General features: G+C 59.3%; 3 protein-coding genes across 6 annotated transcripts; 1 reads left to right on the forward strand and 2 right to left on the reverse strand.

Moving 5' to 3' along the window:
• The first annotated feature begins 6685 nt into the window (after positions 1-6685).
• LAMA5 (laminin subunit alpha 5) lies at positions 6686-60128 on the forward strand. Of its 2 annotated transcripts, XM_060079480.1 has the most exons (80): positions 6686-6972; positions 11386-11538; positions 21367-21484; positions 22290-22408; positions 22492-22662; positions 22774-22871; positions 27095-27210; positions 27627-27745; positions 27913-28003; positions 28224-28358; positions 28550-28612; positions 34832-34972; positions 35054-35191; positions 35282-35416; positions 35500-35634; positions 35727-35864; positions 36402-36454; positions 36680-36785; positions 36929-36981; positions 37072-37177; positions 37575-37674; positions 37836-37992; positions 38145-38283; positions 38454-38596; positions 38672-38778; positions 38871-39024; positions 39581-39741; positions 39843-39951; positions 41798-41895; positions 41983-42184; positions 42297-42423; positions 43005-43144; positions 43689-43804; positions 43919-44130; positions 44439-44643; positions 44845-44989; positions 45185-45325; positions 45435-45596; positions 45782-45883; positions 45986-46069; positions 46659-46889; positions 47397-47510; positions 47728-47855; positions 48082-48162; positions 48266-48480; positions 48917-49017; positions 49252-49432; positions 49518-49667; positions 50035-50186; positions 50266-50376; positions 50570-50681; positions 51137-51307; positions 51483-51679; positions 51843-51959; positions 52078-52232; positions 52519-52660; positions 52759-52861; positions 53472-53582; positions 54407-54586; positions 54682-54830; positions 54910-55080; positions 55180-55316; positions 55402-55555; positions 55719-55852; positions 55926-56088; positions 56161-56283; positions 56378-56526; positions 56621-56753; positions 56827-56973; positions 57078-57208; positions 57302-57466; positions 57553-57691; positions 57771-57916; positions 57999-58191; positions 58283-58447; positions 58555-58717; positions 58841-58974; positions 59048-59141; positions 59311-59430; positions 59590-60128. In XM_060079480.1, the coding sequence occupies exons 1-80, from the start codon at positions 6691-6693 to the stop codon at positions 59718-59720; spliced, it is 11067 nt and encodes a 3688-aa protein (XP_059935463.1). In that variant the 5' UTR covers positions 6686-6690; the 3' UTR covers positions 59721-60128. The 2 variants fall into 2 exon arrangements, with proteins under 2 accessions (XP_059935463.1, XP_059935464.1); XM_060079481.1 differs by lacking the exon at positions 35500-35634.
• Positions 60129-60361: 233 nt separating this feature from the next.
• On the reverse strand, positions 60362-66148 carry ADRM1 (ADRM1 26S proteasome ubiquitin receptor). Its single transcript, XM_060078581.1, has 10 exons — positions 66061-66148; positions 65095-65308; positions 64255-64371; positions 62796-62919; positions 62425-62511; positions 61753-61834; positions 61296-61528; positions 61048-61205; positions 60803-60905; positions 60362-60584 (listed from the first exon to the last, which is right to left on the reverse strand). The coding sequence occupies exons 2-10, from the start codon at positions 65305-65307 to the stop codon at positions 60478-60480; spliced, it is 1224 nt and encodes a 407-aa protein (XP_059934564.1). The 5' UTR covers position 65308; positions 66061-66148; the 3' UTR covers positions 60362-60477.
• Positions 66149-73015: 6867 nt separating this feature from the next.
• OSBPL2 (oxysterol binding protein like 2) lies at positions 73016-116319 on the reverse strand. Of its 3 annotated transcripts, none has more exons than XM_060120506.1 (14): positions 116245-116319; positions 98410-98581; positions 94026-94134; positions 91843-91918; positions 86633-86767; positions 85932-86029; positions 83188-83370; positions 81474-81581; positions 80693-80782; positions 78636-78759; positions 76718-76846; positions 75194-75317; positions 74526-74616; positions 73016-74289 (listed from the first exon to the last, which is right to left on the reverse strand). In XM_060120506.1, the coding sequence occupies exons 2-14, from the start codon at positions 98444-98446 to the stop codon at positions 74187-74189; spliced, it is 1407 nt and encodes a 468-aa protein (XP_059976489.1). In that variant the 5' UTR covers positions 98447-98581; positions 116245-116319; the 3' UTR covers positions 73016-74186. The 3 variants fall into 3 exon arrangements, with proteins under 3 accessions (XP_059976489.1, XP_059976488.1, XP_059976490.1); XM_060120505.1 differs by having other exon boundaries at positions 94026-94170; XM_060120507.1 differs by lacking the exon at positions 94026-94134.
• Positions 116320-128160: the final 11841 nt, after the last annotated feature.

Consider the following 128160-nt stretch of genomic DNA (forward strand, 5'->3'; position numbering starts at 1 on the left):
TCAGCAGATCTAAGGCGGCAGATGGCCGGAAGAGAGACAGAGACACCAGAGACCTAGACAGACAGACAGAGGCAGGGAGACAGAGGGACAGAGACGGAGAGAGGGTAGGCAGAGAATGAGAAGCCCAGAGGGGAGAGTCAGAAGAGAGAAAGGTAGGGGTGGTGGAGGGAGAGGAGGAGGGCTGGGGAGCGGAGTCAAGGCAGGGAGGCTGAGTCCCAGTGGGGGCCCGGGTGTGGCACGGGGACCCCGGTGCTGCTCTCGGTGGCGGGGGGCCGCTGCTCTCGGTGGCGGGGGGCCGCTGATGCCAGGCCGGGCCGGCCCGGGAGGAGGAGGCCACTTGCTGAGGGCCAGTGGCCTGGCTGGTCAAGGGCAGACCAGGGGCTGCTGGCCTTAAGCCCCACAGGCAGGGAGAGGGCCGTACCTGGTGCTGTTTGGGTGGTGCCGGGCAGGGCAGGCTGCCCTCGAACCTCACGGCTCTTGCCGGGGCGGGAAGCCCCCATGGTTCATCACAGGGCCCCCAACCAGATGTCCCAAAGTTGGGGAGGGGGTCAGACTAATGTGGCTCCCTCTAGGGGACTGCGGGCCCAGGAGGCTGTGGCCATTCCAGCCACTCCCTATGTGGGCTGCTCTGGGCCAGGGCACAGCCCCGCACCCCTGCGCTTCCCGTGGGATCAGATTCCGCCTGGGCAGTGAGTCCTCCTGGCCATATAAGGCCGTCTGTGGGCACCTCTCGGAGAAGCTGCAGAGCCGTCACCCCGCGGGAGCCATTTGGCCAGGCCCCAGGGACCGAGGCAGGGGAAGGGGCCTGCTGGAGATGGGTCCTGTGAAGGAGGACGGGAGGGGCGCCCCAGGCCCGCAGGTGCCACCCCCTCCCTCTGTGCTGGGCACCCCCCCGCCCCTCATCCGTTTCCGCCCCCCCCAGGGCTGCCCAGTCCGGAGTACAGAGCAGGGAGGTGGTGAGCATGGGGGTGGGGGAGTACTAGGGGCCAAAGGTCAAGTAGGATAAAAAAATGACACTGCAGAAATGTCGGCCCCGTGGGTGTCTGACGTGGACGCAGCAGTCCCGTGTGGAGGATGCCGTGATTGATGCAATCTGTTGTTACCGTCTTCCGGGGTCACCCCACGTGCTCCCCACCACACACCTGGGATCAGGAAGCCCGGATCCCCAATTTAACACCCCAGCAAGGTGCTGGGAGGTGCCCTGATGGCGTCCTTCCTCAAAGGAGGTGCCTGGGCCCGGGGTCCTAAGAGCAACCTCACTACTGAACCATCCCCTCCCTTCGCTCTCGGGAGATGGTTGGATCTCCAGGGAGGTCCCAGGCCCCCTCCCCAGGGCTTCCTAGGGCCCCCTACCTGGCCCACCCCCTCCGCTGAGGCTGGGGCCTGAGATTTGCTGCTGAGCTTTGCCCCTCAAGCCCAGGGCTGGGTTGGGGGTGCCCGGTGAGCCAGGGAGGGGAGTGATGTGTTGCGGGGATGCAGACACCTGGGCGCATCACAGCCGGCAGCCCCTCCCTACACCCCCTTCCCAGCAGGCACTGCCTCTCCTTCCAGCTCACAGACCTTGGGCTGGGAAGGGGCCCTGGGGCACAGCCGGGGAGGCTTCTCCTGGGAACCGGAGGCTTCCTCCAAACGCCTCCCAAAGTCACACGGCCCTTCACAGCCTGGACGGACCTGCGGGGGGTGAACCCCAGAGGCCATTCCCTCAAGCAGTGGGCACTCTCTGGGCACCTCCTCTTCGCCAGGCCTGGGGCTAGGGAAAGGCAGGACACAGGTGGGACTGGATTTAATAAAATGAATGCACCTGAGAAAGCAGGCCAGGCACATACCTGATGGCTCTCTGGGGCGGTGCCTAGAGGCCCAGGTGGTCAAACAAGGGGGCAGGGGCTCTGTTGTGTCCTGGGCAGAGGGACTAAGGCCAAAGTCCCCATGAGATAGAGGGGGAGGGAAGGCTGGAGGCTCTGCCGACTGGCCAGACAGGCGGGGCGTGGTTGGGAGGCCCCACAGGGCCCGGGGAGCTGCGGTGAGGGGCCTGGCTGTTACCCTAAAACAAGCAGAAGTCAGTTTGGCCTGGGAGGAGACAGGGTGAGGCACGTGTGCCAGCCAGCACCCAGCCCCAGCAGGCACCCAGCACCCGTAGCTGTTACTGCAAGGATTCCAGCCCACAGGGTGACTGGCCGGATTCCTTCCAGCTCGTGGTGTACTTAGCAAAGTCTGGCGTCCCCATGTCAGCGGACAGGGGGTCCCCTGCACTTAGCGGGAGCCGGACTCTGGGCTCCTGCCCGGTCAGGGCTCTCTGCTCATGGAAAGCATGCTGACCACCCCATGGGGAGTCATGAAACCCCACATTTCTGAGCATCCTGGGTTCATGTGCTTTCTATAGGGCCAGGCCTTCCTGTCTATGCCACCAGTTGGGAAGGAGGTGAGCTGAGTGGGAGACAGGAGCTTTGGGGAACCTCCGTGGAGAGCCCAGGACCCAGGGGGCTGGCCAGCCTGCGTCTCATGGCACTGGGCACACCTAAGCCTGTCTGTGCCCCCTCCAGTATAAAGTCCCCCCATCAGGACACCCGAGGCTCAGGCCTGCAGTGGGCACCCTGGGGACTGGCCTGTGAGCTGGGCACACAGCAGGCAGAGGTGGACCCTCTGGAGCTCCAGGCTTAGAAGGCTCCCAGAGGGGGGCTCTTGGCTGGGCAGCATGGGGGTCAAGACCATCCGTTCCTTGTTGGGGTCAACCCCAAATCTGGTGGCCTCCAAGCTTCCCCAGAGCTCATGCCCTAGAGGCCTGGAAGATCTTGCCCAGAGGTGGCCCAGCTGGGGCCACAGGCAGCGGGGAGACACTGCTCCTTCAGGAGCATCAAGGGGCCTGTCCCCAGACCCTCCTCAGCCAGGAATGCTGGGGCTCCGGCCTGGCCCCAGCCTCCTGGTGCGCGTTCAGCTCATCGAGGCCTGTCCTCTGCCCTCTGGCCTCCAGCCCTTCCAGGGGACCGTGCCAGCCCTAGGCCAGGGGAGGGTTCTGGGCTGAGCAATGGCCCAGAGGCCCGGGAACTCCCCGCCCCAGACCTGCTGGGTTTACAACCTTCTAATGAGCCCTCCTCTCAGCTGTGAGTCCTCAGGATGCCCGGCTGGGCTGCGTCCTCCCCTCTGCAGGACTGGGCTGGACCCGGGCTGCCAGGGCCCCCAGCATCAGCCTTGCTGCCTGCCCCGTGGATGGACGGATGGGGGACATTTTCTCACCATCTGGGCTCCCTGGAAGGTATCAGAGCAGCCCTGGGGGAGGGAACGCGGCCTCAGATATTCCAAACCACAGCCTAGCTTCTCCTGAAACCTCTTCCTGCCGAGACAAGCCCTCCCAGTCACTAGGAGAGAGCTCGGGGCTTCTTCCTCCCACGCGGCTGCACGGACCCACTTCCACAGTGCAGCTTCTCCCAAGAGAGCGGGCCCCGGGACAGGCGGTCAGGCACAGCCAGCGGTTATGATTGTGACATGGTGATGAGGCTGAGTGCAGTGAGGGGCGCCCCACGCAGCTGCTCCCCAAGAGGTTACAGTTACGGCTCGGGCTGAGGCACGTGTGCCCATGGCCTGGCCTGCTGGTCCCCACAGCTGCCCCGCAGATGGGGCTGAGCAGGGGCTCCTGGGGATGCCGTAGGAGTCGGGGCAGCGGCCCAGGTGAGGGCCGCTGTCCTGAGGGCAGTCTCCCCTGGCCCAGGCCACACCGCAGAGGCCATATCCCTGGGCTCAGGGGGAGTTGGCCAGACCCCCTTCCTAGGTCCAGAAGCACCTCCTCCCCACTCAGGCTGCCACCTGTGCCCGACCTCCCCACAGGTCCCGGGGCTCCTGTTATCCTGGTGCCGGGTGGGGAGGGGCTCTGCGTCTGGGGTGTGCCCGCGGGGCATGTCCAGAGCCTAGTAGGACAGAGGTGGTCAATCTGCCTCCATGGCCCTCCCCCATGAGCTGACCCCACCCACTACCCACCTCCCACCTCCCAGGACTCAGCATCCCTCTCCTGGATTTAGGACAGAGGCTGGGGCAGGCTGCTGCAGGGGGCGGGGGCACTACATCAGGGACCCACACCCAAAAGGTGCCCGACACATGCGGGAGGGGAAAATGAATGCCAGCCCAGCTCCCTCTCCCTGGCTAACCACGTGCTCTTCACTGACCCCCGGACGTTGGAAACTGACCCCCAGTTTCCTAATTCATAAGTAGGAAAGGCAGCTGGGTGGCCCAGGAGTCAGAGCAAGATAGGCGACGCACTGGCTAGGCCATTTGGAAATGACTGGCTGGAAATGTGACCCGGGAAATGGGTCTCCCCCACCAGCCCCGCTGACGACCTTCCCCTAGAACCACCGCCGGCCAAGAGGTCAGTGTGTAGCCCGACTGGAATAACACCTCCATCCTCCAAGCCGCCCACTCCTGCCCCATCTGGGTCACATAAGCTGGCACAAGGTGCGGGCAGCGTGGGCACCTCGCCCAGCCCCTTTCACCACATTCTCCTCTGCCCACTTCACCCACCCCATCCCCCCAGGCCCGGGCCACCAGTTGCTCTGGGGCAGCTGTCTGCCAGGAAGCAGCTCGCCCAGGATTAACCCTCCCCGTGCTGGGCGCATTCTCGGGCAGCGGCCCCTCCCTCCCGCCTGCTCTGTGCCCTCAGATGGAGGAGGCCTGGTCCCTAGGAGGCTCAGAGGGCTCCCACCCCTCACCTCTGCCCGCTGGTCCCTCCACGGGGGTTGGGAAGCCGACCTGGGGGGGTGGAGGGTGGGAGGTCGCCAGCCCCGGTCCCCAGGCTGACAGGTCCCCAGCTGTCAAGGGGGTGCCGGGGGCCAGAGTGCGCTGCTGTGATGTGTGTGACAGGGGACCTCTGGGCAGTAGGGAGGGTGGGGCTGGGGCAGGTCAAATCCCCCATCTGGAAACCCTGCTACTGCCCAGAGGCAGCTCTCTGGCTGCTCCTCCCACGGGATCATAAATTAGCTGGTGAGCTGGCCCGTCTGCGTGGGGGACTCAGGATTCCAGCATGGCCTGTCGCCCCTCCCCCACCATCTAGGCCAGCCCCTCCCCCACCCAGAGCCTCTCCAGCGGGGAACCACCTCTCCTCCCCCTCCCCCAGGTGGAGTTACAGAATTGCCTGGGAGCAGGGGGAGAGGAGAGGGGAGAGGGGAAAGAAGAGGGAGGGTCATCCCGCTGCCTATTTCTCAACTCCTAGAGAAGCGGCAGGCCAGCCCCTTGCGATAGGATTCGCAGGAGGCCAGGGACAGCCAGGAAGATGTGGCTAATGGCGCAACCTTCCGGGAACAGCTGCTGGGGCAGAACTCCCACCAGGACCAGCTGGCTGCCACCCCACACATTTACTCGGCTCCCCAGGACTGTCCAGGGGGTCTCAAGTGGGACAGACACCCAGCTGGCCTGGCTCATAGACCGGGGGGAGCTGCCAGCCTGGCAGCTGCACCTGCCCTATCAGGGCTTCCCCTGAGGCCGATTTGGGCCAGGAGCTGGAGGGGAGGAGACCCAGTGGCCGAAGCCACCCAAAGGCAGAATCAGCTGGGACACAATCCTGAGCTCAGGCCTCTACGTCCAATCCCATTTCCCCAGTGTCCTTGAGTGCCTGCCCTGAGCAGGAGTGTTCGACTGGCAGACAGAGATGGTGGGGTCCACAGTGCCCCAAAGCAGGGAATCCCCAGGCACGAGGGTTAGCGCCCACCTGGCCCTGCAGCCCCAGCCCCCCACCGCAGGTGCTCAATAGATGTCCTCCTTCACAGGCAGTCTTCCTGGCACCGGTGGAGCCCTGGGCATCCTCCCTTCACCGCAGGGGGCCCCATGGGGCCAGTCCCTCCTGATCCACTTCCCTATTTTAGAGTATTTTTAAGCCAAACCTTGGGTAGGCGGGAGCCGGGTGGGATGGAACCTGACATGGCCCCCCCAGGAGGGCATGGAGTCCCTAATTAGGGTCTCCCTGTCCCTCGGCAGATCGGATTCCCTCGCTACCACCGCCACTCACAGCTGACAAAGAGCACCTTCCCACACACCTGCTGGATGGGGCAGATATGGGGGCCAGTATGAGGGGTGAAAAACCAAAAACCGGCTGGGGAGAGGCGGCGAGGCTGCGCTGCGCTCCGGAGTTCACCCCCTCAATCCCGGGGGGACCCCAGCGATCGGGCTCCCAGGCTGCGGTCGCTCGGGTCGCTCTGCCAGTTCTGGGGTTGCGGGTGGGGCCGGGCCGGGCCGCGGATGGGGCAGATGCCGGGGCTGGATCCGGAGCGAGCGTGCCTGACTCCCAGCCGCGGCGCCAGACCCGGGGCCGCCGGGGGCGCTCGGCCGCCGAGAGGTGCCCGAAGTTAGGGAAACAAAGAGCGGAGCCGCTGGACGGGGAAGAGCAGGCCGGCGCGCCCGGGGCCTGGGTGCCCGAGGGCGCGAGGGGGCCGCTTGGGACCGGGAGTCACGCCCCGGGGGCCGCCGCCGCGTCGCGTTCCCACGGCCCGGCCCGAGGCCAGCAGGTGTCCCTTCCGAGAGGCCGGCCGGGCCGGGGTCCCAAGGGTTAAGGCGGCCGGCCGCCCCGCCCCCTCCCCGGGGCGCGGGGCTCAGGCGCCCAGGCGGGCCGGGGCGGGGCCTGACGTCCGCGGGCGGAGCGAGCCGAGCCGGGCCGGGCGCCGCGCTGCAGACCCGCCAGGCTCCCGCCTCGCCCGCCGTCCCCGGAGCTGGAAGATGGCGAAGCCGGGCGCGCGGCCCCGCGGTTCCCGGGGCCCCGCGCCGCTGCTGCTGGCCGGGCTGGCGCTGCTGGGCGCGGTGCGGGCGCGGGCGGCAGCGGGCGGCGGCTTCAGCCTGCACCCGCCCTACTTCAACCTGGCGGAGGGCGCCCGCATCGCCGCCTCCGCCACCTGCGGTGAGGAGGCCCCGGCGCGCGGCACTCCGCGCCCCACCGAGGACCTCTACTGCAAGTTGGTGGGGGGCCCCGTGGCCGGCGGGGACCCCAACCAGACCATCCAGGTGAGCGCGGGCCGCGGGTCGGGCGGGCCGGGCCGGGGTGGCGGGGATGCCGGCGCGGGGCACGCACCGGGCTCGGACTCCGGAACTCCAGCCGGACGCGGCGAGGAGCCGCAGGGGCCGCGGAGAAGCCAGGTACGGAACGCGGCCCCCGCCTCCCGTCCCTACGCCCCGGTTCCGCCTTTCGGCGGACGGAAGGGACCCCTTCGGGCTCAGCCAGAGAAGTGCGCGTGCCTCCGGGAAGGCGGCACGCAGCGGACCCGGGCGCGGCCGGCACCGCTCGAGTTCGGCGGCGGTGGCTGGCCGGAGGGGAGGGGCTGGTGCCTGGTCCCCGGCGGCCCCAAGTCCTGGGATCCCGGCGAGGGCGGGACTTGGCCTCCCCGGCCGGCTGCCTGTGGGATGGGGGCGGACCACTCCGCCTTCCCCCGGGACAGGCTGGAACCTGCTGGCGACGGGATGGGACGGGGATGGGGCGGGAGGGGCCAGACACAGCTCTCGCTCCCGCGGGTCTGGGGAGTCGGTGGGACCCTCAAGGTGGGAGGGGGACAAACGGAGGGATTTTTAACCGAGGATGGGAACACAGACCGGCTGCCGCTCAGCCTGGGGCGATAGGGTCTGCCCCGGAGGCTCCTTGCCACCCCGTGCTGGGCCCATCCTCCCACCCCTGCCAAACCTGAAGGAGAGTCTGGGGGCCCCAAGGCTGTTGTAACCTGAGCCTCAGCCTCCGGGGACTTGCTGCCACCTTCCGGGTAGGAGAGGCAGGGGGAGGGAGGAGGTAGTTGGAGAGTAGAGTGATGCGGTGGGTGATGAATGAGGGAGCCTCAGCTGGGGCCCCTTCCCTGCCGCCTGCCCCACCCCGCCCCCCAGGGAGGGAGGAGGGAGAGGGGGCCCTGGTGCAGCAGAGCCATCCAGGACAGAAATGTCACCTCCCCTCCCCGGGTTCCTGGACCCATGCTCTCCTCAACGTCCTGTACAGCTGAGCAGGAGGTCTCAAGCCCTCGTTTCAGGTGGGGAAACTGAGGCCTGTAAAGCCCCAAAGCCAGACCAGGATCTGGCTGGGGTGAGCGGGGGCGACCTGAGACCCCACTACGGGCCCTTAGTACCTCTGGGTGACATCAAAGGGCACGGGGGGAGGAGTGGAGCTTGGGGGGGGGGTCTCCGAAGCTGCTCAGAGTGCCTGGCTCAGCCCTGGCCACCCCGCCTAGATGCTCAGCTGGGATTCCTCAGCTAATCAGCCCAGGCGCCAAGCCATCTCCCTGTTGGAGAGAGGCTCCCTGTTGCCCACCTGTGCTGCCTGGCCCAGGCCCTTGAGGAGGGGCAGCTGCGTGGATCCCTGAGGGAGGAGCCATTCATTACCACCTCCCAGTGCTTAAAGGAGCAGCGCAGGAGCTGGTGGCCTGGGGTCAAAGGCCTTCTCCGTAGCTGTGTGGCTCCCCCCCCCCGCCCCAGCCTCAGGCTCCTCATCTGTAAAATGGGAACAACATGAGGGCCGGCCTCACCCGAACTTGTGAGCTTGGCCTGAAGGGCCGGGGAAGCTGTCCGTCACACAGTGACCACTTGGCAAGTGGCAGTGGCTGTGCGTTGCAAGCGAGGGGGCCCTGAGTGAGAACTTCAGCCCTGCCCTCCCAGCTCACAGTCTAGCAAGTTAGAGCTGAAGCCTCTCTTCGAAACTCTGTAGTGCTCAGCCATTGCACCCCTGTGCTGAGGCTGCCAGGGCAGAAAGACCAGCCAGAAAGACTGAAGGCCAACCTTAGTCAAGTTGCTGGACCTACTGGAGCCTCTGCCCTGTCCTCTTGGGGGATGGGATCTGCTCACCGCCCTGGCTTCCTGTTGGGTTGGTGTTTGGGCCTGGCCCACAGACGCTGGAGCTGAGTGGCCAGGCACACCTCTCTGTCCCAAGAGCCCAGTCTTGTGGGTGGGTCAGGGAGGACGTGGGCCCAAGGCTGCAGGCCAGCAGCTCCCAGGGCCCCCTGGGGGAGATAGGACAGAAGCTGGCCAGGGTCATGCCACCCGGGGTGTGGGGTGAGCCCTGCTGGGCATCGGGGCAGCTAGGGCAGGCAGAGGGCACCTTGGGAGTCCGGCCCTGCGACTTCAGGTGGGCATCGGAGGAATTCTGGGCTGGCCCCAGCCCCGCAGGGGAAGTCGGGGGCTTGACTGCCAGCGTGGTGACTCACTGGGAGGGGAAGTCCTTATCACTGCTCCTTGCTTCCTCGCTCTGTTCCTGGCAGGACCCTCTGCAGCAGAGGGGCGGAGAGAGGCTGCTTTCCTCAGCCCCATCCGTCAGGCAGAGAGGTCGGCAGTGACCACGTCACTGAGCGGTCCCGCTGCGGCCGCATGGGGCGTAGAGTCATCTTCCCCTGATTCTCTGGGTGGACACGAGCAGACACGTCCCTTGGCTCCCTTGACCCTTGACCAAGGGAGCCTTCTTTGGAAGGCCCACCCCAGCCAGATGGCCCTACCCACCACCTCTGAGAAGCCTCCCAGCTCCGCCAGGCCCCGCACAGCCCACACGCACGTGCTTAGCACTTGGTGAGCCCCTCTGAGCCCCTCCTCTGCCCACCCTCTGGCAGTTCCCACAGGTCTGGGAGCCAGAGCCCGGGTTCCAGTTTGGGGTTCAGCATTTGAGCTGGTAGTATGGCCTGCACGGATGGTACCCCTTTTCTGGGTGTCCTCCATTGCTCCAGCCCCTCGGCATGGCACCTCTGGGTGGTGGCCCCAGGGACGCAGTTAAGAACGAGGCAGGTGCGCCTCCCCCCACCCCCCAGGAGGCAGTAAATGGAGAATTGCTGACAGCCAGACAGGTCCATGTCTCCTGTGGTAGAATAAATAAAGCACAGTGATGGGGCCGGAGAGGTCAGCTCAGCCCCTTGGGTGGTCTGGAGCTCTGGGGTTCTGCTGAGGAGGTGACAGCTGAGCTGGACGACAAGAGATCAGGGTGCCAAGGCCCCAGGCAGGAACAGAGTAGAGATAGGGTCAGCCAAAGCACCCAGCACGAGGGGTCCTGGGAGCCCGCTGGATGGGAGGCTCGGTGCCTGAGTCTGCTGCCTTCTGGTCTCTCCATCCTGGGCGCACCGTGGAAGCCAGGAGCACATGTGTCCGCGCCACGCATATGTGGAGGCTTGGGGGCTCTCTGTGGCTGCCGGGCCTGGGAGTGGGGCAGGGGATCTCCCACGCTCCCACCTCTGACTCCTAGGACAAGGTCTGGCCCCCTGGGAGGCTGGGAGGGGTGGAACGGCCGCATTTCCCAGACGTGGCCTCTCTGGGCCTCAAACAATGCCAAGTCTCCGAGGGCCGCCTTTGTGTGCAGGGGGACAGCAGGTCTGGTTTCCTCTGGGGCGGGAGGTTGGGCCTCCGCTGGGCCAGCAGCCAGGGCCCGGCTCTGCCTCTACCCCCGCCCCCGAAGCTTTCAGCACCTACTTCTCCGCCACGGGGACAGCAGGCCAGGGTGGTGCTGGGAGCCCCCTCTTTCCCCCAAAAGGACAGGGCCCCGGCAGGTGGCTGGGCCATGACAGAAGCAGCTGCCAGGCCCCGTGTGGGATCCGTTAATCCTACAGTGGCCGAGGCAGGTGCCAGCATCGCCCCCACTCTTCACACCGGGGCGCTGAGGCTCAGCCGCTGCTGTGACCTGGCCCAGTCCCAGGGCTCGGAAGTGGCACAGCCAGGAGGTCCAGGCCTCGTCTGCTGGCTGCCCACGTGCCTCAACGCTGGGGCCTGTCGCCACAGGCCGCCGAGATGGCTTAATTCCGCCTGTCTGGAGACCCTAATCCAGATGGCTCTGGGTGAGAGCCTGGTGGAGAGGTCTGGGGGATGAGCCAGTGGAGGTGGGGAGGGGCTCACATCGGGCTTGGGCCTTCCGGCTGTAGCCCCACCTTCCTTCCTCTTTAGGTCCCCCCCAGGCCCCATCCTGCAAGAGCCCTTCTGAAGCCCCCTGCGGTGGCTGGTGGTTGGGGGCCGGAAGTGGGCGAGAAACGTGTGACTTGCCCCTTGACCGGGCTCTTACCCCCTCAGCTCTAGCTACTTTGGCTTTCTTGCTGTTTACTCCTTGTTTGCTCTTCCTGCCCCAGGGCCTTTGCACAGCCAGCCCCTCTGCCTGGAGCACACCCCCACCTTATGGTGTAGGCCTCAGATGCCACCTCCTCAGGGAGGCCCGCCATGTTTTCCCACCTGCAGCGGGCACCCTGCTCCCTCCTTGCTCTCCTGTGTCCTCTGTAATGGGCGTGATCATCTCTCACATGAACCGTATCCCAAGTTGAGAATGTGTATTTGCTCTCAGTGTGTATTTGCCAGGTGAATGAGTGACTGGCGCACAAGGGTCCACAGATTGGGGGTGCGGCCAGTGTGATGGGGTGGGAGGGTGACCAGAGGGCTAAGGGGTCCCAGCCCTTCTTGTCCACCTGACCACCCCCTCCCCTACAGGGCCAGTACTGCGACATCTGCACGGCTGCAAACAGCAACAGGGCGCACCCTGTGAGCAACGCCGTTGACGGCACAGAGCGCTGGTGGCAGAGCCCACCACTGTCACGTGGCCTGGAGTACAATGAGGTCAACGTCACCCTGGACCTGGGCCAGGTAGAGTCCCTTTTTCGCCTGCTGCAGCCTGAGCCCTATGTCCCTGACCAAAGGGCTCACCGTGGGGCGAGGACCAGAAGGCGAGGTGTCCACCCAGAATGAGCTTGGGAGACTGGGCAGAGGCTGGGCACAGACGGGCTGCTGGTGGCAGGCCCATACAGACGGAGGCGTGGCGCTGGGCACCTTCCGTTTGTCTTCTCAGCATCCTCGTGGTGCACAGGGAGAGAGGGGTGCTGGATGGGGGGCTTACCAGAGGTCACGTGGAGAGTTAGGGTGAGGGGCGCTAAGGGGACAACATGGAGGTGGGGCTGAAATGCTGTGAGCCCTGGTGTTTACTCTGAGGAATTCCTCTGCAGGGAGCCAGGCTCCACTGGCCGGAGTGGGAGGGGCTCCAGGAATGCAGAGGAGGCCAGAGGAAGTGGACATTCCTAGGATACCTGTGCTGCAGAGGCCACCAAGGGGTTAGGTGTGCCCGCCCAGGCCCCTGCCCAGGCAGGGGTGGGGGGTGGGAACCAGGCGTTTCCCAATGACAAATGAGCCCCCCTTGGTGGGCCTGGGCTGCGTCCCACTCCCCACGTGACAGGCCCCGGGCCTTGGTATCCTGGCCTGTGAAATGGGCCAACAGTACCGATGCCTCCTTGGATGGGGTTGGCGGCTGGGGTGGGGATAGATGAGGCCAAGCCCAGAAGCAGCCAGCTCTGGGCCTGCCTGGGAGCTGGGCTACAAGGTCGATCCTGCTAGACCTCGCCTCCACCCCCTTCCCTGTTCATGGGGCCAGGGAAGGAGCACTAGACCGTGAGTCCAGGGGCCTGAGTCCAGGCCGGCTTTGCCGCGGTCCCGGTGTGTGACCTGGTGGGTCTCTGCTCCTTGCTGAGCCTCCATCCCACTGTCATCCTGAGGGCATTCGAGGAGAGGTGGTGAAGCATCTCCTGTGAGCCTGGCTGGAGGGGCGGGCCCTGCGGGCAGGTTCAGGGGACAATGTTGGGTGCCTCTTGCCCCAGCCCGGAGGCCTGCCGGCCTGGCGGGCAGGTGGGCAGTGAGGGTGTGGGTTTGAGTCCCAGTAAGTGGCCGATTTCCGGGGGGCCATGGGTTATCTGTTAGGCCCTGGGAGGGGCTGCCCATCGCGGGCCCTGCCTGCAGCCCCGGCTCGGGGCTGGTGGTGCTGCCTGGACCAGGTCTGGGTGGGGCTGGGCCGATTTTGCTTCAGCTCACTGGGCTTTCACTGCATCTGTGCTCTCCTTCCCCCGGAGCCTGGGAGGGACCTCAGCAACCCTGTGTTCCCCCCCAGGTGCCCCTCTCTCTGGCACTGCCACGGGTGTGGGGGGGTGCCCATGGGAGGGGGAAGGGGAAGTGCATTCTGCCTCTGCCCCAGGGTCAGTCGGGGGAACTTGTGCTGAGCTGCTGGGCCCTTCTCGCCCCTCCTCTCCCGTGGACAAGCCTGGCCAGACTAGGGCAGGGCAAGGGTCCTTGCTGGGCGCACAATGGCCTCGTCTCCATGACAACCCCAGGGTGGCCTGGAGCAGGTGGGCACAGTGCCCTCCCTAGGTGCAGTGGATGGGGCCAAGGGGCAGCTTGGATGGCGCTCAGCTCCCCCTGACTCTGTGGCCCCTGAGGCTCGGCGTCCATATGTAGGAAATGGGCCAGCGAGGTGGAGGCAGGCGGCACATCTGCTTTGTAGACTGGGCCTGGGCCGGGGAGAGGGTTTTACTGTGTATATCCTGCCCCTCCAAGCCGCAGTTTCCCCGACTGTAAAATGACGCAAATGTAAAATGACTCAAATGACTTTGTAGACTGGGCCTGGGCCATTTCCAGCCCCGTTTGGGGGGGAGATTGACCCACCCATCCACCCAGCCATGCTTCCTCTCTCCCTGCCCCCCATCCATCCTTCCTTTTTGCCACCCACCCGCCCATCCATCCACGCACCCATCCACTCACCCATCCATCCATCCATCCACCCGCCCATCCCCCAGCCCATCCACCCGCCCATCCCCCAGCCCATCCCCCAGCCCATCCATCCATCCATCCATCCATCCATCCATCCACCCACCCATCCACCCGCCCATCCACCCACCCATCCCCCAGCCCATCCACCCATCCATCCACCCGCCCATCCCCCCACCCATCCCCCCACCCATCCATCCCCCAGCCCATCCACCCATCCATCCACCCATCCATCCCCCAGCCCATCCTCCTGCCCATCCCCCAGCCCATCCACCCATCCATCCCCCAGCCCATCCGCCCATCCATCCCCCAGCCCATCCCCCAGCCCACCCCCCTAACATCCATTCATCCACCAACGCTTCTTTCCATCTACTCAACCCTCCCTCCTCTCTTCCTTCCCCCCTTTACTGACTTCCCAAAGCCCCATCTTGGTTGGGCCAGGGGGCTGCCAGCCTTGGTTGGAGTGGGAGCTGGTGAGCATGGGGGTTGCCCACCAGTGTGCTTTAGAGTTGGGTGGAGCGGAAGGGCCCGGTTTCCAGCTCCGTGGGCGAGAGGGCTCTCTTTCCGGGGCACGTTTCTGAGCCACTGTGGAATTTCAGGGGAGACTTCCGCATTCACCGCCTTCCCTTTCGGAAAAGGAGCTTGTTGCCCCTTCCTCCCTTGGCCACTGTGCGACGACTGGGTCCCTTCAGGGTGCCCTGCTCACGGGGGTCAGGGACAGAGACCAGGTCCTGCGTTGGCCGAGGAGCCCCACGTGGGGTAGGCGGTAGGGCAGGGCGGAGGTGGCATGGGCTGGAGCGCTGGGCGGGGGCGTCTCGGAGGAGTGAGCCCGACTTGTCCGGCTGGCCCTCATAGGGGCCCCGGGATCTGTGTCCTCAGGTGCCCCCAGGTCTGGTGACGGCAGCAGCTGGGCCCTGAGGATGTCCCCGGGCAGGGCAGGACCCTCTGACCACAGTCCCTGGGGCAGATGGGGAGAGAGGCCGAGTGGGAGGGGCCTGGCTAAGCTAGTTCAACCCTGGGGGCTCCTAGCTTTGGGGCTGGGCCGCTGCTCGAGGTGCAGGTCCTGGGGTGGGGCTGGGGCTTCTGTGAGGAAGCGGGCTGAGTGGGCAGTGGGGCTGGGCACTCCCAGTGCAGCGGCTGCCAGGGGCCTTTGTTCTGGGAGCTGGAGCGGATGCCCTGAGAAAGCGGGGCGGGGCGGGGTGGGGCGATGGGGGCAGCTGGCCCTGGGCATCAGAAGGACTTCCTGCCCCGGGGAGGACAGAGAGGGCTGCGTGCAGCTCCTCCTCACCCCGGGGGGTGGAGCAGGGGCTGGTGGGGCCTGGTCCCTGCGGCGTCCGCCTGTGCTGGGGCCTCGGAAGCCTGCTCGCCCTGTCTTCCGGTCACACCTCATCCTGTTCTGACCTTCCCCGTTCCAGGGTGGGTGAGGGCCGTTGGACCCTGTTCCCCGCATTCTGCAGGTGGAGAACCAGGCCCCAGGGGCAGAGAGCCAGCCGGAAGGGCGTGCAGAGGTCTAGGGCTTCGCTCTTGCCCTGCTCACCACGTGGGTCTCGGCCAGGAACCCTCAGACCTGAGAGGACTGAGCTGTAGGTCTGAGGTTTGCGGGCTGCTGGCCTCGGAAGGGAGTTCTCCAGAGCGGGAAGTCTCCACGGCTGGTGACTGAGGGGACACTTGCCCAAGTTCCAGCAGTGGCCTGTCCTCCCGGGGGGCGCAGCGGGTTCTCGCTTCTCTCCTGCGTCCTGCCTGCCTCAGGCTCCCCATCGCGGAGCCTCACCCGTCCACGTAGCCCGGTGGCCTTAAGGATCTGGGCAGGGTTAGGGCTGGCCCTGGGGGGCGTCCCCCACCCTCTCCAGACACCCGCTTCCTGGCCTGGCCGTGGGGAGGGGCTCTCGCCAGCAGCCCCTGCCCCCCACCTGCAGGCCGCAGCCCTCATTCCCCAGATGCAGGTGAGGAATGCAGATCCCCTGCCGACCCCGGGCTGTGTTTTCTCCTTGCGCCCTGGGTGGGGCGGCCCCTTGTCCCAGCCCTGAGAGGCTGGAGCTGGAGGGGAGTGGCCTGGAGACCAGGTTGTGGGGTACAGCGGGGGCGGAGGGGGTGAGGTGCAGAGCGGAGCTGGGCTGGCAGTGGAGCGTAGGCTGGGGGAGTTGGGTGTGAGGCCAGAAAGTGTTGGTTGGGAAACTCTAGAAATGCCAGGGTCGGGGGTCTGCCCTCCCTGGGGGATGGCAGGGGGCGGGGGGTGCCAGCTGCCCCCCAGCGTGTGGGGGTGTGCGCAGCACCTGGGGAGACAGCGGCAGTGTGGAGGAGAGGCCAGGCTTGGCAGGGCCAGGCCGTCTGCGCCTCGGTGCCCTCCTCTAGGTGCGGGCGCAGAGAGCACCTGCTGCGGCCTTAGTGCCGCGCTGAGGGTCCCGGACGTGCTGGCTGTTTTGCGGCTGGGGTGCCCCGTGCAGGTCCGCCCTGCCTGCCCCGGTTCTGGGCCACGCACCCTCCAAGCTGGCCCGCTCAGGGCTCCCCGGGCAGGCCCCCTGGTCCTGGCGTGCCCGCCAGTCTGTTGGGTTATGAGGTCATGGTCACTGGCCTGGCTGTCCAGACCTAGCTGGGCGCTCGGCCATGTGGCCAGTGCCCCAGGAGGGTCAGCGGGTGGCTTGAGGGAAGTGGCAGGAAGTGTGGCTGGGCTGGCCAGGCTCTAGCTGCAGTGCCCGGCAGCCAGGACAGGTGCAGGGGCTGGGCCGGACGTGGCCCCTTGAGCTGGGCTCCCGCGGAGGAGAGAGCGGGGCGTCCGGGATGGCCTCCCCACCGAGGGTCCTCGGGCCGGCACAGGCCACACCTCTCCTCGTGGGAACCGCGAGACCCTGCCTCTCTCTGCTTGTCGCTTTGCTCGGAGGACGCGGGGCCAGAGGGGCCACCCGTGCCCGGGGCTAGGGGCCACCCGTGCCCGGGGCTGGGGGCCGTTCGTCCTCGGTCCCCTGGCCATCCTGGCACACTCGTCTGCTCACACTGGGCACACACAGACACCCCCGCCACCCCACACTGACTCCCCCAGGCTCTGGTGGCCCCCAAGGCTTCTGTTCTCTGTCTGCTTTTTATTTTATTTATTTATTTATTTTTGGCTGTGTTAGGTCTTTGTTGCGCAGGCTTTCTCTAGTCGCGGCGAGCGGAGGCTACTCTTCGCTGCAGTGCGCGGGCCCCTCATTGCAGTGGCCTGTCTTATGGAGCGCGGGCTCTAGGCGCACGGGCCTCAGCAGTTGTGGCTTGCAGGCTCAGCAGTTGTGGTTCGCGGGCTCCAGAACACAGGCTCAGTAGTTGTGTCACACGGGCTTAGCTGTTCCGCGGCACGTGGGATCCTCCCAGACCAGGGCTTGAACCCATGTCCCCTGCATTGGCAGGTGGATTCCTAACCACTGCGCCACCAGGGAAGCCCCCTCTGTCTGCTTTTAAACAAATGCCGTGGTATTGGTTTCTGGCCATACAGCTCACACCTGAGACTAAACTGTTTGGGTGTCGGGGTCCCTGTGGGATAAACTCCACTTCCTGCGGCCTGGGACTGCCCATCTGGCCTGACCTGGGCCAGGCTGTAGGGAGGATGGGGTGGGGGCAGGGCCTAAAAACCCCCCTTCCAGGCAGGGGGCCCAAGACAGCCCCTGGGCAGTCGGTGGGGGGGTCTCTGAATCCCCCCAGGCCCAGCCCCGTTGAGGTGCTGGGCCACATGGGCATTTGCCCTTCACCCTAGCTGGTGGGCTCCTGCAGAGCCGTCGGAGCCCTTCCACCCCCACCCAGCCCCGGAAAGTCCCCCTGCCCTGCTCCGCACACCTGTGTGCTGGGCTCCCGGCCCCGCAGTCGGGGTCTCTGGAGCCTGTGCCCACCCTCTCTACATTTCAACGTTTTATTTTTCTTTCCAGCAGTGGCTCTTCCACTCCAGGAGTTGCATCCACATGTGGCCTGTTTTCAGGCTCCCGTTGTGTGGGTGGCCATTCTTATTTACCCAGTTGGGGGCCCCAGTAGACACGCCTGCCCGGCCAGCCCCCCTGCTGCGGCGTTCCTCTTTATCAAGGCTTCCAGATGGGGTCTCTGCAGAGAGGGCAAACCTGGGGGTGCCGGGTCAACTGGATTCAGCACACAGGGCCCCAAAGGCCAGCCCAGCAGTCTGGGGCGGGGGGCCCAGGAGGGTGGGGAGCCGGCCCGGACGCCTTGTCTAGGAGGGGCTTCCTGCCACCGCCCAGCCACGGCCTGGGACCCTGGCCCGTCCCCGGGAATCGGCACGGGGCCCTGCTTCCTGCAGGGCCAGGGCTGAGTCACAGGCTGCCTGGTGATTCATGCCGCCTGGCCCAGCGGTTGGGGGCTGGGCCCCTCCTTCCCCAGGCAGGGGCACAGGGCCTGGCCTGGGGCTCCCCAGCCCCGAAATGGGCCGGGGCAGAGGGGACGTGCGCTGGCCCTGATGACCTTGTTCTCCCAGGGGCTCCAGCCCCAGCCCAATCCCTGGGACGTGGGTGTCTGAGCCCAGGAGGCTGCCGACCAGCTGTCACCTCCTGCACTGCCATCCCTAGGGCTACAGAGACCCTCACGGGGTCTGCAGCACGGGTTACCTCTCTAGCCCTCCCTGTATGTCCTGACTCCAGCCCCGCCCATGTTCACTCCCCACCCTACACCTCTGCCTTTGGGCACCAGTGTGTGTGGTGCGGCTCTGGGTGGTGCCTCTGCGGCATCCCTGCCAGGTGGCTGCCAGCTTCTGCTGGCCTCTTCCCTTTCAAGACTTTCAGAGCCTTCACACCATTTTGAAAGGGCCTGAACCCTGAGCCCTGGTCTCTGACTTCTGCTGTGTTTGTCCCACTGCCCCATGCCCACCTAGGGCCATCTAGCCACTGAGGCCTGGGACCCACCCAGGGCCCCCAGCTCTGGCCCCAGGGCTCTGCAGCCTCCTGCCACCCCCCGCCAGGCAGCGGATACGGGGCGGATCCCCTCCTGGCGAGCCCTGGCCCTCCGAGGTCAGGCTGCGTGTGGGGGCCATCAGGGGAGCCGTGGCCGAGAGGCGGGCCCGGCTGCTGTCCTGGAGACGTGCCTGCCCCAGAATAGCCAGATTTTTAAAAATAACTCAGGAGGCTTTTGTTTGGCTTTTGCTTTAAAAGACTTTTTTTCCTTTTGTACAGAACTCTGTAGCAGCGGGAAAGGTCAGCCGGCGTTGGCAACCGAGTGGAGCCGAGCGGGCAGGGGCGGCATGGGCAGGGCCGTGTCCAGGGAGGCCAGGGGTCTGCTCCCGCTCCCGGGTCGTGCCCAGCGTGGCTGTGTGGCCCTGGGAACCAGGACCAGGTCGGGGACAGATGGGGAGAGCTGAGCACATGCCTTCCCGTCACTCCAGCCTGGGCCGGGGCCCCTGTGTGACAGCCAGATGACCAGGTAGACAGATGGACAGAAGGCAAGGGTCTTCCTTGGAGCGCACCCAGCGTGCCAGCCTGGGGGCAGAAGTTTCCATACTGCCCGAGTCCTGCCCGATTAGCATCTCCGAGTCAATATTTGTGCAAGTGCTCTCAGCTGGGAAAAATGCGACCGGCCCCTCGACCTGGGGGAGGGACAGAGCTGGCCAGCGGAGGGTGCAGCCTGGTGGCCTCGCTCAGGGAAAGGCGGGGGTGGGCCCCAGGGGGCTTGGCGGGAGGCTTTAATCTCCTTGGGGGCCTTCCGTGCGGGCCATGCTGCCGCCCCCAGAGCAGCCTATGTCCACTGCACACCCAGGCCCCCCACGCCGCCATGCCCCCCTTTCTCACGAAGACCCCTCCTGGCACAGGGGCCATCTGAGATCCCCAGGGCTCCCTGGAATGCCTGAGAGTTGGCCAAATTGCCTGCCGGGTGTAGGGTCCATCCCCCCAGAGGCTTGAGCCCCTCCCCTGGCTGGGCAGGGCCAAGTGGAAGGTGACCTCAGGGCCTGGCAGTGGGTGAATCGGCCCTCACTCCCCCCAGCACCCAGGGAAAGGCCATTCTTGGCCTGACTTGGGCCCCTCCCTGTAAACTCCAGGCCTTCCGGGAAGGGCAGGACTCAGAATGGGCGTGTCTCAGGGTCCCAGGACCTTATGCCCCCTGCCCCCCCACCCCACCCTGCCACGCCTGGGTTCTTAGCAGGCTGGCCTCCTGAGGGATGGGGCCATGAGGTGTACATGCTCCCTCCACTGTCCCTCGAGGGGGTCGTCACAGCGACTTCAGGCTGACCAGGGGTAGGGGGTGCCTGTGTGCCTTGGGCGGCCCTGGAGGGGTTCCCCACTCTGCCCCATGTGGCCATAGGCTCGGGGCCTGGCTAGCTGACCGAAGAGCAGCTGGTCCCGGGCAGAAGTCCAGAGCAGTGGACAACAGAAGGGAACCTGCTCCCCTGGGCTGGGCAGGGCCCCACTGAGGGGACGGCGGGCGGCTGGAGGCGTGACGTTGCCCTCAAGGCTGGTGGGCAGTTCAGAGCCCACCTAGGGGTGCCCCTGTGAGCAGGTCTGGCATGGGGGTGTGGGCTGGGGGTCTCCAACGGGGGCAAAGGCGCCGTCCACAGATGGCGTGCTCACTAGCTGTTTCTCTGCCCCCTCATCTGGGGCCCCCACTCTCCCCGTGTGCAGGGTGGGTGCCCAGGTCTCCCACTGGCCCTGCCCGGCTTTCCTTGGAGCCCAAACTTCATGCACAGAGACCAGCCTGGACGATGGCTCCGTCTTCGGCTTTGGGGCGGGGGAGGGGTTCACTGGCCCTCAGAGCTGTTGAGGTCTGGAAACCACAATCCCTACCCGGTGGTCACCACGTGGGGCAAGCTGAGGCTGGGTGGGCGTCAGGGTGCCGCCCCCAGAGGTGTGTGCGGGGTGCACAGCCGACGTGCGCTCTGCTCACGTGCCCACCCTCTCTGGGGTCTCAGTGGCTCATCATCGAGGCCACAGGCCGGGCAGGTACTTCCGCCTGAGCCCATGGGCTGTTCTCAGTGGCCCCAGAGCCCTTTCCTCGGGCCTGTGCCAGGTGGGGCTGGGGGCCCCAAGGCTAAGACCTGCCAGGCTGCAGGGCCAGGGGGCAGTCAGCCAAGGAGGGGCCCCACCAAGCCCCCAAGGGCACAGGACATGGGGACATCCAGGGATGCTGACCTCTGGCCAGGAGGAGAAGAGAGACGAGGGATGGGCCCCTCCCTGGGAGTGAGGTCAGGCCAAGACCCAGGGAGAGAGCAGCAGGTGGGCCCTGGGGGGTTCCGGACGCCTCTGGAAGAGCAGCCTCCCCGCTGCCTGGCCAGGTGTCCCCCCGACAGGCCAGGGCTGGGTTGGCAGGATTTCCCCGCGCCAGCTTTGGGAGGGCCCGTTTTCGTCTGTCTCCCCGCTGGGGGCTCCTGACAGTGGTAGGCAGAGTCTGGGCCCTGGTTGCTCCATGCTGGCTGCCCCTGCAGGCCGGTCAGCGGGTGAAACGGGCGGTCCTCAGTTGGCTCTGAAGATGATGGGGGCCCCCATCCCAGGACAGGGGTTCACCGGCCTGCTGTGCGAGGAGGCCAGGCTCCTGGGAGCTTGGGACACTGTCTGGCCATTTTCCCAGGCCGGCCACCAGAGCTCTGGGGACAGTGGGATGAGCTCCTGCCTCGGCCTTGCCCAGCCCCACTTCCCGGGCCCAGGAGACAGGCTGCCCGCATGTGCCCCATCTGACTCCAGTCCCTATCAGGCCTGTGTGCAGACTCACAGCAGGGCTCTCCAAGCTCCTGGGGTGGGGCTGGGGAGGCAGGTGGGGCTGGGCCCTAAGGCACCCCCAGGCCCAAGAGGGGAGCCCTCTGGAAATGCTGGGTTCCACCGGTCACCTCTGTCCTGGTGCAGGCCTCAGTGGCCAGGGGCTGGCCCTCCAGGTATGGGGGCGCCCAGGTGGCATGGAAGGGATCTCAGGGGCGTCTATACACTCACCACCCTGCAGGTTTTCCACGTGGCCTACGTGCTCATCAAGTTTGCCAACTCCCCTCGGCCAGACCTCTGGGTGCTGGAACGGTCCACGGACTTCGGCCACACCTACCAGCCATGGCAGTATTTCGCCTGTGAGTCTCCCGGGGCCAGGGGTGTCCCCTGGGGTGGGCCGCACGCTCTCTCAGGGTCTCCGGACAGCAGGCCTGCCCTCACGCCTGGCTCCTGCGTGGGTCAGGGCAGTCGGGTGCGTCTCCCCGAAGGCTGGTGGGGGTTCGGTGGCTTGTGTCCCTGAAACAGGCATGGCTGGGTCCAGGGGCCCTCGGTACCAGGAGTCTCTCGTGCCATCTCCAGGTTCGCTCTGGACTGGCCTTATGCTCCGGCAGCTCCTGAGGTGACAGAGGCGGCCAGCTTAGCTGCCCGGTCAGGAGAGCACGGGAGCCCTGCACCCCTGCTCACTGGCCGGTCGTTCCATGTGCCACCCTGACCAATCATGTCGATGGGGATGCTTCGATTGGGCGGGCCTGGGATATGTGTCCCTCCAAACTCCAAGGCCCGAGAGTGAGTGCGGGGCGGTCAGTCCTATGAAGGACAGTCAGGAATGGTCCCCCTAGGATGGGGATGGCAAGGGCCACCCAGGGGACACACTTGTTCTCTGCAGAGAGAGGGACAGGTAAGGCCATCTGGGCTCGGGGCAGGGGCAGGCTGAGCCCTGGCCTTGCCCTCCTGAGGAGCTCCCCTGTCCTCCCAAGTGGCACAGTCTTCAACGAAGCTTCGCGGGTGGGCGGCCTTCCCGCCTCGCGGTTCATGCTGCCTCCCGCTTGAGGCCATGAGGCTCCAGGGAGGTCCGGGCACGCAGGGCAGCAGGGCGCTGCCGTCGGGCCTCCTCCGAGGGCCTCCCTGGAGCCCCGCGCCCTCACCCTCCGGCGGTTCCCGCAGCCTCCAAGAGAGACTGCCTGGAGCGGTTCGGGCCGCAGACCGTGGAGCGCATCTCGGGGGACGACGACGTCATCTGCAGCACCGAGTATTCGCGGATCGTGCCCCTGGAGAATGGCGAGGTGGGCGGTGCGGCGCGGCAAGGGGGTGTGGCCGGGCGGTCCCTGCCGGAGCCACGCCCACGCCTGACCCCGCCCCTCCGCAGATCGTGGTGTCCCTGGTGAACGGACGCCCAGGGGCCATGAACTTCTCCTACTCGCCGCTGCTGCGTGAGTTCACCAAAGCCACCAACATCCGCCTGCGCTTCCTGCGCACCAACACGCTGCTGGGCCACCTCATGGGCAAGGCGCTGCGGGACCCCACGGTCACCCGCAGGGTGAGCAGGCAGGCGGGGCTTTGGGGGCTGGTGTGGGCGGGGCCCCGTGGGCTCGGGGTTGAGATCTGGGGGCAGGTGTGGGCGGGCGCTGACTGCCCCGGGCGGGCACAGTACTATTACAGCATCAAGGACATCAGCATTGGCGGCCGCTGCGTCTGCCACGGGCACGCGGATGTGTGTGACGCTAAAGACCCCACAGACCCCTTCAGGTGAGACCTGTAGCTCCCTGCCCCGCCTGAAGGAGAGGAGGCCTGGTTCCATTGCCCACCATGTCCCCCGCCCTTGTGACCCGCGCTGGCCCCTCACTGCTCGGCCTCAGTTTCCCCGTGTGCACTGTGAGGTGGAACGGCAGTGCCTGGAGCCTGGCTTGGGCCTGTTTGCCGAGCTGCCGGCAGAGGTGGAGTCTTGCCTGGACCTGCAAGCCAGCTGCCCCTCCCCCAGCTGCCCCCAGCAGAAGCCCCCGGCCCTGTGGAGGGGAGTCAGTGAGAGAGGTAGTCCGCCTGAGGCTGCACCTTTCTGTTCTCTGGGATAGGGGAAGCTCCCCCGCCTTCCTTGAGAACACAAACGATAACACTCCCTGCTGCCCCCAGCCGTGATCACACCCCATCACAGGCAGGGGCCAAGGCTCAGGACGGGGAGTAGCCCAGAGACCCCCATCTGAGGGGGTCAGCTCAGGGCTGACAGCTGGGACAGCTGAGGGCTCTGAGCCCCACCCAGAGTCAGCCAATAAGGCAGGGCCCAGGAATCTGCATCTTTAACAAGCTGCCACTAGATGCTACGTGCCTAAGTGGCTCCAGCCGCCCTAAATTCAGCGGTGAGTACACAGGTCAGTTATCAGCTGGGCCTGGCGCTGAGCCAGCTCTCCTCCTGGCTCGCAGCCTCCACGGTGGCGCGGTTCGGTTGGTTCATTTGCTCCTCCCTCCCTCCCTCCCTCCCTCCTTCCTCCTTCCTCCCTCCCCCCTCCCTTCCTCCCTTCCTCCCTCCTTCCTCCCTCCCTCTTTCCTTCCTTCCTCCTCTCCTTCCTTGCTCCCATCCGTCAGCAGCTGTGTGTGGCGCTCACACATGCTGCCCCAGGAGCACCTGTTCTGGGCAGGCCTGTGCCCAGCGCAGAGGTCCCAGTGGGGCTGAGTGCGCTGGGGGTCTTAAAGCAGGTCCAGGGCTGGACAGGAGGTGCTGGGAGAGGAAGCAGAGCCTGCGATGGGGAGCCCGTGACCAGGCTCCCCAGCCCCTGCCCCCGCCCCCGAGGGGCACCTCCAGCAGGGAGCGGGCGAGCTTCTCCTGCTGCTTCCCTCGCCTCAAGATCATGCAGCTCCCCCTTCTGCTGGGGTTGTATTGCTGTGTCCACACCCCAATTGATAGGGGAGGCGAATGAAACCCAGACAGGGCAGGAGCTCACCCCCACTCTCACCGTCAGAGCTGCACCAAGAGGTGAGCCCCAGACCTCTTCAGGCATGGCTGATGGGTCTGACGATGGAAGAGGTGTGATCGCACTCCCTAGAGGACTCAGGCAGGCCCTCAGGACCTGCCTGGCCTCTCCAGTCTCCGCGCAGGCCCCAGGCATGGGTTCTTGCCCACAGTTTCAAGCACTGAGCTCGGGCACAGCTAATTGCTCTGGGAAATTAAGTGCCGAGTGGGAACTCGTGATGGTTGGGAAGGGCACCTGCCGGGTGGCCAAACTGGCCTCAGAGGAGAGGTGGGCCTGCCCTTGCCTGTTAGAAAGACGTCGGCATCCACCCTGACTCACCTGCACCTGGGCGTGGACGGAGCTCAGCTCACCCTGCAGGTGGGGCTTGGGCGGGGCGTCTCCCCCAGAACCACAAAGGCTGGCACCCCTCACGCACGGTGTCCTGCAGCATCAGCCTGCCCTGCCGTCTCTGCCTTTTCCATGAGGGCTCTGCCCCGCCCACCGGCCTGTCACCGTCCCTCTGCTTCCACTCCCCACCCCGGAAGCTCTCTCCCACCTCCACTGCCACGGCCACCGTTCTGAGTGCTGACTACCTGCCCAGTCCGTACTGAGCCCCCCATTCATTCTCCCCCATCCCTTGGTTTGGAAGTTACATGTTTTGTTTCTATTGGTGTTTTAGTTGAGTCAGGCTAACAAGATGCCAAAGGCTGGGCGACTTACAAACAACAGAGATTTACTTCTTGCAGTTCTGGAGGCTGCTGAGGGCCCCTTTTCCTAGTTCATAGATGGCTGTCTTCTGGCTGTGTCCTCACAGTGGGGAAGGGCTGAGGGAGCTCTCAGGGATCTTCTTATAAGGATGTTAGTCCCATTGCCGAGGGCCCTACCCTCATGACCTAATCACCTCCCAAAGGCCCCGCCTCCAAACACCATCGCTTTCGGGGTTGGATTTCACCTGTGAATTTTGGGTGGACACGAACATTCAGTCTGTGGCAATGGGTGATCACCCTACATTTCTTTTCTAGTTCTGTTGATTGCAGTGGTAGCCCTCCGTCTTCAACAGGCATACTTGACCTTGCCAAATGCAGATTTAACTCGTTGTCTCCCTGGTGACCCAGGGCCCCAGAACACTAACCCCAGGCACGGTATCTGCACCCAGCAATGGATCCATCACCTTGACTGCCAGTTCCTGTCCTCTGTCCTTCCTTGGCTCCCAGTGCATCCCTGGGGACTCAGTTTCCTTTTCCTTTAGTACTTCTCATGAGAGTCTGTTAGTCATTGAATGGCTGTCATGCCCTCACTCTTGGGTGATCGTTTAGCTGGCTGTAAACTTCCTGGTTGGTGGCTGGCCGTGTCTCTCGACACTTGGGAAATGTCCTTTCAGTCTCTTGGCGTCTTTCGGTGGTTGGGAGGGTCTGCTGTCCTCTGCACTGCACCACTGTCCCTCTGTGGGTTTTATGCCTCTTCTGGGTGTTTCTGCGATCTTGCCTCACTGCTCTGCGGGTTTACTCTGCATTGTTGAGTAGTGGACATATTTCCTGTTGCTCAAGGGTTGTGCTTTTTGAATTTAAAACTATGTGTCTTTGTTACTTCAGGACCATTTTTGGCCGTTGGCCCTCTAGGACTCTCAGCTCTCCCCTCACTCCCTCCTTTCTCTTTCTGGAATTCCTGTTATACAGGTGGGAACGTGGGTGGTTTCCTTCGGTCTCGGGACTTCTTGTATTCCCACCTCTGCCTCCTGAGCTGCTCTCTGGATGGCTTCTTCAGTTCATTGAATCTCTCTTCAGCTGTGTCTGATCCGCTGTGTAGCCCATCCTTTGAGTCTTTAATTTCAATCATTTTATTTTTCATTTATAGAAGTTCTGATTGGTTTTTTGGTCACATCTGCCTCTTTTTCATAGCATTGTGGTTTTTATTATGTCTTAGATTCTTTTGGTCATAATCTTTAAACACTCTCTTTTTATGGTTTCTACTCAGTTGCTCCATTAAGTGAAGCTCCTGGGGTGCAGCCCTGCTGTTGGTTGCGTCGGCTGACCCTCTTGGGTTGTTTCTCTGCAGGTTCTTCAGCGGGGCTTCATCCGTGTGATGGCCATGTGCCCTGGATTGGGAAGAATCCCTCCAGTGTGGTTTTTCAAGGGCTTTGGACAGACACCCCACTTTCTGTGTTCATTTCTTAGTTTAGGGGTGCCCTGACTATGTAGATTCTTGAAACACCAAACAGCGGCCACAGGTTCTCGGTTACAGATCCTCGGCGCTTCCTGTGCTGTCCTCTCTGTGGCAGGTTATTCCTGCTTCCTTCCTGGACACCGGGGAGCAGTGGGGCTGAGTCCCAGGGCCCTGCAGCCCCTCGTGGGGGAGGGGCTCGAGCATGATTTGGAGCTCTGGGTCTCTTCGTCTTGGACTGGCTCCTGGGGGCTGCTCAGGACCTGCCCAGCACCACAGCTGTGGTGCTGACCCAGGACCGAGGGGCAGACGGCCCGGGGATGGGGCTGTGATTCCTGCTCCCCGCCTTGGCTGAGCTGTGGAGGTGTGTGCCGGAGATGGCGTTCTGTGCAGTAGGTGGCTACAACCTCGGTCCTCGGCTGCGGCCAGCTGTCCGCCTGCCCACTGAGCCAACGGGAGCGGCTCTCCAGGACAGCAGGCAGGATTCCAGCTCTCTGACTCGTGTCCACCCCCGGCTGGAAGAGGAAGCCTTTCTTGGCCACTTGCTTCTGGGGAGGTGCCCTGGATACATGGGGGCGTCTGGCTGAGTCCAGGGCTGCCTCCTGAGCGAGACCTGGGTCTCAGAGCTGGCCCAGGAAAGCCGTAGACTTGGCCTCGGGTCCTGGCCATGGTGGAGAGGGCACAGCTAAATCCTAAAGGGCCCAGGACTCTAGGCTGACCTGCAGACAGGGGCCACCCGCGCTGACCACTCAACACCCTGCCCCAGCTCCCACCCTCCGTGAAGGCCCTGCACAGCCACGCCTTTCTCGTGTCCCTGTGGGTCCATGGCGGATCTGAGTGCTTTCTGTGCCCGCGTGCCCCCCACAGGCTGCAGTGCGCCTGCCAGCACAACACGTGTGGGAGCTCCTGTGACCACTGCTGCCCTGGCTTCAACCAGCAGGCATGGAAGCCGGCAACCACGGACAGCGCCAATGAGTGCCAGTGTGAGTGCCCCTGCATTTGCTCACATGCCAGCGTGGTGCTCACACGTGCGCTCACACATGCACACGGTGCACACATGTTCACACAGGCTCTTGCATGCACGTGCTGACGCCCACACAGTACACTCCCATGCACACACACGTTCACACATGTACACTCTTGATACTCAGGTATACACACGTACTTGTGCACACTTGTGTGTACGTGTGCACATGTGCTAACAATACGTACACGGCTCACGCACATTCACACGCTTAAACACGCCCACAAGTGTGCTGCTGGCACACGGGCCGCATGGCACGTTCTGTCCCCTGAGCCAGGCCACTTTTGGGGTCACCGTGGCTTGCGGGATGTGCCCAGGGGCCCCAGTTGGGCGGGGTCACGGAGGCCTGCTGACAGCTGAGCCCCCGCTCTCCAGCCTGCAACTGCCATGGCCACGCCCACGACTGCTACTACGACCCCGAGGTGGACCGGAGCAACGCCAGCCAGAACCAGGACCGCGTCTACCGGGGCGGAGGCGTGTGCATCGATTGCCAGGTGGACTGGGGCTGCTGCCAGGCTGGCGGTGGGGATGGGGGCTCCGGAGACCCAGGTCTCGCGGGTGGGCAGGGTCCGTGTGAGGTCAGGTGTGGGGCTGAGGATGTAGGCGGGGCTCTCGTGGGGGCGGGGCTGCCCCTGAACTCAGAGGCCCTGCCCTGCCACAGCATCACACGACTGGCATCAACTGTGAGCAGTGCCTGCCCGGCTTCTACCGCTCCCCAGACCACCCGCTCGACTCACCCCACGCCTGCCGCCGTGAGTGGGGGCGGCCCGGGTTGGGTGGCCTGGGCGGGGGCATTCCAAGGGGTGTCCAGGAGCAGGGTCTGCCCAGGTCGGGGCGTCCTGGGGGCCTTTGCGGCTCTCTGGGAGGCCACGGCTCTCGTCCCACCTCCCAGGCTGGGGAGGCAGACGCTGCCCCTTCGCAGGGCCCGCAAGCCCTGGACTTGGGTTCCCCTGACTTCCCGCCCCCGCCCAGGCTGTGACTGCGAGTCGGACTTCACGGACGGGACGTGCGAGGACCTGACGGGCCGCTGCTACTGCCGGCCGAACTTCACGGGGGCGCGATGCGATGCGTGTGCCGAAGGCTTCATTGGCTTCCCGCGCTGCCACCGTGAGGGCGCGGCCTGGGGGCGGGGGCAGGTCCTGAGCCCCTGAGCATCCCCGCCTGCTGGGCTTGGATCCGGGGTGGGGGACCCCAGTGGGGGGACTCTTTCGTCCTGCCCGTACCTCCGGTGATGCCGAGAGACGCGGGCGGCCGGGCACTGAGCCAGCCTGGCTGACACTTGCTGTCTCCTTCCGCAGCGCGGCCCTCCTTCTCTCACAATGACACGGGGGAGCAGGTGCTGCCGGCTGGACAGATTGTGAGTAAGTGTCCCCCGAGGTCTCCATCGTGCTCTGGGCCCCACTGGAGCTGTGGGGCAGGAGGGGCCACACCCAGGCCCAAAGAGAGCGGGTATTTCCGTTTTGTTCACCATGTCTTGGCTTTTAATTTCATGCAAATATTACATACTTATGCTAGAAAACCTTCAAAAACATAGGTGAGCAGAAAGCTAAAGAAGAGAGTTATGCAGAATCGCATCTCCTGCAAACAACTCCTCCTCCCTCTGCGTGCGTGCTGTTTTTATAAACATCCACGTGCGCTGTGCACGCTGTTGTGTAATTGCGTCTTCCGCCCACACCATCATGTAAACACTTTATTTCGTGTTCCACGTTGTGCAGACAGATGTAGCTCTTGCTCAACCTGCCCTCAATTCTTGGAAATTTAGGTTCTTTCCAGATTTTTTAAAAATAACACTACAGTAAACCTCTTTGCAGCTAAAGCTTTCCATGAATGCTTAACTACTTCTGTAGCACACTTTCCTAGAAGAAGGCTCTGGGTCACTACACATGCATGTTTAGGGACATTCTTGGCTGCAGGTTGCCAAACCGCTCTCCTGACCTGAAATCGTCTACCGGGTGGAACGGCAACAGCTGCGCCACATGTGTTGGGCGTTGCTGTCACTACACGGCAACATTCATTATCACAGAAATCTTCTCATTGGTTCACTTTCCCACTTTTCGGTTTTTCTAGAATTGGGATGCGCCTTTCAGTTGACGGCTTATTGATGTCTAATTGCTTGGCATTTTCCTGTCACAGCAGTACAAAATAGTGGTGTGGCCTATAATTGGTTGTGTCTTAGATCAGATGGCATTTGGTATCTCCTTGGTTTTAGCTGTGTTTCTTTGCCTTGTTTGCAAGGTTGAATCTTCCTTTTTTTTTTAACGTGTAAGTATTTACTTACGAATATATTTTGTTTACTTATTTATATATATATATATTTTTCAGCCGCACCACGCGGCCTGTAGAGAACTTCCCCGACCAGGGACCAAACCGGCGCCCCCTGCAGTGGAAGCACAGAGTCCTAACCACTGGACCGCCAGGGAGGTCCAAGGTTGAATCTTCTCTTGCGTTTCTTGACTCCTGTTGCTTTCACTTGTGCATTTCCCATCCGAGGTTGTGGCTCAGTTTTCTTTTCACTTGTTTGCTGCTGTGAGCTTTCTGTATGAACTATATCATCTGTCCCTCACGCGTCATGTGCTTTTCTCCCGGGGGGTAATTTGCTCTTCCGGGTATTTTTTTCACATGAATCTGTTGACCTGGTTCCTCCTGGTGTCTGACTCGGTCATATATCAATGGAGGTCCCTGAACCCAACTATTCGCATATCTCTTGGTTCTTTGGCGGTTTTCTTTTTGACGTTTATGTGTGTAGTTTTTCATCATGGGGTAAACCAAGGGTCAGCAGATTTTTTCTGAAAAGGGCCGGACAGTACATGTTTTAGACTTAGAGGGCCGTGTTTTCCCAGTTGCAAAGCTTCAGCTCTGCTGTTGTATGTTGCAGCTTGGAAGTGGCCGTGGACCATGTGCAAGTGAATGGGCATGGCTGTGTTCCAATAAAACTTTATAAACCAGGCACAGGCACCTTGGACTGAAGTTTGCCAATCCCTGGTATAAACTGTTGAAAATTCCTCCTTTCTCCACTGGCCCTTGGTGAGCCCTCGGTAATTGTGCTGGTGCGGCATTTCACTTTTAATCTGTGAACCGTAGGATGAATTCTGCTAATATCCTTCCTACTGTGGACCCAGCATTGTACATAAACGATTTGTGTCTATATTCATGAGTGTGGCTGGGTGAAAGCCTTCTTGTTTTTTTGGTACCATCTTGTTTTGGTTTTGTAATTCATCTTGTAGAATACTTGAAAAACAATCCATACTTTGTTATGCTCCAGAGCAGTTTAAAAATCACAGGAATTATCAGGCTTCCCTGGTGGCACAGTGGTTAAGAATGAGCCTGCCATGCAGGGGACACGGGTTCGATCCCTGGTCTGGGAAGATCTCACATGCCGCGGAGCAACTAAGCCCATGCACCACAACTACTGAGCCCGTGAGCCTAGAGCCCGTGCTCTGCAACAAGGGAAGCCACCACAATGAGAAGCCCATGCACCACAACAAAGAGTAGCCTCCACTCGCCACAACTAGAGAAAGCCCACGTGCAGCAACGAAGATGCAATGCAGCCAAAAATAAACAAATAAACAAACAATAAATTTATTTTTTTTTAAATCACAGGAATTATCAATTTCTTAAAAGCTTGTTAGAAGTTACTTAAAAAACCATCTGGTCCTGACACCTGTTTTCCCATGGAGAGCTTAGATGATGGTTTTCTTTTCTTTTATTATGTGTGTTTATTTTCTATCTCATTGTAAGTCATTTTTTAAATTTTTATTTATTTATTTATTTATTTTTGGCTGTGTTGGGTCTTCGTTTCTGTGCGAGGGCTTTCTCTAGTTGCGGCAAGTGGGGGCCACTCTTCATCGCGGTGTGTGGGCCTTTCACTGTCGCGGCCTCTCTTGTTGCGGGGCACAGGCTCCAGACGCGCAGGCTCAGTAGTTGTGGCACACGGGCCTAGTTGCTCCGCGGCATGTGGGATCTTCCCACACCAGGGCTCGAACCCGTGTCCCCTGCATTGGCAGGCAGATTCTCAACCACTGCGCCACCAGGGAAGCCCAGTCAGTTTTGATTATTTATATTTTCTTAGCACATTGTTCGTCATTTAGATGTTAAAACGTATTGGCATAAAGTTATGCATGACATTCTATACATGATTTTTAAATTTCCTTTCATTCCTTTTGTCTATTTTTCTTTTCTTTTTTTTCTATTTTGTCTATTCTTATTTTCTTTTTTTCTTTTCTTTCCTACCTTTATTACACCTAACAGAAGTTTGTTGAGTTTATTGGTGTTCTCAAAGTGCAGCTTATTGATCTGCTGGAGTTTTTCTCTGTTTAGTTTGGAAGAGAGATTTTACTTCCTAATACGGAAAAAAAAAATTTTGTTTTAAGTTTTTTTGTTTTTTTTTTGCGGTACGCGGACCTCTCACTGTGGTGGCCTCTTCCGTTGTGGAGCACAGGCTCCAGACGCACAGGCTCAGCGGCCATGGCTCACGGGCCCAGCCCCTCTGCAGCATGTGGGATCCTCCCAGACTGGGACACGAACCCGTGTCCCCTGCATCGGCAGGCGGACTCTCAACCACTGCGCCACCAGGGAAGCCCTCAGATTTTTTTAAATTATTTTTTGGCTGCGTTAGGTCTTTGTTGCTGTGCATGGGCTTTCTCTAGTTGCGGTGAGCGGGGGCTCCTCTGCATCGTGGTGTGCGGGCTTCTCATTGTGGTGGCTTCTCTTGTTGCAGAGCACGGGCTCTAGGTAAGCGGGCTTAGAAGCTGTGGCTCGCGGGCTCGAGGCACGGCCTCAGTAGTTGTGGCGCACGGGCTTAGTCGCTCCACAGCATGTGGGATCTTCCTGGACCAGGGCTTCAACCTGTGTCCCCTGCATTGGCAGGCGGATTCTTAACCGCTGTGCCATCAGGGAAGTCCTAATATAGAAAATTCTGAACTAAAACATCTTTTTTCTTTTTTTCATTGCAGTATAACTGACTGGCCTACATTATTATATTAGTTTCAGGTATATAACACCACAATTTGGTATTTTTATATATTGTGAAATGATCACCACAGAAAGTCTAGTTAACATCTGTCACTACACATGATTACCATTTTTTTCTCATGATGAGTACTTTGAAGATCTAACTTCTTAGCAACTTTCAATTATGCAGCAGATTATTATTCACTACTGCCACCACGCTGTACATGACATCGCTGTGACTTGTTTAGTTTATACCTGGAAGTTTGCACCTTTTGACACCCTTCACCCATTTCACCCAACCCCCAATCCCCACCTCTGGCAACTACCGATCTGTTTTCTGTATCCATGAACTCGATTGTGTGTGTGTGGTTTTTTTTGGGGAGGGGGTGCAGGGGTTAAGATTCTACATATAAGTGAGATCATAGAGTATTTGTCTTTCTGTACATTTTTTTGATTTATTATTTTTATAGCTTCTTGAATTAATTATTATTTTTAGTCTCTTAATTATCCACAAAAGGTTTAAAGCTTTTTCTCTCAATCAGGGGTGATTTTATTCTGCAGGAAAATGTCTGGAGACTTCTTTGGTTGTTATAACTGGGGGTGGGGGGTGCCACTGTCACCTAGTGGGTGAGGGCCAGGGATCGTGCTAAATATCCTACAGTGCACAGGACAGCCCCCATCCGCACAATAAAGAGTTATCCAGGTCAGAATGTTACTGGTGCCAAGGTTGAGAAACTCTGGGTTAAAGCTATAAATTTGCTTCAGAGTGTAGCTTTGGCTAGCTGTCCCATAGGGTTGATAATGCTGGGTTCTCACAGCTGTTCCTTTCTAAACAGTGTATTACTTCAGTTTTCATTTTCTTTTTGATCCAATTTGTTCAGAACAGCGTTTGTCACTTCAGGTGGTTAGGTTTCCATTCCATCCTTATTTTGATGGTTCAGTCCTAGTTTTACAGCATCATGGTCAGATTTTATTTATTTATTTTTAATTATTATTTTTTTAAATTTTATGTATTTATTTTTGGCTGCGTTGGGTCTTCATTGCTGTGCATGGGCTTTCTCTAGTTGTGGCGTGTGGGCTTCTCTTCGTTGTGCGTGGGCTTCTCTCTCACTGAAGTGGCTTCTCGTTGCGGAGCACAGGCTCTAGGCACACGGGTTTCAGTGGTTGCAGCACGCAGGCTCAGTAGTTTCAGCACTCGGGCTCTAGAGCGCAGGCTCAGTAGTTGTGGCGCATGGGCTTAGTTGCTCTATGGCATGTGGGATCTTCCCAGACCAGGGATCAAACCCATGTCCCCTGCACTGGCAGGTGGTTTCTTAACCAGTGCACCACCAGGCAAGTCCAAGCCCACTCTGCTGTTAATTTTTGTCACATTCTGGGAACAGTGTATTCAGTTTTTCTCTCTATGACAATGGTTTTGCCAAATTCTCCTCCCAGTTACAATAGTTTTAGTTTTCAGCACCCCTGGACCATATGTATCCTGCTTTTCGAGCTTTGCGTATGCTACATCTCTTGAGGCAAGTCCTTGTTCTCAACACACAACATCCCTCTTTGTCTCCATGAATGCCTGTGCCTTGGGCTCACCACGCTCCATGCCCCCCTTCTCTGTGTCTGTGCCACCCAGTCTCCCTTCTGGAAGCTCTTTGTTTCCTCCAAATCCTTGGTTCAAGGTGCATTCTTTCAGAAGGACATGACTGGATGCTCCTTCAAGAGTCCAACCGATGCCTTTGGGTTTATCTCGTGAGACGAGATGTGGCCCAGCAGAGGGACTGTGGCTGCTCTCAATTTGGGTCACACCTGCCCCAGTTGTATCATTTCTCTCATTCTGCTTAAATTTTTCCTTTCCCGACTTTTGCTGGATTGACCAACAAAATGTGTTTTGGTTGGTTTGCGTTTTCTTCTCCAAGGGTTTGCAAGTTCTGTTTCTGTCTTCTGGTCTGGCCCGAGGTTACCCTTATGCTTTGACAAATACTGAACCATTATTCCATGTCAGTAACAAAAATTAAATAGTATTACCCCCTTTCTGTGCATCAGTTAAGACATTTAGCACACTTTTTCTTTCTTATTCCTAATCCCCAGAATTATTTATGAAGAGTAGAATTTTCTTTTCATCTTGTTATGATTTTGTTTTTGCATTTTCTCTGGTTGTGTCAATGCCTACAGTTGACTTGGTTTCTACATTATACACAATTGTTATGTGTAGCGGTCCTGATTTCACCTCATGCCACTGTTTTCCCAAAACATCAGCTTTCCCTTGTTGGGATTTTTTTTTTTTTTTTTTTTTGCGGTACGCGGGCCTCTCACTGTTGTGGCCTCTCCCATTGCGGAGCACAGGCTCCGGATGCGCAGGCTCAGCGGCCATGGCTCACGGGCCCAGCCACTCCGCGGCGTGTGGGATCCTCCCGGACTGGGGCACGAACCCATGTCCCTTGCATCAGCAGGCGGACTCTCAACCACTGCGCCACCAGGGAAGCCCCCTTGTTGGGATTTTTAAAGTCTTTTTCGTTTTGCATGAGTGCAGTGTCAAGTGTAAGGAAAGGAGTTTTGTGGAGAAGGGAGGTTTTTTATTGGGGAGGGATGGGCAGCTGGGGTCCACGGGACCCCTGAGACTCCTCCCCCCCACCCCCCCACAGACTGTGACTGCAGCGCCGCTGGGACCCAGGGCAACGCCTGCCGGAAGGACCCACGGGTGGGGCGCTGCGTGTGCAAACCCAGCTTCCAGGGCACGCACTGTGAGCTCTGTGCCCCGGGCTTCTACGGCCCAGGCTGTCAGCGTGAGTCCAGCTCCGTCCCCATCTCTGTCCCCTCGTGGATCCCAAGAGCCCAGCCCCTCTGTGACCACCTCCTCCCTGCAGCCTGCCAGTGCTCCAGTCCTGGCGTGGTGGACGGAACCTGTGACCGCGACTCGGGCCAGTGCACGTGCCGGGCAGGATTCGAGGGGGCGGCGTGCGACCGCTGTGCCCCTGGCTACTTCCACTTCCCCCTCTGCCAACGTGAGCGGAGTGCCCCCGGTGGTGGGTGGGAGGGCGGTCGGGGTCTCGGCCTGCCTGGCTCAGGGCCCCGTGCGCCTCTCGGCCCCGCAGTGTGTGGCTGCAGCCCCACAGGGACCCTGCCCGAGGGCTGCGATGACGCTGGCCGCTGCCCGTGCCGACCCGAGTTTGACGGCCCCCACTGTGACCGCTGCCGCCCGGGCCACCACAGCTACCCCGAGTGCCACGGTGAGCAGAGGGCCTCAGGGGCCCCGGGCAGGGTGGGAGGGCCACCCGCAGGCCCCCAGGGCCTGACCCCGAGTCCTCTGCAGCCTGTGCCTGCGACCCCCGGGGTGCCCTGGACCAGCTGTGTGGGGCGGGCGGGGTGTGCCACTGCCACCCCAGCTACGCGGGTGCCACCTGCCAGGAGTGCAGCCCAGGCTTCCACGGCTTCCCCGACTGTGCCCGTGAGTGCCCTGGCGGGAGGGGGGTGGGGGAGGGCGGGGGAGGGCGGGTGCCCCCCGCGTGCTCACACCCCACTCTCCTCCCCCTCCCCCAGCCTGCCACTGCTCCCCCGAAGGCTCCCTGCACACAGCCTGCGACCCCCACAGCGGGCAATGCAGCTGCCGACCCCGAGTGACGGGGCTGCGCTGTGACATGTGTGTGCCCGGTGCCTACAACTTCCCCTATTGCGAAGGTGAGGCTGGTGCCATGTGTGTGTGTGTGTGTTGGCTGCTGTGCATGTCATGTGCTGCATGTTCCCGTGACCGTCCCTGTGCTCTGTGTGCGCTCGCGTGTGTTCATATGGTCCAGGTGCTGCGTTCACACGAGTGTCCGTGTGTTGTGCATGTGCATTCACGTGCTGTGAATGTCCGTGCGTATCTCCACATGGTTCTTGGACGTGCCTGTTTGCTTGCATGTGGTCATGTGCTGTGTCTTCATGCTTGTTCACGTGCTTTGTGCGTGTGCTCACATGACTGTTCACACGTGTTTGCCTGTTGTGTGTGCTCATCGCGTGTCCATAACCACATGCTGCGTGGTGGTGGGGGCACATGCCCTCACGGCTTTGGGGACCAGGGCCTGTAGGCACCCGTGGTTTCTTGCCTCTTCACTTGTGTGGGAGGCGTGTGTGTTGGCTCCCGTGGAGCCTCGGGTCCTGGCCAGGCCTGGGGAAGCCCTTGGCCGTCGGGGTCAGTGACCGAGTAATGATGTTGGCCTGGGCATCTCTCCACAGCTGGCTCCTGCCACCCTGCTGGCCTGGCCCCAGCCGATCATAATCTTCCTGAGGTGAGCCCAGGGCAGCCCTCTGGGGCCGAGGCCATCAGTTCCAGAGGGACCGTCCCTCCCTCAGCTGCTCAGTTGCCATGGCAACCACAGAGCCCGTTTGTTCCCTGGCCGCCCCTCTGTCCTCACGGCAGGGTCCTGCCAGAGACGGGACAGGGCTCCAGGGCTGAGGGTCTGCGGGTAGCAGGGCAGGGGCCCACTCTGACCCTCAGTCTCATCCTCTCCCAGGTGCACATCCCCTGTAGGTGCCGGGCTCACGTGGAGGGGCCGAGCTGCGATCGCTGTAAACCCGGGTTCTGGGGGCTGAGTCCTAGCAACCCTGAAGGCTGCACCCGTGAGTCTGCCCGGAGTGGGTGTCGGGGTGCTGGGGGAGACCCCTGGGGAGGGGGAGGGCTGGCTCCACAGAGCCGGGGCGGGGGTGGAATCCAGGGCCTCCTGCCCCGTGCTGCTCTCAGGCCCACTCTGCCCCTCGCCCAGGCTGCAGCTGTGACCCCAGGGGCGCACTGGGTGGAGCTGCTGAGTGCCAGCCGGTGAGTCTGAGGGCCCAGATACTGGGGGCTGTGGGAGCTGCGCGTAGGGACCCTCCCCTGCCTGGTCCCACCTTCTCCCTCGGCCCCCAGGGCAACGGCCAGTGCTTCTGCAAGCCCCATGTGTGCGGCCACACCTGCGCGGCCTGCAAGGACGGCTTCTTCGGGCTGGACCAGGCCAACTACTTCGGCTGCCGTGGTAAGCGGCCGCTTACGCGGCCCTCGGACCACATCCTGGGGGCTGCTGAGGCCCAAAGAGGGACGAGGGCAGGGACCCATCCAGGGCCTGGGCACGGCATGGCACTTGCCAAGCTGCTTCTAGATGCCCGGCCAGACCCATGCCGGGCGTGGGAGTGAGGAGGCAGGTTTCACCCCTCGGCGCTCCCCGCCTCCATCCCTTTCCCCTGGCGGCAGGCGTCACTGACCGATCCCAGGCCCCTTGCCCCTGGACTCAGAGCCTCTGTTGTCCACGGACCCAGGCAGCCCCTGGGGGAGGTGAGGCGGCTTCTCAGCCGAGCCGCTCTTGGCCGAGGGTGGGTGGAGCACCGAGGCCGGGCGGGGGCTGGGCCGCGTTGACTTGCTCCCTCCCGCCACAGGCTGCCAGTGCGACGTTGGCGGAGCTCTGGGACAGGGCTGTGAGCCGAGGACAGGCGCCTGCCTGTGCCGCCCCAGCACCCAGGGCCCCACCTGCAGCAAGTGGGTGCCCCCGCCCCGGCTGGGCGGGCGGGCGGGCAGGGGGCTGGGGCGGCAGCTTGTCCCCCGGGCTTCCTCCTGGGGCCCCTGGTGAGTGGTCAGGGCCAGTGCCCGCCCTGCCCAGACCGGATGCCAGCTGCCCTGACCGGCCCTGCCGTGGCCAGGCCGGCGCAGGACCACTACCTTCCTGACCTGCACCAGCTGCGCCTGGAGCTGGAGGAGGCGACCACGCCCGAGGGCCACGCCGTGCGCTTCGGCTTCAACCCTCTCGAGTTCGAGAGCTTCAGCTGGAGGGGCTACGCGCAGATGGCACCCATCCAGGTGGGTGCGGTGCTGCTCCATTCTGGGGCCTGGCTGAGTGCCTGCTGTGGCTGGCCGAGTGGACGGGCAGGCCCCTGAGGTCACAGGGCCGGGCTGGGAATGGCCAGGGAGGAGCAGCCCCGACGTTCCATGCCCACCCCTACCCACCGCAGCCCAGGATCGTGGCAAGGCTGAGCGTGGCCTCCCCTGACCTCTTCCGACTGGTCTTCCGATACGTCAACCGCGGGCCCGCGAGCGTGAGCGGGCGGGTCTCCGTGCACGACCAGGGCAAGTTTGCCACCTGCGCCAACTGTGAGTGCGGTGGGCTACCCCCCGGGCCCTGCCCCACTCACGCCTCGCCCTAGCCAGCCCCGCCTCATCCCCGCACGTGGGTGGGAGGCCAGGCCCTTCCCGCTGGCCCGGGGGAGGTGCGGCCTGGGTGGCCCTGCCGTGTCCAGGAGGCTTGCCGTCCCCACCCCCAGGCACAGAGCAGAGCCAGCCCGTGGCCTTCCCGCCCAGCACGGAGCCTGCCTTCGTCACCGTGCCCCAGAGGGGCTTCGGGGAGCCCTTCGTGCTGAACCCCGGCACCTGGGCCCTGCTCGTGGAGGCCGAGGGGGTGCTCCTGGTGAGCCGGGGCTGAGCGGGCTGGGGCAGGGTGCGGGGCGGGGGCCACGGCACCTAACCTCCCCCCCGCCCCCAGGACTACGTGGCTCTGCTGCCCAGCGCCTACTACGAGGCGGCCCTCCTGCAGCTGCGGGTGACCGAGCCCTGCACGTTCCAGCCCGACGCCCAGCACACCGGGGACCAGTGAGGGCCGGCCGGTGGGGGAGGGGGCGGGCCTGACCCTTGCTGTGCTCAGGCCACCTGCCCCGTGCTCACCAGACTGTGCACCCCCCCAGCTGCCTGCTCTACACCCACCTGCCCCTGGACGGCTTCCCCTCCGCCGCTGGGCCTGAGGCCCTGTGCCGCCACGGCAACAGCTTACCCCGGCCCTGCCCCACGGAGCAGCTCAGCCCCGCCCACCCGCTGCTGGTCGCCTGTCAGGGCGCAGATGTGCGTGTCCCCGGGACCCCACGGGGGTGGGCTGGGTCAAGACTTGGGGGGACGTGCCCATGGCCTGGCGGGGAGGGGGTGTCCACGTTGCAGTGACAGGACCCAGGCGCAGGGCAAGAGTGTTGGCGGGCAGAGCATGGGGGGCTCAGCTGGGGGCCCAAGGCCCGCCCGCCGGCTCGGGCGGCACCTGCTGCCTTCTGGGGCTCTGGCCTTGGGAGTCGGTGCCTCGGGGCCTCCTCCGTACACGGGGTACGGACGGCCCAGCCCTTCAGCTTATTGTGAGGAGGTGGCAGGTCGCTGGCTCACTTCAGGCACCCGACACTCTACAGTGATGAAGCCGGCGGGCCACGGGTGGGCAGGGTGGGCTCAGAGCAAGCGGAGGTTGGAAGCCGAGTGGCCGCAGGAGTGCCCCAGGCAGCAGGGATGGCGGGCACACACTCCCTGAGATGGGGGACGAGGCTGTGCGGGGAGGGGATGGGAAGGGCCGTGTTCAGGAGTGTCCTGTTCTCCAGGTGGGGGGCTGGGGCGGGGGCCTCACGGTGCCCTGTCCCCCCAGGTGGACGTCCAGCTTCAGGTGGCGGTGACGCAGCCAGGCCGCTATGCCCTGGTGGTGGAGTACGCCAATGAGGACGCCCACCAGGAGGTGGACGTGGCTGTGCACACACCCCAGCGGGCCCCCCAGCAGGGGGCGCTTACCCTCCACCCCTGCCCATACAGGTGTCTAGGGAGTGGGGAGAGGATTCAAGCCCGGGGGGCCAGTGGAGGGCTCCGGGCTCCAGGGCTGCCCTATCCACTGACCACCCCTACCTGTCCCCCAGCACCCTGTGCCGGGGCACCGCCCTGGATGCCCAGCACCATCTGGCGGTCTTCCACCTGGACACGGAGGCCAGCGTCCGGCTCACGGCCGAGCAGGCACGATTCTTCCTGGTAAGGCCCTGACTCCCTCACCTACACAGGCCGCAGGACCCCACTGTGGGGTTAGGTCTTTCCGAAGATTTTCAGCACACGCAAAAGTAGGAGAATGTGATGAGCCTGGGTACCCATCACCAGCGCCATCTTCAGCTCACATCGGGTGGAGGTTCTTCCAGAACCCTCCTCCTGCAGGGTTTTTTCCCTGTGGGTATGAGATGTAAATTTATAAACAGTGCTCATGGTCACATAAGGGGACCATGATGCGCTGGAGTCAGAGCAGGAAGAACAGTCTTGAACGAGAGGCTGCTCTTTGGTGTAATTTACAAAAACACCACCTTGTGGACCCGAGTCAGGAAGGGTCCGTACAGTGTGGGTTCTGAAGCTTGGGATTCACTATTGTTGTGGAAACTTGCTGCTTTTTTTTTTTTTATTAATCTGTTTATTTATTTTTGGCTGTATTGGGTCTTCTTTGCTGCACGTGGGCTTTCTCTAGTTGTGGCGAGCAGGGGCTACTTCTCGTTGCGGTGCACAGGCTTCTCATTGCGGTGGCTTCTCTTGTTGTGAAGCACGGGCTCGAGGCACGCGGGCTTCAGTAGTTGTGGCACGTGGGCTCAGTAGTTGTGGCACGCGGGCTTCAGTAGTTGTGGCACGTGGGCTCAGTAGTTGTGGTGCACGGGTTTAGTTGCTCTGCGGCATGCGGGATCTTCCCAGACCAGGGATGAAACCCATGACCCCTGTGTTGGCAGGCAGATTGTTAACCACTGCGCCACCAGGGAAGCCCGTAACTTGCTTCTGTGTCAGCTTCACAAAGTTGAAAATTAAATCCCAAGGCTAAACATTCTGGGCAATATTAATCGTTAGTTCGATGCCCAGAACCAAGCATACGCGCTTATTCAGTAAGTGACAAAATGGATGACGTTGTTCTCATCTGAGTATTCCCTAGTCTCACTGTTACGTTTCCCTAGGCCTTTAAAGGTTTTATCAGAGTATCATACGCACATATTTTTATGAAAGCGTCAAATTTTGAAAACAGACTTGCAACAACAAAGCGTAATCGCACGCCCCACCTGCGCGTCTTCTCAGTCTACTTCCCGGAGTCGGTCCGTTTTTTCCGTGTTGCTAAGTAACGCATATGCTACATCGCTTCCTCCTCACTTTTCGACGTCGGAATCCTGTGGTTCTGTCCCCATGCACACGTGGCGCTGTAGTCGTGGGCTGGGATACTTTAGACTCTCCATGGAGCTGTACCCACAGCCCAGTACCCAGGCCAGGAAGCAACATGGCCCCACCCCCGACGCCGCTCAGTCCCCCCGCACCCCTGCTGGGGTAACCGCCTCCAGATACTGACAGCACCGCCTAGTTTGCCTGTTCCGGAACTTTCTATAATTGGAGTCACACAGGTATTCCTTTGCGCTGCCTCTTTGGCTGACGCCGTGGCGGGGATGGATGGAGCTGTTGCTGTGGTCACGTGGTATTCTGTCTTCGCTGTCGGGTTTTTCTAGACCCCCTGAGGTGTCACGTTTTGCCGTATCTGTCACACACGTTTCTTCGCCGTGGTAGACAGTACGGGACGGAGATGCCTGCTCACGAACCCCCGCTCGCTGAGCGCCTGCCTGTGCCGGGTCCCCGGCCCTATGACCACAGACGGCGGTGGAGTGCAGTGGGAGGAAGAACAGCCTCCGGGGGAGCTGGGAGGTGCTCCAGGCCCAGAATCCACAGCCGAGGGCTGGGGTCTGTGCAGCCGGAGGAGAGGCAGGCGGAGTGGGGGCCGGGGGCTCAGTGCAGAGAGCAGGACCGGCCTGGGTGCGGGTGTGGATGGGCTGCCCCTGCTGCTACACCCACACCTGTCCCCCGCCTGCAGCACAGTGTCACCCTGGTGCCCGCGGAGACCTTCAGCTCAGAGTTCGTGGAGCCCCGTGTCCGCTGCATCAGCAGTCACGGCGCCTTCAGCCCCAGCAGGTAGTGGGGACAGGGGCGGGAGCCCAGGGCAGCTGCAGGGCAGTGGCCGGGACTCGGGGACTCACCCCTGTGTTCCCCACCCCCCAGTGCCACCTGCCTGCCCTCCCGCTTCCCGAAGCCGCCGCAGCCTGTGGTGCTCAGGTACTGCCAGGTGCTGCCGCTGCCGCCTGGCCTCCCACTGACCCACTCTCGGGAGCTCACGCCGGGCGCGCCCCCGCCCGGGCCCCAGCCCCGGCCCCCCACCGCTGCGGACCCCGACGTGGAGCCTACCCTGCTGCGCCACCCCCAGGTGCGGGCCGGGGCTGGGGCCAGGAGGGGCCGGGAGGGGGTGGGGTGGGACTTGCAGCCCCTGGTACCCCTGCATCTCTGCCCACTCACCGGAGCCGCTTCCCCCCGCACAGGGCACCGTGGTCTTCACCACCCACGTGCCCACCCTGGGCCGCTACGCCTTCCTGCTGCACGGCTACCAGCCGGCCCACCCCGCCTTCGCCGTGGAGGTCCTCATCAACGGGGGTCGTGTCTGGCAGGGTAAGCGGAGGGGTGGACCCTGGGGCGAGGAGGCTCTCGGGGTCTCGTCCACACAGCCCATCGCGTGATGCCACACGTGACGTGGATGGGGCGCGTGCTGGGTCCACAGCTCACAGGGGCCGTGGCTTGGGGCCCGCTGCCTGGCTGTGACAGGGCCATGTGCCCCATCCTGCCGTCAGCTCTCACACGAGGTGCCCCAGGGCCCCCTGTGTGTGGCAGGCCTTGCCCCTCACGTCTGTGCTGTGACTCAGAGGTCACCCTGTCCTGCGCTCGGGTGATCGAGGGCTCGCTGTGGGACCCGGGTCCGTGCACGTCTGTTTCACTCTGCTCTGACGAGCCCGGGGGCCTCGTGTGTGACCATGGCCGATTCACGCAGCATGAGTGGGCCCAGCCATGTGGGTCTCCAGGCGGGTCACACACGCGTGTCTTGTTCAGGGACGCATGGTCCTCGGTGGTGGGTGCTGCTGTTGGGATCCTCTTCTCTCTGGTGACTCCAGGAATGTCCCAAGCCCGGGGTGAGGCCGTGGGGCGGGGTGCTGTGTGTGTGCTGGGGGCACTGACCTGCCTTTCCTCACCTCCAGGCCATGCCAACGCCAGCTTCTGCCCGCACGCCTACGGCTGCCGCACCCTGGTGGTGTGTGAGGGCCGGGCCGTCCTGGACGTGACCGACAGTGAGCTCACTGTGACCGTGCGTGTGCCCGAGGGCCGCTGGCTCTGGCTGGTGAGTCCTCGGGCTGGTAGCCGCCCTCTGCCTGTCGTACCACTGTCGGTCGCTCTGCCAGAGTGTGTCCCCTGCTTGCCGCGGCCCAACCCTGAGCCAGGTGCCAGGGGCAGCAGCCTCTGGGGACCTCCAGGCCCATCACGAGAAGCTCCTGAGGGGGGTCCAAGAGCCAGGATATTGCCCAGCAGCTCCCTGGGGCCCTGCTGGTCAGAGTGGCCTTCATGGAGAGGGAGGCGTCCGGCAAAAAGGGGTGGACGGGGCGCCAGGAGCCTGGGCCCTTCCTCACACTCCCCAAGCTTCCGTTTGGCCACAGAGGCTGGCCTCCCCTCTGAGTGGCCCCCAGCAGGGACCCAGCACCTGGCAGCCTGGCTGGGGCCCCGGGCCAGGGTGTGACGTCGCCACCGCTGTGATAGCTGCCCGACCAGACCCTGGCCTGTGGCAGAGAAGCCCTGGCATTGGCCCCTGCCGGTGGGCTCCGGCACCCACCCCCGACCTGGACCCTTCGCTGGGCCCGCGGGGAGGTGACCAGGCCTCGATGCTCTAGGAGTATGTGCTGGTGGTCCCCGAAGACGCCTACAGCCCCAGCTACTTCCGGGAGGAGCCCCTGGACAAATCCTACGACTTCATCAGCCAGTGCGCCACCCACGGTTACCACATCAGGTGGGCCGGGCTCGGGGCCGGGGGCAGCAGGGTGGGGGCCGGGCTGGGGCCGGGGGCAGCGGTGGCGGGGCCGGGCTGGGCTGTAGCCGGCCTCACCCCCCGCCCTCACCCCAGCCCCTCCAGCTCGTCCTCCTTCTGCCGCGATGCCGCTATCTCCCTCTCCCTCTTCTATAACAACGGGGCTCGGCCGTGCAGCTGCCATGAGGTGGGCGCCGCGGGCCCCACGTGTGAGCCCTTCGGGGGCCAGTGTCCCTGCCGCGCCCACGTTATAGGCCGTGACTGCTCCCGCTGTGCCACTGGCTACTGGGGCTTCCCCAGCTGCAGGCGTAAGTACCCCAGTCCGCGGGAGCGCCTCCAGGAAACAGTGGTCAGGAGCATGTCTGGAGCCTGGTGGACCAGCCCTGCCGCGTCCTGTGTGCGAGGGCCCAGGCCACACGGGGCTGTCCAGCAGGTCCCGGGGACTAGAGAGCAGTTCTGCCCAGCTGACGCCACGTCAGAGGAGCTGCCTGGGGCTTGGGGCCCGGAGCTGGGTGGAACCAGGCTGGGGGTAGGGTGGCCTCGCCCCCCCACCCATGCAGTGTCCCCAGGTGTGCCGTCGGGTCCCCTGACCGGGGCCTGTGCACGCGCCCCGCAGCCTGTGACTGCAGCGGTCGCCTCTGTGACGAGCTCACGGGCCAGTGCATCTGCCCGCCGCGCACCGTCCCGCCCGACTGCATCGTCTGCCAGCCCCAGACCTTTGGCTGCCACCCCCTGGTCGGCTGTGAGGAGTGTAACTGCTCGGGGCCTGGCGTCCAGGAGCTCATGGACCCCACCTGTGATGTGGACAGCGGCCAGTGCAAGTGAGCACCAGGGTGCGGGTCCCCGTGGCCTCGGGGCAGTCCCGGGTCACCGACCACTGAGCCCTGAACCCACCCAGCCCCTGGGAGTGTCCCCGGCGCTCAGGGGGGCACCACCTTGGTGGGGGGCACCTCTGGTCTCCCGTGTCAGTGTGAGGGGCCAGGTGGAGGAGAGGCCTAGCGGCTCCTGAACCCTCATGGCAGGTGCAGACCCAACGTGGCCGGACGCCGCTGTGACACATGTGCTCCCGGGTTCCACGGCTTCCCCAGCTGCCGCCCCTGCGACTGCCACGAAGCAGGCTCTGCACCTGGAACATGCGACCCCCTCACAGGCCAGTGCTCTTGCAAGGTGAGGGCGGTCCGGGGCCAGACCTGCTGACCCGACCCCACCCCGTCCCTCGTCTCGCCTTCTCAGCGGACCTTCGTTCTCTCTGGGAGGTTGGAGCTTCCTGGCACCTTTGGGACAGTCAGCCCAGTTGTGGGGTGACAGCCAACACGGGCACACGGCTGACCGCCCTGCCCTGTCGTGCCCTCCTGCCCCCAGGAGAACGTGCAGGGCCCGCGGTGTGACCAGTGCCGCCTTGGGACATTCTCCCTGGACACTGCCAACCCCAAAGGCTGCACCCGCTGCTTCTGCTTCGGGGCCACGGATCGCTGCCGGAGCTCAGCCTACGCCCGCCGGGAGGTGTGCGGGCAGGACGGGAGGGGACTCAGGGAGGGGGTCTGAGACGTAGGAAGTGGCCCTGTGATACACGAGGGCATGCGCCTGTGTTACCCACCCACGTGCCCTGCAGTTCGTGGACATGGAGGGCTGGACGCTGCTGAGTGGCGACCGGCAGGTGGTGCCCCACGAATGGCAGGCGGAGGCAACACAGCTTCGCGCGGACCTGCGGCGCGTGCCCGAGGCCTTCCCTGAGCTATACTGGCAGGCCCCACCCTCCTACCTGGGGGACCGGGTGAGCAGGCCGATCGGCCCCCGGGAGGGCACCTGGAGGGTGTCCAGGACCTCCTGGAGGCCTGGAGGGGATGGCAGTGAGGATGCTGGTGTCCAGGGAGGGATAGGGTGCCTAGAACCCCTGCCGTCGGCTCCGGGCCCGTGGACAGGGTCCGGCCAGGTCACATCCCTCTGTCCGGCCTCCAGGTGTCGTCCTACGGCGGGACCCTCCACTACGAACTGCACTCAGAGACCCAGCGGGGAGACGTGTTCATCCCCACGGAGAGCAGGCCGGACGTGGTGCTGCAGGTGGCCTACCGGGTGGCGGGCGAGGGCGGGCAGCGGGCACAGCCGAGCCGGTACCGTGGGCAGCCCGATTCCCGGCCCTCATCCGCCCACTCGCCTCCCCAGGGCAACCAGATGAGCATCGCGTTCCTGGAGCCGGTGTACCCGGCGCCCGGCCACGTTCACCGCGGGGCGCTGCAGCTGGTGGAGGTGAGCGGCCGTCTCTGGCCCCCAAGGCTGCAGGGGCTGCTCTCCGTGTCAGAAAACAGGGTCCAGGAGCGGGCGGGACCCTCGTCAGCACGCCTATTTTCTGGTTGCCCGTGGGGGTAGCGCTCCTGGGCTGAGTGCTGGCTTGCAAACCCCTGATCCCTGACGGGTGAGCAGCTCCTCCAATGCCTGGCCCTGGGGTTCCCTCTGCAAGCCACCAGCCTGTGGCTTTCGTCCATTTCCTTTCCGAGGGGTTTCGTGTTATTCTCGATGTTCACCCTGCGTCCTGGCTTTAGAGCTGCGATCGTCTTCTCTTGGTCTGTACTCTTGTAGCCTGTGTGTCTTTCCGTAAGATCTTTTCTCATGAACAGACGTTCTCGCATCTGATATACTCACGTCGTTCACTTTTCATTCGCAGTTAGTGTTTGCGTGTGTTAAAGTCTTTGCCTCTCAGATCAGAAGTCACTCACCTGTACCACGTGTCCCCCACCACGTGCCCTGCATGCCCCCATCCCCCCCAGGAGGGTCTGTCCTGGGCTCCTGCCGCGCCCCATTGCGGCGGCCACACTAAGGCCCTGTCGTGGCCGCGCAGGGCAATTTCCGGCACGTGGAGACCCGCAGCCCTGTGTCCCGCGAGGAGCTCATGATGGTGCTGGCTGGCCTGGAGCAGCTGCACATCCGCGCCCTCTTCTCACAGACCTCCTCGGCCATCTCCCTGCGCAGGGTGGCGCTGGAGGTGGCCAGCGAGGTGGGCGGGGGACCTCCGGCCAGCAATGTGGAGCTGTGCATGTGCCCTGCCAACTACCGTGGGGACTCATGCCAGGTGAGGTGGTGGGGGCAGGCACCAGGCTGCCGGGCTGCCCCGTGCACGCACGTCCACCCTCCCCCGAGCGTCCACGCCTGGCCTCCGTATCCGTCTCCCCCCACCCCTCCTCCTACCAGCTGGGTGTCACGCTCCCGGCAGCTGACCTTCCCACCACAGGCTGAGCCGGCCGCTTGCTCATCCGTCTGCTAATCCACTGTCACCTGCCCCCTGCCCGGCCCCCCGTGCACACAGCTGCTCTGCATCTGTTCAGTGCCCAGTCCGTCCCACGTCCACGGTTTACCCAGACAGCATCCACCGAACCCCCCTCCCCTCCCTCCACCTGCTTGGAAGAGGTGTTTGGAGGAGAACAGGAGGTGGTCCCCTGAGCCCGAGGCCTCTGTGTGGCTTTGTGGGCTGTGACTTTGTGCCTTCAGCGGTCAGGCTCAGGAGCGTGGTCCCCAGCCTGCCCCCGTACCAGGCTGGCCCTGCCTCCTTCCCTGACCGCTGATGCCCACCCGCCCCCAGGAATGTGCCCCTGGCTACTACCGGGACGTCAAAGGTCTCTTCTTGGGTCGCTGCATCCCCTGTCAGTGCCACGGCCACTCAGACCGCTGCCTCCCTGGCTCGGGTGTCTGCGTGGTGAGTGGGGCCCTGCAGGGGAGGGCAGCCACCAGAGGCGCAGGGAAGGGAAGACCAGGGGCCCTTTGGTCAGTAGTTACGGGTTCGCTGAGGTCTGGGGGAGGGGAGGTGCCCTGGGCAGGGCACCCGCTGGCAGTGGGCGGAGTCCTGCAGGGTGGGGGTGGGCGAGCTGGCGGGAAGCGAGGCCTCCGGTGCTGATCTGTTCCCTCTGCCCCAGGGCTGCCAGCACAACACCGAGGGTGACCACTGCGAGCGCTGCCAGGCCGGTTTCGTGCGCGGTGGATCTGAGGACCCTGCGGGCCCCTGCATCAGCTGCCCTTGCCCCCTGGCTGTGCCTTCCAACAAGTAAGCTGGGCCAGCCCCTCCAGGGCCCCGACCATTGACTGGTGGACCAAAGTCCTTAAAGACCCAGAATGGAATACCACCACCCCCTACCTGGTTGGGTCAGCACTGCCTTCTGTGGAGGTCGGGGCATCCGGGGTGGGCCCATGAGGTGGGGACCCCCGACCCCGGCTTACCTGGTGCTCACCTGGAGCGTGCTGGGGTGTAACGACCACCTCCGTCTCTGCAGCTTCGCCACGGGCTGCATCCTGCGAGGTGGCCGCACCCAGTGTCTCTGCAAACCCGGCTATGCTGGGGCCTCCTGCGAGCGGTGAGCTGGGCGGGCGGGTGCCTGACTGGGGCGGGGTCTGCATGCATGGCCCCGGGGACGCTGCGTTGCCTGCCAGCACCAGCCACTGATCCCGCCCCGCCAGGTGTGCACCTGGCTTCTTTGGGAACCCCCTGGTGCTGGGCAGCTCGTGCCAGCCCTGTGACTGCAGCGGCAATGGCGACCCCAACATGCTCTTCAGCGACTGCGACCCCCTGACGGGCGCCTGCCGCGGCTGCCTGCGCCACACCACCGGGCCCCGCTGCGAGAGCTGCGCCCCCGGCTTCTACGGCAACGCCCTGCTGCCCGGCAACTGCACCCGTAGGCAGGGAGGGTGGGGCTGAGGGGCCTCTGGGTGTCCCCCCCGGAGCAGGCTGTGTCCTGGGCCGGGCCCAGCGTGGACAGGGTGGACCCGACCAGGCCCCCAGGACTCACGGTCAGGCGACCCCACGGCCAGACCGAGGGTCATTTGGGGACTCTGGCCTCTCCTGAGGGAGGGCACCCCACGAGGGCTCTGACAGGTCCTCTGGCTGAGCCCAGGCTGCAGGGGAGGCGGGCACAATGGGCCGGTGAGCAGGCAGCTGCGTGGTCTGGACCTAGGTGGAGCAGGGAGGTGATGAAAAGGGAGGGTCTGGGGGCTTCACTTGGGGCAGGATGGAGATGCATGTGGAGTAGGTGCCCAGTGAGGGCTTCCCAGGATGGGCGGGAAGAGGCCGGGGTGGGGGTCAGGGCTACTGTCACTGCCACCCTTCTGCAGGGTGTGACTGCTCCCCATGCGGGACGGAGGCCTGTGACCCCCACAGCGGGCATTGCCTGTGCAAAGTGGGTGTGACTGGTCAGCGCTGCGACCACTGTCAGGTAGAGCTGCCTGGGTGGGGCGGGGCCTTGATTTTATGGGTGGGGCCTCGGTGTGGGGGTGGGGCTTTGTGGCTGTAGGGGCGGGGCCTTGGTGTAGGGGAGGGGCTTGGGGCCAGAGGGGCGGGGTACGGGTGTAGGGGCAGGACGTCATGGCTGGGGGTGCAGGCTCTCAGGGCTGAGGGAAGCTGGGTCTTAAGAGCTGGGCAGAGCCCTGACTGCAGTTTGTGCCCCCAGGAAGGACACTTCGGCTTTGAGGGCTGCGGGGGCTGCCGCCCATGTGCCTGTGGACCAGCTGCCGAGGGCTCCGAGTGCCACCCCCAGAGTGGGCAGTGCCCCTGCCGGCCAGGGACTGGGGGTCCCCAGTGCCGCGAGTGTGCCCCCGGCCACTGGGGGCTCCCTGAGCAGGGCTGCAGGCGTGAGTGCGGGCCGGCGGGGCACCTCGGGGCAGCGAGTACCCCAGGGCCCTCAGCCGGCCACTCACCCCACCCCTCCCACTCCAGGCTGCCAGTGCCAGGGCGGCCACTGTGACGTGCACACGGGCCGCTGCACGTGCCCCCAGGGGCTCAGTGGGGAGCGCTGTGACACCTGCAGCCACCAACACCAGGTGCCCATGCCAGGAGGGCCTGGGGGCCACGGCGTGCACTGCGAAGGTGTGTCCCTGCCCCGCCCACTGCCCCCAGTCGGCTCCCCCGACCCTCCCAACTCCATCTGGGATGGTGCCGGTCCCAGTCCCATGCTGACTTGGTGACCCCGACGTTCACCTCCACTTCCAGATCAGTTCTCTGGTCCCAGCTCTCCTTCTCAATTTTCTGAGAGACTCCACGGCTGTCCTCCTGTTGACCCTGAGACCCCCACGCTGACCTCTGACACCCACTAACCTCGTCATCCTCAGCCCAGCTCAGTACCCCGTTCCATCTCCGCGACCCCTAGTGACTCACTTCTAGCTCACCGACCCCATGACTCCCCGGTGGCCTCAGGCCCCCCCTCAGCCCATGCCCACCTGCCCCCTGCCTGCAGTGTGTGACCACTGTGTGGTCTTGCTCCTGGACGACCTGGAGCGGGCCGGCGCCCTCCTCCCCGCCATCCGGGAGCAGCTGCGTGGCATCAACGCCAGCTCCATGGTCTGGGCCCGGTTGCACAGGCTGAACGCCTCCATCGCCGACCTGCAGGTACTGCCCGGCCCGGCCCGGCCCGGCCCCCCAGCCTCCCCTTCCCAGGTCGCAGGCTCTCACCTTCCCCTCCCCGCAGAGCCAGCTCCGGAAACCGCCTGGCCCCCATCATGAGACTGCACAGCAGCTGGAGGCACTGGAACGACAGACCTCAAGCCTGGGGCAGGACGTGCAGCAGCTGGACGGCCAGGCAGGCGCTTGGGGAGCCCTGGCCCGGAACCCACCCCCTGGAATGCTCCTCCTGCAGGAAAGCCCTTCCCCGGGACTGCTTTCTCTCAGCAGGCCCCTCCCCAAGAGGCCTCTCTCCCCAGGCCCCAAACCATCCAGCGTCACCCCTGACCCGCAGCTCAGGCTCGAGGCCTGATGGGGTGCTTCATCCACAGGCCACAGGGACCCGAGCCCAGGCCGGCCAGCTTCTGGACAGCACCGAGGCCACGCTGGGCCGGGCACAGACGCTGCTGGCAGCCGTCCGGGCTGTGGACCGTGCCCTGAACGGTAGGAGCTGGCCCACCTGGGCAGGGCAGGGAGAGTCAGGGCAGGGGGCGTGCCTCCAGGGGGCTTGGCCTTGAAGAACCGGCACCTTTGGATGTTTAGACAGGGAGATGGGCCTCGGCCGTGGAAACAGCGGGTCTGGGCTGGGAGGTGGGGGCACGTGGGCCCCGCAAGCCGGGCCAGTGCCCCCACCCACGGGCCGAGCAGACGGTAGTGGTGGGGATACTGGGGGGGGTGCCTTGGGAGGTGATGGGGTTGTGTGCGAGAGGGCCGGGCAGGCGTGCAAGTCGCGGCCCGGAGCCAGGAGATCTGGGGGCCGTCCAGGGCGCGCTGGGTTACACGGGGGTTGTCTGAAGATGCTTGGCTGGGCATTTCTGGCTCGGAAGCTAGTGGCAGAGGTGTGCCTGGGCAGCAGGCCAGCCCTGGGCCCTGACAGCCCGCTCCCCAAACCCACACAGAGCTCGAGTCCCAGACGGACCGCCTGTCACCAGCCAACGCCTCAGCCCTGTCGGGTGAGCAGCTGCGCCGGACACTGGCCGAGGTGGAACGGCTGCTCCGGGAGATGCGGGCCCGTGACCTGGGGGTTCCGCGAGCAGCTGCTGAGGCCGAGCTGGGGGAGGCCCAGAGACGTGAGTGGTGTCAGCCCCGGCAGGGCAGAGATGGGAGGGGTGAGGACCCGGCTGGGGGCTCTGGGGCTGAGGTCAGCCTGGAGTGGCATCCCGTCAGCTTGGGAGGGTGGATGGGGACTGGCAGGCACTGGGAGTCACTGCCCAAGTGACCGTTCTTACACTGGGCCTTGGGCAGTGCTGGCCCGTGTGCAGGAGCAGCTGACCAGGCGCTGGGAGAGGAACCAGGCGCTGGTAGCACGCACCCGAGACCAGCTGGCCCAGCACGAGGCCGGACTCATGGACCTGCGGGAAGCCCTGAACAGGGCGGTGGGCACGACACGAGAGGCGGAGGAGCTCAACAGCCGCAACCAGGAGCAGCTGGAGGAAGCCCTGGTAGGAAGCCTGCCCCATAGCCCCCAGCCCTGCCCCCACCCCCTGCCCCTCCCCCTCCCCTCTCACCCTCATACTCATCAGCCGCTACCCTGTCACCCCACCCCTTTATTTTCCTGCCTCATCCTTGTCCTGTCACCTCCTCCTCACTCCCCATCGTCTCCAGCAACGGAAACAGGAGCTGTTGCGGGACAACGCCACTCTGGGGGCCACTCTACAGGCCGCCAGAGACACCCTGGTCCGGCTCACTGAGCTTCTGCGCGGCATGGACCAGGCCAAGGAGGTGAACGCCCCCCCCTCCCAAAGGGCTGCACGCTGGGCGGGGGCAGGCACTCCCAGATCAGGTGGGGGTGAGTAGGGGATGGGGACGAGGGTGCCCCCCTAACTCACCCACCCCCCAGGAGTACGAGCACCTTGCTGCCAGCCTGGATGGGGCCCGGACGCCACTGCTCGAGAAGATGCGGGCCTTCTCCCCGGCGAGCAGCAAGGTGGACCTGGTGGAGGCCGCCGAGGCCCACGCGTGGCAGCTGGACCAGCTGGCGCTCAACCTTTCCAAGTACGGGGCCCAAAGAGGGTAACCGGGGTGGGTGCAGTCGGGGCCTGGAAGCGGTATAGCTGGTCTGGGAGGGCTCTTAGAAGGAGAGGCCGGTGTCCCTGCAGGGGCTGGGCAGAAGTCTGGGCCCAGGGTGGCAGGAAGAAGCAGGATAGGCACACAGGGCGGTGCAAGGCCGGGCGTCCAGAGCCGCGAGGCAGGCCATCCCAGCAGCCAGGCAGGCGGAGGCCCGCGAGGTGGGCGGACCCCCCCACCCACACCCTGGGATCCTCCCCGCTTCCCCTCACAGCATCATCCAGGGAGTCAACCAGGACCGCTTCATCCAGCGGGCCGTCGAGGCCGCCAATGCCTACAGCAGCATTCTGCAAGCCGTGCGGGCCGCCGAGGGCGCCGCCGGCCAGGCGCAGCAGCAGGCGAGCCGTACATGGGCGGTGAGGCCCTGACGCCCCCCACAGCCCCGGCGGGAGCCCATGTTCCCTTGCAGCTCCACCGGGCAGGTGTGAACTGCGTCTTGTTTCTGTGTCTACAGGTGGTCGTGCAGCGGGGCCTGGCGCCCCGAGCCCGGAAGCTGCTGGCAGACAGCAGTGCCCTGGAGGAGGCTGTCCTTGGGGAGCAGCGGAGGCTGGGCCTCGGTGAGTGCCGGGTCCAGCTGGGTGTCCGGGCTCTGTGGGGACCCTCGCCTTCCGGCCATGTGGGTCGTCACCGTGTGGATCAGGGTCACGGCTGCCCTCGGTGGGAATTTTCCCCACTGCTCGGCAAGTGCATCCCTGGGAGCGCTGCGAAGGCCCACCGCCCACCCTGGCTTCGTGACAGGCCCCCGGGACGTGGAAGGGCCTCGGGAAGGGGCCGTGGGGACTGGCTGATGGTTTTCCTGCTGTCCTGGCTGAGGGCCGTGTGTGTGCCAGGCTGTCGAGGAGCAGGTGGGGGCGGGGAGTGGGGCGCACGCTCTGCTGCTACCACCTCAGGGCACTGGTGGCCGTGAGCAACGGCTCAGCTTTTCTGAGCCTCCATTGTTTCACCTGTAAAATGGGAATAATTGCCTTGGCTGTGGGCCCAGGAGGCTGCCCCAAGACTTGGGTGACAGTGCCACCCCCTGAGCCGAGGGCCCTTGTGCCAGATGTGTCCGTCTGACTGTGTGCGTGTGAGCCTTAATCCTCCCTGGTCAGGAGGGAGGACTGAAATGGGCTGCGCCTGCACCCTGGGGGCGGGGGCTCCTCAGGACTGAGGCTGCCTGCCCCGCAGCGTGGGCCACCCTCCAGGGCACCGGGACCCAGCTCCGCGACGCCCGGGCCAGGAAGGAACAGCTGGCGGCCCGACTCCAGGAGGTGCAGGCCATGCTGGCTATGGACACAGGTAGGGTGGGTCTCCTTCCTGCCCCCGCCCTCACTGCTTGTCCCCAGAGCTGAAGAGACACCTGCCCGGATAGACATCAGCCAGCCCGCCCAGTAGGCTCTGATGGTGGACATGTTCACACTTGCGCCATCCGGGGCGGTGGCCGGGGCAGCTGAGGGGGGCCCCTGTGTGGGCAGCTCCCACCCTGGGGACCCTCCCCAGCCCTGGGGATCCGCTTCTGGTCGGAGACAGACGCCAAACGAATGTAGCCCCGGGCAGCAAGTGAAAACTGGAAGGGGCAGGGAGCGCGCAGAGACAGGTGGCACAGGGCAGGCGGGAGTGTGCGGCGGGGACCTGGGGCATCTGGCGGAGGTGGGGATGGGGGTGTGCAGGCAGCAGCAGAGGCCAGGGTGGCTGGAGCTGAGGGCTCGGGGGCCGGGGGGCCGGGAGGGCTCAGGGCAGAGGAGGGAGCCCCGCCGACTCGAGAGCCGACCTTCCCCACAAGCCTGGGTTGGGGCCACGGGGACTCTGGGAAGTGGGGGAGGGCTCGGGAGAGATGGTGTTGGCCGGGGTGGGGGGGGCATGTGGGGGCCGTGGGGAGGCGGGGCTGAGCCGACAGTGGGTGACGCAGCTGTGGCAAGAGAGGCTGGCACAGGAGGGGCCATCTGGGAGAGGACGGAGGGTGCGTTTCCACCGCCCTGAGGCTCTCACGAGATCGGGGGCGGGGGTGACATCCCTGTTGCTGGTCTTGTCAGGGGGGTCTTAGTGGTCTCCCCAGATGGGGATGAGGCCCCCTGATGGTCCTCGCTTGCCCCCCTGCTGAGCCTGCACACTGCCCGCCACAGACGAGACAAGCAAGAAGATAGCCCACGCCAAGGCTGTGGTCACTGAAGCCCAGGACACAGCCGCCCGCGTGCAGTCCCGGCTTCAAGACATGCAGAAAAACGTGGAGCGGTGGCAGGGCCAGTACAAGGGCCTGCAGAGCCAGGACCTGGGCCGGGTGGTGCTCGACGCAGGCCGCTCAGGTGGGCCCTGGCGCGCGGTGCCCTGACAGAGGGCGGGCCGGGGTGGGGAGGCCAGGGGCTCAGGGCTGCCTCCCCCGATCCGCACCCCCATGCAGTGTCCACCCTGGAGAAGACGCTGCCACAGCTGCTGGCCAAGCTGAGCCTCCTGCAGAACCGTGGGACGCACAACGCCAGCCTGGCCCTGTCGGCCAGCATCGGCCGCGTGCGGGAGCTCATTGCCCAGGCCCGGGGTGCTGCCAATAAGGTGGGTGCGAGTGCCAGGGCCAGGTGGGCATCTGGGAGACCAGGAGGCAGACGCTGATGGGCTCTGCGCCCCGCCTCAGGTCAAGGTGCCCATGAAGTTCAACGGTAGCTCAGGGGTGCAGCTGCGCACCCCTCGGGACCTCGCCAGCCTCGCCTCTTACACCGCCCTCAAGTTCTACCTCCAGAGCCCAGAGCTGGCGCCCGGCCAGGTCGCTGGGGACCAGTTTGTGCTGTACATGGGCAGCCGCCAGGTAGCGGGCGGGCTCGGTGGGCTGGGTGGAGCCGGGCGCCAGGCCGGAGCGGGTGGCCCACGCCGGGTCCCTGTCCCTCTGAGTCTCCTGCCGCCACAGGCCACTGGTGACTACATGGGTGTGGCTCTGCGTGGCCAGAAGGTGCACTGGGTGTACCGCCTCGGGGGAGCAGGCCCCACGTCCCTCAGCATCGACGAGGACATCGGGGAACAGTTCGCAGCCGTCAGCATTGACAGGTGGGAGGCCCGGCCCGCACGGTGCTCCCCCCACCGCCAGGTGTGGCCGCCTGGCCACGCCTCCCTCTCTTGCCTCTGCCCTCAGGACCCTCCAGTTTGGCCATATGTCTGTCACAGTGGAGAATCAGATGGTCCAAGAGACCAAGGGTGATACAGTGGCCCCTGGGGCCCAAGGGCTGCTCAGTGTGCAGCCTGATGACTTTGTCTTCTACGTGGGAGGCTACCCCGGCAACTTCACGGTGAGCCCGGTGTGGCCTGGGTGCGCGGCCACCCCGCCCTGCACCCCTGTCCCAGGAAGTCCTGCTCAGGGTCTGGCTTCGGTCCGTCGTGCTGTAGCCCGAGTTCCTCCCCTTGGGTCTGTCCTGGGCAGGGAGGCTCCCTGACCGTGCGCTGTGCCCACAGCCCCCCGAACCCCTGCGCTTTCCTGGCTACCGGGGCTGCATCGAGCTGGACACGCTGAACGAAGAGGTGGTCAGTCTCTACAACTTCGAAAAGACCTTCCAGCTGGACACAGCTGTGGATAAGCCTTGTGCACGGTACGTGCGGCCTGAGCCCCCCTCACCGCGGCTCAGCCCGCCCTCGGCTGACCCTGCCCCCTCTGACCCGCAGCTCCAAGTCGACCGGGGACCCGTGGCTCACGGACGGCTCCTACCTGGACGGCTCTGGCTTCGCCCGCATCAGCATGGAGAGCCAGCTGAGCAACACCAAACGCTTCGACCAGGAGCTGCGGCTTGTGTCCTACAGCGGGATCCTCTTCTTCCTGCGGCACCAGGCACGTCCGCAGTCCCCACGGCCCGGCCCGCCAGCCCGCCCGGCCCACGCTGACCCTCCCCTCCCCCGCCAGGACCAGTTCCTGTGCCTGGCCGTGCGGGAAGGCAGCCTCGTGTTTCTCTACGACTTCGGCGCGGGCTTGAAGGAGGCCGACCCGCTGCAGCGCCCGCCGCCTCTGACCACGACCAGCAAGGCGGTAGGGCTGGGCTCGGGGAGGGCCCGGCGTGGGGAGGGGCAGGGGGGCCGCAGCTCTCGCCCTGAAGGTACCACCCCATGATGGCGCTCCCCAGGTCCAGGTGTTCTTGCTGGGGGGCAGCCGGAAGCGCGTGCTGGTGCGCGTGGAGAGGACCACAGTGTTCAGCGTGGAGCAGGACAGCACGCTGGAGCTGGCCGACGCCTACTACCTGGGGGGTGTGCCACCCAGCCAGCTGCCCCCGAGGTGAGCCCTGGCCCTGGGGTGGGGCGGGCGTGGCGGGCAGGGCCCGGGAGAGGCCACCCCTGACGCTCGCCCGTCCCGCGGACCGTCCCCGCAGCCTGCGGCGGCTCTTCCCCTCCGGAGGCTCGGTGCGTGGCTGCATCAAGGGCATCAAGGCTCTGGGCAAGTACGTGGATCTCAAGAGGCTGAACACGACGGGCATCAGCTCCGGCTGCACCGCCGACCTGCTGGTGAGCCCCCTCCCTCCCCCAGTTGCGCGCCCTCTCCGGGCGCCACGGGCCCTCACGGTCGCCCTGCCCGCAGGTGGGACGGGCCATGACTTTCCACGGCCATGGCTATCTGCGCCTGGCGCTTCCCAGCAACGCCGTGCCCCTCACGGGCAACGTCTACTCCGGCTTCGGCTTCCGCAGCAGCCAGGACAGCGCTCTGCTCTTCCACCGGGAGTCCCCGGTGCGTCCGCCCCGCCACCTCTGGGGCAGCGGGGCGGGGCTGGTGGCCCGAGAGAGGGAGTCTGGGCCCCTGGCCTGGCCCGCTGACCCAGCTGCTGTCCCCAGACCGGGCCATGCGAGGTGTCCCTGCAGCAGGGCCACGTGACCCTCCGGCTTGCAAGGACCGAGGTGAAAACGCGACGGGGCTTTGCCGACGGGGCCCCCCATTATGTCACTTTCTACAGCAACGCCACGGGGTGAGTCCGGCTTACCTGGCCTCTCCAAGGAGGGGGCGCAGTAGAGCCGGGGGGCGGGGGGCAGGGCGGGGGAAACACCGCTCTCCTTGCCAGGGTCTGGCTCTATGTGGACGACCAGCTTCAGGAGATGAGGCCCCACCGGGGGCCGTGGCCCCAGCCCCAGCCTGAGGGGTCGAGTCAGCTCTTCCTGGGGGGCTTGCCCAAGTCCGACGCCCTCCGTAACTTCAGTGGCTGCATTAGCAACGTTTTCGTGCTGCGGTGAGCTGAGCGGGCCCTGGGAGGGGTGGCGACGACCCGCCAGCCCGGCCCAGCACTGACCCGCACGTACCCCCTGCCCTCCGCAGGCTCCTGGGGCCACAGCGCGTGCTTGACCTGCAGCAGAACCTGGAGGGCATCAACGTGAGCTCAGGCTGCGTCCCGGCCCCTCGCACCCAGGCCCCAGAGCAGAGCCCGCGAGGACTGCGGGCCACGGTGTCCCGGAAGGTGGGGACATGGGGCTGGGGTAGGCAGAAGGTGGCCTCCATGCATTCCTGCATTCCCTCATCCCCATCCGACCCCCCAGGCCTCCCGCCGCAGCCGGCAGCCTGCCCAGGACGCTTCCTGCTCGCCACCCTGGCCCCGCAGGGCCATACGAGACGCCTACCAGTTTGGGGGTCCCCTGTCCAGTCACCTGGAGTTTGCACACGTCCCGCCCCCCACCCGTGACTGGTAAGGCCAGGGGCGGCGGTGGGGAGAGGGGGCTGCCGGGGGGAGGGGGCAGCCGAGGCTGATGACCCCGCCTGGCTTCCAGGTCGCAGCTGTCCATGCTCATCCGCCCGCACGCCCCCCGAGGGCTCTTGCTCCTCGCTGCCCCTCTGACGGCCAGCAGCCCTTCCCTAGCCCTCCTCCTGAGCCACGGACGCTTTGTCGCTCAGACGGAAGGCCCTGGGCCCCAGCTCCGAGTCCAGAGCCGCCAGCGTTCACGGACTGGCCGGTGGCATACAGTGAGGGGCTGGGGGGAGGGGACGCAGGGGCGGGGTAGGGCGGGGCGCTGGCCCTGGGGGCTCCCATCCTGATGTGTCTTCCCACTCCCAGGTGTCTGTGCGTTGGGAGAAGACTCGGATCCAGCTGGTGACGGACGGGGTCTGGGCCCAGAGCCGGGAGGGGACGGGCCGGCGGCACCAGGGGGAGGAAGGCCCCCGGCCACACACTATCTTTGTGGGGGGCCTCCCTGCTGGCGGCCACAGCCCGCAGCTCCCGGTGAGAGCCGCCTCGCCCCAGTCTCCCACCCCTGCCCCGCTGGACACTCTCTGCCCTCCTCGGCAGCCCAGGCACCTGACCCAGCTCACCCCTCTGTGCCCACACAGGTGGCCATCAGCCGCTCCGGGTTCAGCGGTTGTGTGAAGAGACTGAGGTTGGACGGGCAGCTCCTGGGGGCTCCCACCCGGGTGGTGGGGGCCACACCCTGCTTCTCCGGTCCCGTGGAGAAGGGCCTGTTCTTTGCAGGCAGCGGGGGAGTCATCACTCTAGGTCTGTCCCCTGCTGGCGTCCCCCAGTCCCCTACTTGCCTAGGCTGGGGTGGGAGTGACGCCCAGAACAGGGCGGGGGGGCCTGGGGCTGAGGCCTTCCTCCTCTCACGGCCCCTCCCTGCAGACACCCTGGGGGCCACACTGCCTGACCTGGGCCTAGAGCTGGAGGTGCGGCCCCAGACAGCCACCGGCCTCGTCTTCCACTTGGGTCGGGGCCCGGCGCCCCCCTACCTGCAGCTGCGGGTGCTGGGGAGGCAGGTAAGCGGGTTGGGCCGCGGCCTCAGGGCGAGATCTGGGTTGGTAGGGCCCTCCTGACCCGCTGCCGCCCCAGGTCCTGCTGCGGGCAGACGACGGTGCAGGCGAGTTCTCCACACTGGTGACGGTCCCCGAGGCACTGTGTGACGGGCAGTGGCACCGCCTAGCAGGTGAGCTGGGCCCTCCTGACCCACCCCCGCTGGGGGCGGATGCAGACCCCTGGGGCGGGGGGGGGGTGGGCAGGGACTCAAAAGACAGAGCAAAGGGGCAAAGGGCCCCTGGCCCTGTGGCTGGTGAGGGGGCCCCCCGGCCCGGCCACAAGGAACCTGTGCCCGGCAGTGACCAAAGGCGGGAACAGGCTCCGGCTGGAGGTGGACCTGCAGAGCAACCACACCCTGGGCCCCACGCTGGCCGCCTCGGCTGACGCCCCAGTGCCACTGTACCTCGGGGGCCTGCCTGGTGAGTGTGGCCTTGGCCTGGGGGCAGAGGGAGGGAGGGAGGCTGCCCCTGGGGACCAGGCACCGGGGTCACCCTGCTTTCCACCCCGGCGGGGAGACCAAGGCCTGGTGGGATGCCGGCCTCTGCTCCGACCCGTCTCCTTCCCTCCCCCACCCCCAGAACCCTGGACGCGGCCTCCCGCCTACCGCGGCTGCATGCGGAACCTGGTGGTGAACCAGGCCCTGGTCTCCTGGCCTCACGCTGCGGGCGTGCAGGGGGCAGTGGGGGCCGGCGGCTGCCCAGCCACGTAGCACAGCTGCCCCTCTGGGACCCCAGCCACCAGCTCCAGCAGCCAGGAGAGAGGGTCTTCAGAGCCCCAGGCCCGGAGCTCCCAGGCAGGCCGCCCCGTCGGGCAGGGTCCTGCCCCCTGGAACCCCCAGAACCTCCACACAACCCGCTGACAACACCGCCCTCGGCCGATTGTTTAGATGACGTTTGTGTACGTTTGTTTATGTAGGCTCCAGATTCTCCGGGTGATGAGTCTTATTTCTGGGAATGGTTTAAGTTATGTCTGACTTTCTAAGGGAAAGGGTAAAACACTGCAAAATGGGGGTTTTATACTTTTTATCTTTCAGTTTAATTATGAAATTCCCCTTCCACCAGTTTTTGATGGGAGATCTGTAAGTCATTCATCCCTGCTTCTTGAAACAAAAATTAAAGTCACTTCTATGTAACCGAGTGTCAACTTTAAATGGAGAAAAAGAAAAGTCCAGCGGGTCTGGAGGTCCGCGGTGAGCAGGGCGCGCTCACGTGGGGAGCCCCTCAAAGTCCATCAGAACCAGGGCCTGGAGGGGCTTCCCGCACCAGCTCCCGGCGGGCTGATGATAGGGGGACGGACGGACGGGGCCGTCGCAACCCACCCCGGGCACGCAGACAAACCAGAGTTGGCAGATAAAAGAAAAGACTTTTATTGATAGCAAGTTGGGACAGAGGTGAGAGGGGTGCGCTCACACACGCCACTGCTGAGGTCGCACGGCCGGGAGGCCAGCCCTCTTGACAGCAGGCGACTCAATCCAAGCTCATGTCCTCCTCCTCATCCTTCTTGTCCTGCCCGCCCCCCTCCTGCTGCTCGGGGCTGGCACTGCTCTGCATGGCTTTGGCAAATGCTTCCACATCTAAAACGAATTTAAAAGCACGAGGTGACCTTTCTAGGCCCTGGCTTGGCCCTGCTGACCAGGGGGCTGGGAGGTGAAAATCAGCTGGAGGCCAGGGCCATCAGAACAAGCCAGCCCCGTGCTCCACAGACAGACAGGGGAGGCCTGTTCCTTCAAACGCCAGGAGGAAACCACCTCTGCCTCAACTGAGGCAGAGAGGCGGAGGGACGAGCACTTACCGCCCTTGTTGGCAGCCTCCACGGCCTCTGCAGGCAGCCCAAACTGGCACATGAGGGGGCCCAGCTGCCCCGAGGCCAAGGCCGCGCTGAACATGCCCAGGGCCTGCAAGGAAGAGCCAGGCGCCTGAGTCCATGCAGAGAACTGGGGGAGCCGCAGGGGCGCTCAGCGCTGGCGGGGGCCGTGCTGCACTGGACAGTGTCCCCCACTCCGAGCGCACAGCGGGGCACCCGGGCCACGCGCCTACCTGCTGGAACTGGGGTGAGGTCAGCGTGTTCTGGATCTCCTCCGCGGTCTGCGGCAGCGACTCCCCGGACGGCAGGTAGGGCAGCAGGCGCTCCTGGACATCCGCGTTGGCAAGGATGGGGGCCATGATCTCGGGCGTCAGCACGCTGGCCAGGTCCACTGGGGCACAAGCAGGCGGCCATCAGCGGGCGGGTGGGGGGCAGCGGGCACCTTCACCCCCCCAGCCTGGGGCCGAGGAGCACGTGTTACCTTGCTGGCTGCCTCCTGGCCCGGCCGGCACGTTCATAGTGGCTAGAATGCTCTGAAGGTCACTCAGCTGGATGGGCTGGGTCGGGCTGGCTGCTGTGCTGGCTCCGTTGCCTGGACTGGGCGCGGGGCTCGGGCTGCTCACCGAGGCAGCTGCTGGAGCGGACGGGGCTGGGGTGGCGCGCGTGGAAGGGGCGGTGGAGGACGGGGTGACCGCTGCTGACGGGCTCCGGGAGCTGGCAAGAGCGAGGCCGGCGCTGCAGTGGCTACGCGCCCACCAGGCGCCAAACATGTCGGTCCTGCCCCCATGCTCGTGCTGCTGGAGCCCCGGAAGAGCCGGAACCACGAAAAGGGACGGACCCACCCCCCCAGACACCTATTTTGCCCTTCGGCACCTCCTACGTCCGGCCCCCGTGGAGGAGGGGACTCGGCCACGCCAGATGCGCGGCGTGAAGCTCACCTGGAGGAGGAGCTGCTCGTGGGAGGCCCTCCGCTCCCCAGCAGGCTGGCCAGGCCCGGCCCCGTCAGCGCCCCCAGGCCACCTACCAGGAGCAAGGAGACCAGCTCACACATAGTGCCCAGCCCGAGGGCTGCCCGCCCCCACCCGCCCCCACCCAGGAGCAGAAAGGGCAAGCAGGGGAAGGTGGTGACCACAGCAGGCCTGCGGGGGCCCAGGAGCAGCGACTACTCAGGTGTGTCCTGGCAGCTGGATCTGCTAAATCAGATCACTTCTCCATCCCGTGACCCTACTAATGCACCTGGGTTCAAGGGAACATGGAGTTCAAATCCCGTACAAAGTAACCAGCGTTTCCCAAGTGTCCCAGAAACACAACGCGAGCCCGACAGGAGCCGGCAGCAGGCAGGCCAGCCCAGGAGACCAGGGGCCCCGAGCCCGCCTTCTCAGGCCCGGCACCTCAGCCAGCCGTGCTCCCCCGATGTATGGAACTGGGCCTTCCCTGGGGGCCCTGGAAGGCCTTGCCCACCCAGCTCCCAGGTCAAACCCTACGTCCAACCAGCCCCCTCCCCAGGGAGGCCAGGGCACAGAACACTGACAGGTGTCGCTCAGAGCCAATGAGAAACTGCAAGGTGTTCACCTCCGCACAAAGGCTCCCGCGGGCCCACGGCACCTTACCCAGTCCTCCGAGGCCGGCGGGGCCGATGAGCTGCATGAGTTGGCTGTGGCTCATGTTCCCCAGCAGGCTCTGCAGGCCGCCCTCACCTGCAAGACAGGAGGCGCTCAGGCCCGGGCCTCCAGCTGTGCGCAGGCACGCCGCGGCTGCCCCGCGCTGCGGGGCGAGGGTCTCCCGACACGAGCCAGCGCAGATGGGCTCGTACACCGCTTCGCCACGTGGAGATGGGAGCATCGAGGGGGAACGGCCGACAGGCGCTTCTAACCTGGACACCTCCACTTCCATTTAAAGACCACCGGCCCGCGCCACCAGGGATCCACGTCGGCGGAAACCTACTCTGACCTCACCGCACAGCCGGGGAGGTGACCATTACCGCCCAGCGCAGACAGCTCGTGGCCTCCGCTCCCACTCGCCCCCAGGGCTCCGGGCATCGGCGGGTTGTTCAGGTACTCGTTGACCTTCCGGCAGTGCTCCTCGTCCTGGTCCGTCTTGGGCTCCTGCGGGGAGGACACGGCAGCAAGCGCAGCTGAGCGGCCCGCCCATCAACAACCGTCCTGACAAGGGCCTGAGGCCCGGAGAGGTGGCCGCCTGTCCGCGGTCACAGCAAGGAGAGGCCCCGGCAGGGTGCACGGGGACAGCAGCCCGACGGGCCCGCTGGGGCTGTGCCGACCCCCATGGTACAGGCGGGGAGACTCAAGCACGAGGAGCGCTCAGCACACGGCAACGCCCTGGCCCTCCGGACGCGGTTCTTTCCGCGACGGTCTAAAACCGCACATCCTTCAACACGTGTACTGCCGTGAAATCACCCTGCTACCACACCACTGTCCACTGACCAGCCAGTGGCCCTCCAGGGTTAGCTGGGCACTGACTATGAGCACTTGGGTGTGGGCGGGGGGCATCAGGCAGCACCCCCCTGTGGGCGCCCCCAGAACTGTGAGACAGAGCACCCACGACTCATTTATCCAAGAGTCACTGAGTGTGTGTGCCGTGGGCCTGCAGGGTCACGGGGTGGGGGCCGGTGGGAGGCACACAAGACGCAGCCCTGACCTCAGAGCAGAGGGGAGCAGAAAACGCAGTGGGTGGTGTGAGTCTGACAACTTTTTTGGCGAAACTGTGGAGAAACAAGCTCTACACCAGCGACTGGCAAACCACGACCCCATCTGTGTTTGCAAATAAAGTTTTACTGGAACACGGCTGCGCCCATCATTTACTTCCTGTCCACGGCCACTGTCACACTACTTCAGCAGGTGCAACACAGACCATCCAGCCCACAAAGAGGACAAACTTTCCTGCCCTGTTCTAGAAGGTGCTGGGGGAGGGCAGCGGTGCGACCTCTGTCAAAACGACAAACGCAGGTGCACACCCACTGCACGAGCAAATCCACTTCCAGTGGGCACGAGGACCGCCCGGTGCACCGCCACCCAGAGACCCACACAGCACACCACGGGAGAAGAGGCATGACAAGGGACACCACGCAGGCTCACCCCTGCTTTTGGTCCAGGCTGCTCATGACCCTGGGTGGGGGGGCCACTGGGAGACGAGCAAACCACAGGCAGAGACAGGACCCGGCCTGGAGGCCACTCCTGTCGGTCAGCCAGGGAACTCCATCCTCGAAAGGGCACCCAAAGCCCAGCTACAAGTGTCTGGACTCTGGCGGAGCCTGTCCCCAGTGCCCCCCACCACAAGGCGATACACTGGAATCCTTAGGTCCCATGGCAAGCATGGTCAGCACCAGCTGGTCTGTGAAAGCGAATTCTACCATCCGGCGAACAAGCTTCTAACCTAATTTTATGATAGGGAGAAAAGACAAAATGCAAACAAAACCTACATACCTGCATCCAAAAGAAGAGCCGTTTGGACCCCGCCTTAAACTTGAGCACGTAGACCCTCCCGCTGGGGCACTGAGGCACGCGCTTGAACTCACAGTCGTCGGGGAAGATGATCAAATCCTACAGAGGGTAGAGGACAGCAGAGTCAGCTCCACGAAAACAGCACTGCGGAGCCCCAGAACCTCCAGGAAAACAGGCTGGACCCTGTGCCTAAGTGAGTGCGGGTGCGGGGAGAGGACACGGGACACGGACGCCAACAAGTCGCCACGCCCGTCACCAGCAGGGTCTCCGCAGGGCAGACAAACGAGCGTCTGAGGCACCGCACGAAGGTCGTGAGGGCCAGGAGAGGGGCTCGGTGCTGAGCAGGGAAGGAGCGCTTCCGGCGCCTGAAGGATTTGTAACAGAGGCGTTTTGGGAGCAACATTCCAAGATGAATTAAAAAGTCAACTCTGACCTGCTCTCGAACCTAACGAAAAACGATTTAGTCTGAAGAACAAAGAACACTAAATAAGATGACTGCTAGAGAAAGCTTTCGGGAGGGCTGTGATAAAGGTCAGGATTTTTACATGGTTTCTCCAATTCTAGGCACCTAATCTTCAGCTTTAAACACACGTACGCGGACAGGAGAAATCTATATAATCATTGAGACTAGGAAGCCCCACAGGCAAAAGAAAACAGCTGATGAGGGCACTAAACGAGTGGATGCACGCTTCCCACCAACACACTCCAAACTGTGAAACGGCTGCTCTGTGCCCAGAGCACGGTGCCCTCCTGTAAAAACCACGCCGTGCTGACGACTAGACGGGAGTCCTTGGGATGAGGTTCAGGCTCCCAGACACTTACGTCTTCCACGTTCCCCGATGTCCTGTCTTTCCAGCAAAAGTGAATGAGCGAGTCATCCGTCTGCTGAATGTACACAAGCCCTTTCCGTTTATCTGGGGTGACAGTAGTTCCTTTCAACGACATTTTTCCGGCCCGAAACTCCACCAAATACTTGTTGGAGGACCCGCGGGAGCCTGGCACCAGGCTTGGAAACAGAGCGCCTGAAGTCGTCATCCTGAAAGAGGGACCAGCATGCAGAGCCGGTCACTACCGTGGTCCTCCTAACTACGGTCAATGCCGTAGCACCTCCAGACGCTACGCGGGAACTGGAACGGGCTCCCCTGCTGGGAGCAAGGGGACAGGCCTCAGCCGCCCAACAGCTGCTGCCGAACTCCTCCTGGGGTGGACCGACCCCACGGTACCTGAGCCCGTGGAGCCAGGTCCCCAGCTTCTTGTGGTTCTCAAACAACGAAATTTACCTCTGCATCTAGACCCCATCACAGCGGGAGACCCTCGCCAACACCACCTTCCGTACTTTTTAAATAAACTGTCCTTTAACCTGCGGCTCCGAAAGATTTAAAACCTCGAGCTGGGCAGGCACACCGCTACCACACTGAATGGGAGACCACACTTGGGCCTAAACCTAGTTTCCATCGGACACACCGCCGGTAAACTGCAGCGCGGCCGGCTCGCTCCCTTCGGAGAGAAAACCCGAGCACCTGGGGAAACGCAGGCCCGCGGCCGGCCGACCCGCTCCCACCCGCAGGCCCCACCGCCCGACGCCCTCGGCAGGCCCGGGACGGCGGCCGAGCTGCCCGAGAGTCAGGCCCCGAGAACCCCCGCCCGCGCTCGGCCCCCAACCGGCCCCCACCCGGCCCCCAGCCTCTCCAGCCCCCGCCGACCCGGCGCCCGCCCGGGGGCCTCAGAAGGCACAGGCCCCGCCCCTGGCCGCCTCCGTAACCGTCCCCGCCCCCGGCGACCCCGCACCTGGGCCGCGCCGAGACTCAGCAGAGAGGCGCCGTCAGGGCTCGCTCTTCCTCCTCGGCGCCTGCCGGGCCCCGCCGGAAGCCCCCGCTTGCCCCGCCCCACTCACCTCTCTCGCCGCCGATTGGGCCCCGTCAGGTGAGGGACGGGCGCTGTCCCGCGGGCGATTGGCGAGGGCGGCCGCCCATCGCGCCGCCAGGCCCGCCCCCGTGCCGGCGGCTCTCTTCCGGCGGAAGCGCGGGCCGGCAGCGTGCGGGCCAGAGCGGCCTCTATTGTTGCTGTGTCATAGCGGCGCGGCGGCGGCCCCTAGCGACGGCGCCGGGAACGGCGAGGCGGGCGCGGGCCGAGCGGTGGGCATTGGACCCGGAACCCCCGGACCGCGGGGCTGGCCGAGCGGGGGCACCTGCGGGGAGCGGGGCGGGGTCTCTCAGGTTCGCGTCCCGGGGGGAAGGTGATCGACTGCAGCCCCGGACGCTGGCGCGTGGGCCCAGCGCCCTCCAGACGAGCGGTGGTCTCGTGGGGGCGCGTGCGGCGCACAACGCGGGGTTTAGGCAGTGGTCCGGCCCCGCGCCCCCAGACCCCGCTCAGTAACTGCCCCCCAAACTCCCCGGGCCCTGGGGGTCCCCCAGCCCTCCCCCACAGTAGTGATGACATTACTGCCCTCCATCCTCCCCAGACCCACCTATAACAGCAGCGTCGCGGCTGCCCGCTCATCCCCTGTCTGATGTGTGCAGTCAGAACAGAGTGAAGGCAGCTGCCCTCCACAAACCTGGACTAGATAAATGTGAGGCACTGCCCTCCCACTGCTTTTGTTTTCCCCATCATTTACACCTCTGTACATTTCTGCAGAGCAGAACACGCACACCTGGAGCAATGTGCCCTCCCAGCCCCACACTGACAGTGACATGTGACTCCCTGCTCCAGGCATGCTTGGTTTACTATCAATCTGTGTGTATGTAAAATTTGTTTTTAAGCTTTTTATGAAAGGTATGAAAGTGAAAAGTATTCTTTTATGCAACATTGTTTTTTTTTTATTCATGTTGACACATGTAGCTCTAACCCATCCGTTTTAACTCCTGTATAATATTCTGATGGATGGAATACCACAAGTTCTGTATCCATTGTTTTATGATCTAAAGATTCACTAATTTTTTTTGTTACAGAAAATCGAGCTGTTTTTCATTTAAAAATATTATTTGTGTTAATAAGAAATGTGTTTGTTATTTTTAAATTAGTTAATATTTATTTTTAAATGTATAATGTGGTAAATATCCATAGATAAAACTCACATAACACAAAAGTTCTGTGGGGTTCTTGATAATTTTTGAGAATCTAGAGGATTCCAGAGACCAAAGCGGTGGGAACGGCAAGCCTGAAGCCATTCTGTGACCTGTGACCGCGGTCGCCACCCCCGCAGCAATACTGTCCTGGGCCTTGTGAAACCAGGCAAGAGAACAGTAAGAAAACCAATCTGGCTTCCCTGAGAAGGGGCCAGCAGGCAGGTGTCACTTGTCCAAAGTCTTGAAAAGTTAAAAAGCTGCCACCAGAGGCCACACGGAAGCCAACCTTCCAGAACCTGGAGATGGTGCTTCCCTTCCGGGCAGTGACCTCAGAGGGGCCCCTAATGCACATTTCCTCTCCCCGAGCCAAGGGAGCCTGTGCCCTGGGAGGGCTCAAAAAACACAGTTTTATACACTTTCACTAGTTTCCGTGGAAAATCTACAGTAAGGAAACAAGCTACAGGTAGACGGGCATCGTGGAGGCCAGTCCGAGCGCCCACCCCAGCGTGGGCTCTGTGAACCCAGCCCGTCTCCCTGAGCCTCAGTGCCTCCCTCAGGTGAAAGGCAGGGGGTGCAGCGACTGTGGGCACAGGGGTGGCAACAAGGAAGCTGGCAAGGACGTGCCCAAACGTCTCACAAGGAGGGTGTCCAGGTGCCTGATGTGCAGGAAAGGGTGGACGGCAGGATTCATAAGGAAAACGCAAATTAAAACACACCTATTAGGGCTTCCCTGGTGGCGCAGTGGTTGAGAGTCCGCCTGCTGATGCAGGGGACACGGGTTCATGCCCCGGTCCGGGAAGATCCCACATGCTGTGGAGCGGCTGGGCCCGTGAGCCATGGCCGCTGAGCCTGTGCGTCCGGAGCCTGCGCGTCCAGAGCCTGTGCTCCACAACGGGAGAGGCCACAAAAGTGAGGGGCCCGCGTACCGAAAAAAAAATTTAAAAAACAAAAAAACCCCACACCTATTAGAATGGCTAAAAAAAAAAGAAAAGAAAGAAAAGAAAATTGACAATACTAAGTGCTGTGGAGTCTTTGGTGTTGGAAATACAAAATGGCACACAGCCACTTGAGAAAACAGTTTGGCAGGTGCTTTTGTTGTTGTTTTCTTTAACAATAGATTTTCTTTTTTAGAGCAATTTTAGGTTCACACCAGAACTGAGCAGAAAGTGGTGTTCCCACACAACCCCACAGGCTTCCTCACCATCCACATCCCGCCATCCGCATCCCCACCAGAGCGGTGTGTTTGCTACAATCCATGCTCCTACGTGGACACATCATGTCCCCAAGGGTCCAGAGTTTACATCAGGGTTCATGCTTTGTCTTGAATCCATGGTTCAGACAAATGCTTAGTGACATGTGTCCATTACAGCATCATACAGAGCATCTGCCCTACCCTGAAAATCCTCTGTGCTTTGCCTTGTCCTTCCCTCCCTCTTCCGTAACCCCTGGCGACCACTGATTTTTTTTTCCAATTTGTTTTTATTGTGGTAAAATAACACATAACAGAAAACTTAGCATCCTAATCATCTTTAAATGTACAGTTCAGTGGTAGTAAATACATTCATAATGCTGTGAAGCTATCACCAGCATCCATCTTCAGACTTTTCATTTTGTAAAACTGAAACTGTCTGCATTAGACACTGACTCCCCACCCCCTCTGTCCCTGACCCCAGCACCATTCTACCTACTGTCCCTATGAATCTGACTACCCTCAGTCCCTCCTATATATGAAATTATACAGTACTTGTCTTTTTGTGACTAGCTTTTTTCACTTAGCATAATATCCTCGAGTTGTATCTGTGCTGTAGCACGTGTCAGAATTTCCTTCCTTTTTAAGGCTGAATAATCTTCTGCTGTATGTACGTCTACCTCACATTTTGCTTATCCATTCATCAGTGCATGGATGCTGATCCACGATTCAGTTATTGTGAATAATGCTGCTATGAACATGACTGAACAAATATTGCTTCAAGGCCCTACTTTCAATTTTGGGGGGCAAATCCTCAGAAATGGAACCGCTGGATCACATGGTAATTCTATTATTCATTTTTTGAGGAACCGCCATACTGTTTGCCACAGTGGCTGTATCATTTTACTCCTACCAACAGTGCACAAGCGTTCCTGTTTCTCTACATCCTTGCCAAAACTTGTTGTTTTCTGGATTTGGCGTTTTTTTTTTTTTTTTACTACTAGCCATCCTAATGGGTATGAGATGGTATCTCGTTGTAGCTTTGATTTTCCTTTCTCTGATGATTAATGATGTTGAGCATGTTTTCACATGCTTATTGGCCATTGGTATATCTCCTTTGGAAAAATGTTTATTCAAGTCCTTTGCCTATTTTTTTTTTTATTAATTTATTTATTTATTTTTGCTGTGTTGGGTCTTCATTTCTGTGCGAGGGCTTTCTCTAGTTGTGGCAAGTGGGGGCCACTCCTCATCACGGTGCGCGGGCCTCTGACTATCACGGCCTCTCCCGTTGCGGAGCACAGGCTCCAGACGCGCAGGCTCAGTAATTGTGGCTCGCGGGCCCAGCCGCTCCGCGGCATGTGGGATCTTCCCAGACCAGGGCTCAAACCCGTGTCCCCTGCATTGGCAGGCAGATTCTCAACCACTGCACCACCAGGGAAGCCCCCTTTGCCTATTTTTGAATCAGGTTTTTGTTGTTGTTACTGAGTTTTGGGAGTTCTCTATATATTCTGGATATTAACCTGCTATCAGATGTTTGACTTGCATGTAGTTTCTCCCATTGCCTGTTTACTCTGATGCTAGTGTCTGATGCACAAAATGTGTTTAAAGTTTCATAAAGTCCAACTTGTCTGGTTTTTTCTCTCTTGTTGCCTGTGCCTTTGGTGTTATATCCAAGAAATAACTGCCAAGTCCAAAGTTGTGAACTCTGTGCTCTATATTTTCTTCTAAGAGTTTTATTGTTTAGATCTTTGATCTCTTCTGAGTTAATTTTTGTATATGGTGTGAGGTCAGGATCAGTTCTGTTCTTTGGCATGTAAATATCCAGTTTTCCCAACACCATTTGTTGAAAAGACAGTCCTTTCCCACTTGAACCTTGCCATTAAACTATATATGTTGATTGTGTTGATGGTTACAAGATGGTATGAATCTGTCAACTGCACACAAGGGTGAGTTTCACCGTATGTCAAGGTTTGAATTCCATGTCCTCTACTTACCTGCTCTGAAACCTCAGGCAAGCCCACCTTCCTGCGCCTCCCCTTCCTCCTCGATGGGTCAGTCTGGATGGTAATTGTGGAGATTAAGCACCCAGGACACCAGGCCCGGGCTCTGGCAGGGCTGATGCTCTGTGGTCCCCACAGTCAGACACCATGGCCATGGTGAAGCCCCACATCTATGCACCTGGGCATTCCCAGGACATTAAAGTCGTGTGGACACTCTGTCCCTCTGCCAGGAGCCACCGTGGCTACTGGGATCACCACCTCCTCTCAGCTCACCCTCCTGGGAAGCGCACAGCTGCTGGGCACCTAGGGCAACAGGTCAGGCACAGTGACCTCTGAGTCAAGCGACCACTGTGTTCTGGGCATTCCGCTGCTTCCAGCAACAGGCTCCAATCTCCAGGAGGGAAGAGAGTCCATCAGGGCAGCAGGTCAGGCACAGGGACCTCTGAGTCAAGTGAACACTGTGTTCTGGGCATTCCATTGCTTCCAGCAACAGGCTCCAATCCCCAGGAGGGAAGAGAGTCCATCAGAGCTCCTCCCTGCCCAGAGAACCCAGACCCCGTCATCCATCTCATGTGCCCGAGCCCCGTCTTCGCTGTAACAAGCAGTTTTCCGAAACAATCCGTTAACGGGGCCATCCTACAGAACACACAGGCCAAACGTCTGACGCCTGGTCTCAAGGACACATCCACAGCTGATTTGCAGTCCTCGCCAGACAGGCCAGAGCAGCAGACAGTGAAAAATTGTTCAGTACAAATGTCAACTACCACCCATTTGCAAAGAATCTCTATTCAGGGCTAGCGCTTAACATTTATCTCCACAGATCTGTGCAGGCCTCCCAAAAAACCTGAGAATGGTTGATTCAGTTTATATAGAGGAATATTGACAGTTATTACGTATTATAAAATTATAACAATAAATCCATTTCACTACGTGTTTTCTCGCCTGACGTTTTCGTGCTGCACGGATAGGACCCCCAGCGTTCATGGCACAATGGGGGAAGGCCCCAGTCTGTGCACTGTCACCCTCTGCAGAGACCAAGCAGCCCTTCACCAGACGTTTGGCCCAGGGTGGTTGGTTCACAAAGACGGAATGCAGCAGTGCATCCAGCTGAGGGCTGACGGTCCAGGAAACTCGTACCGAGAAATACCGAAATGGCATTTTCACGTCGTGAAGAAACCGACACTGAGAACGTACAAGATAGGCCCAAAGATGACGTGTATTGAGGGAAACACCACTTGATGTCCTGCAGGTCTGGTGACAGGCCCTTTTATCAGGGGACCCCAATCTTCGCACCCACTTTGGACACAGGAAGATCCTTTGGAAGATGAAGCCAGGGCCAGTAGGAACTCTCTACTGACTGAACTCTCCTGCAGGGCCGATAGCTCCACACAGGACGCAAGGCTTCACTGAGCAGTCCCCCCCCCCCCCGGTAGCGCTGCGCAAGGGTAGACAGGAGGAGGGCTATTCTCGCTTCTGATTTTTGGAAGCTTATTAGCATTTTAAACAATGTCTTCACTTCATTGTTCTTGGTGGCTACGTGAGACTTGCCAAAGCTGTAAATCCCCAGCTCCGCGGGGAGCACTTTTTCCCAGGAGCAGGTGTCCTGAGAGGAAGCTTCTTGCTGCGGCGACCCGGAGGCCTGGCTGGCTCGCGGGAGATGCCCGGCCCTTCTCTCCTGTTCTGATTTCCTGGCCTCAGGTCCTGACGAGGACCCAGCAAGCAGATGGCAACGCCTCCAGCTGGACGGCTCCATGCTCATTGGCACAAGTGGCCAGCAACATCGGCCCGGGGCGCCCAGAGGCCATCAGCGCTGTACTGGGTTCTTCTCCCCGTGTTTCGGGAAGATCCTTCCACGAGGATCTTTATTAGAGAGAAACTCTGTATTAGAGTTTCTCTCTTTATTAGAGAGAAACACCCAACATCCCAGTGTGTCACGGCGGCCAAGTTGAGGGGGCAGCTTTGGTGGGTGTTAGCATCTGTGAACACAGTGGTTAAAGGATCATAACGGTCATGCTTTGAGGTCATCGGCTGTCCTGCCCTTTCTCCTTTGACTCTTGAATCGTGCGAAGGAAGCGGCTACTGGGGCCACGTGGAATCTGACCTCAGGGAGGACCTAGAGATGCAAACCTCATGGTAAATTACTGGAGGTGGTGAGAAATGGGATAGTCCACGGAGGCTGTCAAACTGCCCTAAACACTGTTGCTCTAAATGCGTCCTGGGTCCCCCCCACACTCCCTGGAAAAGGAGCCCATCCCCGCCGCCGCCGCCGCCACCGCCCGACCAGAGACACAGGGCTCCCCACCCTAACGACCAGGCCTGTCAAAACCTCTCTGCAAGACGTAAAGATCACACATCCTCGGGAGCTTCCGTGTGTCACCGGCGGCCCCGCTTGGGCCCCATCGAGCAAACGCGCTGGGATTCGACCCCGATACCCAGCCTCGGGTTTCCGAAGCTACAGAATCAAGCCTTCAGAGCAACGATTTGCTTTTAAAAGTGTTTTAATTACAAACGTGATTTTGAAGCTGGGACACAAAATGCCGACACCCTCTCACTGAGAAGCCACCCCTGCATACAGGTGCGTGGGTGTGCGCGTGCGTGTGCAGGTGTGCGTCTGTGCACACCGCAGATTGTCTTCAATTCAAAGAGCTCTGCAATGACCGGTGGTGCTGGCTTCTCTACAGAAAGTAAACAGTCACTGGTGCAGACGTGTGCAGAGGTGGACACACAACGGGCATGGCACCACTGGGAGCAGACGGCTAGGACCCCCCCCGCCTCGGTGCCCCCAGAGGCGGGTCCCTCGTATTTCACACATGCAGGACAGGAACACAGGTGCTGCAGGGACAGGCCAACTGGCGTGAGACTCACTCTGTGACGTGGGTGTGGCCTGCAGTGACCGGGGAGCCCTGGGGGCCAGAGGCGGGCTCCCAAACCTGTCGGGGTTGGGAGCCGTCTGGGGACTTTTTGTCAAGGTTTCTGGCCACCCTCGGTTGTCATGGTAATGCTTCACTTTGGACAGTGTACACGTGATGTTAATGCCTATCTTGCTCTTCAGCAAAATATTATTCAAGTAGTTTGAACTTAAATATCAAAAGTAATCTTTACATTATTGAAGACTGGTACAAAATACAGACTCTGACAACTTTTCATTTCATTCAATCAGATGCTTTGGAAATCTTCACTTTCGCGTTACTGTAATCTAGAAAGCAATTCCTGGCCTTTATAAAGCTCTTGGTGGGACTTTTTTCAAGATCCATCTTTTCCTGTTATTGGTTCAAATTTAAAATACTTTCAGAAACACTTTGCCACCGCGTTCTAAGGAGGAATGTGGACCCGTCCTGTCACTTCCGTTATTTGTAACGTTTGTAATTAAGGGGGGCTGCAAGCTACACCAGCCCCGGCTCGGCTTCTGTCGCATAAAAGGGGGCTGGAAAGAATTTTCCTTGTCAAACCTTAATGGAAACATGAGGATCCCAAGTGAAGCTTCCTGAAGAGGCCGCAACACTAGTCAACTGTCTGGCAATCAGACGTTGATGAGAACTGAATCCTCAACCAGGGGTGGTGCCGTGAGAAAAGCCGGCTTCTGCTGTGACCGAAGCTCAGAGCAGCCACTTGACGGAGTCTAGCCTCTCGGCTCTCCAGGTCCAGGGGCCGGTCGGTCTCTCAGTAGATGTCTGGGCAGCCTGAGAAATCCCTCTCGAAGTAGCCCCCCACGTACAGCCAGTCGGGGGCCCCAGTGTACGGGTTACTGCCTCGGTGAAACCACCTGCGACACAGAGCAGGCAGTCAGGAGGCCAGTGGACAAGACAAGGCCGTCGGTCTTTTCTTCCCCCTGGGATCGTGGCCCCTCTAATTAGGCATCATCACATCACACGTCAGTTGACACGCAGCCCAGAGCTGCTGGCCACCATCTTACGGGACACGGGGGAGCTTCTGCTCAGCCCCGGTGGGTGTGCGGCCCCCTCCCCCCTTCCTTGCCCGCGTGGCCACCAGGCGGCTCACCTCGTCTGCCACTCGGCCTCCTCCCTGGCCCGCTCCCTCCGGGCCTCCCTCTGCTTCTCCTCCAGCCGTTCCTTCTCCTGGCTCGCCAGATCTGGGTGCAAGCACAGGGGACTGGGTCAGGGCTCAGGGTGACAGGCAGAGCTGAGGGCTGAGAGGGCAGATGCTGGAGCACCCCTCACACCCGACCCCAGATGAAGAGTCACACTTGGGTTAGCAAACCACAGACAGTAAAGGCCGTCAGCGGGAAACCAAACCCAGGCGTGAGTGCACAAGCACACGGCCAGGTCCGGACGCCAGCGCAGACGCCAGCGCAGCCCAGCCTGGCAGGCAGAGGGGCCTCGGGCCTGGGCGGGCATGCGGGGGCGCCCCTCCAGCCAAGCGACTTTTAAATAACAATGTGTCCAGCTTCTGAAATGTAATCTTACTGTCTGTTGAACCTAATAAGAAGACAGGGTACTTGCATTTTCCATGTATTCTTTTTCATTTCATTTTCCTAGTAATTCAATCTTATTTTATTTAGAGAAGAATTGGGCTGCAGCAAACTAGAAATTTTTAAACTCTTTCCCCACAGACATTTTGAGAAGCGCCATCTAGAAGACGTGAAGCGTGGTTGGTTAACGCGGATGCGCTCCCTTCCTGCGCCCACCCGCTCAGCCAGGGCCACGCACCCATGTTGCCGTTCTCCATGCCTCGGATGTCAGGGCGCAACCGGCAGTCGGTGGGGGCCAGGATCTTCTCCATGCCCGTCTCCAGTTCATTGAGACTAACCGTGAAGCTCGTGAAATTATACATCTGGAGGAGCAGGCACAGAAATTGTTACTATAAATGGCACTCTTTTCTGTGCACTCTTCACAGTTGGAGGCCACCGACACTCTAAACCCCTTCAGAGCAGCCAAGTGCCACCGGCTCCCTGGAGACACTGCTGTCAAGGTCACCGGGGCCAGGGCTCCTTCCCTGCCCTGACACGCACTCGCCTGGGGCTCCTCCCCTCCGCCCCCGCGTGGGGCACCCAGGCCCTCACCCTGTCGTCCCACCCACACCGTCTGCCTTCTCACATCCTGGGGGCTGGACGGGAGTCTCCAGCTCAGCTCCTCCGGGGGGGCTGCTGCACCCACGGCCCCCCAGCCTCTGCCTCCCGACAGCCCAGACCTGGGGACTCGCCTCCCACCTGGCCTCCCTCCCGCTCTGGCCCCCGAAGTCTATCTCCGCAAGCGGCCAGAGGGGCCCACCTGGTCCCCTCGCTGCTCGAATGACCCCCACATCACTCAGAGGAGCAGTGGGGCTTGGGCCCTGGCCGATCCCCTGCCGGAAAGCAGCTGGATGGCCACGTCCTCCCCAGCCCCGCCTCCCCCAGGTCCTGCTCCAGGTCACCAGGGCCCAGGAGGCCCACCCCCAGCCCATCAGGCTGGTGGCTCTGCTGCATAGGGCCGGCATCCTCGCCTGCCCTGCCCTCGGGCTCTGCTCGCGTTGACCTGGGCCCACCCGCACCGACTCAGCAGATGCTCACTGAACCAAAGGAATGAGTGTTATTTTTAAACATAAGCTTTTTTTGCTATTATTTTATACTAGTTTGTACTCTACTAAAACTATAATTAGTGGCTGTGCTGAGGTAATGTATTTACCGATGAATGTTTTGTTTTGTTTCCTTTATTTTGCACATGCCGTGCTTTGCTTATAGGATGTGACAATACAATAAAAAATCTTGTAGTATGTTGTGTATGTGTTTGATATATAACTAACATATAACTTATAATATATTAAAATAAAATATAATTTATTACATGTGTTATAGTTCTCATATAATTATTGTTACATTATACATTACTGTAAATATAATAAATTTATTATATTTATAATTAAATTATATTTAATTATAATTGTACTTATAATTTTGCATTACATTTAATAAGTTTATTATATGTAATGCAAATTATAAGCGCAATTTTCAAAAACAAACATCAAAATGCATTTAAGCACCTAAACTGACGATTCAGAAAAATAATCTCTCGAAACTGGTTTGGAAACCCTTTTGTTAAGACGCAGCCCGTGTAGGCTCTGAGGGCTCGCAGTGTAACCCGGGTACTGTGATGTGTGCACAGTGTTGATGTGTCGGGGTCAGGGCTTGGAGGGCAGGGAGTCCCTTGGGTGACGGTGGACGGCTGGGGGGCCTGGCTGGGGCAGGGGGCGCGGACCTGGGAAGAGTTGGGGGGCCGGGTGTTGACCCTCCAGAGTAGCTTGCTGCCCGGAATGACCTGCACCGTCTCCTGAGCCTCTGGCACGGCGTCCACCACGTCGCCGTCGGCCTTCTCGGGGCAGTCGTCCTGAAAGACACAGCATCTCGGTGCTCCCAGAGCCCCTCCAGCCCCGCCCGGAGCCCCCGAGACGGCAGCCAGGCACCGCCCTCCTTGTGGGGGGAGCCCGCACAGCCTTCTGGGTGTGACCGGACGGGGCGACACCTCCTAAGGAGGCTGAGGATGCCTCTCCAGATAGTTATTCCCCCACGAGCTGCGCTTCTGCTCAGTCGAGACGGGGTTCGCACTTGGTGATTTCAGGGTGTTTCAGCGTTTCTAGACTGGGGATCACGTCTCAATAAAAAGGTGCAACTGCTACTTCTTTTTCAAAATCAACGGGACGAAGGGGAGGAACAGAGTGGTTATTCAGGCAGCTGTGAAGGGAGACACTTAAACCGTGAGAAGCACAGCCTTGGAGTCCTCCCCACCTGCAGGTTATGTGCTTTGGTGCCAGAAGCTAAATAAAGACACAGCTCAGTGACAAGTACCCACACAAAACGCTCCCTCCTTGTGAGGTTCCCCAAAGGGGCGACAAAGCCAAGCTAATGCACTAAAACACATCACTAAATGGATTTAACATTCCACTGTATGGTCTTTAAATGGAACTTTACTGTTTTTTTTTTAGTTTAAAAGAGCATTATTAGAAACGATGTTTAATAGCACCCATGAAATATCACAATATAAAAACACTAACGGGAGACTTCCCTGGCAGTCTAGTGGTTAAGACTCTGCGCTTCCACTGCAGGGGGCACAGGTTCAATCCCTGGTCAGGGAACTAAGATCCCACATGCCACGTGGCATGGCCAAGCAAACAAACAGAAAGCACTATCAATCCCAGTGGCAGCTGAATATTTTGTTAAACAAATATTGAACACCTCAGGTTTGGTACAGTCTAATTTATCATCTAGAAAAATGTGACACCTCTTTTGAACTATCACTTCTAGTTTTAAGCTCAAGTAGAACTAGTCTTAAGAAAATCAGTATTCCAGGGCTTCCCTGGTGGTGCAGTGGTTGAGAATCTGCCTGCCAATGCAGGGGACACAGGTTCAAGCCTTGGTCTGGGAAGATGCCACATGCCATGGAGCAACTAGGCCCGTGAGCCACAACTACTGAGCCTGCGCGTCTGGAGCCTGTGCTCCGCAACAAGAGAGGCCGCGACAGTGAGAGGCCCGCGCATCGCAATGAAGAGCAGCCCCCGCTTGCCGCAGCTAGAGAAAGCCCTCGCACAGAAACGAAGACCCAACACAGCAAAAATAAATAAATTAATTAATTAATTTTTAAAAAAAAGAAAATCAGTATTCCAAAGCTCCAAGGGGAAAGTATCCTTGTGAAAACTTTCCAACTGTTGGGTATGTTACCTGGTACTCAGAACTAGAAACGCAGAAGTGACATTCACTTGCTTGTTTAATGGGTCTAAGCTAACAAGGTGCAGGGAAACAGGAGATTTATGAAGAAGTATCCAGAAGAGGGACTTCCCTGGCGGTCCAGTGGTTAAGACCCTGTGCTCCCACTGCAGGGGCCCAGGTTCGATCCCTGGTCGGGGAACTAGATCCCGCATGCCTCGCAGTGTGGCCAAAAAAAAAGAGAAGTATCCAGAAGAAAACGGAGGTGTCCTCTGATTCCGCCAGGCTTGGGGCGGGTAGAGGCACGATTGGGACGCAGGTGAACTCCTCCCCCGTCCAGAATCAGAAGACAAGCAGCTTCGCTTGAGAGACAGGTTCTGTTATTCACCCTCTGCAGCTGGGGCCACGAAGGCAGACCCGGCTAGGCTCCAACCACCCACCCCACCCGCGGGGGGACGCCGCACGGAGCCGCTCACCAGCTTTGTCTTCCGCAGGGAATCGGTTCTCTTCTCCTGCTTCTTGAAGGACTCGTACGCAGCAGGGTCCAGGCCCCACAAACACTCCGTCCATTTGCCATAGATCATAAAGAGCTTCTTTTTGCTGTAGTCAAAGGGAATTTTTTAAAACCAAGTTACCAGTTAACAATTATAAACCATTCATCTAAACGTGCAGCACCTTAATTGTGACCATGGACTAAATTCTCATTCTGGCATGTCTTCTTATAAATTTTAGGGATATTGCTGGGTGTAAATGCAAAGATGAAAAGTTTCATTTTAGCATCTCTTACTCGTGGCTTTTGAGACTAACTATTCACATTCCTTCACGAAAGCAGAAAAGAGAAAATGAAGGTACAAAAACCTGAAGGGCGAAAGACGGGCCGCAGGAGACGAGATGACGTGAGAGCAAGCGTACGACGTTATTACGTTTAACACCCTATGCTCCCGATTGTTATTTTTGAAATACATTACATTTTTATGTACCGTGTGTCCTGCAGCCCTTTTTCTATAAACCACATAAACAACCCTCCCCATATTCAGCTGATGTGGTCTGCTTTATCTTCATAACCTCAAGTCAGATACCCCTGTCACTGTCTGCCCACATTTTTTTTTTTTTTTGCGGTACGCGGGCCTCTCACTGTTGTGGCCTCTCCCATTGCGGAGCACAGGCTCCGGACGCACAGGCTCAGGGGCCATGGCTCACAGGCCCAGCCGCTCCGTGGCATGTGGGACCCTCCTGGACCGGGGCACGAACCCGTGTCCCCTGCATCGGCAGGCGGACTCAACCACTGCGCCACCAGGGAAGCCCCACATTTTTCATTTCGTAATAACCTCGACAGATCTTTCCAGATCAGCCATCAGAGTTCTCTGCCTGACTCCAAAGGAACAACGCCAACCGTGTTGGGCCCTTGTTTTTTTTTTTCTCACGTCTTCCTCAGGGGAGAGCATACAGTTGGCCACGCACTCCCTGGAAAGGCTGCCCCGCCTGCAGCGGGATGTGCTGGGAGGGCCAGCAGGCAGGGACACGTGGCCAGTCCTCACTCGGCAGACAGCCTGGCAGACACTCTCTGTCTCCAAGAGATGTAGCGTCAGGAAAGAGCATCCAATGTCGGGCGGAAAACCAGAAACTCAGAACGGGACTGGCACGGCTCACTGAGTGCCGGTGGGCGTCCGCTCCGTGGCCTGCTTCTGTGGATGAGCTGACCACAGGGCGGGTCAGTGCTATTCCCACTAACAGGAACGCTGTCCCGTGAAGTCCACATACCAGGTCCTAACTTACTTCAAGGGGTGAAGTGGTCAGAGTCTTACGTCTAAAGGTGTTTTAAGGAATTAGAACAGGTGAATTTCTGGTACCCAGTAGAGTGGGATGGAGCAAAAGCATCCACTGCTTTACACTGGAAACTTCTACTCAAAAATGTATATATTTTAGGAGCTGGAAGGAATCTTATGGCTGTTATACGGCCCAAGTTACTTATTGAAAAAAAAGAGAGAGAGAGAAATTGAGACCCAACACATAACGTGGGGGACCCCCCCAAAATTTGTTAAAATTACTACTGGCCATTTCTCTGCTCACAAAAACTTTAAAAGTCCCAAATTTCCAGATTGGAAAGAACAAATCACATGAGAATGATGCTCATAAGCTAGTGTTTGGGTTTTGCCTGACAACTGTTACGGATGCCAGGAGAGAGAAGGAAACACATGGTCAAATTCTAAAATCTCAGTCCTGTTTGCACAACTGCAGTTTTATCTCTCAGTGAAAATGTTGAACTTTCTCACATCCATTTTATCAAAAGAAAACAGACCCAGATCTTTTACCCTCAAAGAAGGGGAAGCCGGGCTCCATCAGTCACCACCCTGAATGGTGCACTTAAAATTCATCATTATCTCCTTCTGTGCTCAGTAATGAAATGCTTTTTCTAAACAAGAAAGAGTCATAACTTGTCCTCCCTGGCAGATGTCACCGGCACAACTACGTCTTTTGCAGAGACACATACGCCGTCCAGGCACCCTGTGACCCAACCCACACGTGGACCTACTTTTTGTCTTGAATGTACCCTTCCACTTTGTGAAGTTCTTTTCCAAACAATCCACACGGTTTAAAATGAAGCACACACTTATCTCCAGTTCTGCGGGGAAAACAAACAGGCTTCTGTTGTAGACATGAAACATCCAGGAAAGAGGGAGAGAAAGGAGGAGGGAGGGTGGGAGAGAGCGGGCAGACTGGAGGCCGCCCAGGGCGGGGCGGCATTAGGCCCGAGTGGACAGCACGGGGATCTTTCCGGGAGACGGAAAGCTTCGAGCACTTCCTTGTGACGATGGCTGCACAACTCAGTAGATTTACTAAAAACCATTTAAGTGTCCACTTTACATGGTGGATTTTATGACATGTAAATTACATCTTAATAGATATAACAAAGCCAACCAGCCATGAACTTCTAGGAATAAGGTCTGACAGACTGGACAGTGGACAACATTTGAGAATGGTCACTCTATTTTCATCAGGGAATCACACCATTCTTCAGTGTAGTTTAAAATTTCAAAATAAATTCACTATTGTGACTAAAGACAAAGAAATATCAACACAGAGCAGTAATGATGACTTCGATCAGTGCCAACCAGAATCAGATCCAACCACCACCACGTGTGGGGCCTCCCAGCCAGCGAGGCCCGTCTGGAGGCCGAGGGGCACGGGGGACCAGGGAGGGGCCCGGAGAAGCTGACAGCAGCGTGAAACCACAGGCTGAGTGCCAGCTGGTGCTCTGGGTGCTGCATTGCCACCCTGACTTTGACCGCTGCACGACTGTCGGGGGCCGTTACCTGTGGTTTACAATCTCCACCGTCCCGTACTGCTCTATCCAGAGTTTCCCGATAATCACGTTGTGGACACAGCAGGTAGGGTTGGTCCACGTGTAGGCTTCATTATGTCTGAAAGACGCCAGAGAACAGCAAGTCAGAGGCCAGCGAAGCAAAGACGCTGTGCGACCTCAAAAGCAAAATACCAGACAGAATCAAACGGTAATTGACTTAAAACCTGCAGAAGAGCAGAATATCGCTTTGAACTCCCTGAACAGGGGCTACTTCTTTAGCATTCGTTTGAAATGTCCTTCTTCTCTCCTTTGTAGCAGCAACAAAGCTTTCTACTTAAATGTCGAGACAAGTTAATAAGCAAGAAAAGGCTGAGACAAAGGCAAGAGGTTTCCTGTGAAGCCCTCAACAGAACAGCCCCTCCACCCCAGCCTGCGGGAACCGCGAGGTCCCAAGCGCGTGGCCCTGGCCGTTTGGGGACCTGCATGTGGCGGGGATGGGTCCTGGGGGTGCAAACACCTTCCCCTCGTCAGTCCTCATCCTCCCCGACTGGCCTTCTCCAAAGAGAAGAGAAACCCCACAAACAGGTGCTGAGCAGATGGCCAGACGTGTGTCTGACGCAGGGGAGGCTGCGTCAAAGAGCCACAATTCAGGGCAAAAATCAGCTCAATGCACAAACATTTCGCGATGAATATCTGGAATTCCTTGAATTTCCCAGGAACCCAAAGGTGTTAATTGACAAGGTTTGCGAACTTTCAGGTCCCCGTGCAGGGGTTGGGGGGTGGGTACTGGGAAGACCACACTCCCCCAGCCCGGCGGGGCCACAGGAAGTGCAATGACATCAGAAGCTTCCCATGGGGGCTACGGTTAGCGAGGCTCACACCCCAGGGAGCCGGCTGCACCCCTCGGCCTGGACCACCCGCGATGGGTTTGCAGCGCCAGGCGGTTGCTAGAGATTCAGTTTCTGCTCTGAGGGTCTTTGATCACCATCGGATTGGGCACATTTAGATTTAGATTTAATGGTGCTTGGGCATCCAGGAAGATGGCCCCTTCCCTCTCACCTCCTGGCGGTCAAGCCCGACCTCCCACCCTGCACACTCAACCGGGGCTGGTCTGCGTGACCAGTAGCACGTGCACATAGGGCTGTGTTCACTTCTGAGGTCAGGTCACAGAAGACACTGCAGGTTCTGTCCCGGGGGTGGTCGGCCCACCACCCCAGGCCCCGGCTCTGGGGGATGCACAGCCGTACAGAGCAGCGGGGTGGCAAGGAACCAAGGTCTCCTGCCAGCTGCCAGCACAGTGAACGTGAGAGCAGAGGCTCCACCCACTTGTCTTCAGGAGGCTTCCCGGCCCGCCTCCCAGCTGCGCCCGCACAGAACCCCGGCAGAGCCCCCCACGCTGCCCCGACCCCCAGCCCCCAGACACCACGGGAGGACAGTGCCGTTTCACGCTGCCGAGCTAGGGCTGTCACGCAGCAGGAGGTGATGACCACGACCGGGGACCGAACCGCAGAGATCAGGGAAGAGAAGACGGGACCCAACACAGTCAGATGTGAGGAGGACCCCCAGGGACAGCCAGCCCGACGAGGTCTCCAGCCTCCTTAGAGCAAGTCCCTGCCGCTGGAAAGGCTACCTGCCCGCAGAACACGCAGGATCCCTCCTCCAGAAGGACGTCTTCGTCCTAAATGGAAACGGATTGCCCTTCGGATGCGCGGCCGCCCACTCACTTGAGAAGCTCCAGCGTGATGGTGCCACGGGGCTCCGCCTCCACACTCTTCCCCCAGAACTTGAGTTTCGGGTAGATGGAGCCGTGAAACAGGAAGTCCTGATGGAGGCCCTCCGAGTAAAATGCACTGATGGGGGGGTGGTGGCTGACCTGCTCGGATATGAATCTGAACCCTAAGTCTTCCCTGGGAACAAAACGAGGAAAAGAAAGGAGGGGGCAGGAGGGACAGTCAAAGGGCCTCATCAGTGACAGCAAAGCCCAGAAAGGTCAGCCCAACCCGCTCTCAGCGGGCCTGCAGCTCAGCGCTTGTGGCGCTGCAGGACCGCACGGCCACCCGGCCTCCACGTCTGGAAGGGGCGCTGGGATAAGGGGACCACGCATGCTGTCACACGTGGCAGAAATATGCGACACGGCTCCCTGACGTCACACTTGGCCTAACACTGACCACACGCACAGCGCACACACGCACAGCACACACACAGCACACACGCACACACGCTGTGCCTCCAGGGCCAAAGACAGCACCACGCAGACAAGTGACAGTGCAGAGGCCTCCCGCCCTGCACGCAGGTGCACAAGGAGCTCTTAGAACCAGCGACTCAGAGAACTGACAGCAAACTGTCACCTTAGTCCTCGAGGGATGCCCACTGCCCAGTAAACCCAGAGTAGGACTTTCCAGCCTTTCAAGGCTCCTGGCATTTCTGTGATGAAATGTCTTATGCCCCAAGATATTCCTGGCCAGGAAATAGGATTTTTAGTATACTCTCTTTTTCAATAAAAATGTCAGTTTTTAATTGTTCCAGAACTCTGAATACACCTACAGCTGTAGTTATTAAAAACTATAAAAGCTCAACCACATAATTACTAACTTAACTGGAATCAGAATTTCCAATCATTACAGAGGAAGGAAAGTTGAAAAATTAGATTTTAAAAAGGTTGCCTACCAAGGTATGTAATTTACAAAATGAATACTTGTCTAAGAAAAGAAAGTGTTATTTTTAGTTATCCACGAGCAATCTCTAAGGATGAGAAGACACTGGTGAATGGCCAGGCTTAGTTATGTTGTCCCCCAAACAGGAAGATGACTCCGTCTCACATGTGTGGCACGCGGCACACACCGCAAGCGTGACCTGGAAGTTGAGGCCCGACACACAAGAGAGAATGTCAGTGTTTCCCATCAGCCTGTGAAACTATAGTTCAACCCCTGAACTACGTTCATGAAAAAGATGAACAGGGCTTCCCTGGTGGTGCAGCAGTTGAGAGTCCGCCTGCCGATGCAGGGGACACGGGTTCGTGCCCCGGTCTGGGAGGATCCCACATGCCACGGAGCGGCTGGGCCCGTGAGCTGTGGCCGCTGAGCCTGCACGTCCGGAGCTGGTGCTCCGCAACAGGAGTGGCCGCAGCAGTGGGAGGCTCGTGTACCACAAAAAAAAAAAAAAAAAAAGATGAACAATTAGGGGTGTCACTCTGTATTCAGCATCTTGGGGGGTTTGTATGCTTTTAATCCATCTGCTTACTTTCCTTTGTCTGGAACTTTTATCATATTATGCTTTGATTTCTCTTTTCAGATATTTTGATGATGCTTTTAATAAACAAAAATGCTAATAATAATCTGACAGCTACATAAGGTCAGAATCTCGAATCCTGGACTAAAGCAAACTAACCGGAGGGAGGAAGCTTTTGCTCGAGAGAAACATCTAAGAAAGGAGGAAACTACATGAATTCAAGACAAAAATGTCCCCTTAAGAGTGACCCTCGGGGCAAGCCTTTCCCTTGCCTGGGCCTGATCAGCTTCCTCGCTTCTAAAAGGAAAGGGCTGTGCCTTATGGCCTCGCTTGCTGTGAGATGCCATAGCCCAAGGTCACGTGCTGAACCCCTGTCATTTACAAAGCCCCCTGGCAGCACACATCACGCTTTCTCCCAACTCGTCCAGCTTTCTCAGGGGCAATGCGATGTGGAGAACAGCTTCTCCACCACTCAGTGCCAGCCGACCGCTAAGCCACGCTAAAAACCCAGGGGGAATTCCCACTCCAGCAGCATGTGGAGAAGGGGCTGCTGCTGAGCCATCCAGGACGAGCCAGAAACAGTGGAGTTTGAAACTGACATGAATGTTGCTTTCCCAACCTGGGAAGTGACGTGTGTGCAGGTGTGTGCAGGCCGCCCGCATCACTAAGATGACAATTCCTCCCCAAATGGTCGGAAACCAGTGCAGATACACACACCCCCGCCCACACGCTTACACTCTGCAAACCTGAAGAGTGCCCGTTCTAAGCTGTCCAACATCCCCAAATCCCACCATCATTTACTCCCCATTGGAAAAACTCAACCATTAATAACATATGCAGTAAAGGACCCAAGAACCACAGGTGTGTGGTTCTTTGAATCCAAGAAGCATCGGTTACATAACATGCCACTGGTTTTATAAAGATGCTGCAAATTAAACCACACCTCGCAGAAATGCCCGAACACGAGCACCCAGCAATCCAACACCCCATGCTGCACGCTCCCGGGCATCCCCTCTCCGTTCCTGGACCTAACTCGTTCTTCCGTTTTCAGCTCGGTTTTTTCACCAGGCTCCTGTCATGTCATTAACACAACAGCCCTCGTACGTGCACCATCTCCCCGCCTGCAGTAAACCCCTCAATTCAATCAGCCTGGAGGAATCCATGCTGGACAAGGAACCACCCTTGTCCGTCGCCAGAAGAACCTCACGCATGAGACGGTCACGAGGGCCTGTCCCCTTACCTGGTTAACTCGTACGTTTCCCCCAAGAGTGGATTGAACGGCTTGCCGGTCCTCTCCCACTGGGAAGCCACAGCCGAAACCGCAAAGGCCGCTACAGACTGGAAACAACCACAGGCTGGTGAGGGGCGGCTGTCCGTGAGGATGCGGGAGCCGGGGCGGTGAGGGCGCCCCCCACTCGCTCCTGGGTGCCTTTTCAGTCCCCCACTCGCAACACGTTTGAAACCGCAGAACTTCCGGGGAAACACTGCTTATCACCCGCCACGTCCTCACAGCCACGGAAGGCAGGAACTCTGCCGCCTGCCACCCCCAGCCCGGGCCTGCCTCGCAGGCCCTGTCCGTCACACACACGTGCACACACACGCGCGCACACACACACTCACGTGGGGTGATGGCGCTGAAAGGGCCCAAGAGGAGCCGAGTGCCGGCGCCGCCACCTGCTGCAGCCCCAACCACCAGGCAGCCGAGACCACGCCCACACAGAACGTGCCCCCAACAAATGCCTCGGCCTTTGGGCAGGACGGCACCCCAACACCCGTGCGAGCTGCGCTGGCCCTTCTCCCAGGTGTCCCACTGCTGAGGTGTCCGGGTCCCTGCCGCCACATGGCCAACCCGATGGTGTCACGTTCATTAAAAGCTACGGTCTGCACCCAGCCAAGCTGCAGCCAGCCTGGCCCTCCCCCCGAAAGGAGCCCGCCGCCCACCTGCATCCTTTCCAGAGGCTGGGGCTGGCAGGAGGCTTTGTGGATGAGGTACACGTGCTCCATATACTCCGTGATCCGTTGCAGGAAACTCAGAGGCTCGTTGAAGGCGATGGGCATCGTGATCTTGGACAGCTCCTAGGGGGAGCCGGTGAGGACCCGTTACCGCTACCGCTACCGGCGGCTTTGCCCAGACACCAGCGCTCCCGCCCCGGCCCCGGCTCCGAGCATCACTCCCTGCAGACGCAGCTGCCTGCGCGGGACGAGACTGGAGAGGCCCTGCGGGGAGCCTGGCCTGGGAGACAGAGCCACCCGCCCACACGCCCGCGGGCACTGTGCCCGCCACCCACCCCCGCGCTCATGGCACACGAGCCTGCAGGCACCCCCAGGCCGCCAGCTCCAGTGACGACCCCACTCCTGGGTGTTCCTCGTGCCACCTCCAGCTCCATGGTCCCAAAACATCGTTCCAACCCGTCACCCCAGGGTGACTTGGAAACTCCTCGGCCTGGCAAGTGAGACCCCCTAACGTGGCCCGCTCTCAGGTCCCGTGCAGGCAGAGCAAGTGTGCAGCCCCCGGAGCAGGGGGAGGCCGGGAAGGCGCTCGGGGGCCCATGCTGCAGGGGCGCCGAGGGAGCCGGCATCTAGGGAGGGGGTTCCAACGCACTTCGAGAAGGCAGAGGCCCCTCCCAGGAGCATGGCTGAGCAGCGCAGGACGGCTTTGTCAAGGAAGGACCAGGGCTGGACAGGAGGGGGAGGGAAGAGGAGATGGGGGAGGGGAGGGGAGGGAAGAGGAGATGGGGGAGGGGAGGGGAGGGAAGAGGAGATGGGGGAGGGGAGGGGAAGGGGAGATGGGGGAGGGGAGGGGAAGGGGAGATGGGGGAGGGGAGGGGAAGGGGAGATGGGGGAGGGGAAGGGGAGATGGGGAGGGGAGGGGAGGGAAGAGGAGATGGGGAGGGGAGGGGAGGGAAGAGGAGATGGGGAGGGGAGGGGAGGGAAGAGGAGATGGGGGAGGGGAGGGAAGAGGAGATGGGGGAGGGGAGGGGAGGGGAGGGAAGAGGAGATGGGGGAGGGGAGGGAAGAGGAGATGGGGGAGGGGAGGGGAGGGAAGAGGAGATGGGGGAGGGGAGGGGAGGGAAGAGGAGATGGGGAGGGGAGGGGAGGGAAGAGGAGATGGGGAGGGGAGGGGAGGGGAGATGGGGAGGGGAGGGGAGGGGAGATGGGGGAGGGGAGGGGAGATGGGGGAGGGGAGGGGAGGGGAGGGGAGATGGGGAGGGAGAGGAGGGGAGATGGGGGAGGGGAGGGGAGGGGAGGGAAGAGGAGATGGGGGAGGGGAGGGGAGGGGAGGGGAGGGGAGGGGAGGGGAGGGGAGGGGAGGGAAAGGAGCGCAGCCGGCCCAAAGCCAGGAAAGACGCTGGCCTCGCTCACGGCAGGAGAAAGGGAATAAAAGCCCATGGAGATCCCACTGCACACCCAACTCAAGTGGCAAACCCCCAAACCTCTGACCCCCGCCTGTTGGCAAGGCTGGGGGGACCCAGGCCACCCACACCTGCCGGTGGGAATGCAAAACGCGGCAGCCTCCGGAGAGGAGAGGACCCAGCCATGCCCCACCCCAGCCTTTGGTCTGGCGGCCCCATGTTCAGGAGCCTAACCCACAGTTCCTCCAGCGAATACTCAGCAAAAGGCCAGAAACAACGCAAACATCCAACCACAGGGCCACAGTTAGTCAACTATGGGGCGGCACAGGGCGGTGACCAAAAGAATGAGAAGCAGCTCTGCCCTCGTGGCTGTGCTGTGGAGCTGAAGCAGGTGGAGAGGAGCCAACCGGTTATCTAAAGAACGGGAGGAGGAGGCCATGCAGTCGTTCTCACACGGGGGAAGGGGAACCAGAACGTGTTTTGATCGTCACCTCCAGACTGCAGGGAGGGCACAGAGACAGGAAGCTAAACGCTTGGAATATACCTTGTCTGAGAGATTTGACTCTGGACTTACAATTTTAAACCAAAATTAAATTTAGAAAAGCCATCTCTAAACACCGTCAATAAAACAGAACAAATGAGCCCACACAACCTCCCTGGAGGCACAGTCACCCAGAGGCGCTAAAGCGCAGGGACTGAAGATTCGCCCTCGGGGTGAGGACGACAAATGCCACAGACGTGCCCTCCTGAGCCGTCACGTGTGTGGGCGCAGCAGCAGGTCACAAGCTACATGCTGCGCTAAATCCATCATCTCCTGTGTCGTGAAAAATTGGGACTGTCAAGGTGGCGGAAGAGAGACAGACAGAAGACAGAAGAGGTTAGATAAATCCTGTCGCCTGGAATTTGGAGCATCGTTGAAACAAATCAAAACACAGCTCCGAACTCTCTCCCCTGAAAAGACCTAGAAACAAGACCAATCCAGTAGCCTCTCCCGGGCCCAGCTCTGGTCCTGAGCTCTCTCTCTCCCTGGACAACAAAGGTACAGGAGGAGCGGAGGCATCTTCTGTAAAGGAGTGCGGGCCAGCCTGAAGAGGCTCTTACAGCCAGAGACAGACAAGTGTGACTGGACACGGCACAGGGCCAACCCCATGAGCTGGCTGGTTAGACCAGTTATGCTGCCAGGGAACCAAAGACATCATGTGAACACCTTGATAGAGAATCACTCATTGACCCCGACTGCCTTACGCAAACCACATTCACAGTAGAGGAGGGACTTTCTCATCACAGAAATATTCCAGGTAATGAAAGAAGGGCAATCGTTATCAGCCGGCTCCGATTTGCAGCTCCTGATGAGATAAGGGGTCTGGGCACCAAGCATCAGCAGTTCTTAAATTCCGAAGAAGAGCAACAGAAAGGTCTTGTGATGGAAGGACCCAAAGGAGTCCCACACAGACTGCAAAACACACACAAGACAGCCATGCTCAGATGACTGGAAATTTGAACACAGAGTGGGTATCTGATGATGTTAAAGAACTGTGTTACTTTCAAACGTAGGATAATAGGGGGCTTCCCTGGTGGCCCAGTGGTTGGGGGTCCGCCTGCTGATGCAGGGGATGCGGGTTCGTGCCCCGGTCCGGGAACATCCCACATGCCGCAGAGCCGCTGGGCCCGTGAGCCATGGCTGCTGAGCCTGCGCGTCCGGAGCCTGTGCTCAGCAACGGGAGAGGCCACAACAGTGAGAGGCCCGCGTACCGCAAAAAAAAAAAAAAAAAAAAAAAAAAAAGAATTATGTTCCTTTCAAAAGTAGGATAACAGTATTGTGGTTGTGTTTAAAAAGAATCCTTATCCTTTAGTGATATATAAGACATGTTCACAAATGAAAAGGTGTTTGGAATTTGCTTCAAAATACCAGGGGAGGAGGGGAGCAGTGGAGGGGCAGAGGATGCATGATTAGCCCTGACTGGCAGTGGTGAGGGCTGGTGGTGGGCAGGGTCTTCATGAGATTCTGGCTACCTCTGTCGGAAACTGTCGTGTTCACTAGTCCGTGGCTGTTTCAATGAGCTGATGGGCAGTGAATAGAGGTGTGTCACCTCCCTGGAGGTACATCCAGAGAGATGAGCATCTCACAGGGGACAGCGGATGGATGCCGTGAAGTGGGGCAGTGCGACCCAACAAGATGCGGACGTCCGACCCCGAGTGTTACATCCAGCCTTACTCTGAATACAGCCTACGGTCAGTTCCTTGGGGAATGCAATGCAATGATGTCACTCTGCTGAAAAGAGGCTTTTGGTTTTAGACCTCTGAAGAGTCAAGACCGAGTGGCTTGTTGAGTTCATCACATCCCCAGATAGACACTTTTGTGAAGACCTGAATTGTGCACACAGTCGAAAACATAGGAGAGGACAGTGCTAAAAGAAAACAATCCTGAACATGTCACTTTAAAAGATCACAGATGTGTACAGATACACGTGTGTGAGCAAGCAGGGGTCAGTGTGCACTCTTAGGTTTTCCAGCTCTGTCTGCTGAGAGGCCTGGAGCAGTGACACCCCAGGAGCCATGAGCACATCCAGCACCCAGGTCTCGGTTTATACACACCATCCTCTCATAAAAGGTCATTGGTGGGGGCTTCCCTGGTGGCTCAGTGGTTAAGAATCCGCCTACCAATGCAGGGGACACGGGTTCGATCCCTGGTCCAGGAAGACCCCACATGCCGCGGAGCAACTAAGCCCTGCGCTCTAGAGCCAGCATGCCACAGCTACTGAGCCCCTGCGCCACAACTACTGAAGCCCTTGCACCTAGAGCCCATGCTCCGCAACAAGAGAAGCCACCGCTCGCCGCAACTAGAGAAAGCCTGTGTGCAGCAACGAAGACCCAACACAGCCAAAAATAAAATAAGTAAAAATTAAAAAAAAAAAAAAAACGGTCATTGGTGGAAAAACTGGGGAAAGCCCAGTCAGGTACATGCTGCAGTTAACAGTAACACCCCAGTGTGAGTGCTGTGGCTCTCATGTGAGATGCTGTCATTACAGAAGGCTGGGTGAAGGGTAAAAGACTCGCTGTTCTGTGACTCTCCTGTAACTTTCTGTCAGTCTCAAGTTATTTCAAGATAAAAAGATGAAGTTCCCTCTGGGAAGAAAGAACTGATGGGCAAAAAATAAATGCATTAGAAGACTGGGCTGAAGACCATCCGAGAAGCAGTGAAGAAGTCATTTTTTGCAGCTCACGTAGCCCGAGTATGAGTCACCAGACGTGGCCGCGGCTGAGCACGCCGCAGCCTGCTCAAGGCAGCACTTTCCCCTCCTGAGAAGAACCAGCCCCGACTCTCACAGTCAGAAAAGACCATAAAAGGAAAGGCCTACGACTTCTGGACACTAAGTATCCAACTATTTTTCCTGTTACTCTGCCTGCAGCCCAGGGTGGGTGGGCTGGGGGACACGGAGCCTCGGTCCCTTGGTGGGTGGCCAGGAACCCCACCAAAGCCCCCCAGTTCATGAGGATTATCCAAAGCCAGCTGGCTACGAGCACATCATGAAACACCAAGCTAAGTGTAAACCCATCTGAAGCTCCTTATGTCAAGACATTAACCTACAGAATGGGTGTCCCACTGCGTGTTAATACTTTGGCTTTTGTTCACCTTTTCCCCTCCTGTATTTGCTCCTCTCCTGTTTTATTATCTTTACATCATGCTGTTTGTAACTATGCAGAGTGCATCTTCTTAAACTACCAGTAGTGCAATAAATTCACAGGAATTAAAAATGTGTAAGATTCACACTTCAAAACGAGTCCATCTGAACTTACCAAGCCAATGCACTTTTTCAATATACTCCACACGCTGAAATCACTTCTGGTAAACATCGGGGCAGGCAACGATGTCCTGTAAAGGGGTAACCAGAGTGACATGTATTTATTCAACCAACATGAGAGTCACTTATGACAGATGGTTTTGCTCAATGACCATGTCTTCCTTTAATCTTTCTAAGCATTAGCATTTATCTATGCTGGCAAGCCTACAGAGAAAAAAAGGACCAGACTGCCGCTGAAGTCCCAAAGAAAGCTTTCTGCATCGATCTTTGGAGGGCCTGCTAGGAAGCAATCATGGCCACACAGGCGACTTTCCTCCACGGAGCTGGGGAGACAGGTCGCTGAGTCCCCCCGGGCAGCCGTGTGCCAGCGGCCTGGAGCAGCAGCAGGGCCGCAGACGGAGGTGGAGCCAAGAGGACCTCAAGAGGGAACTGCATTAAGAAAACCTCTTCAGGGGCTTCCCTGGCGGTCCAGTGGTTAGGACTCCACGCTCCCAGTGCAGGGGGCACGGGTTCGATCCCTGGTCAGGGAACTAAGATCCCGCGTGCCGCGTGGCGTGGCCAAAAGAAAAAGAAAGAGAAAACCTTTTCAGAAACCAGCTCGTAAACCCCTTTGAAGCCTGTGCTTGTCTTTCCTGAGGCACCTTCCTCCTCAGGTGTCTTCCCGCCAATGCCGGGGAAGCCCGGGCACAGGAGACCCTGCTCACAGTGAAGTGGGTCGGGGGACCATGGGCCCAGGGGGGCACGTGGGAGAGGAGGGCAAGGCAGTGGGAGATGAAATGGGAAAGAAAACGGACATTCACGAGGCACCACATGCCAGGCTGCTGGCAACCAGCACATGGATCCACTCTGCCAGCTCTCGTCTGGGGTCCCGAGCGGCCACGGCAGGACGGGCCCCCACTGAGGGAGCCACGAGGAAGGAGCGTGGCTCCGTGGACGGTGGGAAAGGGGTCCAAGGATGACCCTGGGGAGGAAGGAGCTGAAGAGATGGAGGTGGAGGAGAGGGCCGGAGCCAGGGGCATGGAGCCCCGACGTGGCACCGAGGACCCCAAGAGGCTGGGACCACAGAAATGGGAGGGGCCGCCCCAGGAGAGAGGCGAGGGCGCAGGTCCTCATCCTAAGAGGAGAACCTTACTGTTCACGGCCCAAACCGCCACTTCAGAGAGGAAAAGGGGCCGCTGTCCCCGTCACTCCGGGCCACATGCGCCTTGCCTGGGAGTTTAAGAGGGGGAAGGCGCATAATCAGACCTGTCCTCTGAGACGGCCAGAAGGAAGGAGGAGGGGCGGAGCAGTGAAAGAGGCGCCTCCTTGGGGGATTCAGGAGCAGTGGTGGGAGGGGGCCGTGACAGGAGCGGGCGAATGAAGGCATCCAAGGCGCGTCTGGAGGCTGGCGTGTCAGGCCTGGGGCTGCAGACCGGAGGAAGCAGCGGGCACTCGGGCGGCTGGAGCCAGATTCCCGCCTACAGGGTGCGGGGCACTGACGGCCGAGGTCCAGGCCACACGAGTGGGCAGGAGGTGCTCTGATAGCTGCGGGGCCCCAGGTGGGCACTGGGTGCCAGCGCAGGGCAGAGATCTGGGGTGAAGCTGGGCTCCCTGGAGCCGAAGCGCAAACAGCGCGGGGTGGACGGAGGCTGCCATCTCCATCCACCTGACTCACGGCTGTACCCTCTTCTGCTGGTGAAGGCTTAGGTCCCTGTCATCAGGATCTGCCTGCATGAGAATGCAGTGCTGGTGGGGAGAGAACGGCCTGTGGTCTCGCTGCACTAAACAACCCTCCGAAACTCACGCAGGGGGTGAGAGGTCGACGCGTCAAACGCAGGCGGCTCTGCGTGAAGCTAGCAGTTGGGTCTGATACCAGTGACCTCTGGCTCTGTGCCAGGCCCCCTGCCTACGCTAGGGCGCCCACGGAGCTCAGTCCTCCAGCAACCCCAGGGCAGGGACGGCCGCCCGTCCGCTTACGGACGGGGGTCACGTTGAGGAAGCGCCATCACTGATCTCCAGGGACCACGCAGAGGGCCAGTGGGTCTCGGGGTCTTTGGCTGAACAGGGCCCTGGGTCTGCCCAGGGGGCAGGGCCCAGGTGACACGGGACGGATGTTCCTCCAGCTCAGGGCCCGCTGCAGATGTGGGGCGAGGACAGGCGTGCTGGGAGACTCCAAAACGTCCGTGTGGGATGACATACCTGTGCTTTTGAATTCCATTCTCTTGAGGAGGCCTCTCCCCAACTTTTCCAATCCCATTACTTTTGCTGGTGTCCACATGAATCACGCCAGTGACTCTCTGATTTGCCTCTGAAAATTCCCCAGAAGAGTTATCAGAATCAAAGCCTGTGCGAGACAAGCAGAGTGGTAACTTCTGCAGGACTTGGAATATGGAAAAGCCTACCTCTAAGAATTCTCACTCGGCAAGCAGGCACCTGAAGCTCGAAAGTGCTTTTGACTGACACGTTCAGAGTAACGAACTCTTCTTTCCAAGAACCGAAGGTCGAGGCGGAGAACGGGGACCACTCCCGGGGGCCCGCATGAGGCCACCACCCTGCTACCAATGCCACACTCTCCAGGTCCTTACGTGGGGGGCGGCTCCTGGGCACTAGGACAGGTTTTCCCCGGTGTCGTCAGTGACCGTACCCTCTGGGGCGGGCACCTCCGTGGTGTGCACACCTAACTCAGGCTGCAGCCCCTTCCCCCTCTGCACGAGTTGCAGTCAAGCCCCACATCACGTCCTGCAACACAACCTGCTGCGGTGTTTCTAGGACCGAGCACCACGCAAACACACCGCCAGAACCTACCAAACCAACCAACAGTAACCGAAACAGCAGACGATGGGTGTGAACGCAGAGGGCACGCCATGTACGTGGAAACCTCGGGGAAAGTGAACTATTAGGACTTGTGTGAAATACAGTCGTGTGGTCTCCTGGCCCATCCCACCCCCCGAGGACGAGTAACAGCACCCTGGGCTGTGCTCCGTGCATCGGGAATGCTTTCTCCCAAAACGACCAGTGACTATAGGGAAAAGGAAAATGGGTTTCCTCTCAACTCAGCCAGTGCAATCCACTGAAATACTCAAGTTCTGCTCCAGAGCAAGTCCGGTCGGGAGCTGTGGTTGCCAGGGCAAGTCCTCCCAGCTGGGGTGGGCAGCTCCTGACCGCTGACTATCGATGACCTTGACTACTTCGGCGAGGGCACAGCCCACGAGGAGCTCAGGGCTCCCATAACAGCCCCTCATTTCTGAGAGGAAGGCGAGGCCCAGGGTGACAGGCCAGGCGGTGACTATGGTCAGACACAAAACATAAACAAACCCGCTGCTAATAAGCCTCCTTGAGAAAACGCAAAAATAACCTTCCTTTGTATTCTTCTACATTGACAGATGCACAAAATATAGTAGTATTGAGATTTATTACACAATGAATTTGAAAGGATATATTAAAAATGAACCTCTTAGACTTCCCTGGTGGCATAGTGGTTAAGAATCCGCCTGCCAATGCAGGGGACACGGGTTCGAGCCCTGGTCTGGGAAGATCCGACGTGCCGCGGAGCAGCTAAGCCCGTGTGCCACAGTTACTGAGCCTGTGCTCTGGAGCCTGCAAGCCACAACTTCTGAAGCCCACGTACCTAGAGCCCGTGCTCCACAACAAGAGACGCCACCGCAATGAGAAGCCCGCACACCACAACAAAGAGTAGCCCCACCTCGCCACAACTAGAGAAAGCCCACATGCAGCAACGAAGACCCAACATAGCCAAAAATAATAATTAATTTTTTAAAAAATGAACCTCTTAAATAATCAATGCTTTCTGAAATAGCCTGTCACCTCTAGTTTTTGCTAACTAGCCCCAAAGCAACATCTACTAATCCCCAGTCTAAACTTAGCCTGAAGCAGTCCCTGCTTAAGGATGCTCAGTCCTATGGACCTGGTGTTACCCTGCACGGGTGTCCCTATCTCCGAGGACCTCCCTCAGCGCTGAGATTCTGGGCCAGTGTCAGGTAGAAAGCTCGTTTAAATCACAGCCCTGGCGTTTGCCCAAGAAAACAAGGCAGCTCCTCCCTGACAAGTGCATTGAAGTCCTGTCTCTGATGAAGCCAATACTACATAACAGTTTAAACATTTTAATATACAACACATGTTTATTATAGAAAAAGAAAATACAGACAAGCAAAGGAGAAAGTTGAAATCATCTGTAATCTGATCACTCAGAGATACCCACCTTTGACAGGTTAGTCTGACTTTTTACAACCCTTCATCTGTACATATTTTTCATGTACTTTAAAACCTTTCAATTTAAAGGTACTGATTTTGGGGCTTCCCTGGTGGCACAGGGGTTAAGAATCCGCCTGCTGATGCAGGGGACACGGGTTCGAGCCCTGGTCCGGGAAGATCCCACATGCCGTGGAGAAGCTAAGCCCGTGCACCACAACTACTGAGCCTGCGCTCTAGAGCCCTCACGTGGTAACTACTGAGCCCACAAGCCACAACTACTGAAAATAAATAAATAAAGGTACTGATTCTTGTAGGAAGTAACTGCCTATCTTTTTAAAATTTATTTATTTGTTTATTTATTTATTTTGGCTGCGTTGGGTCTTCATTGCTGCGCACGGGGTTTCTCTAGCTGTGGTGAGCGGGGGCTACTCCTCGTTGTGGTGCACGGGCTTCTCACTGCGGTGGCTTCTCTTATTATGGAGCATGGGCTCTAGGGGCGTGGGCTTCAGTGGTTGTGGCTTGTGGGCTCAGTAGTTGTGGCTCACGGGCTTAGCTGCTCTGCGTGGCATGTGGGATCTTCCCGGACCAGGGCTCGAACCCGTGTCCACTGCACTGGCGGGCGGATTCTTAACCACTGCGCCACCAGGGAAGCCCCAGTAGTTGCCTAGTGAAGTCATTCATTTAATAACTGCTGGGTTTAAACACTTTTAAAATTAGAGTCACAAAGTAAGACCGATTCTATAAACAGTGAAGTAGTCACTGTCTGGGTATTTCATTGCATTGGGAGACTTCACATTTTTCGTCTTTCTGTTATTTGCTTGGGAACCAAAGGGCCGAGGTGAGCAACTATTTTCACCTAGACATCTGCCTCTTCCGCCTGCATCTCAGGGACACGCGGAGAGGTCCCGCCGTGCGGAGAGGCAGGGATGGGGTCACCTACACGCCACACTCCATGCAGTTCAAGCCCTCTCCAGGAAAAGACCTTCTGGAGTATCAGCTACACTGGTCCCAGGTGAAAGGCAGCTTCCCAGGAGGCTCCCGGGTGAGAAGGCCACACCGAGGCCGGGCCCGCTTGGTCTCAGACGTGGTCAGCCTGAGAGGGGCAGGTGGCCCGAGGGCGTGAATCCCTGACAAACACCCTGCTTGGTGGGAATTCAACTGCTAAAGACTACTGATGAGCGTGCGGGTTAAGCAGACAAGCATGCTTCCCAGAAAAACACGTCTACAAGGAACACAATAGCTATGAAGTCACGGAAGATAAGAGGACTCAGCAGTTCAGCCTCCAAAAACAGCGATGAGCTCAGGGTCTGCTCCTCCGGGGGCTTCGGACAAGAATAAGTCAATAATCTCAGGCTGCCCACCCCTCAAGCTGCTCCAACCCTTCACTTAGGAGAAGCATGGCCGGTGAACACCCAGGGGCACAGGGACAGGGCTCCACGAGACAGGAGCGCCAGCAGGGACGGCAAAGGTGTCCAGGGGAACAGTGACAGTGCTCAGGAAAGAGCCTTTTGTCGTGCTGGGCACCACGCTCTTTTGGCACTGATTACGGAAGCGCCCCTCTGACTGCCCTTGGGAGGGTTAGCACTGAAAAACCCAGCGGCAGTAATATTTCAGAGCTGCTGTTTCTATGTTCCCACACCTGAGAGGGGGGCATGGGCTGGAAGAGTCTCCTGAAGTCCATCTCCACCAAGGAGACCCCTCAACAGAAAAAGCCAAGTGATGGTCCCCCTGCTGATGAGGAGGGTGGAGGGCAGACAACGGAGGGCGTCTTGAACGTGAGTTCTGGGGCCCCCTGTGGTCATGTGTCCCTCGGGCGGGAAGAGGAGGAGGAGGGGTTGGTTGTCCTAAGCAAATGTGAGCCAACCCAGCCTGCCTCTCCTCCCCCTGCCACCCCGCCATGCGCTCTGCCCACCAGGCTGTGCACCAGCGCTCACAGCGGTGTGTGGGAAGCGAAACAGAACTGAACTCTGACACAGTAAGAGCTGCTGGGAAAGCAAGTAAATGTACTGTTTTTGGGTAGACTTTAAGCAATGCAAAACACGATACAGTTATAAGACAGGACAATACGTTTCTGATCATTAAGTATAAATAATATAAGAATGCTGGCCATCTCACACCCCAGGGCAACTCTTAAAGACTAAAACACAGTTGCCCTTTCTTGTTATCTTTAGTGGTCCAAAGTTGATGTTTTCCCCCAAATCTAGGATAGGACACATGCTTTTACTGAAGGCTGGTGCCTGGGAACACGTCAGCTCTCTTCCCACACAGTTTTCCCGGGCCGTCCTCACGTCCCCGGGCTACGGCCGAGGCCTGGGTCCGAGGGCTTCATGCTCACGACACGACCTCTGAACTGGCCTCTCCCTCCGCTCACCTGTGACGGCATCGAAGAACTCCTCCTCTCCGTTCATCCTTCAGTGCCAGGCTCCGCCGCCGCCTGATCTGCAGGGTCTTCTACTGAATCATTGTACTGGGTCTACATCGACAGTGTAAGAAATTTCACGCTATGGACTTTTTAAGGTAAAAATCCAATAGGCACTGGAGATCTAAAGGGAAAAAAAAAACACATTTTGGTATACTTAGCTTTCCTAAGTTGTACAGTTTAGAAACATTTTAAAATACCTATTCACCATTCTTGAGGTCAATCTCAATTACATCTGAGCAAAGAAGTAAAAGGAATGATCTCATACAAGAGGAAACAGTCATAATATCCACATCCATCAATGGGTAGCACGGCAACAAGTAACCGCTATCTGGAGTTACTTTAAAAGCCACTACACTGTATAAGGAAGCAGTGAAACGACTAATCTGGGGGTCGCGTGGACACTCCGAGAGGCAGGTTAGCTAAAGTGAGGCATCCACACGCTGGGGCCCCAACACACCTCTGCTGACAGCCAATGCAAATCTTTACCAGAAGCTGGAACAAACGGTTATAAATAAATGCAAAGGTATGTGTAAACATTTATTTCACATCAACCTGAAACCAATTTTCAATTCTAGAGAATTAAGACTGCTGTGTACCTTAGTTGTTATCAGTATAAACTGTAATCAACTTAAATTTTCTCAAAGTTATTTTAGCTCAATATTTTAGTAGAACTCATGCATATTAACTTCTCCCAACATGAAGCGCAGTATTTCATAAATGGCAAGAGACTGAAGCAAAAGGTCAACCTGATCCCAAAAGGTTTGACTTTTTATGAAAATAAGCAGAGACCCATATTTAATTGTGTGAGCCATGTAGCGACGGGACCAAGACCTCTCCTCCAGTTCTGAGAGCAGTGAAGGAACACGTGGTCCCGAGGCGGGATGCATCCTCTGTCCTTGGAGTGGCCACACGGAGCTTGGTGACACCTCCAAAGCGCTCATCTCTGGGCTCCATCCTGAGCACATGTGAGCGTCTACATTATGCAACAAACTGGCATTAGGTCATTCCGCTCTTCCTTCCCCAAAAGGTTCTTCCAGAGCTTCCTTTTCCTTTCCCAACTTCCCAACCAGCCAGCAGAACCGGACACCTATGCAGCTTCTGGAAAACACCCATTCAAAGCCTCACTCAGTAGTTGATGGTTGGGTTTTCTTTGGCAAATTAGAGAAGCTGTTATTACTTGCTTCTGATTCCTCTCTGATATGACAGGTCCCATCTACAACACCCTGCAATATATTTGATCTCTAGAAGCCACTGAAAGGAACCAGTGTTCCCCGGAGGAGACAGGGCGCAGTCCAGGACTCGGGTCCCCCTAGAGGCAGCAGGAAGCTGGCAGGACTACTGGGGTCACGTCAAAAGGCTCCGTCGAACCTACAGAGGTTCCCACTGCGACAACGGGATGATGTGAGCCCCGTGAACAGCCAGACGGATGGAACACATTCCATACGTTTAAGTCCCTGAGTTCACAGAGATGCTGAAGAAGAAATTAACTGGTCACCACTGGATGGATGATGCCAACACAGTCTTTTGAAAACTAGGACACGACAGGAAAGCGTCAAGCCTTTCAGCTGCCTTCCTGTGCAGACTCCCTGTCCCACTTTATTTATTTATTTATTTATTTGGCTGCATTGGGTCTTAGTTGCGCATGTGGGATCTTTCACTGTGGCGAGTGGGCTCTCTAGCTGTGGCGCGGGCTCTAGAGCACCCCGGCTCAGTAGTTGTGGCACGCGGGCTTAGTTGCCCCTTGGCATGTGGGATCTTAGTTCCCCGATCAGGGATCGAACCCACGTCCCCTTCATTGTAAGGAGGATTCTTAACCACTGGACCAGGGAAGTCCCTCTCTGTCCCACTTTTTAGAGGTGCTCTTGCCGATCCATGAAGGACTCAGGGTGTGTGGCATCACCGTGTACAACCCTGATGAATTCCCACGTCTGGTCGCTGACCACCCACAGCTGTGCTATCATAGACCCAGATGTGCTATGCGACTCCTCTGAAGGGGTCCTGTCAAGAAAAGCAAGCCAGGCTTCCCTGGTGGCGCAGTGGTTGAGAGTCCGCCTGCCAATGCAGGGGACACGGGTTTGTGCCCCGGTCCGGGAGGATCCCACATGCCGTGGAGCGGCTGGGCCCTTGAGCCATGGCCGCTGAGCCTGCGCGTCGGGAGCCTGTGCTCCGCAACAGGAGAGGCCACAACAGTGAGAGGCCCGCGTACAGAAAAAAAAAAAAAAAGAAAAGCAAGCCAGAACCCAGCCCTCCTCCAGCTGTAACTACCAACTTACAGAGAACAGAGGAACATGCTAAATGCCACCGTGGGGGCACGGTGGGCAAAATCCAGACTCTGGGGAATTCTACAGGGCAAAGCCCAGCTTCTTCAACCAATAAATCACAAAGGAAAAAGAGAAGGACAGGTGAAGGGATACTTTGCTATCTCGACTGAGGTGCCAGTTTCATGGGTGTAGACATATGTCAAAACTCACTGTACACTTTAAATATGTGCAACTTAACTGTATGTCAAATTATACCACAAAAATGATACTTTAAAAAAAGGCACAGGCGTCATAACTGCATTTTTCTAAAAGAGCCTTGGGACTTCCCTGGCGGTCCAGTGGTTAAGACTCCGTGCTTCCAGTGCAGAGGATGCAGGTTTGATCCCTGGTGGGGGAACTAAGATCCCATATGCTGTGCAGCACGGCCAAAAAATTAAAAAAAAAAAATTTAATATATTTTTAAAAGAGGCCTTATCATTTAGAGCTACACACTGAAATATGTACAGATGAAATGATAGCATGTCTGGGATTTTCTTCAAAATGACTTGGGAGAGTGGGCAAGGTGATTAATGGGACAAGATGGGCAAGGAACTGGTAAACTGCTGAGGCTAGAAATGGGCTCACAGGGGACCACTGTGCTATTCTGTCTGCTTCTCTGTACATTTAAAATCTCCCGGGACTTCCCTGGTGGCACAGTGGATTGGGAGCCGCCTGCCAATGCAGGCAACACGGGTTTCATCCCTGGTCCAGGAAGATCCCACATGCCGCGGAGCAACTAAGCCTGTGCGCCACAACTACTGAGCCTCTAGAGCCCGCGAGACACAACTACTGAAGCCCTCGTGCCTAGAGCCCGTGCTCCGCAACAAGAGAAGCCACCGTGATGAGAAGCCCGCGCACCGCAACGAAGAGTGGCCCCCATTCACCACAACTAGAGAAAGCCCGCATGCAGCAACGAAGACCCAACGCGGTCAAAAATAAATAGAATTAAATCTTTTAAAAAAATTTATTTAAATAATAAAAGACTACATCCTTTGTTGTTAAAAAATAAAATAAAATAAAATCTCCCATAATAAAAGGCATGTTGAAAGCCGTGGTATTTTCCTTTTTTATATGCTTCCTCACCTGTAACAAAAGTCCTCATGTTAAAAGTAAATCAATCCAAACTTATGGAGAGTCTTTAAAATGAGGGTGTAAGATGTCAGGTTGGACAAACACTGAAGTCACAGGCTGGGCCGACAGCTGGGGCTGTGACACGGCTGCAGTCCCTGCGATTCTGCTACGAGGACCACGCGGTGCTACGAGGACCACGCGGTGCTACGAGGACCACGCGGTGCTACGAGGACCACGCGGTGCTACGAGGACCACACGGTGCTACGAGGACCACGCGGTCCGACCCTCACCAAGCACGGGAGCCCCACCGGGGGAGGCTCCACAAGGTCAAGTCCAAAAGCCTCACAGCAGCCATCAGACTTGCTGGCGTGTGCAAGGTGGAGAGTCAACCCCACCCAGTGTGCAGGCGAGTCACACATTGTATCTTCTTTGTTTTGCCCAGTGGAAACTAGGCACTGCTGCGGAGTATCCACACCAGAGGGCGGTGACGAGGCCAGGCCTGGAGGGGGGGCCTCTCCCGGGTGGGGGGCCCTCTGGGGGCAGAGAGGGCAGGGCATCCTTGCTCCCCCTCAGTTTCCCCCCCACCTGACCCCCCCCTCAGGAGCCTTGCTGCTGCAGGACCCGCCGGTCCGCACCCGGCTGAGTGGCCTCTGACCCCGAGGTGGGCCCCGCCCCCATCCGGCCACACCCCTGTGGAGGGGACCGCGGGGCGGGCGGGAACAGAAGCCTCTTTTCCAACGCGTCTGTTGTGCCCTCAGAGAACGATCCATGAAGACAGTGCTTCAGGAAAGGGCTTTCTTTTTTTAAATCAGCTCTTTCTGGTCAGCTGCTTCCTTTTCTAACTCTAGAGAAAAACACGGAAAAATGAGCTTGTGCTGGACATCTTCGCTGGCCTCCGGGGCCCCTCCTCCAGCCCCGCAGCAAGCCCTCCCTCCCGGCCTCTTCAGGGGACACCAGCCAGGGCGCCCCACCGCTGCCAGGTCCGCACAAGGTGCCTGGCCCCCCACAGGGCCCCCCAGCTCTCTTCAAGGTGCCCACTCCAACCGCGCTGCCCCGAGCTCCCAGGACCCGGCTCCAAACGCCGTGTCCACCGCCACGTACATGAAGACCTGCATTCAAGTCTTACAAACCCATCTTTACATTTTCTTAGAAAAGCAGACCCAGTCACTGAGGAATAAGTGACTGGCTAAGGGCCCTGGGGGTTAATCTCCACGGTCAACTCACTAGAGACTCGAATTGCACGTTTACTTCTCTTTCTCAATAAAGAACGGGCAAGGCAACCTAGATGTGATCTTCAAAAAGAAAGAAAAGCTCACCAATAATGTGAAGATTCTAAAGCTACTTTTGTGGTTAAATATCAATTCTGAATTTAAATTGTTCAAAATAATATAAATTTTATTTAGTAATTTAAACATACATTAGCAAGCATCTACCAGATAGAAGATAAACAGAGGACTTGAACAACACAGTCAACCAACTAGATCTAACAGACGTAACAAGAACTCCACCCAACAACAGAACCTTCTTCTCACGTACACATGGGATGTTCTCCAGGACAGACCATATGTTAGGCCACAGATTACTTCTCATGAGATTTGATTGATTGATTGATTGATTGATTGATTTTTGCGGTACTCGGGCCTCTCCCGTTGCGGAGCACAGGCTCCGGATGTGCAGGCTCCGCGGCCATGGCTCACGGGCTCAGCCGCTCCACGGCATGTGGGATCTTCCCAGACCGGGGCACGAACCCAAGTACCCTGCATCGGCAGGTGGACTCTCAACCACTGCGCCACCAGGGAAGCCCCGACTTCTCAAGAGATTTTAAATGATAGATATACAAAGCATCTTCTCTGACCATAAGAGAATGAGTTAGAAATCAGTAACAGGTACTATGTATAAAGCAGACAACTGGGCTTCCCTGGTGGCACAGTGGTTGAGAGTCCACATGCCGATGCAGGGGACACGGGTTCGTGCCCCGGTCCGGGAAGATCCCACATGCTGCGGAGCGGCTGGGCCCGTGAGCCATGGCCGCTGAGCCTGCGCGTCCGGAGCCTGTGCTCCGCAACGGGAGAGGCCACAACAGTGAGAGACCCGCGTACCGCAAAAAAAACCAAAAAAAAAACAAAAAAAAACAGACAACTGAGGGGAACATATTGTATAGCACCGGGAACTCTACCTAATGCACTGTGGTAACCTAAATGGGAGCAAAGTCCAAAAGGGAGGGGATATCTGTATGTGTACAGCTGAATCATTTTGTTATGCAGTGGAGGCTAATACAACATTGCAAACCAACCATACTGCAATAAAAATTAATTTAAAAAATCAGTAGCAGAAGGAAAAATGGAAAATTCACAAAATTCTAGAAACTAAGTAACATTCTCTTGGGAATTCCCTGGTGGTCCGGTGGTTAGGACTCGGGCTTTCACTCCCGGGGGCCTGGGCTCAATCCCCAGTCAGGGAACTAAGATCCCGCAAGCCTCACGGCACGGCCAAAACAAAACAAAACAAAAAATTCTCTTAAAAAACCAACAGATCAAAGAAAAAAGTTACAAGTGAAATTAGGAAATCTTTAGAAACAAATGAAAACACAACACACCAAAATTTACGGGATGCAGTGACAGCAGCTAAGGGGAATATTTATAGCTACCATTGCTTACATTAAAAAAATAAGGACTTCCCTGGTGGCGCAGTGGTTAAGAATCCACCTGCCAATGCAGGGGACATGGGTTTGAGCCCTGGTCCGGGAAGATCCCACATGCTGCAGAACAACTAAGCCCATGAACCACAACTACTGAGCCTGCGCGCCTAGAGCCTGCGAGCCACAACTACTGAAGCCTGCGTGCCTAGAGCCTGTGCTCCACAACAAGAGAAGCCACCACAAAGAGAAGCCCACGCACCACAACAAAGAGTGGCCCCCACTCGTCACAACTACAGAAAGTGCGTGCACAGCAATGAAGACCCAACACAGTCAAATAAATTAATTAATTTTTTTAAATACCTCATTTTCTAAAAAAAAAAAACAATTCCATTTACAATACCATCTAAAACGATAAAGTACTTAGGAATTAACCAAGGAGGTTAAAGACAGTACAATGAAAGCTATTAAAACATTGCCAGAAGAAATTAAAGACATAAGCAAATGGAAACACGTCTCATGTCCATGGACTGGAAGACTGAATATTAAGCTGTCAACACTTACTCAGCCATAAAAAAGGAACAAAATTGGGTCATTTGTAGACATATGGATGGACCTAGAGTCTGTCATACAGAGTGAAGTAAGTCAGAAAGAAAAAACCAAATATCAGATATTAACGCATATACGTGGAATCTAGAAAAGTGGTACAGATGAACCTACTTGCAGGGCAGGAACAGAGACACAGACGTAGAAAACGGACGTGTGGACATGGGAGCGGGAGTGGGACTAACTGGGAGATTAGGATTGACATATACACACTACCCTGTGTAAAACTGATAGCTAGTGGGAACTTGCTGTATAGCACAGGGAGCTCAGCTCGGTGCTCTGTGACAACCTGGATGGGTGGGATGGGGGGTGGGAGGGAGGTCCAAGAAGGAGGGGATATATGTATACATATAGCTGATTCATTCACTTCGTTGTACAGCAGAAACTAACACAGCATTGTAAAGCAATGGTACTCCAATTTTAAAAAAAGAAAAAAAAAGATGTCAATACTACACAAAGCAATCTATAGATTCAATACAATCCCTATCAAACCCCAATGATGTTTTTTGCAGAGACAGAAAAATCCGTTCTAAAATTCATATGTCATCTCGACCGTGAATAGCCAAAACCATCTTGAAGAAAGGAGAACAAAGCCAGAAGACTCACACTTCCTGATTTCAAAACTTACTACAAAACTACAGTAATCAAAACAATGTGGTACTAGTACAAAGACCAATGGAAAAGAAGAGGGAGCCCAGAAATAAACTCTCACATATACCATCAAGTGATTTGTGACAGGTGTGTCAAGACCATTCAAGAAGAAAAGGGCTGTGTCTTCAACAGATGGTGCTGGGAATCTGGATATCCACATGCAAAAGAATGAAGTGGGGCCCTATCTTACACCATATACAAAAATTAACTCTAAATGGATCAAGGACCTAATTTAAGATCTAAAACTAAAAAACTCTTAGAGGAAAACATATTGCAAAACCTTTACAACTTTGGATTTGGCAATGATTTCTTGGATAAGACACCAAAGGCAGAGGCAATTAACGACAAATTAGACAAACTGGACTTTATGAAAAATTTAAAAATCTGTGCGTCAGACACTATCAACAGAGTACAGAGGCAACCCCAGAATGGGAGAAAATATTCACAAATCATACATCTGACAACAGATTAATATCCTGAATATATAGAGAACTCCTAACACTCAATAACAAAAAACAAACGAGCTGATTCAAAAATGGGCAAAAGACCTGAATAGACATTTCACCAAAGAACATACATACAAATGGCCAATAAGCACATGAAAAGATGCTCAACTCACTAAACATCATGGAAATGCAAATCAAAGCTATAATGAGATACAATCTCACACCCATTAGGATGGCTACTATCAAAAAAAAAAAAACCCACAGAAAATAACAAGTCTTGGTGAGGATATGTAGAAACAGGAACCCTTGTGCACTGTTGGTAAGAATGTAAAATGGTACAGCCGCTGTGGGAAACGGTAGGGCAGTTCCTCAAAAAATTAAAAATAGAATTACCATGTGATCCAGCAATTCCACTTCTGGGTATATACCCAAAAGAACTGAAAGCAAGGTCTCGAAGGGATATTTGTGCACCCAAGTTCACAGCAGCATTATTCACAATAGCTAAAACATGGAAGCAACCCAAGTGTCCATCCACATACAAAAGGATAAGCAAAATGTGGTCTAGACATACAGTAGAATATTATTCAGCCTTAAAAAGGAAGGAAATCCTGTACTATGCTACAGCACAGATGAACCTTGAGGGCATTTTGACCGGTGAGATAAGCCAGACACAGAAAGACAAATATTGTATGATTCCACTTATCTGAGGTCCCTGGAGGGGTCAAATTCATAGAGGCAGAAAGTAGAAGGTGGTTGTCAGGGGCTGGGGGAGGGGGTGGGGACTTGGTGTTTAATGGGTAAAGAGTCTCCATTTTACAAGATGAAAAGAGCGGTGGGGATGGACGGTGGTGATGGCTGTATACACAACCACTGAATTGCACACTTAAACATGGTCAAGATGGTAATTTTTATGCTATGTGTATTTTACCACAATTAAAAAAAATTTTTTTCTCACTTTATTTTTATTTATTTATTTATTTTTGGCTGTGTTGGGTCTTCGTTGCTGCGCGCAGGCTTTCTCTAGTTGTGGCGAGCGGGGGCTAGTCTTCGTTGCAGTGCGCAGGCTTCTCCTTGCGGTGGCTTCTCTTGTTGTGGAGCACAGGCTCTAGGCACGTGGGCTTCAGGAGTTGTGGTGCATGGGCTTCAGTAGTTGTGGCTCGCAGGCTTCAGTAGTTGTGGCTCGCAGGCTCTAGAGCGCAGGCTCAGTAGTTGTGGTGCACGGGCTTAGTTGCCCTGCGGCATGTGGGATCTTCCCGGACCAGGGATCTTCCCGGACCAGGGATCGAACCCGTGTCCCCTGCATTGGCAGGCGGATTCTTAACCACTGCGCCACCAGGGAAGTCCCAAATTTTTTTAATTGGAAAAAAATACATTAGCAAGTAGGACAAACAAGAAATGAACAATCATGCACAGAGCTCCACGCTCTGGGTGCCAAGCTTACGCAGCAGTACTCTGGAAAGGAAAAGTTCCACTGGGAACTTTGACAGATTCTCAAATGACAGACTCTCGCTAAGAAGGGCCCAAACCCCATCCAACACTCAAACCTCAGGGTACGTTTCTCCTTCTACCAGTTCAATGTAATGCAGCATAAACTTTGCGGCCCATTTCCACCAGGAAAGGCAGCTGGCCAGGTGAGATCAGGGAGCTGAAGAGCTATGAGGGCAGTGGCTCGGGGCGGGAGGCGGGTTTGGAACCTGAGGAACAGGGCATGGAAGGACTGGCCAGGAGACCCGCAGAGAAGACTCCACAAAGCCTGGCCCCACCCCCTTCCCCCACAGAGGTCACACTCAGAGGGCGGTCACAGAGCAGGTGCCCCCAAAGAACTGCAGATGAGACATGGCCAGGGCCTCAGCCAAGGGGCAAGCTTCACTAACCGGACACTTGCTCAACCCACCGGATGCAGAAAACTGGGTTTCCATCAAGAACGAGTCAGAAACAGAAGCAAGCGAGCAGCAGCCTTCAAGAGCACGGTCCATCCGTAAGACTCTCACTGCCCCACAGCTCTTAAGGTCAAGGCCAAACCCGTCCCAGAAGCAGACAGGCCCGTGCACAGTGCAGACAGCAGTGGCGTGCCACAGGCCAGTGACAGAACAAACCAAAGGCGCTGGCGCCTCCCCAAGGGCCTGTCCTTCCCAGGGAGCGGCCCGGCAGGGACCACCCTGGCCACGCCGCCTGAGGCTGGCCTGTCACACCCCAGAAAGATGCTATGGTGACGCTTAAATGTTACCAGAGCGCACATGCTGGGGTGCCCACCAAGAATGTGGAACCAGTGTCGCTTCTGAGTGTGAAAACCCCAAGAGTTTAACACGCAATGGACACAATTATTATCAGGAGGAATTAAGAACTGAAGGATGGGGGCCTCCCTGGTGGCGCAGTGGTTGGGAGTCCGCCTGCCGATGCAGGGGATACGGGTTCGTGCCCCGGTCTGGGAGGATCCCATATGCCGCGGAGTGGCTGGGCCCGTGAGCCATGGCCGCTGGGCCTGCGCGTCCGGAGCCTGTGCTCCGCAACGGGAGAGGCCACAACAGTGAGAGGCCCGCATACCGCAAAAAGAAAAAAAAAAAAAAAAAAAAGAACTGAAGGATGGGGATGGGAAAATTAAATTGGGAAAAGGAAACCGAGGCTGCTAGGTGATGGGAACACACCCTGAGGACAGCGCCGGCCTGGGGAGGCTCTCCCAACCCAGCCGCTCCCGAGAAAGGCACGAGGCCCGGGACCACCACCAGCCCTGGGGCCTCCAGTAGGCCTCACCCTCTCCACAGGGCAGTGCCACTGAGGCAGACGGTGCTTCCTGGCCACACCACCTCCATGGTCACTGACTGTTTCAGTGTTTCAGTTTTGAGATGTCCACTTTGCAAAGGAAGCCCACCTGGATGCCTAACGACCCCTGTCCTAGTCACGCCCACCATGCCACGGTGCCCACTTTCTTTCTTTTGTAAAAGAACAAAACTTACTGGAAACAAACACTCAACCTGTACAGATTCCAGAGCCGCATTGCAGAACCTCCGGCCATGCTGGAAATGCTCGGATGTGCTCTGCCCAGGGCAATGGCCACTGGCCGCGGGTGACCTTGAGCACTTGAACCATGCGGAGAGGAAGCCAAGGCTTCTTTCTCTGTGATGCGACCCAGTTGAATTTCTTCCACTTCAACGGCCCACGTGGCAGGTGGCGTCCATCCTGGACAGAGCGCTCTAGGGCCTCACTGGGCTGGGACACCACGGGGCCCCTAGGAAGCTCCAGTGGCCCCACCGAGCAGAGGGAGGAACGTGGGAAGGAGGCGGCAGGCGGAGCCCGCAGTGCTTGGCCTCCGCGCACAAGTCCAGGCGGCGGCAGGGCTGGCCCGGTCTCCGCAGCCTTCCACAGCCAGCCACGGATGGAGCGCGGAGAAGGGAATCAGGCCAAGCCTGCCCTTTATTCTTATTCCCAAAGCCATCCTGGCTTTCTCACCTTGTACTCACTGAATGTGCATTTTGCTAGCTGCTGAAGAAAGATCAGGCCTTCATATCCCTGTGGCTGTAAACGCTTAGTGGTGGAATCAAATAAATGCCCCGACTCTATTCCCAGCAAAGCCTCTTGAAAGGGTGGCCATCATCTGCAGAGCGCCCGTGCACACGCGTCTCGGTGACCACGGGGAGGAATCGAGTGGCCTTTTGGACACTGGTTCCTTATACTCGAGCAGAATCCGGTTCAGCCCAGTTGTGCATGAGGCTCCATCAGAGCGCCATTTTGAGGGCAAAACAAGTAAACGCGTGTTTTCTGTCTGTGCAGCTTTAACAGCACCAGCCTTCTGCAGGGCTGCATGATCTTCATCACAAAATCAGCTGCCTGATGCTTCAGGGAACTTAAAGCTTCTTCCCTGAGGGTGGCTGTCAGCGTGGGGGGCCGGGGCAGCCTAGCCCCAGAAGGCCTCCCGTCTCATCCACGCCAGCGAGCAGGTTACAGTCAGCACACGGACTGGCCGACGTGCTCAGGGGTTCAGGCAAGAGACTGAAAGCTTCCAGACTTGAGGAAGGTAAAGGAACCTCTTGCTGTGTAAGCAACTGCACTCATCACCCACTGTTTACCATCCTCCACCCCGACGGGGAGGCCTTGAAGGGCGGGCACAGGGCAACCAGCCCGGCCCCAGGAGCGGCCACGGGAGCCACACTTCCTGCTGGAACTCGGCAGGAGCCTAGAGCCCCATCCACATCCTCGCCCACGACAGGTTCCCTCCAGTCCCGTGCCATGCCCCCACCCCGAACCAACTGCTTCCTAGGCAACAGTGAGCACCGAAGACGTACCACGCACGTCGAGGAACATGCTTTTACGACCCAGCACAGAGCACTGCAAACAAGTACTGCATGAGATGAATGGATGTTCTTTGGTACAGACGCGTTTGTCGGAATCAACCTCATCATTCTGGAACCCAGAGTAAAGCAGAGTGGTTGGAATGCAGCCTGGGGAGTGGGTGAGAGAGCTCTGAACAGGGAGCCCGTCCATAGCCTCTGGGGCCGTGTTCACAGAAAACCACAAGAGTGGCAGCCACACCAGAGGCAGTGCGCTGAGAGCCACGGAGAACGCAGACCATTGAAGTGTCCCTCCCCACGGCCTGTCCATCTCTGGTGAGGACCAAGGGCCCGGACGCAGTGGGGCAGGATGCTTCAGATGCCAGCTCCATCATAGGGCAGGGTCCGGTTTGACATCCTCGCCCGTTCGCCCACTTCCCCCTCCTGTTCCAGGTCCTTTCCGTCGGCTCTCTCCCAAGTAGGACCTGCTCGGCCCCCGACGGGTTTCACCCTGCTGAGAAATGTATCATCCGGGGTGTTGCGCCTGCCCCAGTCACCCCTAACCATGCTGCCTGAGCACTAACGGGGTGGGTGTCTAAACCAAGGTCAGGGAAGTCCACAAATTTCTAACCGCCCCCCCCTAAAAAAAAGAGAAACAAATAAAAAGAGAAAAATTGCAAAATTCTGTTTGTGTTCATTTTTCCCCAGGAACACGACTCAGACTCTTCATTCAGTTCTCAAAGGAGGGGGTCCCTGATGCGAAACAGGTTAGCACCCCATGGTGGGTTCCAAGCTCTGGCAAGCACACCAGCCACACTGGAATCATGGGAGTGTGCCACACACACACACACACACACATGGCCCTGGGCCTCCCGCCTAGAAGCCTGGATCCAGGAGATCCGGGGCTGGGCCTTGAGCCTCCACTTTTTACAGACTTCCGCAGGTTTTTCTGGTGAGAAACCTCAGCGCTGAACCCACGGTGCCCTACCTCTGAGACGGACCCCAGGGCAGCGCTCTGGAGCTGCCCCCGCCCCAGGACCCCACTACCGGCTCCCTCGTGTGTTAGAACACGCCCCACGGTTAACCTTTAGAACACAGGCACTGGCGCCTCACTGGTACCAAGTCAGGGACAGGATGGCTCTGGTTCTCCCCCTTCGTGTGTCCAACAGGGCGCCCCGCGCCCCGGTTTACATCTGTCACCGCTGGAATTCCTCGTGGCGCTCCTTTTCACCCTCAGAGTTTCACAGTTTGGCCATCAAATCACATGCTTACCTGGTTTAAAGCGACAGCGGAAGTCACTTTCCAGCCAAGCACGGTGGTACAGGCGCCAGGTCACAGTTGATCTTTTCTCACAATCAGCCTTTCGTTTGTTCAGTAAAACACACAGCCTCCCCTGCCCCCATGGCGACCATCGTCTTTTCTAGAACCTGGATTCAGGACGACTTCCCTACGAGACCATTCCTCACACCAGGCTCTCCCCCAAGAACCCGCGTCCTGCCTGGAACAGGTGCTTCCCTGGGCACTTGTTAAGGCCGGTGGTCCCGCCCCTCTGGTAAAGGTATGAGCTCAGAGGTCAGACAGGTCTGCCCAACTCAAAGCCACACAGACCATCCCCTCTGCTGATGTGACCCCGGCGCCCAGGGGTGCGGAGGCTTCCTGAACAGGCAGGGAGGCTGTGTGTGTGTGTGTGTGTGTGTGTGCCCAGGAGAGAGTGCCAGGCCCTGTACACCCTCAGCAGGGCGTGCCTTGCCACCAGGCTCCCAGGCTACAGGGCCAGGGCTGTGCCAGCCAGCACTGACGTGGGAGTTTGTGTCTCAAAAGAGATCCTGCAAGAATTCCACTGATGAAATGAAAAAGCAAAGAAAGAGACACACAAACATCAGGCAGAAGTCTCCAGACCTCCATGTTTCTCAAACACAGTCCCTTCTGTAGGCTGACCTCCACTGTTTAGCTCATTGCAGAGATTACAGTATCTGCACCACCGGGAGATCCAGCTGAAGGATGGTGATGCTTTGAAATTCTGCCCAATGACCCTGAGTTCTTTTCTGAATTTGGAAGGAAAAGGAAATAAGCGCCACAAAGTTCATGGACACGTCGAAGTGACCATTTCATTACGTGTTTGTTAAGGGGAGCTGCAGGGCTGGGCCGATACCCCACACACGCTTCCAGCCAGGGTGTGATACGGCTGCCAACGCCAACGCCTGGGATTTATCAGCAAAAGCACTTTGACTGCAGCAGAGACACAAATTAATCACTGTACATGGAAACTGCATTTAAAGTGCCAAACTAGAACCTAAAATATTTTAAATGCTTAGGATTTAAGTATTTGTAAATAATCAATAGTGTTCAGACACTAACTTCCTTCCAGTCTCAATAAGCTATCACTCAACCTTAAAGTGCACCAAGTTTCAGAAATTAAACCTCGCCCCGCTGTCTGCGTTCCGTCCTGAGTCCTCAGGAGAGGTACTGCATGGGTCCAGGGGTCTTTTTATAAGACAACCCCACCTGAATAGTCATAACTTAGAAGTGTTACTGTAGCTCATTGCAGTAGAACTGCAAACCTACCTACCAAAGATTTCCTTAGCTTCACTTCTGCACTGCCTTTGTTTGTGTCAGTGTCGGCTGGGGTCAATTTCAGTGCTCTCAGGTCTGGGACAGAAGGTCTGCTCAGCACCTGTTACAATACCAGAGCCTCTCAGGTTACATTTTCACATATATTCCTGGCAGTAACCCACCTTACAGGCCAACACCCTTGAGGCAAGAGCAGGTAAGTAACTTTCCTCCCATCAAAGTTAGAGAGCGATGGGGCCAAAACCTGAGAGCCCCAGGCCACCTCCGGAAAGATTCTTAAACTCTCAAGTGGAACACGTTAGCCACCTGAGGACCGTCATCACAGCTTTTTTTTTTTTTTTTTTCCTTTGGCGCATGGGCCCAGCCACTCCGCGGCATGTGGGATCTTCCTGGACCAGGGCACGAACCCGTGTCCCCTGCATCGGCAGGCAGACTCTCAACCACTGCGCCACCAGGGAAGCCCCATCACAGCTTTTGTTCAAAGATGCAAGCCCTGCACACCTTATATCCTCCAGAGTCAAACTCCTAGGAAAAGATACGGCCTTGGCTTTTCACAGGAATACTAAGGAAATCATTTGAAGATAGTATAAGAATACATAGGGCTTCCCTGGTGGCTCAGTAGTTGAGAGTCCGCCTGCCGATGCAGGGGACACGGGTTCATGCCCCGGTCCGGGAAGATCCCATATGCCGTGGAGCGGCTGGGCCCGTGAGCCATGGCCGCTGAGCCTGCGCGTCCGGAGCCTGTGCTCCGCAACGGGAGAGGCCACAACAGTGAGAGGCGCGCGTACCACACACACACACACACACACAAAAAGAATACATAAACCGTTTCCAAAATTTCGCCACCAAAAAAAGAATTGTCACTTTCATAATTAGCTGAATATAACAAGATTTTAAAAGTCGACCTAGTTTTAAGTACGTATCCAAGACTCATTTGCTAGTATTTCCTGGAAGGCATGGAAAAGAGGCCCTAGGACGAAGGTCACTTCTTGACACTGAAATAACGCTGCTCGTCCACATGTTACACCAGAGCTGACCCCTCTGCACGCACATGGGAGGAGAAAGGAAAGCCCTAAGTACGTGGCTTACGGCGTTAAGTTCACCACATTAAGTTCGCTCTGAAATGAATTCAAAATCACAACCTCGTGCTTTATAGTGTGTCTATCCATCATCACCCCTCCTCCGCCAACTCGCCCTTTTCACACCGTGAACATCAACGACTTCCCTACTAACCAGGGAACGGGGCAGCAGGTGGGGTATTTCAGCAAAATCTTGGATAGCCAGATAGAGAATTACTACTTTACTTTAGAAGAAATAAAATGGTTTTATAAACATTCATGCTCACCCCAAATGAAAATCTATCAGTTATGTGTGCTGCAAGAAACAAAGTTCTGACACACAGTAACGCAGCACAACTAAATGTTCCACAGAAAAATGCTGAGGGGACCTTGTAAATGAAGACGTTGGTTTTAAAAGGCAGGAGAGAGAGGTATTTAAGGGTGTAGACTCTGGAGCCAGACTGCCTGGGTTCAAATCCCTGCTCCATAACTAACTACTGTGTGATTTAGAGTAAGTTACTTAACCTCTCTGTTCCTCAGCTTCCTCATGAATAGACAAAGGATAAGGGAACTAAGAACAAGTCTTGCAGTTTGTTGTGAAAACCACATGAATAAAGTGAATATGGTGCTTATAGCAGTCCTGGAACAACACCTGTCATGTATTACTGTCATCTTAGATAAGAGCTGTTATTAACAGGACAGGTGAGGCAAACGGGAAAGGTAAATTCTAAGGAGAGTCAGTCATCCGTGTACTAAATGACAGCACCCTGCCAGGCGTTGCGCCCGACAAGGAGGAACCGAAGCCGATAAGGTTCGCGTCCTCATCAAGGGGGACGGGAACGAACCATTTGGAGCACCTACCACATGCCAGGGACTGCTGGAGACAAGCATTTCATCTGCTGCTCGTATCGGCCCTGCCAGGTAAACGGCACACGTCGCAGAGGAAGGAACTGAGGCCAGGAGAGATGGGAAAACACTGCCAAGCGCACAAAGTCAGGAAGGGCCTTCGCTCTGCCACCAGGGCAAGGAGCCACGAGGACGGGGGTCCCACGACACCTCTGCTCTCCAGCTCCAGTGGATGGAGAGGTCCCGCAGCTTGCAGCCAGGCATGTAGCTGGCATCCCAGAAATGTCTGTTGAAACTGAACTGAGCGAGACCACGTCTCCAGATGTGCACGGGCAGCCCCAGAAAAGGGACTAGTGCAAAAGCTGCCGGCTGCCGGTCCAGAGCTTGTCCTAGGCTGACCCGTCAGTATAAAAAACCCAGGGACAAGAACACAGCTTCCTGGGAGGTGACCCTCACACTCAAGAGGGCCAGGGACATCGTAACACCACCTGGCTGCTTCTCCCAGAAAAACCCGGGAAGACTGATTGGTGATTACACAACAGCCTTGTTCTGGGCTTATAAAGTCTCAAGATTTATTCTGCTGATTACTGGAATGTAACTGGAAACAGAAGGAAGCTTTTAAAATCAGATTACAAATCTAATTGATCTAACATATGTGTTAGGTAAAGAGCTCTCCACAGCAGGTACAGTCTGCTAAGGTTGACAAAAACAAAACGAAGAGCAGGGAAAGGGGTGGACACGAGCACAACACCTTGCAGGGTCGAGACAAACCCACAGGTGGTCGCCCGGGCAGGGGGGCGGAGGGAGGGCTGCCCCGCGAGCGGGGACCCTGACTCTTCACCCGCCCTGGGCCCTTCCTGACTGGCTGACCGCGGGCGCCGGCTACCTTAGACACAAGGGAAAGTCGGGGGTCCCAGCGCCCCTGCCCAGCGCGCCCCCCGACTCATCCCTGCCGCTGACAGGGGCTGGCGGGCGCCCGGGCCAGCTCTCCAGCCGACTTCCGGGTGCGGTGTCCGGCAGTGCGGCCCCGGGGCCGCAGTTGCCCGGCGACGCGGGGTCTGGACGGCCGCCCGGTACCCAGGCCCGCCGCCCCCGCCGCCGGCAGCCAACTTTCCTCCCAAGTTTCCTCCGGGCCGGGACGCGGCCGGCGGGCGGCGGGGGGCCGGGAGGGCCGGGGCCGGGGTCGGGGCCTGGCCGGCGCGCGGGGGGCACGGGGCTCCGGCTCCACTCGTCCCGGCCCGGCCTCCCCGCCGCCCGCAGCCCAGGCCCGCCCGCCCGAGGCCGGGCGCCGTTCCCAGGCGACGCGGGGTCGGGGGTCCCGGCCGGGTCACTCACCTGGACCGCGATTCCTCCAGCGCCGGCCGAGCTCCGCTGCCCGCCCCGCCCCCGCCCCGCAGGCCCGCGACCCACTGACACCAAGGCGGAAGTGCGGCCGGCTGCCCAGTCGACTGACAGCCGGCGCCCGCCACTCGCTGCGCCCGGCGCCGTCGCGTCGGCCGCCGCTCGCCCAATCAGAGCCCGGCCCGAGGGCCGGGCCGGGAGGCGGGACTATGCTAATAGCACCTCCTGAGCGGCCCCGCCCCCCGCCCCATGGGAGTCCGACCCACGCGGAGGAGTGACGACTCGGGTAACCAATCAAGGAAGGGAGAGGCGGGGATATGCAGATATTGACCCGAAAGGGGCGGGCGGGTGGGAGGAAGGGGCGTGGCTGGATGAGCTGAGTTTACAAACAGCGAGTCGGGTGGCTAGGGCGCGGGTCCACGGCGCGCTGAGGCCTCTGCGCCTGCCGCTCCCAACCCCCGGGGACGGGCGGAGGCGCGAGTCACCCTCCTAAAGCTGCCTTCCTCAGCTCAAGCATCTTTCAGGGCTTCCCACCGTCCACCCTCCGTGCCATGCCTTTCACCACTCACCAAAACCCGACGCCAGTGTACCCTCCGGCTGCATCCCTGACCGTTCACTCCCTTGTTTAAAAACTCTGGGGGCTCTTACTGACCCGTAGTGACGCCATGGTTAAGCCCAGAAGCTCTGGAGTCAGACCCGAGTTTGCATCCTTACCAGCTGTGTGGCCGTGGGCAAGTAAACTAACCTCTTTGAGCCTATGAGTACCAAGGTTTTCCTTTGCAAACCAGGTTTCTCCCACCCAATCCCATCTAAATCTTGGGTCTGGTTTGGGGTGGGTGGAGTAACATGAATCAGGCTGGCTGCTGAGAGTCACAGCGAGTGGTTCAGGGGTGAACAGGTGACCCTGTCCTGGCCAGTGAAGGTCAGTCCTGGGACTTTTGCTGGGGGTCAGAGAGCTCAGGCCAGAGGGAAAGCTGAGGTCAAAAGTCTCTCCCATCTGCCCACAGACCTCCACAGAGCTGGGCTAGGTGACAGAAAGATGTATCGATAAGTCTGGGGCTACTGATGGGCATCTTGTCTCCACGAGGGGAGGGGGCACCTGGGAATGAAACCAACCCAGAGGAAAGCAAGAGCAAATACCCCTGGGTCACCTGGAACCAGCTGCAGCCTCAGCAAGCTGTACCCTAGACTTTTCAGTAATGTGAGTGACCACGTTTTCCTTTCTGCTTAAGCCAGTTGGAGGTGGTACCAAAGAATCGCTGGGACCCTGGAGCCACAGAGTGCTGATAGACCACCCCTGATCGTGTAGCGCTTTCTGAGGCTCCTGCCCCTCACCGCGTCTGCCACAAAGCTGGCCCCAGTTGGGCCTCTGCGCTCCCTCCTCAGAACATTTCCTCATTACCAGCGGGGGCGCGCGGGACTGGACTGCGGCTGCCTCTGCAGCCCCCGTGCGGATGAAGCTGCCTCCTGTAAACAGCGGGGCAGAAGCACGTGCGGCAGGGCTGCGGCCCAGGCTGCGTTTCTGGGCCCAGAAAGCCAGTCATCCCCATGCCAGGGTCTGCCCCCAGCTCACTGGTGGGCCCACTGTCAGCGGGAGCCCGGAGACGTGCAGGGACTGAGAAGGAGCTCTCCCAGCCACTGTTGGAGAGAAAAGCCGGGAGGGAGGCGGGGCCAGGCCTCGGAAACAAAGGCATTGCCATGGTTACCTCTGAAGAAACTGACACCGGCTAGAGAGGGAAGGGTGCAGCGTGCAGTCTCCCAAGCCAGAACAAGGACAAGGCCGGTTGCCACGGAGATGCTCCACAGCTTCCCTCGTGCGCCTGGCCTGAGTCCAGCGCAGGTCCCTCACTCTGACATGCCTCTTAAGACTCTGAGCCCCATGCACCAGCCCAGCTCTCGGCCATGAACTCCAGGGGTGAATGCAGCATCAGAGAGCTCAGGCCAGAGGAGAGGTGGGGATGAATGAGCCTCCCACCTGCCCACGGATCACTGAGGGCTGAGCACGGCCATCTCTGCCCTGGCCTGAGGGGTAGGAGTGGGCTCTGATCCCAGATGGGTCCTGTGGCTGGGATGTCGGCTTATCCCCGTTAACCAGATGCAATAAACTGGGCTCCAAGGGTCAGCTGTTGCTTCCTCTTTCCTGGTCCCTGTGAATTGGGCCGGAATCGTCCTTCAGTTAGAGGCTGGAAGGAGGGTGCCTTGGGACCAATCAGGAGCATTTTTCATGACCTTCACTAGGTCAGGAGGCCAGGTCCAGCAAAATTCTCCAGGAATGGGATGAAAGATGGGAGCAGAAAAGCAGACACAGAGGGTTTGGGACCAGGCAATAATGATGACAATGGTGATGACAGCTGACATTAGCCAGTGCCCCATGATTTACATGCCTCATCCAGTTTCATGTTTACAACCGCCAATCAAATAAACACTCTGTATCATCATTCCCACTGTACAGATGAGCAAACTGAGCCTCAGCAGGGGAAGTGACTCACCCAGGACCTGCAATGAGGAAGTGGCCCAGACCCAGTGCGTTCCTGCCACCCAGCAGCCTGGCACAGCCCAGGAGCTTGTCAGAAAGGCAGAGCCCTGCCCACACCTCCCGGACCAGTATCTGCATCTGAAATAGGTGCCCAGGTGTTCCTGGGACCAGTGGAGGGGGATGCGCAGCTCATGGCCATGATATCAGCTGATCCCTGCCCCATGGTCGGGAGGGGGCGGGTCATCGTAGTGTCCCCCTCCATCCTGAGCACTCGGGCCTGGCTTGGCCCCAGAGTCTGCTCAGGACTCCAGGGGTCCATCCGTGTGTGCACGCTCAGAGTTTGAGAAGTGCTGGGCTAGAAGATAACTTTTGGGGTGACTGGTCTCACCAGAGCTGCTCCCAGATCAGGCCAACCTGGCAGTCATGTCTGCCTGTGACCTTCCCTCCACCCCAGGCGAGGATGACTGGAGCCTCCCTGTCCCAACTCCTTCTGAATCAGAATCAGGTGATATCATGACCCACAAGCCCCCTGGGCAGCGGCTGAGCCTGTGGCGCGAAGCCGGGAGTCCTGGGCTCTGGAGGCCCCAGCCGCGTGGGAGCACGTACCCTCACTTTGCCCTCAGGAGGCACATTCACGTGCACCGCCCTCCTTCCTTCCATCACATCAGAAGGCACAGCAGAGACTACTGCTCCCCCTTCAGTGGTGAAACTGAGGCTCAGAGAACAGAGGACCTGGCCCAGGGTCACACTGCAGCGCGGGCCAGCGGCACGGTGCCAGCCCTGCCCTCGGCCTACTGCTCTTTCCCTGGCTTCACTCCTCCTTCCCCAGCAGGTTTCTGAGCCTGGATGGGTCTCTGTATCTCAGCGTGCGGCCAGAGTTGCAGCAGAGCTGGGCATCCAAGGATGCCGGGTACCTGGTGTTGCTGACCTGGCCTTTGCCCCTAGGGAGGCCCGGCCTGAGGCTCACTCCTCTCCCTGCCGCCTCCCGGGTCCATGGAGAGGACATTTCCCTGCTCCCTTCTGTGGAATGCTGGGGAATCTTCTATCTGGATGCAATCTGGGTGGGCAGAGGGTGGCTGGCCACTGAGGCGGGGCCCCGGCCCTCACGTGGCCCAAGCTGAGCCTTCCCCACACAGCTTTCAAGTCTCCTCTGCAATGTGACAGCGCTCGGCTTCCCTGCCGTCGGAGAAGAGTATTTTTAGTTTTGAACCCACCATGTGAGAGAGACAAGTTATCAATAGCAGCGGCAAAGGGCTTTTTCTTTTTTTTCCCCATGGCTTTGGGACCTGAGCAATCTGCACCCATTAAATTCTGCCAAAAGAGAAAAAAATGTATTCCTGTTATAAACTTTTTACCCCGTGCCTTCCACACTGCTGCAGCTTTGCAAACCAACTCTTCCCGGGTGGATCCCACCCAACTCAGCAGCACTCCGCCCCCAGCCCCCTAGCCTCTGCAGGAGACCACTGTGCCCCACGAAGGGACCACAGGAGCAAGCTGACCCACGGAAGCAGAGAGAAAGAGCAGGGCGGGGGCTGCAGCCCCAGAACAGGCAGGAATGAGGGGCTGGGGGGGGTGGTGACTTCCATGCTCAGAGTTGACTGACATGGGCCCCGCTTCTAGCTTCAGTAGCAGCCCTAGCATTTATTGAGCACTTACTGTGTGTCCAGCCCTGGGCTGAGTACCTTTAGGTGTATTGTCTCAGCTAAACGCCCGAATCACCCTCTGAAGAGTTTCCCAAATGAGGTGCCTTGGAATCCCAAGGCCTTTCTGGCTGCTATTAGGTGTTTCTAGAGGAAAGGGTTCCACGGTCAAGCAGGTTTGGGAATGCTGTTTAAACAAAGCCAACAAGTGTCCCCCTTCTCAGGGCACTTCCCACTCTGGTATGTGTGGGATCCTCCAAGACACAGAAGGGCCTGCTGCAGACCCAGGATTTATTGGAACTGGACAACTTTTTCTTTTCCCTATGGAATGTCTTGTATGACTCTGAGTTGGCCTCCTACCTTGCCGGGGGGACATTTGGGCCCACTTAGCTTCCTGCTTTTTAGGATTAGTTAGAGCTGCATACGTGAAAAAACCCAGCATAACAGAGGCGTCAGCAGAACAGAAATGTCCGTCTTTCTCACACGGCACAAGCCCAGGCCGTCCAGGGTTGGCAGAGTACCCAGCTCCTACCTTACTGTATCACTCTTCTAATACTAGCGTCCATCCTCAGTGTCACCTCACAACCCAAAATGGCTGCTGGTGCTCCAGCCATCACATGCACATTTGACCAGGAAGAAGGAGTAAGGGAAAGAACAAGAGCAGAGGTGTTGAGAGGTGCTGCCCCACCAGGTGAATCAGCTCCCTTTGAGAATCTGTCCCTGAAGATATACCAGGCACTTCTGCTCACATCTCACTAGCCAAAACTTTATCCCATGCCACTCTCAGTGGAACAGTAGCATTTTAGCTGGGTGCATTTCCAGCCTGAACAAAACAGAGGGCCCAGGGAAGAAGATTATGTGTGCCTAGGCCTGACTGTGACCCCCAGGCCTCCCCCAGCATCCTCTGGCAGGCCCAGGGATGAAGACACCTGGTGAGGCGTGGGCTCACAATAGCTGCCCAGAAAGAAGGGGCAGTGCCAGACGCAGAGCAGCAGCACTCTCAGCTCACAGCCTGTGTGCCTACTGTGTGCCCACTGTAGTACCAGGCAGGGAGCCTCAGTGTTGTCCCTGGACAGAAGGCTTGGTTTCTCTCTTCCTGGCTGTGCCCTGGCTGCTGAGCACCTGCCGCACTGCTGGCCCTGCGCTGGGGGCCAGGTGCTGTCATGAGCACGCATATGGGTTCAGGAGGCCACGGGGGACCCCCAGGCAGGCAGGTCCTTCTCTCCCCACCCTTCCCAGGGTCTCCCGTGCAGTGGGAGGGGTGTGGGCGCATCTGTGCACAAGGGACCAGTGGGGCAGGTGGGACGGGAGGAAGACAGCTCGGGCTGGGTTAAACTTAATTCGTCAGAGCTGCCGGCCTGGCCAGGGGAGCTGCCAGGCATGGGGGTGGGAAGGGGCAAAGCTGAAACAGGCCCAGGGATCAGGGGTGGGGGTGGCCCAAAGCAGTGTGATTCATTCCTCTTCCTGGGAGCGGTCTAGGCCAGCGGGGAGGGGCTGGTGGTAGCGGCCTCACCTCCATTCTGGGCAGAAGCAAGCTGGCTCCCGCGGGTGGTGGTGGGGGCTTGCATAAGAGAGAGCCTGGCCTTTGGGGTCTTTTGGAGGATAGGCATGCTCCTCCCATCCCATCCCCGGAGAGGAAGGCAGGGAAGGGGAGAGGAGGGGGCAGCTAGCAATCTGTGCCAGGCGGTCACAGCGGGGTTGGGGGGTCTGCCCTGGAGGGTCCCACTTGGGGGGTGAGAGGTGGCCACAGTGCAGGGACAGGAGTGCAGCCTGCAGCCGCGTGGGGCTCTGTGCTCAGTTTACTTACTGCTCGGCTGTGGCCATCTTGCAATTCTTCATTTCTGAGGAGGGGCCCACAGTTCTGTCTTGCGCGGGGACCCACAATTCTGTAGCCGTCTGAGGAGGGGTCAGCGCAGGAACCGGGGCCCCAGGGGTGCTGCCCGTCCGCTTCCGGGGCCACAGGCGACGCATACAGCCGTCCAGGTAGGGGGCAGACCGGGTCAATGGGCCAGGTTTGCTCTGGGCAAGAGGCAAAGGGGCTGATAAGAGGAGGCCTTGTGCTGGGCACTTGGCCAGCCCTGCCCCCACCAAGGGAAGGCAGTCTGCCCAGGAGTCCCACAGCCCGGGGCTCGGGCCCTCAGGGCTGGTCCTCTCTGAGGCACCCCTGGAGACAGAGCTGGCCTGGCACCTCCACCCACTCGCCGGCCTCGGGAACGACACGCCTTCTGGGCTCCTAGCCCATCAGCACGTAGTAGGTGCTCGGTGAACGCCCCTGGAGGCCAGCGGGAGGTGGGGGGGGGGGTGGGCTGGGGTGGGGGAGGAAGCTGCAGCCCCACTCAAGTCCAGGCTCTGCCACTTGCTAACAGAGCATCTCTCTGAGCCTCAGGTTCCCCAGTGGTGGGGCCCTTGGAGGGCACGGGCGTGGCCCCCCGTGACGAGCATCCAGTTGCTCTGCACAGCATCCACCCCTGTCTTCTAGGAACAGCCCCAAATCTTCCTGTGGGGACCCCCGCTCACAGGCTGACCCCACCTCTGGCACACACGTGACTGGAACCTGGGACATCACTACCTCAACTTTGAGATAAGCATTCAGGCCATGGGCTTGGGCAAGGGCCCCTGCATCTGCTGTCAGGGCTGTGAGCTGTGGGCTGTCAGCCTGGAGGGGCCACACCAAGGGGAGTGGCTGCCTGAGAGGAGAGCAGGGCTGGGAGACACAGGCTCTGACAGGAGCAGTCGGGATCCTGGATCCAGCCATGCCTGAAGGAGGTCCACCGCCAGTGAACCGTCAGATGCATGCCCTGTGGAGCCAAGATTTCCGTGCCCACTCCTCCACGTGTGGGGAGGATGGCTACCTATCAGGACAGGCCTCTGGACCCCTCTTCTGTCCATCAGGGCTTCCTACTGAAGAACCTTCCAGCGAACTTTGTTACTTGTTACATGAGCGTTTCCAGCTCTGCATGAATCAGCTGAGCAAATTTAGAAAATGTGAGGGGATTATGCAGTGCCAGGAAAAGGTGTACCCAAACTGAGGTCTGGCAGGGACATGGGGAAGTGGGCAGGGGTCTCACTGGGGTAACCAGCACCCAGGGCCGTGGGAGAACCCAGGTGGCCCCGCTGTGCCCCTGCAGAAGGCAGGGCTCTGGTCAGGGACGGGGGGCAGGGACTTCATGGTTCTTAGTCACAGCCCAGCGCTGCCACTTTCTGCTTGCGGCCTTAGGCCAGTCTTCCAGCACAACCACCTGGCCAGCGTGTCCTAAGAAAAGCAAACGGCTTCCCAAGCAAAGCTCCCCCAGCCCCCAGGGCAAGGCCCAAGAGGTGCTGCTCCCGGGACCCCAGCCTGCTGCCCCGCAGCCGCGCCCCTGCCCCCGGGCCTGGGGGCTGCCCACTTGTTTCCGTGTTGTGATTTCCAGCTGTGTGTGCCTGTGCAGCCGAGTGACTTAGATTTGTGCCCAGACTGGGGGCAGGGGGGCTACTCTAGAGCAATCTCTTGACCCCGGCCCTGGCCCAGGACCTGGTCCTGCAGTCAGGGCCACCCGCGGAGGGAGGGGACATTTCTGTGACCTGACCTGTCCCTACAGGGTGGGAAGGAGGGCGAGGGCCACTTCCCAGCTTCCTTCAGGAGCCCTACCCCCAGCTCAAGTCAGAGCACACCCACAGACACACACGTATGCACATGTGCACTCGGCCACACCCACACCCACACAAAGACTCATAGACACACAGCCAGGCCCACATGCACACATACATAGACACACTAAAAAACACAAGAGACACACATGTACAGAGACACATACACATACGTGCACACACACACACAGGCATACACATATGTACTTAACGGCACACACAGACACACGTGCACACAGACACACCTTGGGAGTTGCCCCAGGCCCCCTGCTTCCTCCTCGAGGACTCGGGGGACGTCTTCATCAACTGGACCCTGTGCCCCAGCACGGAGACGGTCAGCTCTTTCGTTATTTTCCTGACAGACACAGGCCCCCCAAGGGGCCGCCTGAGTCCCGGGGGACTCGGGGAGTAAACAGAGGTGCAACGCTGGGACCTGGCCTCTCCTGCAGAAGGCAGCTCCCAGAGTGGGCCCCTCCTTCCGACCCCCCGAAGCAGGGGGTCAGGGCCCCATGCAGGGTGAGGGCCCTGCGAGTTTGCCCGGGGCTGGCACCGTGCATGCATGGCACACACACACCTGCACACGTGTGCACACACATGCACACGCGCTCTCTGGACCCCAGCACAGAATAGCACAGGCCAGGTCGGGAGACCTGGAGTAGCCCTGAGGGCTGGCAGGTGAGGGCGGTGTGGGGCAGGGGTGTGTTTGCTGGGAAGAGAGGGAGGTGGGCTGTGGTTCCAGGGCCGGCACTGGGCCTTGCGGACCCTGACGGGGTCTGGGGAGGGGGCTGTCGGCCTCTCAGCCTCACCCCCTGAGCAGAGCAGGGCAGCAGCCAGAAAGGGGGCTCGTGCACAGGAGTCAGAGCCCCAGGGTGGCCCCCAGCATGCCCAGCCCAGCGGCCCCCACGTCCCCTGTCCCAGACGGACGACCCTACCTGTACTGCGACCTCAGCTGCTCCATCCACGGGGAGGGCATCTCTGACCCATGTATGGAGCATGCTGCCCCCATGCCGGCCTGCCCAGCCTCAACCCCAGGCCTGGGGTCTGCAGAATGGACTGGGGTCACCAGGCCCCATCCGCCTCGTCAGCTCTGTCACCAGGGCCACTGACCCGTTCACCACGAGAGGGGCCCAGCAGGGGACAGGAGGCCTGGGGGAGGGGAGACAGGGCCGATGTACACGGGCTCTGATCTGCTGTGACAGTGGTGCTGCTGGGCACAGGGCGCAGAGCACGGACAGGCTCTGGGGGGCAGGGCCTCCAAGGGCTTAGGTGGCAGCCAGCCACGGCCAGCAGGACTCCAGACAAAGCCATGGCTCAGTCCCCACCCCTCACCCTGCAGCAAAGGCTGAGGGGCCGAGTCCACAGCAGGAAGCTCCGGGGTCAGGGGCAGCTGCAGTACAGACGAGGACCCTGGGGCCGGGCTGGGCAGAGCTGGGCACCATCCCTTCCCCCGCTTACACACGCGGGCCCACACTCCCCCCCTCACCCACTTCCACGAGCCCCAAGGCTGGGCCCTCATCAGAGCAGCCTGTCTCCACCCATGGCCAGGCTCGACCACCCCGAGGGGTTTGACGCTTACTATCCAGGGTCTGATCAGGGTCTATCTAGTCCACAGGCCCTGGAGAGTCCCGGCCGGGACTCATGGTCTGAGCTTGGCTCAGGTCCCCAGCCCTGCTGACACATGGCACTGCTGGGTCACAGCCCCGGGAAGCCCCACCAAACACTCTTGGGGATGCAAGGGAGGTTCCCAGGCTGGGGCCAGCCCCCCATAGCTGGATTTGAGGGCCCTTCTGAGGCCCCATGCCAGCTGACACCTAGCCCCACCCAGGGCTCTGGAGAAGGCGCCCTGGACGAAGGTCCACCTTCACCCTTCTTTCCTGCTTCTCCATGGCTTATGCTTTTTTTGGGTGGGGGTGGGGGCGCACCATGCAGCATGAGGGATCTTAGTTCCCTGACCAGGGATCGAATCCGCACCCCCTGTAGTGGAAGCGTGGAGTCCTAACCACTGGACCGCCAGGGAAGTCTGACTTATGCATTCTTAGCGCATGGAGAGAACCTGCAGAGATGCAAGCAGTTTCACTCATTCATTCAGCAAATATCGATACCTAACTGCCAACCCTGGGAAGTGGGCACATCCAGAACCACACCTGAGTCATGCAGAGGGACTTTCTGGGGGTGAGGGCGCCTCTTTCCTTAGAGAAGAGCATTTATTACCTCTGGTCCCCACCCCAGTTGCCCCTGTACCTCCCTGGCAGCTGTTTGCGTGCCCTTAGATCAGACCTCCTGCAGGGAGCCCTCCCGAGAGCCCCTTTTCTCCTGGTTAATATCTCCACTGGCGCCGTCCTTAGGAGGAAAGGGCAATAGGTGAGGAAATTCAGACCCAGGGTCAAGTCCCCCTCCCGTCAGCTCTCCAGACTGTGCTCTCTCCAGCCTCTGAGTCCCTGCACCTGAGTCTCTCTGCTCCCCCCGCGTGGACACCAAGGCCCCAGAGCTCTTTTTTCTGAGGGCCACTGACGCAGGCCGTGGGATGGGGGTGACCTTGCCTCTAAGCCGGCAGCACTGGCCCCAGGAGAGGGGGGCGCAGGCCAGGAGGGAGGGCTGCCGGCTTCCTTCCTGCGGGTTGCCACTGGGGAGGACTCCAGAGCCTTCTGGCCCAGCCTCTGTGGTCGGACGCGTCTGGTGTGTGGAGGGCTGCCCCTCGTCCCTCACTCTCTCTCCCTCATTCTCACGCTGGGCCCTGTGCTCACAGCAGCCAGGCAGCAGAAGACACAGATGCCCAGGAAGAAGGCCGTCTCCGCAGTCCCCAGTCCCACTGCCCCGCCTGCCCCCAACCCATGAGCTTCATCTTGGGGGCCTCCAACCAAGCTCTCAGTGCCCAGGCCCGCTGTCCCCCCAGGACCAGGCAGGGGCTCCCTGGACACTGCCAACAAAGAAAGGCACTGCCAGGGGAAGCGGCACAGGCACACTGGGCCCACAGGGGACGACTGCCCAGGGTGGGGTTCAAGTGACATTGACCACATTGCTGTAAGCTCAAGCAAAGCTGCCCCAGCTGGCCACCATGACTGTCCAAGCCAGGCCAATGGGGCTAATTTTGGGTGCTGTTGGTCGCCCTGTCTTCCTCCTGGGGAGTGGACAGGAGCATAGGAGAGCAGCCTGGAGCTTCAGGAAAGAGATCTGAGGGGGACACTCCCTTCTGGGAATGAGGTGGACACAGGGAAAAGACAGGTGGAAAGAGAAGTTGTTCTTTGAGCTCCTGGATGCAGCTGTATCTGAAGCCCACCTCCTGGACTTTTCAGCCATGGGCAACAATAAACACTCCTTTTCCTTAGGCTTTTTTGAGTTGGTTTTCGTCATTTGAGGCCAAACCACAGCAACTGCATCCCTGGTTCTCCTGTCCTCTCTCTCCTTCCTGCCACCTGGGCCATGGGCCCAATTCAGCCTTGTCCCTAAAGGCAGGGAAATCAGACTCAGCTTTTATTCCAAAGCGGTGACCTTGGGAGACATGCTGATCACACCCGGGCCCTGAGCTCATCAGGATGCACCCAGAGCTGGCTCAGAATGTCACCAGGAAAAGAAAAAAAAGAAGACAAGGAACAAAAAAAGAAAAATCTGCATTCCCATATTCCAGTGATCTGTTGCAGAAAGAGAGAAGGCAAATAGAGGTTCCTCTAAAGAGGTGTCATGGCACCAGACCCAGAATGCTGACAAGCGCTCCAGCAAATGTGCCTTGGCCACAAGAGCAGGACAGTCGCCCGGCAGCGGGCCACCGCGGCTCCACTCCCCTCGTTATTTCTCGTTAGGGGGCCGCGTTCCGTGCAGCAGGGTAGGGCTCCGTGGGCGCCGGCGCAGGGCAGGTGCTCCGATGAAGGAGAGGTTTCCCAGCTCAGTGGGGCAGCTGGAGGTGGAGCCCGCTGCCCCATGACCGTGACCGTGACCACGGGCGACCAGGACAGCGTCCTGCTGCTCAGACGCCGGCACACACAGCTGCATCTCCCCAGCCCAGGGCTCCTCTGGCCCCAGACCCAGAAGAGGTGAGCGGGCTGCTCCTGGGCCAGGCCTTGGACTCCAGGGCCGGGGCTGGGCCTGGGGGCCTGATGACCTCTCCCCCAGGAGGTCCAATGGGCCCCATCATCTATCTCAACACGCTCAAATCTGAGCACCCCCTTGTCC

The sequence above is a fragment of the Mesoplodon densirostris genome, chromosome 16 (genome assembly GCF_025265405.1).
Source record: "Mesoplodon densirostris isolate mMesDen1 chromosome 16, mMesDen1 primary haplotype, whole genome shotgun sequence".
NCBI lineage: Eukaryota > Metazoa > Chordata > Mammalia > Artiodactyla > Ziphiidae > Mesoplodon > Mesoplodon densirostris.

What these genes read in the sequence shown, in the direction of transcription:
- LAMA5 (XM_060079480.1), top strand. Translation starts at nt 6,691, where the DNA reads ATGGCGAAGCCGGGCGCGCGGCCCCGCGGTTCCCGGGGCCCCGCGCCG. An exon ending in TGCCCCTGGAGAATGGCGAG is followed by an intron (nt 22,409 to 22,491) that starts GTGGGCGGTGCG and finishes GCCCCTCCGCAG; the next exon opens with ATCGTGGTGTCCCTGGTGAA. An exon ending in GCTCGACGCAGGCCGCTCAG is followed by an intron (nt 54,587 to 54,681) that starts GTGGGCCCTGGC and finishes ACCCCCATGCAG; the next exon opens with TGTCCACCCTGGAGAAGACG.
- ADRM1 (XM_060078581.1), bottom strand. Translation starts at nt 65,307, where the DNA reads ATGACGACTTCAGGCGCTCTGTTTCCAAGCCTGGTGCCAGGCTCCCGC. An exon ending in GGCTCTTCTTTTGGATGCAG is followed by an intron (nt 62,920 to 64,254) that starts GTATGTAGGTTT and finishes TCCTCCCCGCAG; the next exon opens with GAGCCCAAGACGGACCAGGA. An exon ending in CGAGCTGTCTGCGCTGGGCG is followed by an intron (nt 62,512 to 62,795) that starts GTAATGGTCACC and finishes CCTGTCTTGCAG; the next exon opens with GTGAGGGCGGCCTGCAGAGC.
- OSBPL2 (XM_060120505.1), bottom strand. Translation starts at nt 98,446, where the DNA reads ATGAACGGAGAGGAGGAGTTCTTCGATGCCGTCACAG. An exon ending in GTTCTTCGATGCCGTCACAG is followed by an intron (nt 94,171 to 98,409) that starts GTGAGCGGAGGG and finishes TGTCTCGCACAG; the next exon opens with GCTTTGATTCTGATAACTCT. An exon ending in TGAAAAAGTGCATTGGCTTG is followed by an intron (nt 86,768 to 91,842) that starts GTAAGTTCAGAT and finishes GGCTCCCCCTAG; the next exon opens with GAGCTGTCCAAGATCACGAT.